Source organism: Prionailurus viverrinus, chromosome A1 (genome assembly GCF_022837055.1).
Source record: "Prionailurus viverrinus isolate Anna chromosome A1, UM_Priviv_1.0, whole genome shotgun sequence".
Classification (NCBI taxonomy): Eukaryota; Metazoa; Chordata; class Mammalia; order Carnivora; family Felidae; genus Prionailurus; species Prionailurus viverrinus.
In genome coordinates this window covers 109998665-110142843 of record NC_062561.1, presented here as the reverse complement: position 1 = coordinate 110142843, position 144179 = coordinate 109998665, and the positions used below count along the sequence as shown (strand labels likewise).

The 144179-nt window shown below is 40.8% G+C and overlaps 3 protein-coding genes across 8 annotated transcripts; all 3 read right to left on the bottom strand.

Annotated features, from left to right (window-relative positions):
- Positions 1-4263: 4263 nt before the first annotated feature.
- Positions 4264-12865, bottom strand: IL4 (interleukin 4). Its single transcript, XM_047868167.1, has 4 exons — positions 12703-12865; positions 12385-12432; positions 6679-6804; positions 4264-4451 (listed from the first exon to the last, which is right to left on the bottom strand). Exons 1-4 carry the CDS (start codon positions 12835-12837, stop codon positions 4359-4361), a joined length of 402 nt encoding a protein of 133 aa, XP_047724123.1. The 5' UTR covers positions 12838-12865; the 3' UTR covers positions 4264-4358.
- Positions 12866-25087: 12222 nt separating this feature from the next.
- IL13 (interleukin 13) lies at positions 25088-27913 on the bottom strand. Of its 3 annotated transcripts, none has more exons than XM_047868903.1 (4): positions 27360-27913; positions 26132-26185; positions 25784-25891; positions 25088-25429 (listed from the first exon to the last, which is right to left on the bottom strand). In XM_047868903.1, exons 1-4 carry the CDS (start codon positions 27642-27644, stop codon positions 25322-25324), a joined length of 555 nt encoding a protein of 184 aa, XP_047724859.1. In that variant the 5' UTR covers positions 27645-27913; the 3' UTR covers positions 25088-25321. The 3 variants fall into 3 exon arrangements, with proteins under 3 accessions (XP_047724859.1, XP_047724869.1, XP_047724865.1); XM_047868913.1 differs by having other exon boundaries at positions 25088-25426; XM_047868909.1 differs by having other exon boundaries at positions 25784-25888.
- Positions 27914-51849: 23936 nt separating this feature from the next.
- Positions 51850-138290, bottom strand: RAD50 (RAD50 double strand break repair protein). Of its 4 annotated transcripts, none has more exons than XM_047850149.1 (25): positions 137842-138288; positions 136135-136218; positions 125538-125689; positions 122407-122592; positions 121849-122053; positions 107931-108059; positions 107314-107479; positions 105010-105203; positions 103285-103491; positions 102195-102377; positions 100803-100960; positions 97520-97695; positions 96551-96788; positions 89476-89665; positions 88932-89058; positions 88354-88547; positions 86416-86526; positions 84909-85001; positions 84714-84827; positions 79265-79392; positions 77756-77980; positions 57094-57179; positions 56445-56587; positions 54067-54200; positions 51850-52758 (listed from the first exon to the last, which is right to left on the bottom strand). In XM_047850149.1, the coding sequence occupies exons 1-25, from the start codon at positions 137968-137970 to the stop codon at positions 52572-52574; spliced, it is 3939 nt and encodes a 1312-aa protein (XP_047706105.1). In that variant the 5' UTR covers positions 137971-138288; the 3' UTR covers positions 51850-52571. The 4 variants fall into 4 exon arrangements, 3 of the variants coding, with proteins under 3 accessions (XP_047706105.1, XP_047706124.1, XP_047706111.1); XM_047850168.1 differs by having other exon boundaries at positions 138249-138288; XR_007150379.1 differs by having other exon boundaries at positions 52620-52758; positions 56441-56587; positions 137842-138290.
- Positions 138291-144179: the final 5889 nt, after the last annotated feature.

Genomic DNA, 144179 nt, shown 5'->3' with positions numbered 1-144179 from the left:
GTGGAGAGCCTGAAGGTGCACCTAAGAGGAAGTTGACAGGAAGGATGGATCCCAAGAGCCGCACTGTGGAGAGCTGAGGAGAAGATGTCCAGGGGCTCAGGGCAAACCCAGTTCGGGAAACGCTGGGCCTGACAGCTAACTAGATTTTGGTTCTCGACTTGAGCTTATAAATTGAACCAAGAAATCAGCTCTGGGACCAGACAAAGTCCTTGCTCTCAGTGGAAGCTGGCGGGAATGGAGAGGCTAACGTTGCGTACTGATTGAGCCCTACCCCATGAGAAAGCCATGCAGCCCGCTGTGCGCTGAAGTTCCCTGTTCTCAGATGATTTGGGCACCCTGAGAGACCCCCGCCCCCAAGATGACCTGTGGAGGAGGGGGGGAGAAGGATAGGGCAGGCTCACTGGCATGGATAAGCCAGTAAGGAACAAGGAAGCCCCTGGTGCATTTCTAACCGTGGCTAGTCCAGGGATGTGTCAATAAAAGTCCTTCCACCATAGATTGGAGTGAAACATCTTTTCTTTCGTTCATTTATTCAATAGGTATTTCTTACCTACTAATGTCAGAGATATAATATATACGTAGGCAACAGGTGGAGGTGGTTGCTGGCAAGGAGAGGTTCAGACTTTGTCGTCAGTGTTGCACAGTCCATGCAGGCAGGCACATCCCCTCAAGCCTGGGCTGTGGCAAAGTTTCTAAATGAATGTGTTCAAATGACAGCCATCTCACCTTTCACTTCATCCTCATTTCTTCACTCCTTCTTCTTATGTGTGTCCTCCTCGGTTCATGTTCTCTTGCCCTCCTGGTAAATTCAAGGGGTGATTGTTGGGCGTTTCTGTCCAGAGCCCGGAACCACCCGTCTGGAAGCAAATAAAAATGTTAGTTGCCTCTTAACCATTGAAACTTGGCTTCTGACAGATGTGCCCGGAGTCTGCCTGTCCTTCCTATGGCCCCGTCTAAGTCTTTGTTCCCAACAACCTTTCCTTTTACCGTCCTGGCCTCATACACAAATACAACCCACAACTCATATCCTGTGGCAGACTACAGCTCACATTAACCATTGAATGCAAATGAGTCTCAATCAAAGAAGAAAGGAAACTAAAGTTTTCAGTGTGGCCTTAGAAGGCTCCATGACTCTCTTAGTTACTTGTTGCCCTTGACATGCTGGTATTTTATGTGGGCAGGGTGAAACTGGCTGTGGTCAGGGTGAGACTTCAAGCTTTTGATTTGTTCCCTTATTTTGAAAGGGTTAAAAAGATGTGACATGTTTGGGTATAATTTTAGTACTAGTATTAATTTTTGTCACATACGTGTAAGCGAGGATGAAACGAGAGTGCTCATTCACTGCTACTAGATGCAGTTTCTTGCATGTCTTCAAAAGGCAAGTTTCAACAACTTGCCACTGCTTTTGTTTGTCTTCCCTTTTAATTTTTTTTTTTTTAATTCTGGTGTTTATTTATCTATTTAGAGAGAGAAAGAGAGAGCCTGAGCACGGAGGGGGAGAGAAAATCCCAGGCAGGTTCTGCACTGTCAGCGCAGAGCCTGATGTAGGGCTTGAACTTGCAAACCGTGAGATCGTGACCTCAGACAAAATCGAGTCAGATGCTCAACTGACTGAGCCGCCCAAGCGCCCTTTCCCTTTTAACGTTTTAAAAAGTAACTGTTGTGTTAAGATGTATACTCATATGCTAGAAGTATACTCATATACTATAAAGTTCATCTTTTTAAAGTATACACTTCGGTGGTTTTTAGAATTTTAGTATTTAGTATTTTATTTTTTATTATTTAAAAAAAATTTTTTTTAACGTGTATTCATTTTTGAGACAGAGAGAGACAGGGCATGAATGGGGGAAGGTCAGAGAGAGAGAGGGAGACACAGAATCTGAAGCAGGCTCCAGGCTCTGAGCTGTCAGCACAGAGCCCGACGCAGGGCTCGAACTCACGGACCGCGAGATCATGACCTGAGCCGAAGTTGGACGCCCAACCGACTGAGTCACTCAGGCGCCCCAGTATTTAGTATTTTGGTATTCACAGTTATGCAACTGTCGTCATCACTGTCCGAGAACATTTTCATCTCTCCTAAGAGAAGCCTGTGTCCATTAGCACTCACTCCATCTTCTTCCATCCCCCTAGCCCCTGGAAATCAGTGTTCTGCTTTTTGCCTCTATGGATTTGCCTCTTACCCGACTAAGCTACCCAGGTACACCACTAGTGATTTGCCTCTTCTGGACGTTTTATATAAATGGAATCATAACCTATGTAGCCTTTTGTGTCTGGCTCCTTTGACTCAGCCTAGTGTTTGCAAGCTTTTTGCATATTGTAGCATGTATCGGTACCTCATTTCTTTGTAGTGCCAAGTAATATTTTGTTGCATAGGTATACCACACTTTATTCTCTCCTCGGGTGTTATTTGGGTTATTTCTGTTTTCTTGCTATTGTGAAGAATGTTGTTATGGACGTGGTTGTAGAGGTTTTTGTGTGGACATAAGCTTTCACTTCTCTCGGGTAGACAGATAGCTAGGATTAAAATTGCTGGGGCATATAGGAACTGTGTGTAACCTTTTGAGAAACTGTCACACTATTTTCCAAAGTGGCTGCACCTTGTTCCACTCACACTGGCAATATATGAGGGTTCTGACTCTTCTGCGTCTTCACCAGCATTTGTCTTTGTCATTTTTAGTTCTTTAATTTTCAAAAAACACTTATTGGGGTGTCTGGGTGGCTCAGTGGGTTAAGCATCCTACTTTGGCTCAGTTCCTGATATCATGGTTTGTGGGTTCAAGCCTCACAATGGGCGCCCTGCTGACTGTGCAGAGCCTGCTTGGGATTCTCTGCCTCTCCTCTGTCTCTGCCTCTTCAGTGTGCATGCTCTTGCTCTCTCTCTCTCTCTCTCAAAATAGGTAAGTTTGGGAAGATCAAAAAAATTAAAAAATAAAAAAAAACCATTTTATCATTTATGTAGGCACATGGCCACGGCCTTAACATGGAAAGCCAGCAGTCTTGTGTCTTGCTTTCCCTGATCCTTACTCCAAGTCCCATTGCCAGCAAACCACCTTCCTTTTTCAGTTTTTAGTTTTTATGGTGGCTACTAGCATAATTCCAAAGATTTCTCAGTTCACTCACTATGGGCTTTTGTCCACTTTTTATTACAAAAACTTACAAACATGCATGAGGGCAGAGTAGTACAGTTACCTCTCCTGTTCCCACCTCCAGCCACACCAGTCTTCAGCTTATGACCCCTCTTGCCAACTCTTTTTTAATTTTCCAACATTAGATATTGTGTGTTGATTTCCCTCTTGAAAAGTAAGGGTTTACCCCATTTATACTGCCCCTTCCAAATTTTTTATAAATTTTTTAAAATGTTTATTTTTTTGAGAGAGAGAGAGAGAGAGAGAGAGCGAGCGAGCAGGGGAGGGGCAGAGAGGGAGACACAGAATCCAAAGTAGGCTCCAGGCTCTGAGCTGTCAGCACAGAGCGCAAAGTGGGGCTCGAACCCACAAACTGTGAGATTATGACCTGAGCCAAAGCTGGACGCTTAACCGACTGAGCCACCCAGGTGCCCCCCCCCCCCCAATTTTTTATAGTAAATTATTTTTAGATCTTATGTTGTTACCTTTGCAATTTTGAATACTTAAATCTCTTGTTTTTGTTCCATCCTCCTCAGTGCTGTTCAACTGATCCCTTCCACCGGTAAGCTGGGGGAGCCTCACCTGTCTTTCCTTCTGCTTTTACCTCTCAACCATTTTCAGCTGTACCTCTTACATTGTCAGGTTGATAGCATTCACAGCCCGTTGTATAATTACAATTAAGTTGTCTGTGCTTTGTCTATTGGTTGGCCCTAAGATTTGAAAGTCTTACATCGTCAAGGGAATTGACATTATCAAGGCTTTAGATATCGTTCACTGCAGATCCACGTGTTGTGCTGGACTTCATCCCTGCCCCTGCCCATAGACTCAGGGCGACAGCCTTGTGCCACTGGGAGACGAACGTTCTAAGCGTCCAGTTAACACCTTTCAATTCACAATTAGTTGCTAGTTAGTAAGACTCAGGGACCCACACTCTACAAGCTCTCTTACTTCTCATTTACATCTTGTGTGGCCTTCTATTCTTTAGTCCTTTTGTGCATTGAGTCCCCATCTGGAGAGGAAAACAGTGTTTCCACTTTTACACCCACACCAATTTTAGACTCTTGGTAAATTACAATGGTTTCCCCAAAAGTTGTCAAGTAAATACAGCTGATGCCATTGAAGGGACACCGTACTGTCGGGTTCTACATATACTTTATTTTATAATGAATTATAAATATATAAATATTTTTAAAATAAAGTAATTAAAAAACTCATAAATTAAGATATTCAGCTTCAGTGCTTTGAGTATTTCTTTTGCATGATCGCTTTTAGCCTTTCCAAGAAGTCTTTCAGTGTACTCTTCTTGACTTCATTCACAGAACAGGTCTGCAAAAGAAACATTTCATTAGCTTGTAATTTCATTAGCTAAGTAATTGAGTCTGTCTTTCCTGCCTGTCTACTGAGTCAAGCCTGCTGTGGCCCTTACTACCCAAGCAATTATTTCTGACCAGGGCCTCCTCATTCCTCCAGTCTAGTTTCATTGGCAGTCCCTCTCTGCCACCAGGCCTCTTCTGTGCATGCTAATAAACTCCTAGAAATGGTTACCTTCACTGTCAGCCTCTGAGGGGTGCCACAGACCCTGCGGGAGGTGGGGGGAGAGTGTCACCACTCCATGCTGCTTTGGGGCTTAACGTGAGGTGGAGCCTCAGACCTGCCTGCAGCCATCCTGGGCCTTCCGCATGGCCAGCTGGTCTGCTGAGACAGAGAGTCGTTCCGTTCTCTCTCCTGCCCATGAACAGCACCCCTCCAGCTTGGCAGCACCGCGGGTGGAAAGGATCCCAGGCCACTGCTTCAGTTTGGGGCTCAGCTCTGCTCTGCCACTTCATTAATTAGGTTGCTTAGGACACACTACTTCATTTATAAAAGCGTCGGTGTTTTCCCTTATAAAAGGGGGACAAGTGTGCCTATTCCATGAGATACTTAAGAGGATTAAAAGAGGGAATGAGCGTAGTGGCAGCACCCGATTCCGTTACCTTACTTTACAAATGAGGGGGGCAGGCGCAGCAAGGGGGTGAATGTCCCCAATTCCTGCACTTGGCCCTAGATAACATCTACTCTTGGCTCTTCCTCTTTTGCACACCGTCGATTCTCCCCGCTCCCCTGGATCATGCCTTCTGGAGTGTTAACCTGCTGCATATATGCCCCACCTCAAAAGAATTTCCCTGAATCCACACCTGTCCTTCAGCTCTTGTTCAGCTGCTAGGCAGCCTAATAGAAAAACACCTCAGAGGAGTTTTCTGTCCTCACTTCCCCTTGCTTTCCACTCCTCCCCACCACCATTCTCTGCGGAACCCGCTCTAATCAAGCTTTCAGTGCTGAATCTCCATAGATATCGGCATCCCCCCGTCCTCTGTCAGGCCAGATCCACTGGCCGTTCTCCTCTTCATCTGACTTGACCTTCTGGTACATTTGACACATTTGATGCCTCCTTCCTTATTAAAAGAGTCTGTTCACTTGCTGTCTGGGACACCACACAATCTTTGATTTCACTCTTGCTTCGCTGGCCACTTCTCAGCTCTCCTGCTGACCTCTTCTTCCTGACCTCTGTATGTGAGAGTGCTTCTGGGCTCAGTCCGACAATCTCAACATCTCCACTTGGCTATCCAGGAGGCACCTCACACTTAGTACTTATAAATTGAACTCCCGATCCTGCACTCAGCCCCCATCCCTGCCGCACCCAGTCCTCAAAATCTGTAAACAACACCAACCATCTTCCAAAGGGCTCAGGCCAGGAACCAAGAGGCCACCTTCTACTCATTCCCTCACCCGTGATGATGGTTCTCCTGGCTCTGTTTTCAGCTATATTCCAAAGCTCACAGCCTGTATCGCTCTCACCTGCAAAACTGCTGTTCCCTCCAACCTGGATTAGTGGGATGGCCACCTGGTGGGCCAGCGTGCTTCTGTGCTTAGTCTCATTCAGTTTATTCACCACACAACAACCAGAGTGATCATTTTAAATCACATAAATTAGACTGGAGTCTCTGCTCAAAACCCTGTGGATATATCCTCCCATGCTTGGGGTAGAATGCAAAGACCATGTGTGATCTATTAAAATCCCCCTTGCTCAATCTGATCCAATCACACTGGCTTTCCTACTAATCTTCTAACATGTGAACCTCATTTCTACCTCAGGACCTGTGCACAAGAATTTCCTCTGCCTGGAATGTTCTTTCCCCAGTTAGTCATGTGGCCTGCTCCCTCACATAATTTAAATATTTGTTTAGATGATGTCATCAATTGTTAAATCAGCCCTCTTTCTCATGACCCTTCTATTCTTTATTCTTACAGGTTTTTTCATAGCACATATCACTACTGGACATAGTATTACATGTTAGTTTGCTTTCCTGACTCACTCACTAGAACATTCTGTGAGAGATGGCACTGTTTCCCCAGTGCCTAGAGCAGCCCCTTGCACTCACAGAGCCTCAACAAATACTTGCTGAATGAATGAATGGGTTGATTAAGCAAGGTTACTACAACTCTGAAGGAGGAACATTTAGACGTGAGGTTCCTGTCCATCAGGAGCCAAGCTGTTGGGCATCAAGCAGCTCACCCTGTTTGCCATGCTGCTGAGGTTCCTGTCGAGTCCTTTGAGGAATTTGGTGGAGCAGTTGTGATGTGTATAGATCTGCCGGAGCACGGTTGTGGCTCTGCAGAAGATTTCCTTGTCACTTGTGTTCTAGAAAGAAAAATGCCACAGTTAGCCATGCGCTAGCTCTGTTTTGACCATGGGGGAGAGAGTTTTCCTTGTGATTGCTTCTTTCCAGGAGGACAAGTGGAGAAAGTGAGTTTGCTCAACTATGGATCAGGTACTCAAGAATTCCTTCCATGTGACTGAAGGCTGCCGGTCACAGTAAACATCCTCTCCCACTTACCTGCAAGTGCAGCAACCTTCTCTTTTCCCTCAGATGGTGTTGCTGAAAAGGTACCTGAGTAAAGTCACTCAGCTAAGTAGGTGACAGAGCAGGGATTTGAATGTAGAGCCATCTGTCTATAGCCCACGTCTGTTTCTCTCCACCACACGTGCTGTTCTGTAGGTGTCTGCTTGAGCTTGTAGTCAGATTCTGCTCTGTCTCGTTGCTATAAGGTTTTAAAGTCCAGGTTTCCAAGAGATCCTACATGCTTGTTGAATAAATGAGTGCGCATCCTGTGGCCTGGTGCTTTGGGTAGCATTCTCCACTTGGCCCTCCCCACAGGAGATGGCAGTGTGTGCAAAGCTTGGGGTCCATGTGAGGAGATCAGACATTAGCCCATACAGCTAGAGGGATGTGCCAGGGTCGGGGCTAGGTGTGAGATCAGAGGAAACTTCTGGGAGAGGGTGCCCCTGAGCTGGGCTGTGGACACAGCTTCTGTAGAGGCCTTTGGTCTGGGATGTGCAGCATGAGAACCTTGGTGGGATGCAGTAGTCCTGATGTGTGTCTGATTATATGACTCTTCGTGGGGACATTCGGGCTTTAGAAGAGGGAGTGTCCAGTGGGGAAAACAGCTCTTTTGGGGAACCTGGGAGAGGGATTGTAACTCAGTCTGAATCAGGCCCAGTGTGTCCTCCCACTTTGCACTGAAGAACAAAAAGCACAGAGCGTGGAGAGTGGTCTTAGCTTGAACCTGATCCAGCTCAGATAAAGCTGTCTCTAGCCTCTTCGAGAACATGCTTTGTTGGTCCCTTGCCACGCAAAGTGTGGTCCATGAAATAGCAGCACGGGCATCGCCTGGGAGCTTGTTAGAAATGCAGAATCTCAAGCCCGCCCCCTAGACGCACTAGATCACAAGTTCCCTTGACAAAATCTCCAGGGGATTTATATGACAAGTACTGTCTGGGCAGTTTTTTTTTTTTTTTTAAGTTCCTGCATTTTTTTTTTTCTGATTATTAAGGTAATATATGTCTACTATAAAGGTGATATATATTCAGCAAAGATGAAATTCACTCATTACTCCACCAGCCAGAGAGAGGTAACTTTTGATGTTTTGATAAATACCTTACAGTTTAAAATTATTTTTTATTAAAAAAATTTTATTTTAATGTTTATTTTTGAGAGAGAGAGAGTGTGTGCACACATGCAAGCCAGCAGGGGTGGGGGGGCAGGGGGCGGTGGGGAGAGAGGGAGACAGAGGATCTGAAGTGGCCTCTGCGCTGACAGCAGAGAACCAGATGTGAGGCTTGAATTTGCAAACCATGAGATCATGACCTGAGCTGAAGTTGGACTCTTAACCAACTGAATCACCTAGGCGCCCCTAAATGTTTTTTGAAGTTTATTTATATATTTTGAAAGAGACAGGGAGAGAGGGAGAGAGAGTGTAAATGCAGAAGGGTCAGAGAAAGGGAGAGACAGAATGCCAAGCAGACTCCATGGCCAGTGCAAAGCCTGATGCAGGGCTCAAACCCACAAAGCATAAGATCATGACCCGAGCCTAAATCAAGAAATGGAGGCTTAACCAATTGAGCTACCCAGCCGCCCCTTTAAAAATACTTTTTTAAAAATGGAGATCAACTATTGATACTGTTTTGTAGCCTTTTCACACACTAGATAGTATAAACATTAAGTATTCACTAGTGTTTAAGACCATGGGGTTGAGAGCTGCATGGGAACCCGTGGCATCTTTGTACCATAATTGGTTCATACCCGATCGTTGCAGTTTTTTGCTTCCGTAAAATAAAGTGGCAGTGAGTCATCTGTGTAAATCTTTATGTTCATCTCGTATTTCTTTAGGCTAAATTCTAGAAGTATATTTCATAATTTAGGGTTTTTTCCGGGAAGACCCAGACCCGGACGGAGGCATTAGAATCCCAGACTACAGAAGCTTCCCCTTTGCCCTGTGGGCCTTCGTGGCCCATGGGCAAGGCCTTTGGGAGGACGTGGACTTAACGAACCAGACAGGAGCCCTCCTGGTCTCTGATTCTAGTTGGAAACTTGAAAGCAGTACCAGTATCTCTGGGCTCTGAGAGTCCAGAAACCTCCCGTAAATCTCCCTGTCTTTGGAGGCTTAGTGGGTGAGCCGAGGTGGTGAAGGCAAAGGGAAGGCAGACCCCAGCTGTGCTGCTGGGAGAACAATGAGGTTCAGGAAGACCAAGAAGACAAGAGCCTCTTTGCTTATTTTCTCTTCAAAACGGAATGAAAACTTTTCTAAAACTTTGGCTTAGAGCCTAGAAATTAAGCTCCCTTGGGGCCCCTGGGTGACTCAGTCAGTTAAACGTCCGACTTCGGCTCAGGTCATGATATCATGATCTGTGAGTTCAAGCCCCACATCAGGCTCTGTGCTGACAGCTCAGAGCCTGGAGCCTGCTTCAGATTCTGTGTCTCCCTCTCTCTCTCTGCCCCTCCCCGTTTGTGCTCTTTCTTCTCTTGCTCTCTCTAAAACATAAACATTAAAAAATTTAAAAATTAAAAAAAAAAACTTAAAAAAAAAGAAATTAAACCCTGTCAGTTTTGAGTATATGGCCTTATATATAATTGTCTCTGAACACATTCTTCAAAGGATGTTCTAAAGGTCACTAGGATAAAATAGGAATTGAAAAGAGTTTGAATCTCATGGAAAAACTTTAAAAGCACTAATTCTAAAGGAAGTTTTAGTTAAGACCTCAAAATTTCAGTTGCAATGGTATCGCAGCTACAGGATGCTGTTCCCTGCTTGTCCAGCTTTTGCTTCCCGAGCGTGTCCTGCCTAGTGCAAGGGGCACGCTCGGACAGCCTGGTGGGCCTTGTAGTTTAGGACTGCTCAAGGAAAGGAGCTTCAACAGGGGGGCCTAGGCCTTTGCTGGAAACAAGCCTGACCCTCATGGGAGTAGAAGCAAATGGGAGAATACCTTCCAGGCTTTCTCCTGTGGCAGAGACTGTTAGATTTCTAACGTGGTCCTTGACTAGCTTCGTTGAGGGCCGTAAAAATCTAGTCCCCTTTGTGTTGTACTCATTATCTCCACTTCTGCCCAAATACTACTTGTGAAAAGTCTTTCACTTTTACTTAAAAAAGGGGGGGGGGTGGTTGTCGAGGGCTGGCATAGAGTTCTCTGAGGAATCATGGACTTGAGCTTTCTTTGGAAAGCAGGAAATACCTCCAACTAATGGTCCACCTAAGAAATCCATCTTGGACCAGCCAGCTTGCTTGTTCTCCATTTTGATCTATCTCAGACCACCTTAATTTCATAGATACCTGGGTAGATCAGCACTTTCTTTCCAGCCACTGCCAATAGCAGGATCCCACCCAACTTGGAGATAATAGAATTCTTGATCCCCCAAAGAAAGGAAACTAATACATGGGATTTGGGAAAGATGTCCTTCTTTGGCAACACAAAGAAAATAGCAGCCTTTCCTTATTCTGTAATATCTTAATGGATAAGAAAGCAGTGCTGTGTTTTTGAGGAAAAGAAAAGGGAACAATGAAGATGGTTAATGCCAGAGGGGTAGAAGCAGTTTGAGGAAGGCAGGTAGGAGTGAAGCAGGACAACAGGGACTTTTTTAGCAGATGTCTACCCATGTGGTGAGGGGAGCATGTGGTAACTGGTGGAGAGGGAGGCCAAGAACGGCAGGACAGTGGCATGTCCTGGCCTGCGCCTCAGCAGGGGTGAGGGCAGGCCTGGCCTTCTAGAAATGGCCTGGAGTGGAGTTGCCCCTGGGCATGAAGTCACAGAAGGTTGGATCATTTCTATCCCCTGGCCCCTCCTTAGAATTACTGCTCCTTTATAACCAGTTTTTGCCTTTAACCAAGAGTTACATCATTTTACAATAACACGTTCCACTGACTCAAGAATTGGACATCAGCCAACTGTCAAAATCACTTTCATATCTTCCAGTGTGGAGACTGAGGCACAAAGAGATAGGGAGACTGGCCAAAGGCCACATAGCTAGTTAATGGCAAAACTGTGGCTAAAACGACAGGCTGTGTCACTTCCAGACCCTTAGCACTTTGGGACCCAGCCCTTGGCTTTGATGGAGCCCCTTCAGCAGTGCACTGCCATCTGAAGAACCCAGAGCACAGCCCAGTGGACTCTTGGCTATTTCTATATATATATAACATGTTAATAGATATTATATATGTATTATAGAATTCTACATATGTATAAAATCTTCAAGTTCTTCCAACCTCCTTCCTGATGGACAGAGTCTGAAATGGGATGAGATTCTAAAGGACAAAATTGCATAATGTATACATAATATATTATATATATATTATTCCATAATAATACATTATGCATCAATATTATATATATGATTATAGTATTATATATTATTGTGTATCAGACTCCGGGACTAATCTTTAATGAAATGAAATAGTCCAGACAAAGCCTGAAGAACAGTTTTCCTCACCCAGAAGGATGGGTCTGTCCTCTGGCCCAGGTGCTGGGGTGTGGCCATGCCCAGCCTGCATGGCTGCACTCCTGGCCAACTGATCCCCTCTGGTCCACGTGGAAAGCAAGTGGTTAGGAGACCACTGGTAAATTGAAGCTTTGGGTTTTTCATTCTCAGTCTTGTGTTTCCATGAAAACAGGAACTGATGTGCACAAAGCTATTGACATGGCTGTAGTCATATGTTTGTCAGAGAAAATGCACTATCAGCTGTCAAATCTGTCTCCTCCCACTAAAGATAGAGGGGCGGGGGTGAGACGGCACAGGAGGCGGAAAGGCGAGATGCCCGAGCAGCCAAAGCCAGGGATGTGTGGGTCCCCGTGCAGCTGGGCCGTTCTGGACCAGGCTGGAAGGGGCTTGGCAGGACAGAGCAGCTGAGGGTCTCTGGACAGCCGCCCCGGGAGCCGGTGGGCTGTTAGGTGACCAGGCTGCGGAAAAGGAGGGGCTCTGGCGATACCTCCTCTGTTGCCATAGGAAGTCTCTTAGACAAAATGAAAGCTCCTTCAACCTGTAATCTCCATATCTCTTTTTGTGAGGGTATTTGGTTTTTCAGAAATGTATGGGCCGGAAAAACTCTCCCCTTCAACAGGCCTTTACTGAGTGCCTCCTATATTCCAGGTACTAGGCTGCAGTGTAGGAGGAAAAGAAAGAACTTTTCCTTGACCAGGACCTGATTTAAGATGACAAAATCCAAGCTTCCTATTACCCATCTTGTAAATCAAGTGAAACCAGAAACACCAAAACATGTTTGAGAGTAAAGATCAGAATTCTCGTTCTTTAAAAACATCTAACAGCTTATAGTTAATTTGGGCCATTCACTTTCTGTGTAAAAGAAGTTTCTAAAAGTTCAAACAAGAAACACTTGGCCTTCCTTTCCCAAGTCACTAATCTACCAAAGCAGACCCTGGGATAGCTCTTACCTTTGGGGCTGCCAAGACGTCCATGACGGTCAGCTCCATGCAGGAGTCCTGGCCCCGACGGGAACGAGAGAGAGCAAGAGACAGAGTCACTTCCGACTGTATGGAGGGATCCTTGCTGGGCAGCTCTCCCTCCCTCCAACCAAGTAAATTTCCTACCATCCCTCAGGACCAAAAAGCTCCTGCAGAGAAATCTCTGCACAGCTCCCTGTCTGTCACCAACCATCAACTTCTTTGGAAGTCCTGATGTTCTCATAGTCTAAGAAATACCCACGGCATCACCAGAACATCTGGAGAGATGGTGCCAGATATCTTACTCACGTTTCTCGCTGTGAGGATGTTCAACGTTTTGATGATCTCTTTCAACGTATTATTGAAGTTCTGGCCGTGGACGAAGGTGCTGGTAAATGCTAGTAAGCAGACCAGAGCTGGAATCAGTTGGGAGGTGAGATCCATTAATAGAACTCTATTTGCAGTGACAATCTGAGACAAATCCGTTTACTAAAAGAGAGTAACAATGCAATTCTGACGAAGATATCTCTATATATAGATTTAAAATTGCTGAAACTGAGGGAAAATGAGGGAAATTGGAAATTTTCATTACACCAGGTTGTCATTCGTTTGGGGCCAATCAGCACCTCTCTTCCAGGAGAAAAAATACCTCACAGAAACAGGTAAAATGTTCCTGTGAAATCATACCAATAGGAAAATGAAACCTTTTTTTAAAATTAACTACAAAGTATCAGCATAGGAAATTACACCATAATTTGTTCTTTAGATTAATCTTATCAGCTTGGGGTTGCTGCTGGCTTTTTGTTTGCACAGAAGGAAGAGGCCACAGGTGTCCGAATTTGTTTTAGTGCAGTCCTCCTGGGGAAAGATAGAGTAATATCAAGAAAGTTTGACTTGAATAGTATTTCAGCCTGGCTTCTTCCAAGTACGGGTGGCATCTTGGAAACTCTGCTCTTGTGGAAAAGTTGATCTGGGGTTCTTTCTCTGGGTAGAAGGAACGTAATGGGCAAAGACTCTCTCCTGTCTTGGCACTCGGGCATGCCATTCCTTCAGGTTTAGGACTTTGGCAAAAGATGAGTGACATCAGGTGGGGGTCAGTCCAGATCACCTCCAGTCCATAGGCCTTTAGCGATAAGGAGCCCCTTCACAAAACATGTCTATCTCGGGTTTTCAGGAATGACCACTTTGTAAATGGAACTTAAATATGTCCTCAGCTTATTACGAAAAAGAGCCATAATCTTCCTGGTTTACAAATCGGTTGTCTGTCAACACCCCACAACCTGCCCTGCTGCCTGAGTCTAATCCCCGGGGCCCTGCTGAGGTCCAAGCACCCCCCACTGCTCACTCAGGGAACAGGACTCCTCGGCCCTGATGTACCACTGCTCTTTCCTCCCGAGGCTTTCCTTCTCTTTCCTGTCCACTGCCTTTCCCTGCTGTCTGACCTTCCTCTCCCTACTGATTTCCTCAGTTCACACAGAAAAGAATACCGCTAAGTTGTCCCCATGCTTTGGGGCTTATTACAGGGCCTGGCGCTTTGTGAAGGAGAGGATCCAGATAAGTGTATGAGGAAGGTCCTTTGGCCATATTTTGGATCCTTCCACTGGACTGCAGTGGGTTTGCCAAACTCCATGCAATGACTTCTGATACCAACTATGCGGAGTTGGGTTACGCTTCCCAGGTTAAGGGCATAGCCTCCACAAGGCTGCTCTCCCATCAGAGAGGGTCGCTAGTCCACCCTCACTTTTCGCTGTTTGGCCAAAAATTCGAAAGTTCCCACTACCTTCTCAGGCTCTGTAGTTTGCTAGAGTGACCCATAGAACTCAGGAAGGTACTATACAGAAGGCGATAGCTGTGTTACAGCAAAGGGATACCAGTAACACCCAGCCAAAAGAACAGACACAGAGGTTGAGTTCTAGGAAGGTCACAAACATGAAGCTTCTTCTGTTTCCTCCCCATTGGGTCCAAACATGCCACCTCCCCAGCACTTTAATCTATGACAGTGCACAGAGTACTGCCAACCAGGGCAGTTCACCTGAACTATGCTGTCCAGAATATAACTGGGGTGTTATTCTGTAAATGTGATTGATTGGATCATTGACCCCTTCAGTTGACCTCATCCTCCAGCCCCGCCCTGGAGGTTTGGCTGATACCACTATGGCCTCAAGGTGATGCTGGTCCCTACCCTGAGTGGCCTAATTAGCATAAACTCTTAAGGCCCTGACACTCTTATACCTTGGGAAGTCCCAAGGATTTAGGGGCTCCTTCCCAGGAACCGGTTACAAATTCTTTATTCCATGGGCTTAGAAGTTACCTCCCAAGAGCTGGGACAAAGGCCAGATCTCTCTGGGTAAGTTTTTTTGTTGCTGTCGTTTTAAAATTTTTGAATAGGTTTTCCCCCCAAGTTTTATTGCGATATAATTGACATATAGCACTGTGTAGGTCTAAGGTGTACAGCATAATGATTTAACTTATATATATTACGAAATGATTACCATAATAAGTCTGGTTAACACCCATCATCTCATTTATATAGAACAAAAAAAGAAAAAATGTTTTTTCCCTTGTGATGAGAACTCTTAGATTTACTCTCTTAACAATTTAACAAGATTCCATACAGCAGTGTTAATTAATTACAGTCATCATGTTGTACATTACATCCCCTGTACTTATTTATTTTATAACTGGAAGTTGGTTTTGACCACTGTCATTCTCTTCACCCTCCCTCCACCCCCTTTACCTATGGTGACTACAGATCAGATCTCTCTTACTATGAATTTGGGTGTTTGGGTTTGGTTTTGTTTTGTTTTTGTAAGATTACACATATAAGTGAGATCATACAGTATTGTGTTTCTCTAATATTTCACTTAGCGTAACACCTTCACAGTCTATTCATGTTGTCATAAGTGGTGGGGTTTCCTCTTTATGGCCAAGTAATATTCCATTGTGTGTGCGTGCGTGTGTGTGTGTGTGTGTGTGTGTGTATACAAATTCTCTATTCATCCATCAATGGATACTTAGGATGTTTCCATCTCGACATATTGTAAATAACGCTGCTGTGAACATAGGGGTTCATGTATCTCTTCAACATAGCGTTTTCATTTCCCTTGGATGTATTTCCAGAAGCAGAATTAGTGGGTCATATGGTATTTGTATCTTTAATGTTTTGAGGATTTTCCATACTGTTTTCCACAGCAGCTGTATCAGTTTGCATTCCCAGCAACAGTGCAAGAGGTTTCCTTCTGTCCGCATCCTCACCAACACTTGTGGTTTCTTGCCTTTTTGAAATAATTATCCTAACAGGTGTGAGGTGGCATCTCACTGTGGTTTTGATTTGAATTTCCCTGATGATGAGTGATGATGAGTATCTTTTCATGCATCTATTGGCCATTCATGTATCTTCTTTGGAAAAAATGTCCATTTAGGTCCTTTGCTCATTTTTTATTGGGTTATTTGGGTTTCTTGCTAGGGCAAGTTAGGTCTTCACTACAGAGTTGAGGAGAGTTACTAAGAAGGGTTGAGTTCCTTCCAGGACAGATGGAGACTTCACATCCAGATAAACTGTTGTTTGGAGTAAATGGTGCATACTCCTTTTTTGAGGAAAGGTCCAAGTTAAAACAGGAAGTTAAAACTTGAAAGTGCAGACATCCTGGAGGAGAGTTCATGGTGCAGAACACACGTGTCAAAACCTTGGGGCTGCGGGAGAGCTGGAGAGAAGGGGAGGTCAGCAGGATACAAAAGCTGTCCCTGTGTTCGGTGGTGGCTTTTTTGAGTACATGCCTTTCCTGGGGGTTACACCCCAGGTTTAAGGCTCTGGGGGCAAAGATGTAAACAGAAGAGATTTGTAATATGCGAACTAGTAGCTCAGAAGCAGAATAAAGCCTTTTTTTTTTTTTTTTTTTTTTTTTTTTGGTTTTGTTTTGTTTCAGTGGTTGGATAAATCCAGGGATAGGTGAACTTTGCAGAACATCACGGAGTGACCAGAAGGTCCCCTTGAAGGGTAGGAGAAAAGGAGCTGTTCTCTCTGCACTGTGGCCCAAGGCACTGTGCATGTAGCTGGCTGGACAGAGGCCTGGAAGATGGAGCCTGCCCATCAGGGACAAGGACAGCTACCACCTGCACAGGAGCCTCTCCCAGCCATCAGGAGTCACAGGCAGTGATGATACAAGGCAGACAGGCACCGGAGCTCAGAGAGAAGTTGAGGACTCTGCTAGGTTCTGGCTGTGTCAGGCATAGACCCCCTTCCCTTCACCCTGTGTGAGCGCTGAGAACCAGCCCTGGCTTCTGTGTGGCCTCAGAACTGTCCTTTCAGGCCCTAGAACGTGACAGTTTTGAACACTGGGTTTTGGAATCCATCAAACAAGCCACTTGTCAACTCTGTCGCCGTGGACAGATCACTAACTCTGTCTGGGTCTCAGTTTCCTCACCCGTGGAGTGGGAATGATGTGGCTCCTGCTCATAAGATCCCTGTGAGGTGTGAGAGAGATTCTATGCAAAGTTCTGGGCACGTATTACTCCATGAGGGGTGGCTGTTTCTGGAGGCCACCTCAGCACATGGGCAGCCAGGCCGCCTGTCAGGGCTGGCTGCTCTGCTTTCTCAACTTTCTCCGTAAAGTGGGAGCAATCGTGGTACCTCCTTCATGTGGCTCTTGTGAGGAATAAATAAGTTAATGTTTTTAAGTAGTCAGAATGGTGCCTGGTACCTAGTGTGTGCTCTGTGATAGTATTATTATTAATATTTTATTTTTATTTTTATTATTGTTATTAATCATATCTTTGATTGGTCCCATGACTGTGGTACTTCATCTACCTGGCAAACCTGCGTCTGACAGGGCCACTGGAAGTTTTGCTGCTGGATACTACCCCACCCACATCCCTCCTGCATGTGTCCCCCTTTTAGTCTTTGAGGCCTTATTCTTGTTTGGGGAGGGTGAGTGTTAGTTGACACCCTGCAGCCCTCATACTTAGGTCTCTGGAGTCCGCTCAGGAAGTAGGTACCACTGAGCACCTTACACAGAGAGCACTCAGTGCAGGGAAGTAGGTGTTGGTGAACATATTGGGAGCGTGGGGGAGCAGGCTCCTGGTTGGGGCCAGAATTCTAAAGAAATGACCCTCAGGAAGGAGTGCCAGCCCTGGGGCTGCCCCGCTGGTGTGGAGTTCAAGATTGCACTGCTGGAGCTCTATTCCGGGGACCCCAGGGCTGCTGCCTCTGCTATGTCCCAGCACCCCTAGCACTGCTCCTGCAGAAAACCTAACCTCCCGCTCCGGGCACAGGAAGGGGGCATCTACCACAGCTCCCTAGAGAACAGGGACAGGTGAGAGTACCCAGAGCAGCCCAGTTTCCAGGCCCTGGCTGAGGAGTCCTGCCACAGCAGCCATCCCCAGCGCCCTGTCCTACCCTGAACCCTGCATGCATCCTCTTCCGTCCTCTTGGGTCAGTTGTGTGACACAACACAGAGAGAAGAGCCCTTTCCAGGACCTTCTCACAGGCTTATTCATGATGAAAATAAGACTCCTCCAAAGGAGCTCTATCTAGCAGACGCTGGAATAAGTAGGCCTTAGAGGGGGTGTGGGGACAGTTCATGGCGGGCCAGTAGGCAGGCGCTCCCTGGGGCCCTGCAGGAACTGGGTGAGCCAGCAGCCTGGGAGGAGAACCTTCTGGAGGACTGCAGTCAGAGGTCACTGTGAGCTCAGAGCTGGTAGCTGGCGTGGATCATGAAGCATGGCTCACGGATCATGGATTGCGTGGGGCGGCAGCAGCCACGGGTCTGAGGGTGGCTCCCAGTAGTGTACTGTCACTGAAGGCCATGCATCCTGCAGTCAGCGGGGCCCGGTGCTTCGAGTCCCAGCTCTGCCCCTTGCTCTCAAGGTGACCTCGGGAAAGTTTCCCTGCCCACACTTCTCTGTAGAACTGAACTAATAAAGGACTGTGGGAAGATTATATGAGGTGATCAAAACAGTGTTCAGTGTGGTGCCCGGCCTGTAGGAAGTCTCCCAACTTTCGTTACCATCATTATCATCATCATAGCACTTGGAATGGGGTGAATATAGGGGTGAGGAAGAGTGAGAAGTCACACAGAACCCCAGGTTTCTGGCATGGGAGCTGCTGTTGGCAGAGATGACAGTTTCAGAGGGAAGAGGGGGGCCCTGAGCAGAGGAGAGTCTGGGCTGTCGACACAGACGGCGAGGAAGCCAAGGGGAAGAACGGTACTGCCCCCAGACTCAGGAAGAGATGGAACAAGAAATGACTGTGGAGTTTCTGGTGCTGCTGGAAGAAGGGAAGGAGGGAGAGGAGGCAGGCAGCTAGGGGGGCTGGGAGGGGATGCAGGCTTGAGAGAGTCTTGGAGAAGCATGTGGTCAGCGGCATCAGATGTTCTTCAGGGGCGGGCGAGATAAGGCCGAAGTGTTTCCACTGGATTTAGTGATAGGAGACAATCATTGACATCAGTGAGAGAGCTTCTGGAGTGCCATGGGGGCAGGTGCCCAATGGGGAGGAGGCCTCATGAAATGGAAACAGTGGTGTGGATGCATCTGAGAGGGCAGGCTTTGCTGGGGTGCTTGCTGCGAGGGGGTGGGGGATTCCATGTGTGGATAGTTATTATTATTATTTTTTTTTATTGAGAGAGAGAGAGGCAGGCAGAGAGGGGGTGGGGAGGGGCAGAGAGAGAGAATCCCAGGCATGCTCTGTGCTGTCAGCCCAGAGCCCAATCACCACTCGGGTTCCATCTCACAAACTGTGACATTATGACCTGAGCCTAAATCACGGGTCAGATGCTTAACTGACTGAACCCTCCAGTGCCCCATGTGATCAGTAGCTTTTAAACAGGGACACCCTTGGGGCACCTGGGTGGCTCAGTTGGTTAAGTGTCCAAATTCGGCTCAGGTCATGATCTCAAAGTTCATGGGTTCGAGCCCTGTGTCGGGCTCTGTGCTGACAGCTCAGAGCCTGGAGCCTTCTTCAGATTCTGTGTCTCCCTTTCTCTCTGCCCCTCCCCCACTCGTGGTCGGTCTCTCTCTCTCTCTCTCTCTCTCTCACTCTCTCAAAAATAAATAAACAAGTAAAAAAAATTTTTATATGGGGACACACTTGAGCACAGGCCTCGCCAGATCATTGCACGACGACTTGATCCTTCATGGTGCTCACACCATGGTACAAAAACCTTCTGTGCCCACATCTGATCCTGCAGCCTCTGGTTTGGAAACTTGGGTGGAGGTGGGAGGCGGGACTTGGGGACCAGGTGGGACAGAGACAAAACTAAATTGGCCATGAGTTGCTAATTGTTGGGCTGTCAGTAATGGGGAGTTACTTGTGTATGTGTTTGAAATTTCCCACAATAAAGGAATTTTAAGACTTATGGTTAAAAAATTATACAGTTACTATTTATATGTTACATAATATCCATATATTTATAACCTCAGATGTTAAAATGTTTGTGGAAGTGATGTATAAATGTATATCATGTAGATAACACACACATCTCCAGAACCTGACCATATCCAGTCCTCCACCATCATGTCCCACCTGGGTCTCCACAGGAGTGTCCTAACTGGCCCTCCTACTCCCGTCCTTGTCCCCACGTTGTGTCCTTCACACAGAGTGCTTCTGCTATGCGGGAGCCAGAGCAAAGCTATCTTGCCCTCAGAGCCCTGACTGCCTATTCCTCTTGCTCCCACCCTTGGCCTCTGCTCCCTACACCCTGATTCTGGGAGGAGCATTCTTGCTCCAGACGTCAGCACCTGCCCTCCCCTCTCCCTGGACGTTTTCCTTAGTTATGTGAATGGTTTTCTCCATCCCTCACTTCATCCAGATCTGCATCCTGACCTCCCCACACAGTTAGGCAGCACCTACCCCACCCTCACAGCAACCACCCCTCCCCCTACTTCACTGGCCACCAGTGCACTCACCACCACCTCTGCATCTGTGTTCTCTTGTTTGTGCACTCTGTCCCTCCGCTAGAAGTAACCTTATTTTGTTCATCATGGATCCCCAGCATCTAGAACACCTGGTAAAGGTCTCCGTAGATAATGAATGAATGCACGAATGAATGAATGAATGAACGAACGAACCTCCATTTCGCAGAAGCGAGAGCTGAGACTTGGCCTGAGTAACAGCAAGGGAAGTTAGAGGCATAGCTGGGACTTATTTGGACCCTGTAATGTCTGTCCCAGCTCCTGGTGAAGGCCAAGGAATGGGATTCTGAGCAAAGTTTCAAGGAGGACCCCTCATAAGGAGGGAAGTAGGGGGAGGAGGGTGCACTCTGGCTTCTCTAATGGAGGTGAAGTAGCTCCATCGGCTCCTGGCTTCTCTTTTCTTTGAGAAGCAGGTGGAAGGTTCTTCTCCTGAGAGAGGAAAGCTGTCTGAGGAGTCTGCAGAACCTCTCCATCTGTCCCCGGGGCATCGATGCCACTTCAGCCTCAGAGCTGGACTGGTGACCCACCTTTCCCATCTCATCCCCCACATATTCCCCTGCACCAGCCTGGCAGGCCAGGGCTGCGTGAAAACCCCCCAAGAATGGTGTGCCTTCTTCTCTCACTGGCAACACAGCATCTGATGGGCCCGTGGGAGGAATTGTGCGGGACCCCTGCAGGTGCCAGATCCGCTCCTGAGACAGCCAGCTCCCCCAGCGCACTTAGAATTGAACTCAGGTCCCCAACAGTCCAATCCTGGGGCCCTTCCCAGACTCTCATGGACCAGACACCATTCTCATGTTGTTTTGTTTTAGTTTTTTTTCTTAGTTAAATTTGTCCTTCGGTGGGAAATGAATAAATGCTGATTAAAGAAAAGGTGGGAAGACAGAGACGAGGACAAAAAAAGGAGATGCTAAATGAAAAATTGCTTTTCTAATGGGGTATCGCTGGGGCTTCTTGTGGCCTAGGGCCTTGCGCTCAGAAGGGGGCGCCGACCCTCTGGTCTGTGGGAGCCTCCACAGCAGACTGGCTTTCAGGAATGGCCCTCGCCACGTGCTTGCTTGCTTGCTTGCTTGTCCAAGTAATGCAGAGAGCGGAACTGACGAAGGTTGCTATATTTAATGTTGATGTTTGCGTCACCGGTGACCACACAGCAGCGTCCGCCTGGGTGGTGCACGGGCTGGGGGCGTTTCTGAAGGACGCTTTAAGAGCACCACTTTCCACAAGGCATTGTGCAGGGGAAGGGAGAGGGCGCAACAGAAAGTGAGGTCGTAGGTAGAAAATTGCTTCTGGGATTTCAAATGGCTTCGTCATGGGGCCCTCCCTTGCTGCTGAGAAATCAGTTGATCTGGGAAAGTTCGTTGCAAACCCTTTACTCTGTTGCTTTTGGGTGGAGCTGAGAAACGAATGAAGATAATGAGGCTTTATGACTTTTATTTTTCAGTGTAGGAGTGGGCAGCGTGTGTGTGGGAGGGGTGACCGTGGATACAGTCCCCAGTTCTGACACCGGTTTGGGCTTCCGGAAAAGTCAGAGGCCTGGCCAGTGAGTCCCAGGCCATCGGCCAGCCTGGAACATGGTCAGCTTGGACTCGGCTGGGCCAGCTTAGAAGGGAGTCAGCTCAGGGAGGAACGATTTTTGGTTTTGCTCCAACTGACCAGCTAAATTAAGATAATACGCAGAAGGCACTTTCCTGTTGATAATAATGAAAAAGCCACAGGCTGATGGATTTGATGATCCGCAGCCTTCAAGCTTCCGGGTCACAAGGAAACAAGACAAAAGCCCTTGTCCTCCTGAGTCCTGAGTAGTTCAGAGAGGGCCAGCCTCAGAGAAACCCCAGCAGTGACTCGAATGTTTTCTGACACCTCATCTGAGCAGCAAACAGAGGGTGTTGGAGCCAAGTTCACCGGAAACTCAAGTGTGTCTCACTTCTCACTTGAGCCCCAGCCCCTCTTCCAGTGAAACCTCCGGGGCCTGGGGTTCGTGGGGTGCAAAGGGGCTCCCCACCCTGGGCCCCATGACCAGCATCTCCCTCCCACTCAGCAAGCACTCTGTCTCTTCCCGACGCCCCTTCTCTCTGGGACCTGCTCAGGGTTTGCTTCTCACATGGAAGAAGTGAGACCATATGGTTAGAGAAACTCCCAGCAAATACCCCGGGCTTAGTCCCCAGGTAGTGGTGCTCCCAGCCACAATAGCTGACACATACGCTTTTTTCCTCTTTCATCTTTTTCTTTCTCTCTCATTCCTGGCTGGGCCCTCCTCCCTTTTGCCACCTGCACTGGCTTGGTTCTGTGGCTCTGGGAGGTCCGTCATTCCTGACAGGGCCCGAGCCCTCTCTGGCTGACTGCACACATCCGTGACCACAGGTTCCTTGTCTTGGGGACAGTCTCAGTGCTGCAGGCAGGGAGCTGTGGGTACCTGCAGATGTGGCGCACTGTGGACCCCTAGTGGTGGGGCCCCGGTGGCCTTGCTGGTGCTGTACACCCTCCTGACTACCACTTGGAGTAAATGCATCCTTAGGAAATCCTAAGGGACCCTGCCCCAGTCCAGCCTCACTTCCAGTCTTCTTGAAAGATTCACATGGAGTTTCACCTGAAGGCTTTCCATCTTCCTTCGGACCGACCGGCCAGTGCTCTGGTTGGGCAGAGGATGTGGGTCAGAGGTGATGCTGCCAGAGACTGGATTGCTAAAAAGTTTTGTATAAACACAAAATCCATCTTCCATAAATATCTTCTGGCTCAAAACTCTTGAACCTCTGGATGGAGAGGAATTGCAGAGCTCTTACCTCCTACCCCCACCCCCGAGTTGCCTGCTTTCCTGGTAGAGCTCTCCTCTCCAGACCCTCCATTGCTTACAGACTTCTTTCTGGGGCTAAACCTTGAGTGCATGTGCTGTCTTAGTCATTGCCAACCCAGAGGGCAGGAGGAGTGTAGGCCGCAGGCAGTCCTCAGCAAATATAGTGGGACTCAGCAGGTTCTGAGACCTTGTGGGACCACAGAGACGATCCAGCCCCTGCTCCGGACAGCCTGTGGGACGCTCAGCTCCTGTGCCCCCTCCACAGGTCCTCCCTCATTTCTACCTGGGTGCAAGGGGTCCGCTCTGTTTCAGTGGCTCCTGGAGCTGCCCCTGTGGTTGTGTGCCCCTGGTCAGGTCCTGCCACGGCTTCTGTTGCCTGAGTCGTGCACAGCATCACCTCTCACTGCTCCCAGGTGACTGCCCCCACTGGTTTCTGAACATTGCTGTGGATGTTCCCACAGGGCTTGGGGCTTCTCAGGGAGGGTACCTGCCCGCCACCCAGTGTTTGAGACTGGTTTGTGAAGACCCTACCACTCACTGCAAAAGCATCCCCTCCTTATGGGCACCTCTCAGATTCACAGTGTAAACCGCTCCTGAGAGACATGAGCATTAGCTGTGGTTTGCTGAGGCCTCTTCTTCTGGTGCTCCTAGTGCTGGCCTGGGCCAAGGGAGAGGCAGGAAGACCTGGTTGGGGCAGCAGTCTGACCAGGCCCCTGTGACCTGGGGTCTCTACTCATCACTCCATAGTTCAGGGGTCATAAATCAGTTGTTCAGAGAGGTGGTGAGTATGCACTAATGATGACACCTGTCCAAGGACTGCCTGTGCTCTCCCTAGAAAGTGAGCTTCCCATCGGGGGAGGTACCCGCATAGGTTGATGCCAGTATGATAAAGGCCATACATTTAGGTGAGATGACATTTGGACAGAGAAAGGCTGGGTAGTTTAGTGTATGGGCTTTGGAGTTGGAGTGAGTTCTGGCTTCTCATCCTGGCTTTGCTCCTCACCAGGTGTGTGACCTTGGGCATATAGCCTTTTCTCCCCTGAGCCTCAGAGAGGTTGTGGGGGAGACACCAGGGGTTGTGTGGGTGGTGCTACACATAGGCTGGCCACTCATCATAACCGTGATCATAAGATGACTTCTGAGGTCCCTAATTGCTCCTCCTCCTCCTCCTCCTCTCATGTCCTCCATGAACCCAGAAGTCAGGGCCCAGGCTTCCTCTGCCTCCCTGTGGGTGGCAGCCCACACCCCTGGGGGGTCGCTTACTTCCTTCCAGCCCAGGTCCTGTCCCTAACTCCCCCGCCACTCCCACTGCCCTGCCTCCAGAAGAACATAGGCCAGGATTCCCAAAGGCCACAGTAAAAGACAAACATCATCAGGTCTCTTGTCACTGTCACTGTCTTTATTTCTGGCTTCCTTTGACAAAGTCAGTGAAACAAGACATTCAATGACCCCTCCCCACAGTCCACACACACCAGATGCAGCATTCTAGGCTGCTCTTCTATATATTATTAACTCTTTGATAACATTTTATTTCTTAACTTTAAATACAGGGAAAAACAATAAATTACTTCTTGGCTGAGGGCCAACTGCTGGCTGGCAGACAAGAGCAGCTACTCCAGCCCTCTCTCCTGACCCCTGTGTCGGCCCCAGGACCCCAATGAGGTAGCAGAATTTTGCACACAGTGCTTATTCCCAGGGACTCCTAAAGCCCAAGTCACTGGGCCCCCAGCTCAAGGTTCTGGTGGTGACAGTCCCTCCCTGTCCCCAGCACAGACAAACAACATTTGTTTAAATAACACACAGTAATAAATAAGGCCAAGAAGAAGATATGCCTGAGCCGGTGTCTGCCTTAGCTGTCCCCGTATAGAGCAGGTCCGCCTCCCATACATGTCTGCCAAGGTGGCGTCCTTGGTGTAATGCTGCCGTTCCCTCTAAGGAGGGGGCAGTCGTGAGAGGCAGTGCTCCGCCCCCCCCCCCACCCCTGCCCCTGGTTGTTCACAGAACTCAGAGCCCAGATGGAGGAGGGCCCTGTGTACCAAGGCAAGGGCAGCTGGGGTCGGCTAGGCGAGGGCAGGCAGCACAGGCTGAGGTCTAAGCTAAGGAAATCGTGCCCCCCTCCCATCCCCCTGCCATCTCCCCAGGAAATTTGAAACTTCTGAAAGAAAAATGAATCTATAACTTAAACGGTCAGGTCTGCCTCTGCAAATAGCGATGCTAGGTTTTCATCCTTCATTTGAAATTTCCATGGCGAAAATTTCTCCTTAGATGGTTGAGCAGGTTTTTTACCAACTGGATCACTTCAATTTTGGTGTCTCGGCTGCGCTCACTGGAAATCTGCTGTGGGAAAAGAGGCCAGGGCATTAATGGGACTCCAGAGCCAAGATGCCCAGCCTCTGCCAGGGGCTTTCCAGGAACTGGCTTATTTAATCCTCACAAAAGCCCCATGGGGCGGGTACTGTTAGTGCCCACATTTCACCGATATGGAAACTGAAGCTCAGGTGGGAGTCGGAAGCTCTCAAGACCAGGTCTTGGAAATCCCGGAGGCCATGTTCCTGTTGCCACCGTGGACCCACCCCCCGGGTGGACGCTTGCCTCAGATGCTCAGCTAGGTTCCCCCAGGAGCTTCTAGGGTGAGCCCAGGGCTGGCAGGAGTGGGTGCAGGGTTGAGGGGTACAGGGCAGGGCGCCTTACCCCTGCTGAGGGTTTCTGAGTGCACAGGGCTTTCAGCATCCTCTGGGTCCTTTGGATGGCAGTGCAGTCAGAGACATTGATGAGAGATTCTAGGGCGGCACAGTACTGCTGGGAGAAGAACACGGGGGTGTCAGGCCCTGCTGGGAACCCCCAGCCGTATGGCTTAGGCAGCACCTTCAGTGACTTCACAGGAGGAGGGGGCTGAGAGTCTTGATGGAGGTAGCTTTGGGTGGTGGGGAAGGTCTAAACTGTGCTTGCGTGGAACCCCTAAGCCTTGCAAGTGAGGAAAGACACACATAAGACCTACAGCCTCAGCCACCTCCCTCCCAGCTTCCAAGGGGTCCTCACCATGCCGGTTGTCAGGTTGACGCTCCACACCATGCTGCCATTGCAGAGGGATACCTGAAGGAGCAAAAAGACAGCAAAATCGCAGGGTAGGTCTCCATAGCGATGAGGCCCCACAGGCAACCCATTGTAGCACAGAGGCAGGCCTGGGACCCCTCAGTGTTCCTGAACTTAATTTCCTGCTCTGCATACTGAGGGAGATCCATTTTACAGGGTTTGGGGGCTGAGAGAGAAAAATCTGAGTGACACAGCCTTGAGTGAAGCTTCCCATAGCCAGGGCAGCATTGGGTAAGAGAGGAGGGGAGGCCAGGTCAGTCAGATGGGAGGCGGTAGGCACTCGTGTATAAAACTCTATCTTCTGGAGGAGCCCCTGGGTGGCTCAGTCAATGAAATGTCTGACTTTGGCTCAGGTCATGATCTCGTGGTTTATGAGTTCAAGCCCTGTATCAGGCTCTGTGCTGACAGCTCAGAGCTGTGAGCCTTCTTTGGATTCTGTGTCTCCCTCTCTCTCTGCCCTCTCCCACTCTCGCCCTGTTTCTCTCTCTCTCTCTCAAAAATAAACATTAATAAAAAAAATTTTTTTAAACCCTGTCTTCCGAATCGGAGGACACTGCAGTTTGGAATATAGGCACCCGGTGTCACCCAGGCCTGGTTTAAATCTGGCTTTTGTCAACCTTAATGCAGCTTAGTAGAATAGGGTCATCGCACCTGTCTCTTGAAATGGTTGGCAGTGATGAAATGACATGAAAAGCACAGCACTAGCCTTGGCACACAAAAATTACTCAAAGTGTGAGCCATCACCACTGGGGACAGGAGCTGACTACTAGTGAATTTTTCCATAAGAATGGGCTTAACCAAACTACTGCGAATAATGGCCCCATTATTCTGTTCACATCCATTTGGCAAATTCTAAATCGCCCTGGGAGGGTGCTGGCCTCTCTCTGCTAACCTCTTTTCTTGAACAGCTGAGTAGGAGCTGGTCTTGGCAGGCAGGGCCAGGACAGGGGAACAGGTGGTCCTTGGGGGCTCAGCCAAATCTCTTTATGGGGCTGTCCGTTGTGCTATTCCCCCAACCGCTGGCCCAGCACCTCTCCCTCATGGCTGGGCCTGTCCTGGTCCATGGGGCTTCTTCAGGCCCCACAGGCCTCTTGGCACGGCCCAACCTTCGTGGCCTGAACAATGACCAATTACCCTGTCTGAGAGTTACCCACCCTAGCACCAGCGTACTCACCTGATTCTGGGTGATGTTGACCAGCTCTTCAATGAGCTCCTTGAGCTCCCTCCTTGAGTGAGGGCCCGGGGAGGCAAGGCCACCAAGGCAGGTGAGAGCAATGACCACGGTCAGCCAGAGCGCCATGGAGCCTAGAGCTAACACAGGAGGAGCGAGGAGCAGACACGTAGGCTGGCCTAAGCTGAGTGGCTTGTGGCCTTGGCCTCTTGCGGTAGCTTTTATAGGCCAAGTGTGACGCCTCCCACCCTGGTCTCCGCTTTGTCGGGTACTATCTAGAAACCACATCTTTACTCATCTTGATTTTACTTTGTGGAAAATCCAGTGTCACATAAAGGAAAGAATTTGATTTCTTGTGGACTTAGCAGCGAGGGGGTCTGGGGCAATTTTCAAGATATGGGTGGGCTTACTCCAGCATTAGGGAAGAGGGCAGCCTGGTGTCGGCCAAGCCAGCTGGAGCTCTAGCAGTTTTGCTTGGTGACGGCCCCGAGTGCCTGCCCAGCTCCTGTCCTGAGACCCTTTGGGTCACCAGAAGTGCTAGGCAGACAGTGCTATGACCACAGTCTACCAGATGTGGGAATTTAGGGGTTTTATTTTTTCAGTGAAGTGGTCTCTTGCATTACCAGAGTAATACTTGCTTTGGATACAAAATTCAAACGGGATAAAAAGAGAAGAGTGAAGTTCACTCCTTTTCATCTGCCTGATTCCCTGTTGGCCTCACTGGAAAGGATGATAAAAAGTTCAGATTCCCAGGTCTCCACTGAAAGATCCAGTCAGAATCAGAGATCCTCCCTGGGACCTTTTCTTTTTAAAGTTGCCTTGATTATAACTTTGAATATGGACAGCCTAAAAACGGGGTGCACAACTCAGGCCTTCAGCGTGGGCCCGTCCTGATGGGAAACGCTTGACATGCCAGACTGGCACAAGTCAGGACCCAGCCTTAGCCCAGGTTGGAAAGTGTGACTGCTCCCAGTGCCATTGAGACCTGGGGTGGCCACCTCTGCTCACCAGTTATCTGTGGGACAAAGCTCTCCCCACTGAGGGACCCAAGTTTCTACAGATTGAAGGCTGTGGAGGGCAGTTTCAGGGCCTGCCCCCACTCCAGGATTTCCCTGAACAGCCCTCTCCCTCAGGGACACTGGCCCATAACCTGCTTTTCACTCCTTTCTCTAGAAGTCCTCCAGAAACCCCTGCAACAGAAACTATGTTATTTGCCTGTTGATTACTGATGTCAGCCTGGCTCCTTCACCCACTTCCTCCCCTAAACCAGTGCTTTCCCCTCCAGGCCCCTCTCTGTCTGCTCAGGCTCCCTTTGTCCTACCCTCAGTGAGGCTCAACCTCCTCACAAGGGTCTCTGAAGGGATGAAGGGCCACTGCTGGGGCTCTTGTTCACAAGCCTCCCAGCCTTGCCCACTCTCTCCTCCCACCCTCTCTTCAGGCCAAACCAAACTTCGCAGCACAATTGTAGGTCCTGAGCCAGCCCCTGCCTCTTGTGCTCCCCGACCCCCCCGCTCCTCCCCCCCCCCCCCCCCCCCCCCCCCCCCAGTGCCTGGAGTGCTGCCACTAGGCTGTGTGACACCGCTGTGGGCCTTAGTTTCCTCATCTGTAGAATTGGGTCTCTGTGTTGAGGGAAGGAGCAGGGAACCGCTGTGCGATCCCGGAGCTCTGCGCCAAGAGGAGCCAAGGACCCTCAATCGCGGACCGTGTAAACTGAGGCGGGGAACTGTGGGCAGGTGCGCCCCCGCGCGTGGGAGAAGGCGCGCTGGCCTGACAGTCGCGGCGATGCCCCGCGGAGATAGAGGCCTTATGTAATGAGAGATGGGGCTGATAAACAGGTTCTGCGCGGCTCTGCCCTCCTCCGCTGCCTCGGGCGGTGGCCTTGCGGGAGGGACGGGTGGGAGAGGACTCCTCGAGGCTATGAGGCGTCCGCCCCCTCCTCGCGTGCACGCGGGTCGCAGGCCGGGCGCGGGAGCGTCCAAGGTGGGAGTGATGGGACCCAGCGCCAGGCGTGACGCGGGCCGCCTACACATGCCGGCACCCCGGTACCCCGAGCGCCTGTGCGCACCGGCGAGGGGGGCGCCCGGCCCGCCGAGTGGCCGGGCATCTGCTGATGCCGAGGACCCTGCCCGCCCCGACTCCTGCCTTGCCACCAAGGACATCGGGACCGCGCCTCCCGGCTGGGTTCAAGAAACCCGTCCTGGCCTTTGGCCCGCAGAGAGACCCCAGCTGGCTGGCTGCGTAACAAATGCTCTTGTTGGTATCTGATTTTCAGGGGGCTCCATTCACAGACTGGATAATTGCGGTCAACACGAACTACGAACGGGCTGCTCCCTGCACTCGACACAGGGCTTGCTACTGTCCTACAGCCTGAGGCGTGGGCGCCAGATCCTGGCCCCGCAGGTGCAGGACGCGCTCCCCGCCTGGGGGTGGCTGGAGGGGGGAGCCTGCTCCGGAGGCGCGGCGAAGACTAGGGAAGGGCGGGGTCGTGGCCTCTGCGCCTTGCTCTTTGTCCCTGGTCAGGTCGCTGGGGTTGAGATGGCCCAGCCTCGGGACCAGCTCTTTCTGTGCGAAGTTCCGCAAAACATCCTTTCCCAATTTTCTCTCGAGTTGTTTCTCCTATGGAAAGAAAAGATGCCCAGTCAGTGGGAATAAGGGTTAGGCGAATTGTTTTAATAATCTAAAATAACTGGGGCGCCTGGGTGGCGCAGTCGGTTAAGCGTCCGACTTCAACCAGGTCACGATCTCGCGGTCCGCGAGTTCGAGCCCCGAGTCAGGCTCAGGGCTGATGGCTCAGAGCCTGGAACCTGTTTCCGATTCTGTGTCTCCCTCTCTCTCTGCCCCTCCCCCGTTCATGCTCTGTCTCTCTCTGTCCCAAAAATAAATAAAACGTTGAAAAAAAAAAATTTAAAAAAAAAAAAAAAAAAATCTAAAATAACTAATTTAGTAGAATTTTTAAAATTAAAGTTATACATGCATGTAATTTGTAAAAAATCATTCAGGGAGGTTGGTTGTAAAAAATGTCAGTTTTGACTTTCAGTTCCCCGTGGGTCTGTTGGATTTCTGTATGACTGGTGAGCAAGGATCTAAGTGCCCTTCTTTGTTCCTTAGTGTCTTTTGAAAGATGTTTGTATGCCAATCAGTGTTGGACACAGCAGCACCTTCCTCACAAACCAAAGGCAGCAGACTTACTGTCCATGATCAGAACTTCAGTCTCCCTAAGCTCAGGCTTCTTCTCCTGTACTGCAACCCACAGTGTGCACAGGTGCTGGCTGGGATCCTGGGCACCACACTGTGAGAACTGCGGTGCAGAGGACAAAATAAAAAATAATGCTCTAATACTATTATCGTGCATAACAAGCTCCTCTTTGTCTCTGATCCAAGGGTCTCCCGTCACCTGCCAGCATCCATGAACTTGTTAGTTACCTTGTTAACTGGCAAGGGAGATAAAATGGCAGAGCCTTGAGTTGCCCAAGCAGCCCAGCCCCCTCCCCCCACCCCATTAGCCTCTTCTCTGAGGAGCCATGATTTTAACTGTTTCTTTTGGAATTTATGTCCTCTGTGTTTCTCAATTTTCTTGATTTTCGGGGGTAGGCATTTACTATGGTCTATGATGAATATTTAATTTTCTTTCCTCCTTGCCTTCCTTCTTGCGCTTGCATCCTTCCCTTTTTCTCATCCTCCTTATACAGTAGATCAGAGTTCCCGGTCAGTCAGACCCCTTTTTTTTTTTTTACAATTTGCATAATAATACCAATATATTCAAAGCTGGGACGTGTAGTTAACTACAATTAGATTACTTTTATTTCCCCTCAAAGCTTTTTCTTCTGGAGTGAATAGTTTTTTCCACTTGCTTCATTCTCTTTTCCTCTGTGATTTGACCCTACATTCTTGGCCGCTTATATAAATATCTTCTCATTAGACTTGGGCAAATGAGTTATTCGCACAATTTCATTTTCTCCAAAAAGTCTGCCCTGGAGCCCGCTGAGTTGCTCTGACTGACCTGGACAGCACCCTCTGACAACTTGCTTGGCTGGCTGTCATTCTGAGGTCTCCTGTCACCCCCCTCCTGAGACTTCCCTTTGCCTCTCTCCTGTGTGACCTTCCTGATCCTTGCATTTCAGGTCTTCTTCTTTGTTGGGGAAACACATCCTAACAACACAGAATTTCAGGCAGGAAATAATTTTCTTTTAGAATTTTTAATGCCTTTACCATGGTGTCCTATCTTCCAATATTGCTGTTCAGAAGTCCAAATGCATTTTGAATCCACATCTTTTCTAGCTGTCTCTTTAGAAATTTGTAGGAAATTTTCTGGGCTCCCATGCTCCAAATTTTACAGTTACCTTGGGGTAGTTTTGTTTTCCTCTACGGTGTCAGATGCACAGTGGGTCCTTTTAAACTGAAGACATGTCATTAAGTTTTGGGCACTTTTCTTTCTTGGAAAAAAAAACCAAAAACTTTAATTTATTTTATTTAAAAAGTCTTATGGGGGCGCCTGGGTGGCTCAGTTGGTTAAGTGATCGACTTTGGCTCAGGTCATAATCTCCCTGTTCACAAGTTTGAGCCCCGCATTGGGCTTTGTGATGACAGCTCAGAGCCTGGAGCCTGCTTCGGATTCTGTGTCTCCCTTTCTGTCTGCCCCTTCCCTGCTCTCTCTCTCTCTCTCTCTCTCTCTCTCTCTCTCTCTCTCTCTCTCCTGCTCTCGCTCTCTCTCTTGCTCTCAAAAAAATAATTTAAAAAATTAGATGTCAAGTTAGATTAAAAAATGTAGAGTCATTGCTTTTTAAAAAATAGATTTTTTTAGAGGAGTTAAAAAAATTTTTTATATGTTTATTTATTTTGGAGACAGAGAGAAACACACCATGAGTGGGGGAGGGGCAGAGATCGAGGAAGACACAGAATCTGAAGCTGGCTCCAGGCTCCGAGGTGTCAGTACAGATCCCGATGCAGGGCTTGAACCCACCAACCGTGACATCATGACCTGAGCCAAAGCCTGATGTTCAACCGATTGACCCACCCAGGCACCCGAGGAGTTTTAGATTCACAACGAAATTGAACAGAAAGTCCAGGGTTACCATATACTCCTGACCCTGCACATACATAGCCTTCCCAATTATCAATATTCCCTGCCAAAGTGGTACATTTGTTACAAGTGATAAGTCTACATTGATACATCATTATCACCCAGAATTCATAGTTTATTTCAGGGTTCACACTTGGTGGTGCATATTCTGTGAGTTCTAACAAATGTATGATGGCATGTAACCACTGTTGTAATATCACATGGAGTAGTTTCACTGCCCTAAAAATCCTCTGTAATCCACCTCTTTGTCCTTCCTTCCCTACTAACCCCTAGCAACCAATGATCTTTTTATTGTCTCCGTAGTCTTGCATTTTCCAAAATGTCATATAGTTGGAATCATACAATGTCTAGCCTTTTCAGATTGACTCCTTCCGTTTAGTACTATGTATTTAAATTCCTTCATGTCTTTTCATGACTTGGTGTCTCCTTTTTAGTGCTGAATGATATTCTATTATCTGGATGTACCAAGTTCATTGACCCATTCACCCACTGAAGGATATCTTGTTTGCTTCCAAGGTTTGGCAATTATAAATAAGGCTGCTATTAAACATCTGTATGCAGGTTTTTCTGTGGACATAAGTTTTCAATTCATTTGCATAAATACCAAGGAAAGTGATCACTGGATCATATGTTAAGAGCATGTTTCATTTTGTAATTGTTAAAGTGTCTTCCAAAATGGCCACACTATTTTGCATTGTCCCTTGGCAACAAATGAGAGAGTTCCTGTCCCTCCACATCCTCATGAAATTTTGGTGATGTCAGCGGTTTGGATTTTAACCCTCCTAATAGGTATGTAATGGTAGCTCACTGTGGTTTTAATTTAATTTCCTGATAATATATGATGTTTTCATGTACTCATTTACCACCTGTATAACTTCTTTGGTGAGGTGTCCATTAAGATGTTTGGCCCTTTTTAAAATTGGATTGTTTTCTAATTGTTGAATTTTTTGACATTACTTTATCTATATGTCTTTTGCAATATTTTCTCCCAGTTTGTGGCTTGTGCTCATTCTCTTAACAGTATATTTTGCAGGCTAGAAATTCTTACTTTTAATGAAGTCCATCTTGTCATTTCTTTCTTTCATAGATTGTGCCTCTGGTGTTGCACATAAAAAGTCATCACCAAACCCAAAGTCATAGACATTTTATCCTATATTATCTTATAGAAGTTTGATAGTTTGCATTTTATATTTAGGTCTGTGATCCATTTTGAGTTAATTTTTGTGAAACCTGTAATGTCTGTGTCTATTTTTGGGGGGTGGGATGTGAATGTCCAGTTCCATTGTCATTTATTGAAGATTATCTTTGCTCAAGTGAATTACCTCTGTTCCTTTGTCAAATAACAGTTGACTGTATTTATGGCGGTCTGTTTCTGGGCTCTTCATTCTGTTCCTTTGATCTACCTGTCTATATTTTTCCAGTATCACACAGTCCTGATTATTGTAGCTTTATAGCAAGTCTTGATACTGGGTGGTATCAGTTCTTCAACTTTTTCTTCTCCTTCACTATTGTGTTGTCTATTCTGAGTCTTTTCCCTTTCCATCTAAACTTCAGAATCACTTTCTTGATGTCTACAAAATAACTTGTTGGGATTTTGATTGGGATTGCATTGAATCTGTGGATTAATTTGGGGAGAACGACATCTTGACAATATTGAGTTTTCCTGTCCATGAATTTGGCCATCTCTCCATTTATTTAGTTCTTTGATTTCTTTAATCAAGATTTTCTAGTTTTTCTTATATAGATCTTATACATATTTGTTAGATTATGTATACATATACATATAGTATATATGTGTATTTAAAAATAATTTTTTTAATATTTATTTATTTTTGAGAGAGAGACAAAGCACAAACAGGGTAGGGGCAGAGAGAGAGGGAGACACAGAATCTGAAGCAGACTCCATGCTCTGAGCTGTCAGCACAGAGCCCCACGCAGGGCTTGAACCCATGAACCATGAGATCATGACCTGAGCTAAAGTCGGACGTTCAACCAACTGAGCCATCCAGGTGCCCCTGTATATGTTTATTTCATTTTGGGGTTGCTAATATTGTGTTTTTAATTTCAAATTCCACTTGTTTATTGCTGGTATATAGGAAAACGATCAGCTTTTGTGTGTTAACCTTGTATCCTGAAACACTGCTGTAATCGCTTTTTTGTTCCACTTTTTTTTTTGATTCACTCTTGGATTTTGTACTTTGATGTCATGTCATCTTCGAACAAAGACAGTTTTAGTTTTTCGTTCCTAACCTGTATACCTTTTATTTGCTTTTCTGGTTTTGTTTCATTAGCTAAGAATTCCTGCATGATGTTGAAAAGCAATAGTAAGAGGGGATATCCTTGCCTTCTTCTGGATTTTGTGGAAGAGCTTTGAGTTTCTCACCATGAAGTATGATGCTAGCTACAGGTTTTTGTATTTTTTTAAAAATCAAGTTGAGGAAGCTCCCCTCTATTCTTAGGTTAATGAGACTTTTTATCATAACTTGGTGATAGATTTTGCCACATGCTTTTTCTGTGTCTATTAATATTATCATGTGGTTTTTCTTCTTTAGACTGTTAATGTAATGGATTATATTAATTGATTTTTGAATATTTAACCAGCCTTGCCTATCAGAGATAAATACCAGTTGGTTATGGGGTATAATTCTTATTATACATTGTTAGATTCACTTTACTAATATTTTGTTGAAAATTTTTACAACTATCTTCATAAGAGATATTGGTGTGTAGTTTTCTTAATGTGTTTGTCCATTTTGGTATTAGGGTAATGCTGACCTCATAGAAAGAGGTTGTAGAGAATTGGTATAATTTCTTCCTTAAATGTTTGGAGAATTCACCAGTGAACCCATCTGGGTCTGGTGCTTTCTGTTTTAGAAGGTTATTAATTATTATTAAATTTCTTTAATAGATATAAGCCTAATCAGATTGCCTGTTTCCTGGTATGTGAGTTCTAGGTGATTGTATCTCTCAAGGAATTGATCCATTTCATCTATATTATTACGTTTGTGGGCATTGGGGCGCCTGGTTGGCTCAGTCTGTTGAGCGTTAGACTTTGGCTTGGGTCGTGATCTCATAGTTCGTAAGTTTGAGCCCTGCTTTGGGCTCATTATTGTTGGCACAGATCCTTGGTCCTCCTCTCTCTTGGCCCCTCCTCTGCTTTTACTCTCTCTCTCTCAAAAATAAGTAAACATTAAAAAAAAAATGTGGGCATAGAATTTTTTGTTGTATTGCTTTCTTATCCTTTTAATGTCTGTGGGGCCTGAAAAAAAAAGTCCATGGTGTCTGTAGTGATATCCCTCTTTTACTTATGTTATTAGTAATTAATGTCATCTATTTTTCTCTTGGTTAGCCTGGCTAGAGGATTATTGACTTTATTGATATTTAAGGAGAACCTGGTTTTGGTTTTATTGATTTTGTGTACTGATTTTCATCTTCAATTTCATTGATTTCTATTCTTATTCTCATTTCTTTTCTTCTGCTTTCTTTGGATTTAATTTGCTCTTCTTTTTCTAGTTTCCTAAGGCAGAAGATTAGATGTTTGATTTTTTATCTTTCTTATTTTCTAATGGATGTGCTTAATGTTGTAAATTTTCCTCTAAGCACTATTTTCACCGCATCCTACAAATTTTGGCAACTTGAGTTTTCACTTTCCTTTTAGTTCAAAATAGTATTTAATTTTCCTTGAGATTACTTCTTTCACCCATGTATTATTTAGAAATTTTTTGTTTAATCTCCACATATTTTGGAATTTTTCTACTCTCTTTCTTTTATTGATTTCTAATTTAATTCCATGAGAGTTAGGCATTGTATGATTTCTACAGATGGTGCCCAACTTACAGTGGTTTGACTTCTGATTTTTTTGACTTTATGGTGGTATGAAAATGATACACATTCAGTAGAAACCACACTTGACATTTTCAATTTTGACCTTTTCCCAGACTATCGTTTTGTGGTACTCTGCTGTCTTGTGATGCTGAGCAGGGGAGATGAGCTGTAGCTCCCAGTCAACCACACAGTCACAAGGGTAATCGAAGGATGCGCTTAAAACCATCTTGTACTCAAAGAGTCATTCTGTTTTTTGTATTTTCAGGATAGTGTGCAATAAATTATATGATACATTCAACAGTTTACTACAAAATAGGCTTTGTGTTAGATGATTTTGCCCACATGTGGGCTAATGTAAGTGTTCTGAGTGTATTTAAGGTAGACTAGCCTAACCTATCATGTTCAGTTAGTTAGGTATATTAAATGCATTTTGGACTTACTTTCAACTTACAATGAGTTTATCAGGCTGTAACTCCATCCAGAGTTGAGGAAGATCTTTTTTCTTATAAATTTGTTAAGGTATGTTTTGTGGCTCAAAATGGTGCTCTGTCTTGTGAACTTTTTGTGTGAGCTTGAAGAGAATGTGTATCCTGTTGCTGAATGAAATAGTCTTTGGGTGTCCATTAGGTCCAGTCGATTGATGGTGCTCTTGAATTTAACTCTGTCCTTACTCATCTTCTGCTTGCTGGACTTACCCATTTCTGATAGAGACGTGTTGAAGTCTTCAGCTATAATACTGGATTCATCCAATACCCTAGTTCTAACAGCTTTCTTTTTTTTTTTTTTTCTTTTTTAATTTTTTTTTTCAACGTTTATTTATTTTTGGGACAGAGAGAGGCAGAGCATGAACGGGGGAGGGGCAGAGAGAGAGGGAGACACAGAATCGGAAACTGGCTCCAGGCTCTGAGCCATCAGCCCAGAGCCTGACGTGGGGCCCGAACTCCCGGACCACGAGATCGTGACCTGGCTGAAGTCGGACGCTTAACCGACTGCGCCACCCAGGCGCCCCAGTTCTAACAGCTTTTGTCTCATGCATTTTGAAACTGTGTTGTTAGAAGCATGGTATTAAGGACTGTTATATCTTCTTGGAGAATTGACTCCTTTATAATTATGTAATGCCCTTTTTTATCCCTGATAACTTTCTTTGCTTTGAAGGCTGCTTTGTGTGAAATTATTATATTATTAGTATTAATATAGCTACTCTTGCTTTTTTTTAAAATCAGTGTTATCATGGTACATTTTCCTCTATCTACTAACATTTATCTAGATTTGTCTTTATATTTAAAATAGGTTTATAATTGGGTCTTGTTTCTTGACCTACTCTGACAATCTGTAAATAATTGGTACATTTAGGCCATTGGTGTTCAAAGTGATTATTGATGTAGTTTAATTAATATCCACCATAATTGTTACTGATTCTATTTGTTGTCCTTGTTCTTATTTTTGTCCACCACTCTTTTTCTGCCTTTTGTGGTTTTCTTAATGTTTATTTTTTATTTTTGAGAGAGTGCATGAGCGGGAGACATACAGCAGAGAGCCTGGTGTGGGGCTCGAACTCAAAAACTGTGAGGTCATGACCTGAGCCAACCAGATGTCCCTGCCTTTTGTGGTTTTAACTGAGCACTTTAGATTATTCATTTTTCTCTCCTTTATTAGTACATCAGTTATACTACTTTTTTAACTTTTTTTTAGTGATTGGTCTGTAGTTGGTAATATACATTTAGAATTAATCCAAGTCAATTTTTAAAATAACCGTATATTGCTCCATGGTTAGTGTGAGTAACTTATAATAATACTAAATCCCCCCTTCCATTCCTTCTCTCATTGTTGGCATTCATTTAACTTATATATAAGTATGTATGTGTATACATATATGTGTGTGTGTATACACTTACATAGTCTTACATATAAGTAAAAATAATCAAATATGTTGTTGCTTTTACTTCAAACAAATTATGTTAGATGAAGAATAACAACAATAAGTGGTTTTATTTTGCCTTCACTCTTCCTTCTCCAATGTTCTTCCTTTCTTTAGAGATCTGAATTTTGTCATTTTTCTTCTGTCTTAAGAATTTCTTTTTTTTTTTAATTAACACTTCATGCATGGCAGGTCTACTAGAAACAGATTGCCTCAAATATTTGTCTGTTTGCAGTTTTGAAGTATAATTTTACAGGGTGCAGAATTTTATATTCATGTGGTTTTTTCCTCTCAACATTTAAAATATTGCAGTTTGGTATCTTCTTGCTTTGCCTTTTAAAGAGACGTAGGTGTGGGGCACCTGGGTGGCTCCGTTGGTTGGGCGTCCGACTTGAGCTCAGGTCATGATCTCGCACTCCGTGAGTTCAAGCCCCGTGTCAGGCTCTGTGCTGACAGCTCAGAGCCTGGAGCCTGTTTCAGATTCTGTGTCTCCCTCTCTCTCTGACCCTCCCCCTGTTCATGCTCTGTCTCTCTCTGTCTCAAGAATAAATAAATGTTAAAAAATTAAAAAAAAAAAAAGAGAAGTAGGTGTAATTCTGATCTTTGCTCTTCTATAGGTGAAGTATTTTGTTTTTTCTCCTCTGACATCTGTTAGGATTTTTTCTTAATTTTTGGTTTTCTGAAGTTTGAAAATGCTATGTCTAGGTAAATTGGGATGGGGGCATTTTTTATGCTCGCTGTTCTTGGAGCTTCCTGGATCTGTGGTTTGCTGTCTGACATTAATTTGGGGAATTTTTAGTCATTATTTCCAGCATTTCTTCTGTTCCCTTCTCTCTTTCCTCTGCTCTTGGAATTCTGATCATGCTTTGGTTACACTTTTGGTAGCTGTCCCACAGTTCTTGGATATTTTGTTTTTGCTTTTTTCCCAGTCTTTTATTCTTTTTACTTTTCAGTATTGGTGGTTTCTGTTGAGAAATTGGCAAACTCAGAGATTCTTTCCTCAGCTGTGTGTAGTCGATCAATAAGCTCATCAAAGACATTTTTCATTTTTGTCAGTGTTTTTGAGCTCTAGCATTTCTTTTATTGTTTGTTCTTAGAATGTCTATTTCTCGGAGTGCCTGGGGTGGCTCAGTTAAGCGTCCAACTTTGACTCAGGTCATGATCTCACTGTTTTTGAGTTTGAGCACCATATAGGTTTCTGTGCTGACAGCTCAGAGCCTGGAGCCTGCTTCGGAATCTGTGTCTCCCTCTCTCTCTCTGCCCTTCACCTGCTCACGTTCTGTCTCTGTCTTTGGAAGATAAATAAACTTAAAAAGAAGAATGTCTGTCTGTGTTTATATTGCCTATCCATTATTGCATGCTGTCTACTTTGTCTATGAGGATGCTTAGCATCTTAAATCATACTTGTTTTAGACTTCTAGGCTGACCATCTCAATATCTCTGCCATATGTGAGTGTGGTTTAATGCTTGCTGTCTTTTCTAACTGTGTTTTGTGATGGGAGGAGAAGTATTCTTATTGGGCCCATGAGTAGCAGGATTTCCTCTTAGTTAGCCTGTACTTCTGTACTGTGAACTTCACACATGCTTCTCACTCCCCCTGGACCTTCCATGGGATGGGACTGCTGGAGTGGGCTGAAATCGGGTATCTCCCTTCCTCCACGTGGAAACCTAGAGCCTATTGGAGCTGGGTATTTCTCTCCCCCCCCCCCCCCCCCCCAGGCCAGTTAGGCTCTGATAAAACTCCAGCAGGTTTGTTGGGCTTTGATAAAATAGTTTCTCCTGAGAGCAGACATTATTAAGAAGAAACACAGTGCTCTGGCATGTTTCAAAATGTTTCATTTCCCTTCACTCTGCTGGAAGCACAGGGCATTGTTCTCTTATATTCACCAAGGAAATGGTGAATTACTAGAGGCACATCTCAGAAAAGTCTGGGGGTGGGGCCCTGATGACTGGGGCTCTCAGATTTTAATCTCCGACTTGTCTATGATGAGCCTCCAGCAACTCATCAGTTAGAATTTAAGTTTCTCTACCTCACCACTGGTTCCTGCAGAGTATTTTGATTTTTACTTCTAATTTTGCAGTTCTATTCACATGGCTCAAAAATCAAAACTGTATATATGAAAAAATTCAGTGGGATGCATCAACCCTACTCACAAATAATCACTCTTATTAGTTTTTTTGGTATATCCTTTCTGAGTTTATAAGAAGGTATGGAGATACAGTTTTTTTTTTTTCTCATTCCTGCATATGATGTAGCATCCTGTACACCTTTTGCAGCTTGCTTTTTCTCACATATCTTTATTTATTTGTTTATTTTAGAGATTGAGAGTGTGTGAGCAAAGGAGAGGGGCAGAGGGAAGGAGAGAGAGAGAATCCCAAGCAGGCCTCACGCTCAGTGCAGAGCTTGACAGGGCACTTGATCCCATGACCCTGAGATCATAACCTGAGCTGAAATCAAGAGTCAAAAGCTCAACCAACTGAGCCACCCGGGCACCTCTCTCACATATCTTTATAAGAAGATATTTCTATATTCACACTTAGAGATCTTGGAACATTTTTAAAAATTATTTTTATGATGTTTTTCTCTCCATTCTTTCTCTTCTCTCTTACTGGAACTACCATTTTCTTGTTATATACCTCCTGGAGTAGTGCTTTTATTTTATTTTTTCTGTTTTTTTCCTTCAAAAAATATTGTCTTCTCTGGGCTATTTCTCTAAGATTATATTCCATCCCAAGGGTATTGTATTCTTCTCTGGATATGAATGCGTGTCTAATGGCACCATGTTTTTGTTTCATTGATGGGATACCTTAGCAATCTGAGAACTTAAAAGTTTCCCTCTTCATGTGTAGTCTTTATTTCTTTCACATTTTTTCTTTTTAATTTAATTTGATCTTTTTCTTTCATGTTATGGGCTTTCCCTGGATGTCAGGTGATCCTGGATTCCCTGCTCATATTGAGGAGTGGGGGACTAATAGCAATTTGGAAACCTTGAGAGAGAGAGGACAGAGAGGGAGAGAGAGAAAGTGTGTGTGTGTGCGTGTGTGTTTGTGTGTGTGTAGGGGGGAGGTTCACTGCAGGGCCATTGGCTTGTGTTTCACAGTGTGGTGGAGGGGGGAACCTCCCATGCCAGCTTCTTTGGGTCATTTTTTGGCTGACGGGGCAGATTCCCCAGAAGAGAATCTCCCTATCTCCAGTGTGGCTAACAGCATTTTGGCCGCCAGGGGCAGGTAGAATGCGGGGCGAGGGGGATCTCAGCATCTATTAACTGTTTACTTAGTGCCCTGATTTCAGCACAACTAGGCCACAGTCAACTGTGCCCAGTGTTTCTTTCTCCAGATACCCTCTTCAGAGAAAAAATAGTTCTGTCTCTACTGGAGTGGAGTCCTTTAACTCTGAGTAATGGAAATACGGATCTTTTAAAAAAATTATTTATTGTGGGGAGAGTGCAGGCAGGGGAGGGGCAGAGAGAGGGGGACAGAGGACAGAGGGGAACCAGGCTTTGTGCTGACAGCAGTAAGCCAGTGTGGGGCTTGAACTCACCAACCACAAGACCATGACCTGAACTGAAGTCCAAGGCTCAAACGACTGAGCCCCCCAGGCACCCTCTAATTGCTTTAAAAAAATTTTTTTTAATGTTTATTTATTTTTGACAGAGAGAAACAGAGCATGAGTGGGGGAGGGGCAGAGAGAGAGGGAGACACAGAATCCAAAGCAGGCTCCAAGCTCCGAGCTATCAGCACAGAGCCCAATGCGGAGCTCGAGCTCACAGACCGCAAGATCATGACCTGAGCTGAAATCGGACGCTCAACCAACTGAGCCACCCAGGTGCCCCTCTAATTGCTTTTTAAACCAAGTGTCAACCTGTTTTCACCACTCGTCATCGAGAAGTACTTGGTCTTCTGCAAGTTCCTGAGCATTGTTAGGGAATCTCTACATCATTTTAGGTCCCAGCTTCTCTGTGGCTGGTTTGGGATTCACTGTTGTTGGGTTAGCCACCCAGTGTCCCTCCTGTCAGTCTGCTTTCCACCTTTCAAAAAGCTGTTGTTATTGTTTTTTTCTCCCATATTGGTGTGTTTACATCTTTTAAAAATTTGGCTCCTATCATTTTGCCAAATCATCAGGTGGGAGATAATGTATCCATTCCATTGAATTTACTTGGAATATATGTGTTCAACGTAGGGAATTTGTTGAAGGGACCAGTAATGAGAAGCAAGCATGAATCTTTGCACCTGTGGCACTGATAACACCTTAGTGACTACTTACAGTCCTTTTAAAAGCACATTTATATTTTACAGGATAATACATTTTATAACTTTTACCACCTTATTTCACTTAAAATGTATAAAGAGCATTTTCCTACATCAATATTCTGCACTTTAAAAAATTACACAAAAATGTTATTGTGTGAAGTGCAGATGTGCAAATAAAGAAAAATCCCCCACAACCCCAGCATCCAGAGGTAATAATCACTGTAACATCTTGGTGTCTGTCATTCTCACAGGTGGATCTGTATATGATAAGTACTTTATTCCTGAACTAAAAATGAAATCTTTGCTTTGTAAGTTTTCAACCTAGTATGAAGATGTATTTTATTTTTGTATTTTTATTTTATTTTGAGAGAGAGTGTGTGTGACCAGGGGAGAGGAGGAGGAGGAGGAGGAGGAGGAGAGAGGGGGAGAGAGAGAGAGAAAGAGAGAGAGAGAGAGAGAGAGAGAGAGAGAGAGAGAGAAAGGAAGGAAGGAAGGAAGGAAGAAAGCGAGCGGTCTCTATGCTCAGTGTGGAGCCCAACACAGAGGTTAGATCCCACAACCCTGGGATCATGACCTGAACCAAAATCAAGAGTCAGACACTCAACTGACTGAGCCACCCAGATGCCCCTTGAAGACATATTTTAAATAAATAAGTATGAATACTTCACACAACAACTATAAGTTCATTCATTCATTAAGTAAATGTTTATTGTGTGCTTACTGTGTGTCAGGCACTAAAACAAAACAACAGTCCTTACCTGAGAGATACATTCTAATAGGGGGAGACAGATGTGTATCTCCATATATCTCCATCTTCATTTATCTATATAGTTGTATTGGATATAGAATTCTTGGTTGCAATCTTTTTCATTCAGCACTTTTAGTTTGTTATCCCACTGGCTTCTGGCCTCCATTTTTTTCCTAAGGAGAAACCAGCTATTCATTTTATTGAGGCCATTTTGCTGCTTTCTCTTGACAGTTCCAGGATTCTTTTTTTTTTTTTTTTGACACTTTGTGATGCATCTAAATGTAAATATCATAGAGTTTTTTATTTTTTTAAATTTTTTTAAGCAGGGGCACATGTGAGAAAAGGGCAGAAAGAGAGAGAGAGAGCAAGAGAGAGAGAAGTGGGACTCACCTGAAGCGGGGCTCAAGCTCACCTTATGTGGGACTCGAACTCATGAACTGTGAGATCATAACCTGAGTTGAAGTCATGTGCTTAACAACTGAGCCACCCAGGCACCCCTGGGTTTTTTTTTTTTTTTCATTAAGTTTTTAAAAATTTATTTTGAGAGAGTTAGTGAGCATGTGTGAGGGGGAAGAGGCTGAGAGAGAAGAGAGAGAATCCCAAGTGGGCTCTACACTGTCAGCACGGAGCCTGATGTAGGGCTCACACCCATGAACCAGCAGATCATGACCTGAGTCCCAACCAAGAGGTACTCAACCAACTGAGCCACCCAGGCACCCCTCTTTTAGTTTATCAAAAATTGAGATATAATTGACATATTACATTTAGTTTCAGGTGTATGACCTAATGATTCAGTATTTGTTTATATTGCAAAATGATCACTACAATTAGTCTAGTTAACATCCGTCACCATACATAGTTACAAAATCGTTTTTCTTGTGATGAGAACTTCTAATATCTATTCTTTTAGCATCTTTCAGATATGCATGACTCTATGCTAACAATAGTTACCATACTGTACCTTACATCCCCATGACTTAATTAAAATTTTTTTAAAAAAAAAATTTTTTTTTTCAACGTTTATTTATTTTTGGGACAGAGAGAGACAGAGCATGAACGGGCGAGGGGCAGAGAGAGAGGGAGACACAGAATCGGAAACAGGCTCCAGGCTCTGAGCCATCAGCCCAGAGCCCGACGCGGGGCTCGAACTCACGGACCGCGAGATCATGACCTGGCTGAAGTCGGACGCTTAACTGACTGCGCCACCCAGGCGCCCCTAAAATTTTTTTTTAATGTTTGTTAATTTTTGAGAGAAAGAGAGATGGAGTGCAAGCAGGGCAGGGGCAAAGAGAAACAGAGACACCGAATCTGAAGCAGGCTCCAGGCTCTGAGCTGTCAGCACAGAGTCCTGTGCGGGGCTTGAACTCACGAGCCGTGTGATCATGACCTGAGCTGAATGAAGTCTGACGCTTAAGCAGCTGAGCCACCTGGGCTCCCCTTATTTATTTTATAATGAAGTTTCTACCTTTTGATCCCCTTCACCCGTTTGCCACTTTGTTTTTATTTTTAGATTCCACATATAAGTGAGATCATACAGTATTTGTCTTTCTCTGACTTATTTCACTTAGCATAATACTGTCAAGTTCTATTCATGTTGTTTTAAATGGCAAGATTTCCTGCTTATTTATGGCTGATATAGTATAATATAATATAATATAATATAATATAATATAATAGTAATATTCCAGTCTCTGTGTGTGTGTGTGTGTGATGTTTGTAAAATTCATGCATCTATAAGTGGATGTGTAGGTTGCTTTCATGTTTTGGCTATTGTAAATAATGCTGCGGTGAACATTGTGGTGCATATATCTTTTTGATATTTTGCTTGACTTTCTGTGTGTTTTTCTGTCAGGCAGGTGGAACAGCTACTTGTCCTATACTTGAAGGAACAGTCCTGTGTATGGTCATCCCCAGTGCCTGTCCTGGAGAGACAGGTGAGATTGGAGTAGGCATGGGCCGGGGTGGACCTGAGGCTCTCCACACAGAGGTACCCTGATAGGACAGCTGAAGCTGAGATGGGTTTAAGCTGGGGAGTTCCCAGGGCTCTCCATGCAGAGGGTGCCTTGGTAGGACAGCTGCAACTGATGTGGGTGCAAGCCAGGGTGCCCTGGGGTGCTCCAGGCAGGGGGCATCCCAGTGGAGTGGCTGGAGTCGAGGTGGTCCTGCACACAGCAGGTGCCAGAGCAACTCATCTGTAGCCAAACTAGTGTGGGCTTGGGTGTTCCTGGGAGCCCTGCAACTGTGTCACCTTGGCAAGATGGCTGCAACTGTAGTGAGTGCTGAGCAGAGGCGTCCTGGTGTGTGCCATGCTAGGGCCACCTTGGGGGATAGTTTGGGCTGGTGTGGGATAAAGGCTTGGGGCTCATTGAAGAAGCAGGCTGGGTAAGGTGCCCAGACCCTCCTCCCATCCACCTTATCAGGGTGGAGGGGCACATGAACATCGGTTTGACCCAGACCCTCTGAGCCAGAGAGAGTTCCAGCAGCTTCCCTGCCCTGTGGCGGAGTTCTGGGACTAGATTTTTTATATTCAGGTTGCTTAATTAATTAATGTTTGGTTGTTTGTTTGTTTGTTTGTTTTGAGAGAGGGAGAGAGAGAGAGAGCACAAGCAGGGGAGGGGCAGAGAGAGAGAGGGAGAGAGAATCCCAAGCAGGCTCTACACTCAGCGCGGAGCCTGATGCTGGGCTCTGTCTCAAAACTGTGAGATCTTGATCTGAGCTGAAATCAAGCATTGCATTGTTAACCGACTGAGCCACCCAGGTGCCCCATCTAATTGCTCTTTTAAATCAAGGGTTTTTTTCTGTATCGCAGAGCAGCTGAATCTGCTCCTGGTCTCTCAGTATTCTCCGTCACCGCTGAGCTTTGTAGGGTCAGGGGTAAGGTTTCACTTCTATTGTGCTGAAGCTGTTCATTCAGCCCTGGGTTCTTTTTTAAGAGGAATCTTTCTACAAATAGGTATGAATTTGGAGCATCCATGGAGGAGGGGAGTTGAAGGTCTTCCTACATTGACATCTTAGACCTGAAGCCTCCTTTCCTGGACTAACTTTGTAAAACTACATTCTCTGCTATGTGTGGTCACTGAATTCTCAGCTTGGTGCTAAGTAAATGATTGTACAGAGATTTCATTTAATGTCTTGAACTAAAAAGTTTCTAAGCCTTAGTTGAAAGGCTGTGCATGTGTCTGTGGGACCGGGAGATTTTGTTCTGTCGTGTCCTTGGTGCTCCAGCAGGCAGTTTGCAAGGCCTTAGCCTTCACAGGTTGTGTGAGTGGAGTTTCAAGGTCAGAGCTTAGGGTCTTCTCAGGGTCCTCCTGAGCATTCACGAAACTGTGACTCACACATGAACCTGTAGACTCCCAGGAATGTGTGGTGGCATGTCAAAGCTCCCACAGGCCTCTCCTTGTCTGATTTTCTTCTTTTAGGTGTTTGGTTACCCTGTTGCCGGCCCCACTTGGTCATGCTACCCCAGGCTGCTGCAGTGCTTGCCCGCTAAGAGGGATAGCCTACCGCAGTTAGGGCTGTTTGCAGGCGGAGCCAGAGTCCGTTCAAATAAAGATCAGCCCCGAGGATGGAGATTTTCAGTGAGCTGCCACGCCGCTCAGCAGTTCTCTGGGGCAAACGGTTTTGGAGACTTCCAGTCTATTCTGGCCCTTCCAGTCACTGCTGGTTTTCATAGGTACTGTAGTCATGGGGCTTCTAGTTTTCAAAGCTACCACAGAGACAGGGGGTGGGACAAAGCCACCGGCTTTTCTCGCTGAGATTGTTTTGCTTGAATACACACTTCTTGGCTTAATGCAGGCCATTAGTTAATTTCCAAAGTGCTGAAAAAGTGTAACAGCTTTGGTCATCATTCTCATGGCTCCTATGGAGGAGCAGATTTTTGGCAGTCCTTACTATTCTTATTCCCCCCCCACCCCCGCTCCTCCACCCGTTATTCCCTCCCTTTACTTTGCTAAACGAAGTAGAAATCCTTTATATACTAAAACTGTAAATATACAGATACTTTGGATTCAGCATGATACTTCAGGGTTGTTTTTAGTCTTCCCCCTTTTCTAATGATATACAAACATTTCTCTAACAGAAACTTGGCTTTTATCATCTACAATACGTGTGTATTTCTCTGATTTGTGTATATAAAGTGGCTTCAGAGTTGGTGAGCCACCCTCCTGTGAGAAACAGAGAATTGGTTTACTCTTTCAAAGATGACTGACCGGTGTGTTGAGAACACAGTGCCGGGGGCAGGACCGACCAGTGAAAGCATTTAGGTAGCTCCTCAGATGATTCACGTTAGAGATGATGGTGGCTGGGGTCAGGGCAGCAGTGGTTTAGAAGGTAAGCCGTGGTCGGATTCTGGCTACATTTTCAAAGTTGAGCCCATAGTTAAACCGGTGGGTTAGATGTGGGGTATGAGATAAAATATGAAGGATGATGCCAAGATTTTTGCCTGAGCAATGGAAAGAATGGAGTTGCCATTAACCGAAAGCCTATGGGAGGTAGAGGTTCTGGGGGAAAGACTGTCATTTTAAAGTTCAGATGTCGGTTAGATATTCAAGGGCAACTAGATGTCCAGTAGGCAGCTGACTCTGAGTCAGGAGTTTAGACAAGATCTAGACTGGACACACTTGAGAAGTCAGCACCTAGAGGGTTGTGGAGAGAGCTGTCAGTGCCTGCCTCTGTTGTAAGAACTTCGCATGTGCTCCAGCCTACTTCTGTCTGTGGCTGTTACCTGTATCTTGTCAAAAGGCTTTTCTTTCCTACTTTTTGTTTTTAAACCGTGAAAGGCAGCTCAGTGGAAGGTGCACATGGCAAGCCACTCACTAACCCGAGCTGGAACGGCTGGTGTGGGGGAGACAGAGAGGAGGGTTACTGTGTAGGACGAATTTCACTATCATTAATGGAATCACTGCTATCTATTGGCTCAATGGAATCTTTTTCTTTTTGTGCAACTTTAACAAGGAACCTATCCAATGACATTTGCTTTTGCCTCCTTTTGAGGATTTTGCGGAAATGTCACATTGCATTGTCGTGAAACAGATTCGTAGCTCGTACGCTTCATTGGGTGGTGCTTTTCTACAAAATGTTGCACTGCTTCCCACCTTTTACACATCTCACTAATCTCGTTCGAATTGAGGGATTCTTCTGTCTTTTACTCCTCCTCCTCTGCCGACCAGACACAGATGTAGGCTTTTTATAAAATCTTGTAATTTCGGCCACTCACATACCACATTTTTACTTCTTTAGGATACCCTTCTTTCACTGTAATCATCTCCTTACTGCCTTTCTTTTCACCCTTTTTCTGCATGGGGGCCATTGTATACACTCGCATGGATGTTGACTACAGTAGTGAATACAGTACAGTATTAATAAACTCTTGTCATGTACTGTACTTCATGTGACTGGCAATAAGGCAACAGAGGAAAGGGTCTATGTCTGCAGGCAGCCTGACCTAGAATGAAGCAAAGCATTCCTAAGCTTACTCTTGTATGGAAAAGCAAAGGACTGTCCAGAGATGCTTTGAAGTGACAAAAAATACACTCAGCTAGTTGTTGGCACCTTCCAACATACTGAAAAATCAACGATTTCTGCCAAACACCACGGCCTGAGACCAAGCATTTGAGGATGGGAGACGATCACCCACAGTCCCGCAGATAAGAGAGAACCATTGGCTCAGTTGTGACGTTTGGCATCGTGTACTACTCGTACTGTAAGACATCGCTCATGTATCAAGTTAGAATTTATTGGAAACGTTTGCTTCTCTTGTGGAACACTCGCAGAACAAGTTCGTTGCAATACAAGGTTTTACTGCACTTACTCTTGTGCCAGGCAATTCTAAGCAGTTCTAAGCAGTAAGCAGTTCTAGGCATTTAATTCTCTTAACTCCCCAATAGAGGTGGTGTCTTACCTACTTTAAAGATAAGGAATCAGAGCTAAAAGAGAATAAATAACTTGCCCAAGGTCCCAGAACCTAGTGATTGGTGGTGCTTGGGACACTGGCTCCTATTCTTAATCTCGACACTGGGATGTCTACTCATCCCATGTGTGGAGGAGGGGGGGGTGGGTGTTTAATGGATAATGATCGAGAAGCACCAGTGAGAAGTAGGTTACAAGGGGAATGTGAAAACGGCCACTGTCAGAAGGGCGGCTAGGGAAGCTCCACGGACCTCAGGGAGTAGGGAGCTGAGATGGGAAAACTCTAATTTGTAAATAACTTTGCTTCCTTGCCCGTATTTATCCTGTATGGCCTTGTCATTCCATGTTGTAGTGGCTAGTGCTTTCAGAAACCTTTTGATAGAAGATAATTTTTTATTTAATGAGAAATGCTTCATCTTTTGCTATTAAGATGACTTTAATTTTGACTTGGTGACACAAATACCATTAAGAAGATGGTAGTTTTAGGAGTTTGGCTAAAGCTAAGAGATGTTGAATTGTATATATAAAAAAAATGGTCCATGTTTGGTGTCTATCAGAATTTTTACCCTTTGGCTTTATTATGGTGATTTATGAACAGATTTATGACTTTTTGAAATAATCTTGCATTCTTGGGATAAAAAATCTTGGTTATTGTGTATGTTTAATATATGGCTAGAAATGAAGTGCTCGTATTAATTTACAAGTTCCTGGATCTTTGTTCTGAAACTGGTCAGTTTTTCCCCATGGTACCTTTGTGGAGCTCATGCTAGTGTGGTAAATAGGTAATTTTAGTTTTTCAAAGCCAATTAGGATGACTGAAACTTTTCAGTCAGTGGACAGGAAGCAGTTGGCTGGAGTGGTGGCTGTGTTCCTTGGCCCTTTGATCCAGGCAGTAGGAGAGTGTCTGGACCAGACTTTCTCAACCAGGGTTCTTCATGTAAATAACAGAACACAAAATGATTTGAGTAACACTTTTTTTCCGTTCTCCCAAAAGATGATCATATATAACTACAGTTGACCCTTGAAAAATGAACGCAGGAGTTAGGGGAGCCAACCCCTCAGCGCAAACACCTTTGTGTAACTTTTGACTACCCCAAAACTTAGCTACTGATACTATAATGCTGACTGGAAGTGTTACTGATGACGTAAACAGCTGATAAACACGTATTCTGTTTGTATATTATATACAGTATTCATAAAGCAAAGTAAGCTAGAGGAAAGAAAATACCAAGAAACTCGTAAGAAAAAGGGAATACATTTACGATACTGTACTGGTGGTGGCAAAAACCCCACATGTAAGTGGACCCACACAGTTCAAACCCATGTTGTTCAAGCGTCAACTGTAAGGTCACTTGAGGTGCACAGAAATGGATTACGATGGATACCGTAGGAGTTTCCTACTGTTGCTGTAGTAAATGAGCTCACACTAAGTAGCTTAAAACACCAAAAATCTATTCTCTTCTACAGTTCTGGAGGTCAAAAGCCCCAATCAGGGCTCATTAAATCAAGGTGTCAGCTGATTCCTTTTTGGAGGCTCTGAAGGGAGAGCATTCCTTTGCTTTTTTCGGCCATTCCTGGTAGCTTGAATTCCTTGGCTTACAGCCCTTCCTCTACCTTCACAGCACAGAACTTGTCTATGCATCCATCCACATGCTGCCTTTGCTGGTTGCATGATCTTGCTCTCTGCTTCCTTAGGACATTTGTAATTACATTTACGGCCCACCTGGATAATCTCCCCTTGTCAAGATCCTTATCTTTAATCACATCTGTCAAGTCCCTTAGCCAAATGAGGTAACATTCAGAGGTTCTAGGGATTAGGATTTGGTATCTTTGGAGGTCTTTATTCCGCCTATTGCAAATACCTTAGGTCCTTAGGGCTTAATTCCCCCTATACTATGGTTAAGAAGGGCTATCTATACCATATACTCATTAGATTTGCAGATGGTACAAAACTGATTGTGCCGCATGACTGACAAGACTCTCTGAAAAAGTCAACTCCAAAAAGTCTAACTCAAAAGTGCGTGGCTTGGTAGCATTCTGTGTGTAATGCTTGGGGAAAGCTTTCTGGTGTCAGCTGGCAATTCCAGGGAAAAGGTGTGATTGGACCTTTAATGGAAATAAGATCTGGAATGAGGATGAGGCCTGCTCTTCCAGGTCTGGTCAGAGCCCCCTGGGAGAAGGCTATGACTCCATGAGTGAGCCTTGCTTGCCTTCCACGCTGGAATGCACTTGGTGAACCATCAAGATTGATGGTGAGGCAGAGATGTACATAAGATATATGGAAAGCCCCAGACTTCTTCATGATGGCAGATCATGCCTCAAGCAAAGGGAATCCTGCTATTGATCAGAGCTTTCCAAAGGTGGATGTGCACAGTGGAGAACTTCCTCTGTCTAGAGAGAACCCCAAGTTTGGGTGACTACCTGGCAGGGGTATGGGGTGGGGGGAAGATGGTGAGTTTCAATTACATGATTACTTACGGTTCCTTTCAAACCCTGATGCCCCATAGGACTACTACTAATTTTACTTTGGGAAACTGAGTCCCAGTGAGGAAGGTTACTTCTGGTATTTATAAAATGGAGCAGAGCCAAATATTAAAACCTCATGATTTCCAGTCATCTTCAGATATTAGTGCTAATAACTCAGGTTTTAAAAATCATATCCAAAGAAATTCAGAGGTAACACTTTTTTTTTAAACGTTTATTTTTGAGAGAGAGTAGGGGAGGGGGAGGGAGAGAGGGGGATAGAGGATCTGAAGCAGGCTCTGCGCTGATAGCAGCGTGTCTGATGGGGGGTTCGAACTCACCAACCAAGAGATGATAACCTGAGCCGAAGTCGGACACTTAACCAACTAAGCCACCCAGGTGCCCCAACACTTTTTTTAAATGCCCAATCATTAATTATCAAGGCAGTGAAAACCTACTTCTTAACAGTGCTTTGAAGTGAAAGGTAACAGCTTCTGGTAGTACCAGGAATCATTCATTTGTGCTGGGAAGGGAAACAGAGTAGCTGAGTCCAACTGTGCTGCTACTGAACCCCCAGGCCTGACGGAGGCTGCCTGGAGGGGGATGAAGTTCAGGAAATCAGTCCAAATGTCATGAGAAACAATTTTAATGATGGTAGAACCTCTCAGACATTCAAAATCCTAGACACAAAGCTCCTCTGAAAGGACAGATTTTTGCACTGACTTAGTTGAAACCAGAAATAAACAGCTGCCCGAGGACTTGATTCTAAGGCAAAATCTTGACTATTTAAAAATTTTAATGTTTTTATTTTTGAGAGCGAGAGAGCGTGAGTGAGGATGAGTCGGGGAGGGGCAGAGAGACAGAGAGGGAGACACAGAATCAGAAGCAGGCTCCAGGCTCTGAGCTGTAGGCACAGAGCCTGACTTGTGGCTCGAACTCACGAACTGTTGAGATCATGACCTGAGCTGAAGTCGGACACTTAGCAGACTAAGCCACCCAGGCGCCCCAAAATCTTGACTATTTTTAATGCACATAAGAACCTAGAGAGCTAACACTACATGTCACAATCTCTGAGCACTGATCAATGTTCTTCTTAATCCTGTAGAATTTCTCCACATATTTAGAACGCCCTAAGAGCTCCACAAAATCCTCATCGTGAGTGATTACCAGAAGCTGGAAGTTACGCTGCTGCGAGCGACTCTTGATTATCCTGAAACAATATATTGAGAACCTTTTATTACTGAAGAGCATAAATAATCCTCTCCTTTATATGAAAAAGACACTGAGAACCTTGTCAGACACAGGACAACCCTGGAGGAAACTGGAGATGGGGAGCTGGACCCAGACCTTCAGCCCAGCCAGGTAGGAGTCCCATGTCCGATCCAGACAGTGAGGGTGATGGACTCTTCCTCTAGGTCTGACTCAGGGACTGATGAGAATACATGATCTAGTTTCTTCCAGAACACAAAGTTGTTCTTATTAAAACAGGCAGAAATGTTTTACTAAATTTTCCTTAATATCTGAGCTGCTCAACTTTAGGAGTCTTACTTATTCCTTTGTCTGGGGTTTTCCTGACCTGTTACTAATTATCTCTGGAAGAAAAAAAAAAAAAAAAAAACCAACTACAGGCAAGGGAAATTACATATGCAAGCCCAGCTGCCTTCTTAGGAGCTGGGTCTACTTAGAATTCTGCCACCACCAGTCACTAGATGCATCATTAGTATGACACACAAGAGGCCTGAGTGGGTGTACTGGGAACATTTTTGCTCATTATATGCTGAGGTAACTAGCTATGAGACTGAAATCAGACTTTTTAACTAACCATTTGTTTATCGGTTACCCGTGGCTGAATGCACTGAGCTTTGAAAAGTATTAGCCCTTATGTGCTGGTCATGCAGGATGACTGAGAGGTGGCTGAGAAAGGTGCCCCATTCCTGCTAGTGTCTCTGCCAGAAAGAATCTATCTTGAGCCAGAGTACCCAAAATAGCTTCTCTAGTTTGGGAAAAGTGGGTTTCCTCTGCCAGCACAGGAGAGGCTGCCCATTTCTGGGGTCTGCACCCACCACACATGAATGTGGCAAAAGCTGTGTGCAATTTTACTTTCTAGATTCTACATAACCACTATTATACTTTTTGAATAGGAGCTGTCATTCCTCATAAAACTGGGGAGATGGGCCAAAATCCACTATTAGCACCTAGAAATGTTTTAAGCAGGGCATGCTAACTCCTCTACATGACCTGTGGGCACCTGTGGTGGGTTTACAGAGAAGGCAAACCAAGCCAGGAAACCCTTCAGCACACCTAGGGAGATTGCAGGATGTGTCTGGGGCTGCTGTTCACCACCTAGTTCTTTTTAAGTATCTGAAGAATTACTATCAAAGGTAAAGCCTAACGTCTGACACCAACTAGCTTTCCCAAGGAAGACACATGCAGAGGTTTTCACCACAGAACTCTACGTTACTTTCTAAGTGTAATATATATTACTATCATAGCCTGCCCCCAAATTTGAGATACTTACTCAACGAGAGCATGTGCAAGAGATTCAATATTTTCTCTGTCAAGATTTGTTGTTGGCTCATCCAGGGCAAGGATGCCACAGTTCAAGCAGAATGTTTCAGCCAGGGCCAGACGAATGATGAGTGAGGCTAATACCTGGAAGAAAGCACCAGAGCTGAGCTGTACCACACAGACCTCTTTCTCATTCACGTTAGGAAAGCATGCACACCTGGCCTAATGTCTTTATAAGGGAAGGGAGCAATGTCATCGGGTCAGTGACTTTAGGTGAATTGTTGCTCTTTTATTTGGGAGAGCCTGGCCCTGTGACCAGACTCTTAAACCCTTCCAGAAAGTGAACCATCAGGTATGTTGTATCTCAGCCTGTCATCTGCATTACTGTTTATCTGTAACTAATCATTTTAGTTAACTGTGTAAGATTAACAACCTCTCACCCACTCTTCCCGAGTTACTTTTAAATCTGTATGTTCTGGGGTCCCAGAGGGGCACCAGGTATTGCATTCTAACCTACACTTAAATGTCTGTGTTTATAATTCTGAGGGAACCAAGACAGAAAGAATATTCCCAGGTCAGTGTATCAGGAGTACAGAAGTACGGTTTTATTTAAGCTAAACTATAGGACATCCAAGGAACTGAAACTCTGAACACTTTCCCAGTTAGTAGAAACCTAATACTAAAACCCTCAGCCCCAGCTGAAGCCATCTGAGGGCACAAAGGACACAGAATTAAAAATAACAGAGTATCCACTACTTTTGCATGAGCTGTCCATATCCCCTCCCCTTGAATCTATGAATAAAGGAGCATCAGTGAGTGAGTTGTGATTTCAGAGCAGTTTACAGCTTCTCTTTGATGTCCAGGGAAGGCTAGAAGACTGCAGAAGCCAGGATCATAGCTTGGCCCTTTGGGGAAGACACTTCCTTCCTGTATTTGAACGCTAATACAGCCCCCACCTGCAACCCTACATATTAAGAGTCTAAATGATGTTCCTGGCCAAGCTTTACCAAAGTTTTTGTCTTCTCCCCCAACCCAACACCAAGGAAGCAATTACTGCTAATTTTTATAATTTAGAGTATCTATAGGAAATCTACTTTGTTTAGAAAACAATTTTCAAAGCATTTTCAATACAAAGGGACATATTACAAACTCTGTATTTTCTTATTCATAATAACCACTGAAAACCACCAAAGCAAGTAGGAATACTGGTTATAGATCACAAAGTTGTCATTTTTGCAGACTATGACTAAGATAATAATCTGCATATGCCTTAAATTGGTATCAGCTGGGCTGACAAAAAATACATATACACAGGATTGTCTTCAAGCAAAAATAGAAAAACTGTTTATGAAAATACTTTATATAATGTGAGCACCCATTTCTAGAATTTTAAGATTTTTTAAAGAAAATCAGGGGTCTGGAATTTTTATCCCATATAATCTGCTTCTAATCTAAAAAGAGTAAGCTCACGCATCCATGACATCTTGGTTATAAACCTATGTGCAGTGAAAGGACCCAGCCTTGTTCCCCAAGGATGAAGGTCCAATTTTCCTGATCCCTTAAAGCTTTATTCCTCTGATTTGCTCTGTGCTCCCTATCCAACAACACAGGTTGTCCTCTCAGAGCCTCATCTAGAGCCAGATGGCCTGACCCAGCAGCTGAGTCTAGGCAGTGGGGGGAGAAGGGATGCAGGGGCAGCTATGGGTGTCAGGGCCTCTGGTCTAACAGATGCTTCTCTTAACATTTTTCTAAAGTAATCTCTACATCCAACATGGGGCTCAAACCACAAGATCAAAAGTCAGATGCTTTTCTGACTGAGCCAGCCAGGTGCTCCTGGCAAGAACCCTTCTTTTAGAGGGTCTGCAGGTCCAAAGGCTAGGTGGGGGCAGGGACGCAGTCCTGTGATGGGGCTGCTTTTCAATGAGACTTAGTTATTTTAATGCCTCATGTGGCTCAACCTGGGATGTGGTTTGGTGAACGCCCCTCCCCCACTTCTGACTGCTCTGAAATCAGGATGCATTCTTGCAGTTAAAACTGCATTCTTTCTTTCTTGGTGGCACATAAAACAGAGGTATGTCTTACAATTGATAACACAAGTAACTTTATTCTCATAAGGAGAGTTATGAAGCAATGAATGGTTCTCTGTTAGGCTAATCAGGTGAGGACTTCTCAGACCCTTCTCCTGAAAGATTATCTAATGTTGCAGGAAATGCTGGTTAAAACTGGAAGAGGGTAACGGGTAGCTGTGTCTGGCTAACTTTATGTGGCAACAAGGAGTGCTGTGAGGGTCTTCTCACCATATTCCCCAGCAGCTCTGGGTGCTTTCACTGCACAGACACTAGTTTCTGTCAGTTATCTGTGGGCTTCCTAGGGGCTTGAGATACCTGCCTTCTGTCCAGCACTGCATCGTCCTCGCATATCCAAGGCTGTGTCTCCCTTCAGCATCACCACTCGGTAGTTATAATTCCGCCTTTTATCAGAGGCTGATACATTTTCATCGGCGTCAGACCGAATTTCTATGTATTCAATATCTGACACAAAAAGAAGATTTCAGAGCAACCTATACTCTGTAGCCTTTTGTCATCTGCAAATATCAAGTAAGCCTAAGAAGCAACGTGACATTACCATTAAAAGTGGCTGAGAGGGTTCATGAGAAAGAAGCAACCCAGATGTCTCAACCCTCAGTCTCTGCTCTGCCTTGCTTAGTTCCCCTATTAAAAGAGTTTCCTCCTGCTGGCTTTCTTCTTATCACATTTCAGCTTATCCCTATCTACACTTCAACAGAATCTATTAGGTCATCAGTTAAATATAATATGTACCATAGCCAAATATGTAAGTCTCATCAGGGTTTGGAATAGAAAACTGCATTTTCTTTCCTTGTTACAAGATTATTGTCAAGATAAGAATTCTTAGAAAATCTCTTAAGAGATGTTCACAAAGGGGTCCAGGAGGTAATACTGGCATGATGAGAGATAATATGTGCAAAAAGCCAGGGACGGGGCCTTGGAAAAGATCCGTGATAAACCATGTAAATTACCTTGTCCACGATAGGTACTTCGCCAAAGGTCACGAATAATTTTGTTGATTTCTTCCATTTTCATACTGTGAAATTTCATGATTGCTCTAGAAAAAGAAGCCACTGATACTTAAAAGGAAAAATAGTATAATGATAACACTAATTACATGTAATAGTATATATTAAAAATATATGAAATACATAATGTATATACCATACGTATCATCATAATCTCCTGAAATGACGAATTACTTCCAATGATAAAAGGAGAATACTGTAAGAGCGAGAAAAAATAAACAGAACAAAAATACTGCTGCTTAGTTACAAATGAATACAGCCAGGGATGTGCCCAGTGCTCCGAGTCCTTACCTTTTTCCATTTTCACTCTCTCTGACAGGACAAATACTCTCAAACATTGACATTCTGTGAAAATTTCAGAAATTCTGGTAGACTTTTTCTTGGGCTTACTGGAAGGATTATAGCCACTGTAGCCTACCAGTTACAGGAAGACCTGCTGATTAAATGGATGGCAGGGAGTTAAAGACAGCAGGCAAGTTGTACAGGGGTCCCCTAGTCTTGGGGGACATATGCGCAAGTCTGGAACTGCTGCCTTTTTTCTCTTCTGTTACTCTTCAGGTTTTGCAGAAAGTGAGCCTCTTAAGGTGCTTTAATGCCTCAGATCTGTGAGAATTTTACCAACCAGAAAGTATGGTTCAGAGAGAGCGACTTAAGAGGCTTAAACTGAGGTGAACCTCAAAACTTTTATTTTCCCTTCCTAGTTGAGGATTAAGAAATTCTAACTCCAAATATGTGCATTCATTTCCATTTGGCCTGTCAGGCTCCCCACCCCCACCCCAAAACACTTAAAAAACTAGTACTTTCTAAATACTAAAAAGAGGCAAAGCAATGTTTGTAGAAAGAAAAGTAGACTGTTAATAACTAACTTTGTTCTTACTATGGTCACCTTTCACCAAAAAGCCCTCAGGTTCTTTGGAAAAGGTTTTATGAACTAATAAATGTTGCATCAGTGACAAAAAGGCAAACATCATGGCCATGACCATACAGAGGATGTGAGGCGGACTTACTTCCATTTGCAAGCCTCTTATCTGATATATACAAAAAAAGAAACTGAACGTAATGCTACTACCTCTGCAGAATCATTTCATGATCTTTGGTTCGCCAGCAAGAGAGAGAGAAATGACTCAACATAAATACATTTTAAATATCAGATGAAGGATTTTGAAGTAATAAAGACTGGAAAAAACCATATTGTGCTTGTTGATGAGAATGCAGCACGTCTCCATTTTCTACTTTATACATCTGTCTCGGCCTGACATTTTACACTCCTTTCAAAAGGACTGAGCAAAACCTAAGTATTTGTCAAACAAACAATAAAACCCCTCGAGAATGTTCTTGGAACCAATCATGTAATCCATAGCTCTTTACACATTACAATCCTGAGTTTTCATATAAATTTTTAAAAAGGTCATTTTTCCATTCAACCGAAAGATCTTTCATAACCTTAGTCAGCTTTCCCAAGGTGGACAGCCAGCTCCAGGTGGGGGCAGGGGTGTCCAAGGTGCACACAGCCTCCGCCATGGACTCCTTGTACGACAGAGGTGGTGCATCCTGGCCTGTGTAGGGTCTGCTGAGAATGAGCACTGCAAGCAGCTCAAGTCCTGAGGGAAATCTAGACTCACCAAGGGGTGCACACCAAGTTGATGCCTACTGCTGTTGACTAGGCCATCATTAGCTTAGCTTTGTATCATCTCTCTCCAGTATGGAGTTTATAGCCCCACTGTGCAATAGCAGGGGATGATTAAGGTAAACGACATTCAACCCACTTGAGGGGTAACAGTGATATTAGTGGTTACTACTAAAGAACATTTACCTTATGTGAAGCAAAATTATGGTAAACAGGAGCTCCCCGGGTGGCTCAGTTAAGGGTCCAACTTCAGCTCAGGTCATGCTCTCATGGCTCATGAGTTTGAGCCCCACGTTGGGCTCTGTGCTGACAACTCAGAGCCTGGAGCCTGGTTCAGATTCTGTGTCTCCCTCTCTCTCTGCCCTTCCCCCACCCCCTCAAAAATAAACATTAAAAAAGAAATTTAAAAAAATTATGATAAACAATCATAGGTCATTTAATCCTTACAAAAATACTGGGAGTTAGCTTTGGTTATCTCTGTTTTACCATTAAGAAAACTGATACTGTAATAATAAGTTTTCTGAAATAGAAATTGATCCCACTTACAACAGCATCAAAACCAATAAAGTCATTAGGAATAAATCTAACCAAGGAGATGAAAGATCTCTACTCTGAAAACTCTAAGACACTGATAAAAGAAATAGAAGAAGACACAAATAAATGGAAAAATATTCCATGTTCATTGATTGGAAGAATCAGTATTGTTAAAATATCAATACTACCAAAAGCCATCTATAAATTGAACATAATCCCTATCAAAATTTCAATGGCATATTTTACAAAAATAGAGAAAACACTCCTAAAATTTATATAGACCCACAGAAGACTCTTGAATAGCCAAAGAAATCCTGGAAAGATGAACAAAAAGTAAGAGGCATCACACTTTGATTTCAAGCTACAGTCTTCAAAATATTGGCATAAAAATAGACAAACAGATCAAAAGAACAGAATCCTGAGCCCAGAAACAAACCCAAGCATAAACACTCAACTAAAATTTGCCAAGGGAGCCAAGAATACTCAATGGAGAAGGCAAGTCTCTTCCAATAGTGCTGGGATCACTGGGTATTAACATGGAAAAGAATGAAACTGGACTCCTATGTTACACTACTCAAAAACTGATTCAAGGGGCGCCAGGGGACTCAGTTGGTTAAGCTTCCAACTTAGGCTCAGGTCATGATCTCATGGTTCCTGAGTTTGAGCCCCCTGTCAGACTCTGTGCTGACAGCTCAGAGCCTGGAGCCTGCTTCAAATCTTGTGTCTCCCTCTCTCTGCTCCTCCCCCAACTGCTCGCTCGCTCGCTCTCAAAAAAAAATTTAAAAATTAAAAAAAAATTAACTTTTCAAAATGGAGTAAAGATTTTCATTTAAGTATAAGACCTAACACAATGAAACTCCTAGAGGAAAACATAGGAAGTGAGTTCTCTGATGTGATGTTTTGGAAATTATAGAATGGCTAAAGAAATCATCAATAAAATGAAAAGACAACCTACAAAATGGGCAAAATACTGGCAAACCCTGTATCTGATAAGGGGTTAATATCCAAAATCCATACAGAACTCCTATAATTCAACAGCAAAAAAAGAAAAAAAGAAAAAAAAAAAAGGTGACCCTTGAACAACACAGAGGTTAGGGGTGCCAAACTGCCACACAAAATCCATGGATAACTTTTGACCCCCCTCCTCCCAAAACCCAACCACTAATAGCTTATTGTTGACCAGAAGAGGCCTTACCCATAACACAAACAGCCAATTAAATGCTAGCATGGATTTGGAGAAAAAGGAACCCTTGTCCATTGATGGTAGGACTATAAGCAGGTGCACCATTATGGTAAACATTATGAAGGTTCCTAAAAAAATTAAAAATAGAATTTCCATAGGATCTAGCAATTTCCACATCCACAGGAGATGAAAACACTATGTCAAACAGATTATCTGCATCCCCATGTTCAAAGCAACATTTTTTTATATGAAATTTATTGTCAAATTAGTTTCCATACAACACCCAGTGCTCATCCCAAAAGATGCCCTCTTCAATGCCCATCACCTAACCTCCCCTCCCTCCCACCCCCATCAACTCTCAGTTTGTTCTCAGTTTTTAAGAGTCTCTTATGCAAAGCAACATTTTTTAAAGAAATGTTTATTTTGAGATAGGGAGAAGGTGTGCAGGTGCTCACGAACAGGGGAGGAACAGAGAGAGAAGAGAGAGAGAATCCCAAACAGGCTCCACACTGCCAGCACAGAGCCTGATGCAGAGCTGGATCTCACATATATGAAATCATGACCTGAGCTGAAATCAAGCTGGATACTTAACCAAATGAGCCACCCAGGCACCCCCACAGCATTATTACAATAGCCATGACACAGAAACAACCTATGTGCCTGTGGATGGATGGATGGATGAAGATGTGTGGTGTATATTATATATATTCAATGGATTATTACTCAGCCATTAAAAAAATGAGGAAATCCTACCATATAGGACATATGGATGGTCCCTGCAGATATGCTAAATAAAATTAAGTCAGAGAAAGAGAACACTTTATGATCTCACTTATATGTGGGATCTACACAAAAACACCAAATTCACAGAAAAAGGGATCAGATTTGTGGTCACCAGATGTGAAAAGTGGGAGGAGGGAGAATTGGGAGGAAGATGGTCAAAAGATACAAATTTCCTTGGGGCGTCTGGGTGGCTCGGTTGGTTAAGCATCCAACTCTTGATTTTGGCTCAGATCATCATCTCACAGTTGTGAGATCAAGTCCCTTGTCAGGTCCTGCTGGGGGTGGAGCCCACTAGAGATTCTCTCTCTCCCTCTGCCCCTCCCCTGCTAGGCATGCTCTCTTAAAAAAAAAAAAAAAGTACAAATTTCCAGTTATAGGTAAGTACTAAGTATGAAAGGTACACCATGGTGACCACAACTAACACTACCATATGATACAGAAGACAGATGTTAAGGAAGGAGATCCTAACAGTTGTCATACAAGGAGAATTTTCTCCCCCTTTCTTTTTATTGTATCTGTATGAGACAATGGATGTTAGCTAAACCCACTGTGGTAAACATTTCACAGTATTATGTAAATCAAACCATCAGGGTGTACATCTTAAACTTACACAGTGATGTATGCCAATCATTTCTTGGTAACACTAAAAAAAACCCTGAGGTTTGATGAAATTAGTAACTTGGTCCCAATTAGAGAAAATTGGTTAGGATGTTAATAACCCTTGAATATCATAATTAAAATTAAAAAGGCAGTCAAAATGCCATCTTTAAAGCCACCAGGCTCAGATAGTTTTATGAGTAAATGTTAGCTCCCAAGTATATAAAGTATTACACACCAAGGAAAGATAGAAGAAAAAAAAAAGGAAAAAAAGCACAGGCCTATTTTGCTTATGAATACAGATATAAACATTCTACATAAAGTCAAATTTAGTAGTAAAGTATTAAAAAGACCAAGTAGTATCATGGTATCAGTGGTATCATGACCAAGTAGCATTTATCCCAAGTAAGACTTGTGCAACAGGAAAAATAATTTAAGATCAGTCATGGCAGGGCACGTGGGTGGCTCAGTCTGTTGAGCATCTGACTTCGGCTCAGGTCACGATCTCATGGCTCTTGAGTTCGAACCCTGCATCGGGCTCTCTGCTGTCAGCACAGAGACTGCTTCAGATTCTCTGTCCCCCTCTCTTTGCCCCTCCCCCGCTTGCTCTCTATCAAAAATAAACATTTAAAATATACATAAAGGAGTACTTCCAAAGAACAACAAAAAGATGCCTCTTATGGCTACTCTCCAATAATGTCCTAGAGATCCCTAGCAATTCAGTAAGACAATAAAAAATGCATAAATGAGGGGGGAAAACTTGTCATTGTTTCTGTGGGTGATACAACTGTGCACTTAGAAAATCTAAAAAATGAGGGGTGGCTGGGTGGCTCAGTTTGTTAAGTGTCTAACTCTTGATTTCAGCTCAGGTCATCCATGATCTCCTGGTTTGTGAATTTGAACCCAGAGTTGGGCTCTACACTGACAGTACTGAGCCTGCTTGGGATTTTCTTTTCCTTTCTCTCTGCCCCTCCTGTGCTTGCACCCTCTTTCTCTCAAAATAAATAAACTTAAAAAAAAAGGGAAAAACTAAAAAATCAACTGAAAAACTACTAAGACTAACAAGGTGGTCAGAAATAAACATAAAAAAATATTAGTATTATCATGCAGTAAGCAAAATCCAATAGGAAGCATAATAGAAAAGGAGATCCTATTCACAGTGGTAATAAAAACTATGAAATACCTACCAAGAAATCTAACAAAATGATACAGGATCTAGAGGGAAAAGCTATAAAACAGAACAAACCCTACAATAAAACAAGAACTGATTAAGTAGGAGAAACTTACTATGCAGTGCATAATAGATTTAATATTACAAACATGTCCATTCTCAAGTAATCCATTGAACCAAATACAATCCAAATAGAACTCCCAACATGATTAAAAAAAATGAAATATATAAAATGACTCTAAAGTTTGGATCTCAGACATAACGTAAAAGAATAAAATCAAAGTACTGGGACAGGAATCAAGATGAAACAAACCCAAATACATGGAGAACTTTAGTTTATAACTTATTTCAAGTCAGTGGGAAAAGTTTCAATAGTAGAGGAAGGAGGGAAAAATTATATCACTATCTTTATTAAACCTCAAAATCCAAATGAATTAAAGGATTAAAAGTTAAATAAAACTATCAGAAGAAAACAGTTTTATAATTCAGAACTGGAAAGTCTTTAAAAAATTGTTTTTAATGTTTATTTTGAGAGAGAGAGAGAGAGAGAGAGAGAGAGAGAGAGAGAGAGAGACACGCAGGGAGGGACAGAGAGAGAGAGAGAGAAAGAGAGAATCCAAGCAGGCTCCACACTGTCAGCACAGAGCCTGATGTGGGGCTCAAACTCACGAACCATGAGACCATGACCTGAGCTGAAATCAAGAGTCAGCTGCTCAACCAACTGAACCACGCCCGAGACTGGGAATTCTTTCCAAGGGAGAAGCTATAAATAAGAAGACTAAAGGTTTGCCTACCTAAAAATTAAATGTCACAAATAATACCATAAAGTTAACGGTAAAATGACAAACTGGGAGTAACTACTTGCAATGTACATGAAAAGGATTACCATCCAAAATCTATAAAAACGTGGTACAAATCACTATGAAAAACACAACCTAATAGTAATCTGGTAAAGAGATTTATGAACAGGAAATTCTAAGAAAAGAACTACAAATAGCCTACATATGAAATGACATTTAACCTCACAGGTAAATAAGGAAATGTAAACTCAAGTGAGAATGTTTTTGTACAGTGGATTGGCAAAAAGTAAAAAGGCTGATAATGTGAAATGCAGTCATGGAGAAATGGGCACTTTCACACATTACTAGTAGAAACATAAATTTTGTGTTTTTCAAAGGTGATTTGGCACTAACAAGTTAAAAATGCATATATACTCTATCCCATTAACTCTGTTTCTAAGAAGCTATCTTTCTGGTACATCTGCCCAAGTGTGCAAAGACATACACTATAGCATTATCTGTAGTATCAAACATTTAAAATCTTCCTTATATGTCCAGATCAAGTAGGTAACATCCATTTTATAGAGTATTATGCAGCCATTAAAAATAACAAGGTACTTATATATCTGAATATAAAAGATTTTCATCACGTTAAGTGACGTAAAAGAAAAATACCTACAGTGTGATCTATACACAGTAAAAGATCTATACACAGTACAGATCTATATACAGTAATAGATCTACACACAAAGATCTATTTCTGTGTATGTAACATGCAAAAAGCCCTGTGAGGGAAATGAAAATATGTCACCAGAGTAATAATACTTAAGTACTCAATAAATGTCAGTCACTGTCATGGAAATGTGACATGGAAATGTCAAGTCCAATGTGAAGCTTGTTCTGTGATTTACATAGTAATGGAGAACAGGAAAGCATAAATATCTATAATATAAGGCTAAATGGTACAAGCGATACAAATATGGAATATAAAGGAACAAAAAATTACACTGTTTGGGAAGCACTTCAACAAGGTAACATTCCTAGAGGAGAAGCAGCACAGGAAAATGTGAGATATCTTAAGGGAATAAACTCGTTCAGTTTGGTTAGAATATAGTGGGTAGTAAGACATGAAATGGGAAAGACCAGATGTGGAAAGTCTTTCCTAAAATTAGAAGCAAACAGGGACCACTACCTTTAGAAAAATAAACCTGGTAGAAGTACAACAGGAGTAGGAAGGAATAAAGAGGTGGAAGCTACCACAGTAATACAGGTAAGAGTGGGAGGGTCTGACTGAGTAGGTAGGCATGGACTGTGGAAGAAAAGCAGTTCTGAGACAGGGCAGGACCCTGTGGAAGATGACAGACACAAACCCAAAGATTAACCTCACATGCCGTGCAGCCCCTGGACTTTATAGATAATGAACATTTAAGAATGATCTTGAAAATCCATGACCTATAGGAAACTATTATTCTGCTTAGGCAAAGATATGTATTTCACGGGCCGGAAACTGTTGTAGGTAAATGGTCATCTGAGTAGTTACATCAGTCCCACCATGTGCCTGGAATGTGGACATCACTCAGTTACATTTATACTCACTCTTGTGAATTAGTATGTCTTGTGAAACATACTTTATTTTATTTATTTTATTTTTTTTTTATTTAAAAAAAATTTTTTTTTCAACGTTTATTTTTTTGGGACAGAGAGAGACAGAGCATGAGCGGGGGAGGGGCAGAGAGAGAGGGAGACACAGAATCGGAAACAGGCTCCAGGCTCTGAGCCATCAGCCCAGAGCCCGACGCGGGGCTCGAACTCACGGACCACGAGATCGTGACCTGGCTGAAGTCGGATGCTTAACCGACTGCGCCACCCAGGCGCCCCCATACTTTATTTTTTAAAAATGTATGAGAGCACATGCATGCAAATGGGAGAAGGGCAAAGAGAGAAAGAGAGAATCCCCAGCTGACTCCACATAAAAGCACAGAACTTGCGCCAGAGCTCGGATCTCACAAACTGTGAGATCTTGACCTGAGCCTAAAGAGATGCTTAAATAAGCCACCCAGACGCTCCAAGAAAGACTTGTTTATAAATTATTTAATCTTATATTTAAATGCTCCTAAACATGTAAGAGATTTCCTTTAAAATTTCAGTAATAATCAGTTGCATTTTATGAGGACAAATTATGGCTTTAGTGGTATTTATATTCTGATGATCTATAAAAGTGTTAAAATGTGATGCTCACAAATGACAAAGGTTTAACCTATTTCTATTTGAAAGGGGGCACTATGAGGCCAGGAAGACAAAAAGACATGTGTCAGTGAAACTACGCAGCATGATACTGTAGTGGCAGATCTATGTCCAAACTCATAGAATGTACAACACTAAGAACGAATCCTAATGTAAACTACACATTTTGACGGATTATGATGTGTCAGTGTAATACCACTCTGGTGAGGGATGGTGACAGTGGGGGAGGCTATAGTTGTGGTGTGAGAACGGCGGGAGAATGGTGGTTTGTATATGACAAATCTCAGTACTTTCTGCTCAGTTTTGCTGTGGACCTAAAACTGCTCTAAAATAGTCTATTTGAAAAGAGAGAGAGAGAGAGAGAGAGAGAGAGAGATCTGTGCCAACATAGCATGTGGGCTGTTTCCATCCATGTCCCTCTTCCTTCTTCACAGAGGCGCATCTTTTAAATGCCAGGCTGTCTATATGGTCCTCTGGCACCTTTTTGCACCATGGCTTCTGCCCCACTAATTAGGTAATCCTCCTTTCGGCTGTAAGTTGTTCAACTCTCCCACACTTGCCTCTTGCTCTTGGACCTTTAATAAAAAGCTTCTGTAAGCATCTGAGTAACTGTCCTCCTAAGTCTATGTGGGTTCCAGTTTGAAGTCACAAGTGAAGTTATTAGGCCTCCCCAGAACACTAAGGGAGTCCACTTACTGCTGCTCTGATGCCACTTTTTAAATCATTTCAGGAATCAGCTATTAGCAGAGAACACCTGAAAAGCACCTGAACCTGAATTAGCACTAGAACACCTGAAAAGCAGACATTTGAGAACAGGTATCTGAGGGGTTGGAAAAATATCACCAACAGACGAAAACTTCACCTGTCAGGAAAAGACCTTTCTAGTTCTTACTTCTTTCATTATTTAAACCATAACCAGAGTGAAAGATACCAAGAAAGAAAAACTACCATTCTGCAAAATGTGAAGTGATGCTCAAAACCTGAAGTGTGCATAAAATGGCAGAGGGAACTGGATTTCCCCCCCGGTCTCAGCTATTTCACTGAATAAAACATTAACTAAGAGGGCCAAATACATACATGCCTTACTAATAGAAAAAAATCAGTTCAGGAGTATGATAAAAACTACTAACTTCATGAAAATTAACCAACTTAGATTAGAAAAAAGCAGTAAAAAGATTATACCTTCAAAATCCATTTTCCAACATTATCCTCATCCTTGTATTTAAAATTGTACCAGATTTTGAGATATATAAATTGCTAAAATAACTGGCTAGGGCCACAGCTATTGATGGTTACACTGGATACTCTTCCCTACTGCCCTAGTACTTATCACTGTCAGAACTTCCTGTCTTCCTACATTTAGGTCAGCGGAAGTGCTCTTGTAGAAAGGAATGATATCATGAGTGTCACGTTCTACTGAGTATCATGTTCTGAACTAACAGTGATTTTCACTACTAAGCAAAACTCAAAATCTGTCATTTACCAAACTGAAGCTGTAAAGTTTAAAAGAAAAATGACTTCTTTTTTCTAAATGAAACCCTTAAAGACTATTAAATTAATATCCTAAAACACTTAAAACTACTGAACTAATTGCCTTTAGCCAGACTCCTAAATACCAGCTTTTAAAATTCAGGCAGTGGTTCAACCACATTGAAAGATAAACATTTAGTTAAAAAAAAAAAAAACTTCAGTGAGTGAGAAATACTACTAGCTATCTTCTGGTTTTGTAATCTACCTGCTTGATGCTAGAGAGGCTACTGGTGTGAAATTGCACTGTGCGCACAGTGAGGGTGAGAATGGTGGCCATGAGGCGAGCACTGGATCAAGCCCTCTTGTAAGCTCTCCTTGAGTACAGGGAGCCAGGCTCTAAACAGACTCACATAGTTGGCTGCCTTGGCTGCAAAACTATAAAAGCTACATGTTTTCATTGAGTTTTAGAAGAAGTGTGACTTAATATGCAACATTCTACATTTGGGGAAAAATGACAGTGGAAAGTTTGGGGCATAGGATAGATTACTGCACTTTTAAGTGATACATTCCAAAAATCATTTAATTTTAATTGATATCTTCTTTTAAAGGGGTAAGGGATAATATATTCTAAATGATGTAGTTTTCCCCCTTCTCATCTAGTAGAAGTGTCTCTGACCACTGACAATGCTTATAATCAGTGATGTTTTTAGATGATTACTAATAACAGATGGTAATCGGCTTTTCTTGAAAATGCACTGCTAATTTCCTGTGTTACCTTAAATAGACAGTCGAATGCAACAATACACGGATTGCATGCTTCATTCTAAGAGGTGAAACAATGAGGGAAATTTTGGACCTTTCTAGGTGAGAAGGCAAATTTAAGGCTCACAGTATAAACTTTAAGAAGGCCACTGTTTGCAAGCACAAGCCCACAGAGCCTCAATTTGGGGGAAATCTGTACCAGTTTTCTTCTCATTTAGAAGAATCCATCTGATTACCAGATAACAGAACTCAGTAAACAGCCTGGCTTTGTTCCTTAGGCAAGCCTAAATTGCTGGAAAGCACCTCTGCACCTCCCCGCCCCCACAAGCTCCTCCTGACTGGCCCCATCAAGCCCCCTCACACTGTTCTGTGTGATGGCTGTGGCACTGAGGCACTTTTCTCTACTAAAGTGCCCTTTGTTCATTATTCAAGGCCAAGGTCAAATACAGACTGTGGAGCACCTACCATGGTCTCCACTACTGGACCATTAGCAGTTTGCAGGAGGCATAGGGTATGTTATTCCCATCTTCCCCAGAGCTCGACAAGAAAATACTAACAGGGATTTTTGAATAAACATGTGCCTTAATTTAGGGAATTCCTCTTCTTCCTGCTGCCAATGCCTCTTAGGGTATGCAGGGATTGCTTGATGGGTCCTAGGTCTAGTTTTCTATTCAGTTAACATATATGAAACCCTAAGTCTGGAAGTCAGTGTAGTAAGACAGAGTTACCTTGCGGTAGAATACATGCAAGTAAAATTTAAAAGACCAGCCTACCTAATTTGGCCCCTCAGTCCCCTCTACCTATCACCCCACTTTCCGGCTCCCCTTCAAAGAACGTTTTGTAAGAATTATCTATACTCACTGTCTCTACTTCTTTTTTTTTTTTTTTTTTTTTTTTTTTTTTAAATTTTTTTTTTTTCAACGTTTATTTATTTTTGGGACAGAGAGAGACAGAGCATGAACGGGGGAGGGGCAGAGAGAGAGGGAGTCACAGAATCGGAAACAGGCTCCAGGCTCTGAGCCATCAACCCAGAGCCCGACTCGGGGCTCGAACTCACGGACCGCGAGATCGTGACCTGGCTGAAGTCGGACGCTTAACCGACTGCGCCACCCAGGCGCCCCTCACTGTCTCTACTTCTTAACCTCACTCTCTCTTCATCCAACTTCAAAGCTTCAGTTCAAACCATGCCACTAAGATTGCTCCTCAAAATCATTAACACCTCCATTTGTCAAAATGAGGGGTCACCTGTGAGTGCTCATCTCATCTGATCTCTCAATAACACTAGATTTTTGAAATACTTTCTTTACTTGGTTTTTAAGATACCATGCCTTTTATTTTTTATTTTATTTTAGAAAGAGCGAACACGAGTAGGGGAAAGGGGCAGAAAAAGAGGGAGAGAGAGAATTTTAAGCACGCTCCATGCCCAGCGCAGATCCTGAAGCAGGGCTCGATCTTAGGACCTTGGGATCATGACCTGAGCTGAAATCAAGAGTTGGATGCTCAACCGAGTCACCGAGGATACCGTATCTATAAAAATTTTTCTACTTCATGAGCTACTTCATTTGATTTGTAAACATTAAGAGTCATGGGACCCTTCCCTTCTCTATCTATAGTTCTCTCATGTAATCTGGGTGGCTTTAGATACTACATATACGCTGATGATTCCCAAATTTATACCTTACTCCTAAAGTCTAGACTCTATACATCCAACTCCTTGATGTGCCTATAGGAACCTCATTCTCAGTTAAGTATCTGACTCTTGATTTTGGCTCAGGTCATGATCTCATTTGTGGAATCAGGTCCCTCCGGCTCTAGGCTGACAGTGTGGAGCCTGCGTGGGATTCTCCCTTTCCTTTTTCTCTGCCCCTCCCCCGCCTGCTCTTTCTTTTAAAATAAATGAATAAACTTAAAAAAAAAAAGTGTCTAAAAAGCCTCTCGATTTTCCTTTCCAAATCCTGCCCATTTCAAGGAATCGCAGTTTATTCCACCTTTTGCTTAAGTAAAATTATGTAGGAGCAATCTCTGATTTTTTTCTTTCCTTTTCCTCCCTTGCATTCAATTCAGAAGCAAGGCAGTCAACTCCATTTCCAAAACAAATCTTGAGTCCATCTGCTTCTCTCCATTTTCACTCCTACCTCCCTAGTCTAGTCCACCACCATCTCTTGGATTAATAGAACAGTCTCCTCACTAGTCTCATTTCTATTCTTGTCCCCCTACAATACATTCTGCAAATAGCAGCCAGTACAATTTCTTCAAACTATGGATCAGATTATATTACTTCCCTACTTCAAACCCACCAGGGACTACCTATCATACAGAGAATAAATGCAAGGGCACCACACAGTCTGGGAACCATCTATCTCTGACCTCATTCCCCTGCTCACTATATTCTAGCTATGCTTGCCTTCTTCCTAGTCCTTGAACTCCTCCTGTTCAAACTAGTCTTGGGGTCTATACATCAGATATTCTCTCCACCTGGAAGGCTTGCATCTCAGCTTTTTGCCTATGTTGTTCCCTGTCATGAGTCAGGCCCCAGCTTAAATGCCACATTCTGTTGCCTTAGAAAGACCTCAAGTAGCCCCTGAATTACACCTATCACTGAAGTTAATTTTGGGTAATCTTGGACTCTCTTCTCAATCTTGATAAATACTTGATCTTTACAGGTAGATTAAGGCTAACAGTATTCAATTAACATTAAACGTCCCTTCTGTTTAGCTCCCACCCTTGAAAAATTTGGTCTCAAAGAATGTTTAAATAGGAAGAGAAACCTACATGTTCTTCAAGTTCTACAGTACTAGTAAAGAATAGACAGTATAAGAATTTATACAGGGGCATCTGGGTGGCTTAGCTGGGTGAGTGTCTGACTCTTGATTTTGGGTCAGTTCATGGTCTCACAGTTGTGGGACTAAACCCCGCATATGTTTGGGATTCTTTCTCTCCTCTCCACCCTTTCCCCCCTAGTGCATGTACTCGTGCTCGCTCTCTCTCTTCCCTCAAAATAAACTTTAATACCTTAAAATCATTAAAAAAAAAAATTTATATTAAAGAATGGAAGATGACAAAGAAAGCTGCCTTAAATGGCCTCTTAGTTTTCCTTATAACTCTGACTCTATACTATTATAACTGAGTTAAAAAAATTTTCCATTTTATAGATAAGAAAACTGAACCCCAGGACACTTAAATAATTTGCTAAATGTCAAGCATCAGAATATGAATTAAAGTAGTCTCCATAGAAAATACTTTTAACCATCTATTACAAATTTTTGATGCTTTAAAAAGGAAGAATTTGCCAACTTTTACAAAAACATTTTCCACTTTGTAAGATTTTTATTTTTTCAAGACAACCTATTTAAGTTACCCTACTCTATAAAAGACGTTTTTAATCATAAAAATCTCTTAGGATTCTTGTCTCTTGAAATAAACTTGCCTTACTAGGAGTAGGTCTCCTATTTCTTAGTGCTCAGAAAATGTTTGACAAGTTTACTGGGCATCTGCAGCATCTGTTGCTTAAGAACTAAAAAAGTAAAAAGCTTCCTAAAGGCATAAATATAGGAGGTAGCTGAAAAGACTAAAAAGAATCTGAAAGGCAAAAGGGGGAGGGGGGAGAAGACAATGTGTGTACATACAGTCTGCTGGGCAAGGATTTTTAATGTCTTGCTAGAGTTCTTGTTTCAAAACCTAGCATTTTGGAGTGCCAGGGTGGCTCAGTTAAGTGTTTGATTTTGGCTCAGGTCATGACCTCACAGTTTGGGAGTTTGAACCCCATATCAGGATCTCTGCTGTCAGCACAGAGTCTGCTTTGGATCCTATCTCTCACTCTCTCTGCCCCTCCTCCGCTGACACTCTCCCAAATAAAAAATAACCATTAAAAACAAAAACAAAAATGAATAAACTGGAAAAAAAAATCTTAAATTTCAACACTTTAAATTACTGGGTCTAAAAACTAGGGGAGTTTCTGGGGCACCTGGGTGGTTCAGTGGGTTAAGTGTCCAACTTTGGCTCAGGTCATGTGATGATCCCAAGGGTCTGTGAGTTTGAGCCCCATGTGGGGCTCTGTGCTGACAGCTCAGAGCCTGGAGCCTGCTTTGGATTCTGTGTCTCCCCTCTCTCTGCTCCTCCCCCACTTGTTCTCTCTCTCCCTCTCTCTCTCAAAAATAAATTTAAAAACTTAAAAAAATAATAAAATAAAACTAGGGGAGTTTTCAAGATTCACAAAGGTTAAAAAACAAAGAGTTCCCGCTTGGTGCATGCATACATTTCCATGAGCCTTTCTGGACCCAGGAAGCTGTGTAATGTTAACCTATCACTCACAATGAAAGAGAACAAAAGATGTATCCCTAGAATAACCAATAACCCCACTAAAAGTTTTTGGAACTCTAACTTCATTCAACAAAAGTCTTAGTAGTATTCATTTCTAAAAAATGAATTAAAAAAAATGACCAACAGAATTGGCTGATTCCCAGTTTTCACAGTAAAAGGATCTAACTTGTCTTAAAATATTATGAGCTTCCCCAAACTTGTATCATCCCAGGTTATGGCTAGGTGATTCTGGGGCCACCTTTATTTTCATCATTAACTAAAATATCCTCATACTAAAAGCAAGGTCCTCCTGCCTTCCTGAGTCCTGTGATCTGAATGTCACTGCTGAGGCCGGTCTGCTGACTATGTACTTTCTGACCAGAAGAAAACTTAGAAGAGATCCTTCTGTATAGTTCTCTTACCACTGAGGAAGATATTTTCCTTTTCAGAAAACAACAAAATCTGAGGTAACTGATACTTCTGCTACAAATGCCTAGAAACAAGATCAAATTTTTAACAATAAGTAGTTTATATTCATAGTTGAGTTCATAAGAAATAAAGGGAAATCCCTATGTGATGGAGACAAAGAAGAAAATGAAAACCAGAATAATCATCTGATACTGCAGCTAAACTTTATTATTATTTTCATAACCTTAGGATTGGGTACTATCAACCAGAAGATGAGACACGGGCCCAAGTGAGGCACAAAGTTAGAAGTGATTCCCAACTTAAAGGCTGAGACTCTCTTTTTCTTTTTGAGAGAGAGAGGCAGAGGAAAATGGAGAGAGAATCGCAAGCAGGCTCCACCCTCAGTGTGGAGCCCAATGCGGGGCTCGATCCCACTACCATGAGATCATGACCTGAGTCAAAATCAAGAGTCATAGCAGGATGGGTTTAAGGTTCAGTATTTTACTACCAGTGTAGTTCAATAACTCCCAAATTGAGAAATTAACATAAAAACTTGACCCAGGTTAGTGTTATCTCTGGAACTCCTAGCAGATCAAAACCAAAACTGACTCTATGTCTATGTTAATAGGGAGCACAAATAGCAGCTAAAGAATTTGTGACCTGGAAAATATTTATTAGGAAGCGGGCCAGTTTATTACCAGTATATATAAATCTCTGTAGGTAAGGATGAGAAAGTCTATTTCTGTCTAAAGGGGGGAATAGAGAGAAATGAAGAAAGGATAGTATTTGAGGAGATAATACATGAGAACTTTCCAAAAGTGATGAAAGCTATCAATCCTCAGATCTATACAGTACTTGAACAGATGAAAGAAAAATGCAGAATGATGGAGACAAATAAAAACCTTAAGAGAACAAAACTAGAGAACAAAGGCATATTACCTCCAAAGGAATAATTAGACTGATTTCTCAACAGCAACCATAGAGGCCAGGATAAAATGGAATATTTTCAAAGTGGCAGGAAAACAAAAAAACACACCTCTCAATCTAGAACTCTCTGCCCAGCTAATGTATCAGGATTGAGAGCAAAGACTTTTAGTGGCTGAAAGAGAATTCACTACCAACAATCCTACACTGAAAAAATCAGTAAGGGTGGTACTTCGGGGGGGGAAGGGAAATGGAACCTAAAAAAGCAGAGCAGAATTTTTTAAAAACTGGTAAACATGAGGGTTTATCCAAATAAGCACTGAGCGGGGCACCTGGGTGGCTCAGTCAGTTAAGTGTCTGACTTTGGCTCAGGTCATGATCTCACAGTTTGTGACTTCAAGCCCTGCAATGGGTTATGTGCTGACAGCTCAGACCCTGACCCTGCTTCGGATTCTGTGTCGCCTCTCTCTCAGCCTTTCCCGGCTCATGCTCTGTCTCTCAAAAATAAAACAAAAAAATTTCAAAGAAACACTAAGTATGAACCACCACCACAGCAGTAATTATCACTACTTTGAAAGGATAGAGAAACACTAAGAAAAGAAAATACAACAAAACACTGACAACAAAAACACTGCAGAGAAGATCATCCATATTCAGGAAGAAGATAAAGCAATTCACATTAAAGCCATGGTTTTTAAACTTTGATGTGCATAAGAACTACCTAGAAGTTTTGTTAAAATACCACCTGCTTGGGGTGCCTGGGTGGCTCAGTCGGTTGAGTGTCCGACTTCGGCTCAGGTCATGATCTCACACTCCGTGAGTTCAAGCCCTGTGTTGGCTCTGTGCTGACAGCTCAGAGCCTGGAGCCTACTTCAGATTCTGTGTCTCCCCCTCTCTCTGCCCCTCCCCTGCTCATGCTCTGTCTCTGTCTCAAAAGTAAAAATAAAAACATAGAAAAAAAAATTTTTTTTAAATACCACCTGCTTAGCCTTGTCCCCCCAACACATCCAATCCAACAGGTCTAGAGCTCTGGAGCTGGGGGATGAGAATTTGCACTTCTAAGGAGTTCCAAGGTGAGGCTGATAATGCTGCTTCAGGACCTCTTCGAAAATCAACAGCACTTAATTTTAAGTCAAATACACATATTAAAAATTTACAGGTAAATACCCAAATAAGTAAGGGAGACTGTATCATTTACAACCCAGAGAAGGGAAAAATGAATAAACAAAAATAAATCAATCCCACCAAAGGCAGGTAAGTTGGGGGGGGGGGGTGGAGAACTAAATACAACTCTGTAAGTTATCATCCAAAATGAATTAAAATGACAATGAAAAAAACCACAAAGATGGTCAGGCTGAATAAAAAACAAAATTCTGCTATTTGTTGAATAGTAGTAATTAAGTCGGTCTCAGTAATGGCAAAAAGACAAAGTAACCAGCGACACAGAACAGAAAACCCAGGACAGACTCACGCACGTAGGGAATTCTGATATATAACAGAGATGACACTTCAAATCATTGAGAAAAGGATTGACTATTGAATAAACAGAGCCAAAATGGCTGGTTATCAAGGGAAAAATGAAACTAGATTCCAACCTCTCACTTAGATAAAATTCAACTTAGAATTAAATACTTAAATGTAAATAGCAAAAACTAAAACTTTTAGAAGAAAATATAGTAGTAGGGTAGGATTTCTTAAGACACCAAAAGAACTAATTAGAAAAGATTTGTGGGGCACCTGGGTGCCTCAGTCGGTTAAGCATTCGACTTCAGCTCAGGTCATGATCTCACAGTTTGTGGGTTCGAGTCCTGCATCGGGCTCTGTGCTGACAGTTTGGAGCCTGGAGCCTGCTTCTAATTATGTGTCTCCCACTCTCTCTGCTCCTCCCTTGCTTGTGCTCTGTTTTCCTCTCTCTCTCTCTCTCTCTCAAAAATAAATAAACATTTTAAAAAATTAAAAAAAAAAAAAAGATTTGTGGGGTGGCTGGGTGGCTCAGTCTGTTGACCATCCAACTTTGGCTCAGGTCATGATCTCACAGTTTGTAAGTTCATGTCCCTTGGTGGGCTCTCCACTTTCATTAAACAGCCCACTTTGGGTCCTCTGTCTCCCTCTCTCTGCTCCTTCCCTGTTCGCGCTCTCACATGCTCTCTCCCAAAAATAAACATTAAAAATAAATAAATAAAATTTAAAAAAAGATTTGTGAATTCAACTAACTCAAAATCAAACCTGTTCATTAAAAGACACTGTAAGAAGGTGTAAAGATAAACATAAAAAGTTTGAGAAGATATTTATAATACATATAACTAAAAAAAATTGAAATGCAGAAGAGATAAAGAACATATGCAGATCACTACCACTCTCATTAAGACATTAAAAATAGGTGAAAGACACAAGCATTTCAAACAGGAAAAAAAAGATTAAACGTGGAAAGATGCTACAGAGAACAAACTGAGGGCTGGTGGAGGGGAGGTAGGTGGGTGGGGTTAAATGGATGATGGGCACAAAACTTTTTTGGATGAGCACTGGGTGTCATATATAAGAAATGAATCAATGGGTTCTACTCCTGAAGCCAAGATACACTGTATGTTGTTAACTAACTTGAATAGAAAGAAAGAAAGAAAGAAAGAGGGGCGCCTGGGTGGCTCAGTCGGTTGAGCGTCCGACTTCGGCTCAGGTCACGATCTCACGGTTCGTGAGTTCGAGCCCCGCGTCAGGCTCTGGGCTGATGGCTCAGAGCCTGGAGCCTGCTTCCGATTCTGTGTCTCCCTCTCTCTCTGCCCCTACCCCATTCATGCTCTATCTCTGTCTCAAAAATAAATAAACATTAAAAAAAATTAAAAAAAAAAAAAAAAGAAAGAAAGAAAGAGAAAAGGAAGAGAAGGAACAAAAGGAAGGAAGAGAAGGAAGAGAAGGAAGGAAGATATAGATCATCAGAAATCAGGGGACTGCATATGAAGACCAAAATGATTTACCATTGTAAACCCATCAGATTCACTAAAACTAATAAACTGACAAAATCAGTGTCAGACGATGCATCAGAGAAAACCTTTACATTTTGCTAGCAGTGCAGTTTAAAGTCCTTGGAAGACAAATTTAACATTATTTTGTAAAATTTAGTGCCAAAAATTTTACTCCTACGTATGCCCGAGACAACCTCATACTTTTGCTCTAGAAGACATCACAAGAATGTTCCTAGCAGCAAAGGTTCTATCAGTAAAGACCTAAAAATAGCACAATATGTCCATCTCTAGGAAAATGGATACAGCATGGTGTATTTCCATGACACAATTTTGTACATCAGTGAAAATGAATGAACTATAGCTATAAACAACCTGAGTATATAAAAACCAGATAAAAAAGGCAAATCCTTGAAGAGGACACAGAATATGGTATTTTTTTTAAAAGCTCAAAAAAAAAACACCCCAAAGTACATATGATAAAATTTATTATTATTATTATTATTATTATTATTATTATTATTATTATTTTGAAGCAGAGAAAGCAAAAATCTATGTCAGTGGTTCTGGGGAGCGAAGAGGACAGAAGGTTGAGATGAGGAGCTACTAAGTGGATCCCACCTAGTAGTAATGCAAGAGTTCTTGGAATGGGTGTGGAGGGTGGTATCAGGAGTAGTCTTTAAGATTTTAATGCTTTAAAACTTAACTTTGTAACTTAAGCATGCATGTGTATGCGTACACACACACACACACTTATTTCCATTCTTTGTTATGTATCAACTATATATAATAAGTAAAAAAAAGGGAAAATATGACTAAAACATGCTGATACTGCCGTGGAAACCAAATCCCCAGTCCAATACTTACTGGTCAAGGGTCTTATAATAAATGTCCAGATCCTTGTTCACAAGCTCTGTTGTTCTCATGACAATCATCATTTCCCTGTACTTTTCCTCCGCATCCCGAAATTGAGGTTCTCGAAGTTCTCTCTTAAAATGTATAATTTCTTCCTCATAACCTTTCTGTCGCCCTATTGCCAAACTGTGATTTCTTTTTATATTATCTATTTTTTCTTCCAATTTCTGATGTTCACTACAGAAGGTAAAAATGACAATTAAGGACAATTTTCAGCTTTTAGCAGCCTGAAATGGAAAAGCTGGATCTTTTTAGATATATAATAAGTCTCCTTAAGGCTTTAGTACTAAAGAAAATTTTCTTCCTTCCCAAATCTCTGAAGCATCCAGGTTTCTAAACAGCTGATTTCTGTGTGCCGAATAAGGAACCCTGAACACTGAACAAATTCCTTACTTTAAGCACTAACCTAAAAAAAAGTACTGTCAGTGATTAAATTACAAATTCACAAAATTCTGATTGTGAACCAAGAATGCACAATTATCAACACTGAGAAGTTACTAAGAAGGGTCATCATTTTGTTCACAGTACATCAGAGACAAAATACAATTTCATCTCAAACTATTAGTTTCTGTGGTATTAATAAAAGTTTGTAATCTACAAAATCTCACTTACCCAAATAGAAGCATAATTATAACCCCAAAAGGTAAAATACACAAACTTTTTTGATAAGTTGGGAGGTAATACAGATTTGAATATGTGTTTTAAAAACCTTACTCATTTAACAGTTATGTATTAAGCACCTCTTATTAAGCACTGTTCTCCAGTTTATGGACATTCTTACAGAACTGGCCTGATTATGTTTTGTTGATATTTCTGTTGCACGCTAGTTGAAGACAGATTGGAAAAAGATCAGACCTACTTAGTAGTCTGAATGAATATAGACATCACTGTTATGTACCAGGCACAGAAGAAATTATAAAAATACCTGGCTTTTCTTCAGTAGCAAAGAATAAATTGTTTCGATTTTAAGTATCTTCTAAAAGCTTCACTCTTTCAACTTCAACACTGGGAGTGCTAACAATGCAATGTTAAAGAGCTGAGGCTTGGGAGCTAGGATATCTGGGTCACATTCCAGCCCTTCATCATAATTTCCTGTCGATTTTTTTTTTCTGGGTCTCAATGTCCTAATGCTTTAAAAATGAGACTGAAGATGAAGAGCTCTTCCAGTTATAAAGTTTGACTTTTTCAATATATGAAAGAGATTTTTAAATAGCTAACTGGGGAGATCTGGGGACTTCGCATTTTTAATCCTGCCCATCACTCCAGTATGACTACAAATTCTTTATCACTTCTTTGGTAATTCAATTCGTAAAGCCCTGACATATAGTTGCATAAAAAAATCCATTCATCTCCCTGTAAGCCTCAAGGTACACTTATGCTAAAATTCTTTTGTAAAAAATATACTGAATATTGTTTACATTTCAATAAAAAGACCTTTAAAGGCTCCTTTTAAAAACATACTTTTTCATTTGTAAGACCTGCATTTGACCCATTTCCTTCAAATGCTGTTTTCTTTCTTCTTCAACTTCTTTTAGTTCCTCATTTCTTTTTCTTAAAGTAAGGTTATCTTGTAGCCATCTTTCTTGTATCTAAATAATATTAAATTGGTTAACAAAAACAATCAAGTTACCAACGTGAGACTCAATATACAGCTGTTGACAGGTGGTACTAATTCTGCCTTTACTTGGGATCATGTTAAACTCAACAGAGGGGGAATAAGCCAGTGCGAAGGGATCTTGAGGCCTGGAAAAATCTGTCTGGCTCATAAATACACAAAACAGATATTTAAAAGATGAAATAAAAGAATATAACTAGATGTTTTAGTATTTTATACTTAATGCCTCATTGGATCATCTTGCATGGGAACCCCACAAGAGAGACTACTGATGTAAAAGATCACAAGAGAGAAATATACTATCAGTCTCCCCCACTTTTTTTCCCCTATTTGTATCTGTCCCCTAACATGTGCCAAGGTTGTAAGAAGCGTTAGATATGTCAGATAGACCTTTACTTTCAAGCCGACAAATGACAGTCACAAGACAGTCAGAAATTTCACAAAAATAGTATATATCTACATAGTGATGACACTTTCCCTGGCCATTGAACTGAATTGAAAAATTTAAAAGTTGGCTGTTCTGAGTACTTCTGTCCTTAAAAAAGAAACCCAGTCACTTAGCAGCAGCAGCAACACCAACATAATTATTTCAGTAATTACCCTGGTGATTGTGGACTAGGCTGTCAAGAGCCAAAACAATAGCTTATAAGGTGACTCTTTGGAATGTAGACAAAAAAATCTTGCAGAAACAGGTTTGGCTCATAAAAGCCTGAATATAGGAAACGCATCCCAAGTTCACAGTCTGGACTTTTCAAAGAGGAAGCTAGGACCCTCTTGCAGTAATCCTTGCAAATGAAATAAACTCAGTGGTGTGGGAAGTGGGAGGGAGGGGCAGACTTGTGGCAGTTATCTTCTTGCCAACAGTAATGGCACAGGAATTACTAAGGAATAAGGATCTGGGAGGTGGGTAAGAAAAAGGGAAGCCCAGTACTTCTGTCACATGCTTAAGTCTCCCATCTATGATTCAGTAATTTGAGATAGGTATTTTCTTAAACTGTCATTAAGGCCACCTTCAGTTTTCCTGCAAACAGTAATACAAATATACATATAAATGATACAGTTGTAAATGTCCTTTTGTTGCCAAGGTAACCTAATGTACCACTGCAGCTGCTGTGACTTTCAAAAATTCTCCCATAGTAGACTATGCTTGGACTTTTTAATTATTAGTAACAGAAAGCTAAGCATTTCTTTCTTTCTTTTTTTTTTTTTAGGTCAGCTTCTAGTTGCCTTTAACTGTCATTCTGGAAGACAGTATACAGCACGGTAGTTAAGGAGCAAAAGTTTTGGACTCAGGTACACCTAGGCTCAAATCTCACCATTACAAAGCTTTCACATTTGATGACTTTGGGCAAATTAGTTTAAATTCTGAGCCTCAGTTTACTTATAAGACGGTGGTAATAATACCACCTGTCATACAGAGCTGATATGAAGATTAAATGAGTGAACATATGTAACCAGCACAGTGCCCGGCTCAGTAACTGATAGGGAAAAGCTTTTTGGGTTAAATGTGTCCTTAAGTTTTCCAATTATTGTTTACAAAACAAACTACTGGAGAAAGAGAAAAGAAAGCCAGATGCAGTTATAATACAACAGAACTGTTTTTCTGTTATAGGAGCAATTTCACAATGTACGGTCAAGTTCTCCTTCTATTGCTGCTTTTGTGACCTGGGGCAAGACAGGTCACCTCCAGTTCCTTTCATCTAAAAAAGGAGGGAGGCAGGTTATTAAACTACCAAATTTTTTATTCTGTGGACTAAATTTAGTAGAGCTTAATCATGAAATAATGTTAAGCTCAATTTTAAATATTAACTCCAGTCATCCAGCTCAGATGACAGTTAATGCATGCAGTGGGGTACCTAAAGCAAACCTAAAAATTAGCTGCCTTCTAGGCAACTGTGATAGAATAGCACACTGAATAGATGCAGTTCAATGTCCATCAAGTCTGGTTGGGAAAAAGACCATGTAATTCTAGAGGATAGCTTGGAAGCTCGCAATGCTCTAGCTCAGTGACTGATAGATCAGAACCCCTGGGGAACTTTAACAAAGCATACATGCCTCTGCTCATGCCCCAGAAATTCTGATTTATTGGCCTATAATGGAAACTCAGACATGTATATTTTTAATAACACAGGTGATTTTTTTTTTTTTTTTAGAAAACTGAGATGTAATTCATATACCATACAATTCACCATTTTAAAGTGTGTAACTCAGTGGTTTTAGTATATTCACAAGATTATGCCACAACTACTACTATCTTATTTCAGAACATTTACCACCCCCGAAGGAAATACACTAACACATTAGCAGTCACTTGATTCCCTTCTCTCTCCTTCCCCTAGCCCCTGGCAACCCTAATTTGCTTTCTGTCCCTATGGATATCTGCATTTCATATAGAAAGAATAATACAGTATGTGGTCTTTTGTGATTGGATTCTTTGATCACTTAGCATGTTGTTTTCAAGGTTTATCCATGTTGTAGCATATATCAATATTTTATTCCTTTTCGAGGCTGAATAATTTTCCATGAGTGAGGGTTAATGTTATGTGTCAACCTGACTGGGCCATGGGGTGCTTAGACATATGTTTGGAAATGTTGGTGGAACATTATTCTGAATATGTCTTGAAATTAACATTTGAATTGGGAGACTAAAACAGACTGTCCCCCCTGCCTGCAGCCCCCCCGCCCCCGCAATGTGGGTGAGCCTCATCACATTAACTGACAATGACCTGAAAAGAACAAAAACCTCCAAGTAAGAGGTAACTTCGCTGGCCTGAATGTATAAACTGGAACAGTGGTCTTTTCCCGCCTTTAGGCTTGAACTGAAACCTTGGCTCTCCTAGTTCTCAGGCCTTCAAACTCAGACTGGAACTATACCATTGGCTTCCCTTGGTCTCCATCTTGCCAACTACAGATCTTGGGAGTTCTCAGCCTCTACAATCACGTGAGCCAATTCCTTCTAATAAACTCCTTTATATAAATTTGTATATAGGTATATATCCTATTGGTTCTGTTGCTCTGGAGAACCCTAATACATATGGATATACCACATTTATCCGTTCATCAGTTGATGACCATTTGGGTTATTTCCATATTTTGACTACTGTGAATAACGCTGCTATGAATATTCTTATACAAGTTTTTATGTGAACATGTTTAAAATTTTCTTGGTTGTATCCTGGGAGTGGTAAACCCAAGTGATTCTAATGGGTGCCCCTAGTTCTCTAAACACTCCAACATTTATCTTAGGCTTTAATCACACCACCTTCCAAAGAACACCTCATCAAGGAAAGATAAAAAAAGATGCTGAAACACACTGTGTGGGGGAAAAAAAAAGCAGGGCACCTGAGTGGCTCAGTTGATTAAGCATCTGACTTTGGCTCAGGTCATGATCTCACAGTTCTGGGAGTTCCAGCCCAGCATCAGGCTCTATGCTGACAGCTCAGAGCCTGGAGCCTGCTTCGGATTCTGTGTCTCCCTCTCTCTCTCTGCCTCCTGCCCCCCCCCAAATAAATAAACATTAAAAAAATTTAAAAGCCCCAAGACATTTGCTAAAGACCTATTTTTATTAATCTACACAGTGTCCTCCTTGCCATAAATGCCTATGGGAGACATTTTTCTCTGGTTTGATTACAGGGAACTGGTTTCCTTTCAGCTCTGAGACAATGTAAATCTTAACTTTGTAACTTCCCATCTTCATGTGACTACTAAAATCTTTAACAAGCATATCACATTTCATGGGCTACATTTATATACTTACTACTCTCCTGGTTTTACCTTCTTGTCCATATTTCCATAGAGTCTCATTTTTCCACTAACTTAAAATGTTATTTGGCATTGCTCTATGTATATAACTTACTAAATAATTTCTGGAACAAGGAAGGTTACAAAAGTAAACTAATACAGTCAGATCTACTAAAGTTTAGACCATCAACTTAAGGGTCACAAATGGGTAAATCTTAATGACCTCTACATATATTTATATATGGAGGAACATTAACGATTTATAGACTGTGATTTTAAATAGACCATCCCTATGTAAACTAGTGATTAACTAAACGTTATTATACACACCATCATATATTTATAGTTATTCAGCATTTATTAGATGGCAAAGATTTACTTTTTTTAAAAGATTTTATTAAACAAAAAAAAACTTTATTATTTTTAAGGAATCTCTACAACTAACATGGGCCTTGAACTCACAACCCTGAGATCAAGAACTGCATACCCCACTGACTGAGCCAGTCAGGCACCCCTAGGTGGTAGAGATTTACTTTTCACTAATATTTATATATTTGAAATACCTGGCACTATGGCTAGAAGCCCTGCAGAAAGGTGATAGAGCTAATCTTCAAAAAGATTTTTAACCATCATTTATAACTAGGTGATTAAAGCACTCATATAGCAAATTTTGTTTAAAACAGCAGGAGGAAAGAAATGATAGAGCTTTTAAAGACATTAACTACAATGCTTACATAAGATAAGGAATTATCTTTAACAAGATAATTTCTCAATGTGATTTTAATTACAATGCAGAAATTAATTTCCTTAATAGGGAAAATGAAATAGGAATCAATTGAAAAATGACTTAATATATAGACATTTTGGTTGTAACTTTTAAGATTATTATACCTCCATCCTTGTTTTGTGTGACTTTATCTTGCATTAAGAAAAGAAATAAAAAATAAAGATATATGTAGGATATTCATTGCCACCACTTGCAATAAGAAAAAAGTAATCAATTTACGGTACACACACAAAATGGAGTATTTCATCATCATTACAAAGAATGTGGTGGGTGGATGAGATGACTTGGTATGTAAGACCAAATTGCGTTAAGTGAAAAAAGGTGTAGAATATCAATGGTATGATCCCATATGTAAAAAGTATATATATATATATATACACACACACACACACACGTACACACAGATATTGATCTACCCACCTGTTGATATGAATAAGCAACTTCTATAAGAACAAACAAAAAACTGTTACCAGTAATGACATCCAGGAGTGAGACCGGGAATTGGCAGAGGGGAGGGAGAATTTTAATTTATAAAATTAGTTTAATTTTATGTTTAAAATTTTATATTTAAAATCTTTTATGTTTACACTTTTACTAAATGTGTCTTTTATAAGAAATAAAATTGAAAGGAAGAAAAGACTATGTTCTTACAACTGCTTTTCTCTGTATGTATTTTTATCCAACGGATCTACTGAAAGTAAAAGTAAAAATGAAAACATAAAGACTGGTATAAGTGATATCATAAGCTACTAACAAAAAAGACCTACCTTCTGTGTATCAATATCTTGTCTCATGATTCCCATCTCTTTATTTATATTTTCTTTGTGTTTCTCACATTCACTTAGTTGAGCTATCACTTTATTAAGTTCATTTTCTTTTTGCTACAAAAAAGAAAATTCTTTGAAGAATTTTTACAAAAGAAAAAATTATAAGTAAATAAATAATTTTAAGTTTTAAATTACCTTCTTATAGTCATCTTTCCCATCTTGAATATAATTCTCAATGTCCTTCATATAACCATGAATATTTTTAACTTTCTCTTTGATATCATTCGTCTGTGAAAAAATATTTTAGTATTTATTTAATACTAATGTTTATTTATACCAGAGCATTTAAGAAGATTTATTTCCAAGGAAATAAGGTAACAAAAACTTCATAGATGAACACAGTGAAACACTGGCTTAGAAGCTGGAGCTTTGTGCTCCAGTTTCCATCAATTGCAAATGTTATAATCTGAGATAATTCCCCTGTCTATGGGATTGGATTAAAGAAATCTCTATTCTCAACTTCTATTTTAGATCAAGAAGCAAAATAATTTAATATTAATCCTTACTCTAACAAGAAGTTTTTAAAGTTTATTTATTTTGAAAGAGGGGGGAAGAGAGAGACAAAGAGGCAGAGGGACAGAGAGAATCCCAAGCAGGCTCTGCACTGTCAGCATAGAACCTGTGTGGGACTCAAACCCACGAACCATGATATCATGACATGAGCTGAAACCAAGAGTCAGACACTTAACCAAATGAGCCACCCAGGTGCACCCAGAATTTTTTTAATTTTTAAAAGTTTATTTATTTATTTTGAGAGAGAGAGAGAAAGCGGGCCAGGGGCAGAGAGAGAGGGAGAGGGAAGGAGAGGGAGAGAGGGGGAGAGGGGGAGAGGGGAAGAGGGGGAGAGGGAGAGAGAGAGAGAGAGAGAGAGAGAGACAGACAGACAGACAGACAGACTCCCAAGCAGGCTCTGTGCTGTCAGTGAAGAGCCTGACACAGGGCTTGAACCCACAAACCTCAAGACCATGACCTGAGCCAAAACTAAGAGATGGACGCTTAACTGACTGAGCCACCCAGGCAGCACCCCCCAAGAATTCTTTTTAATTTTTATTTATTTATTTAAAACGTTTTATTTATTTTTGAGACAGAGAGAGAGCATGAATGGGGGAGGGTCAAAGAGAGAGAGGGAGACACAGAATCGGAAACAGGCTCCAGGCTCTGAGCTGTCAGCACAGAGCCCAATGTGGGGCTCGAACTCATGAACCGCGAGATCATGACCTGAGCCAAAGTCGGACGCTTAACCGACTGAGCCACCCAGGCGCCCCTAATGTTTGTTTATTTTTGAGAGAGAGAGAGAGAGAGAGAGAGAGAGAGAGAGAGAGAGAGCACAAGCAGGGGAGGGGCAGAGAAAGAGGGAGATACAGAATCTGAAGTAGACTCCAGGCTCCAGCTGTCACTAAAGACCCTGATGTGGAGCCTAAACCCACAAAGTGCAAGATCATGACCTGACCTGACATCAGACGCTTAATCGAATGAGCCACCAGGCACCACTAATGAGAATTTTTAATGTCAGGATTATGTCACAAATCTCAAAATACTATTTATGTTTTTAATTTCATGTGAAATGCTAGTATCTAACATCATGCTCTGAACATAAGTTTAATATATATATATGATAACAAAAATATAAATGAAATCTTACTTTATCCTGTGCTATTTTGTTGCTTGCATTTTTTTTATTGATTAATTCTTCTTTTTCCTGCTGGAACTTCTCCAATGTTGTTTCTAAAGGGCTTAACTGCTCTTTAGCATCCTAAAAATACAAAATACAGAATTTTATATTATATTCCATTATCTTATTTCAAGTGTCAGACTTTATAGCCCTAATCAAAGTACTTTGTATGTACCAGGCTTTAAAAATTAACTCATTTGCTCCTTCCAAACACTCTATATTAACCCTACCATCCCATATTTCAGATCAGTAAACAGGCATACAAATGATTTGAGGTCACAACAGCCAGTAAATGAAGAATCCAGTATCCAAATTTCGTTTAGCTCCAGAGTCTTCTTAGCCCTTATGCTATATACTACTTCAGCCAATGACTTGATTCCTAATCCAGGCCATGTGCTCCCAGTTATATGGGCATGTGCCTTCAGGCATAAGTTTTTATGAGTTTGTAGGGGCACATGTCAACTCTAAGTGGCCAAAGAAGAGGAATGCTTTTCAGGTCAGGCCTCTCTTTTACAGATGGGAATATGATGATAAAAGATAGTTTTGTCCTTAAGCTTACTTTGCTAAGGCTAAATAGATATTTTATGGTAATAAAAACATACAGGTATAATGATGTTGGTGTGTCCACACCTATTTTGGAAGGAAAGTAACAAACTATTTTACTAATCAGGAGTCTACATTATTCAGCCTTGTAACACCTCTATAGCATAATTACATGATAATCAATGTTCAAAACATGAGCCTCAAGCACTTTAAGATAACTAATGAAATATCTAATGAACCCATAAAAGTAGAGACAATTCTTTAGTATTACTTGAGTGTTAGGTATATGTTTTCGTAACGAGAAGAGGTATGGTGTAGTGTGAAGTCCAATGTCTTAGACACTGAAAACCTATCTGAAAACCCTGCCTCCTACTAGCTGCATGAACTTGGCTAAGACATGGGACATCTTTAAGTCTCAATCTCTTTTGTATAAAAGAGATTATAGCCACATATCTCAAAAGGATTACTAAGACACTGAACTCTTTAATGTCAAAGGGCTTCATAAACAGAAAAAAAAATATACAAATGTAAGGTATTACTATTTAAAAATTTTTTTTTAATGTTTATTTATTTTTGAGAGACAGAGACAGAGTGTGAGCGGCGGAGGGGCAAAGAGAGAGAGAAAGACACAGAATCTGAAGAGGCTCCAGGCTCTGAGCTGTTAGCACAGAGCCCAACGTGGGGTTTGAACTCACAAGCCGTGAAATCACGACCTGAACCAAAGTCGGACGCTTAACTGACTGAGCCACCCAGGCGCCCCAAGGTATTACTATTTTATATCACACTCTAAGCCTCTGATAATTTATAGTAAAAAAATACTTAAGAAACATTTATAACATTTAATGACAGGTTCAGTAATTTATTTAGTGTCCAGTGAATGTTTATAATTATGAAAAAAACTAGGTAAGATTGTTATTTTGATTAATCTAGATAAGGAATGCCAAATGATTTCCATTCCATGTGCCTGCTCACTACACTGGGAAGGACTCTGAGACTACATCTCGAATCAAACAGAAAAAGTGTTATGAGTGGGAGGCAGTGTCTGCCATGGATAGAGTAATCTGCAGGTAAGACAAATGTCCCATACAATCACGTATGTAGTTAGCCAGCCACGCGCTGACCACCTCCAATGACAGGAAATTCACTAATTAACCAGGCAGCCAATTCTTGCTTATTATGGCCAAAATCCTCTCAGACATCTTTACCTATTAGTACAAGTTCCATCACCTAGGAGCCATGCAAAGAATTATACTATTTTCATTTGATCCTCACAATATCCATAGTTTTAGCCACTACAGCAATAAAGAGCACTTCATGTGTTTGAACTAAGGTAAAAAACATATATGTATGTATGAATATTTTTACCTTTATCTCTCTGAATAAGGACTGAACTTCAGTGGATAATTCCACAGTCTGCTCCTCCAGTTGCTGACGACGTTGTAAATTAGTGGATATCTGAAGTTTCTCTGACTTCAGTTCATTTGTTGTACTCTTTAAGTGTTGAATCTGTTCCTGCTGGTCCTGTATAAGCTTACGATTCAATTCAATCTTACTGGAAACTGCATCAAAATACATTCACACCGTGACTAATGTTAAGGATACAGAAAATACTACAAACAGCAACCTTCCTTATATGGATTCTATGGAATTCACACAGCCTGAGTTTCCATGGGTCCCACCCCCTGTAGTAAAAGTGCTACAAAACCCCTCTTTACCAGCCATGGGTAAGGATCACAGGGCAGAAACAGTAGAGCTCCTCTGACACTTATCATTCAAAATCTCCCATCATTTAAAATCTGTTGTGCAAAGCAAGGAAACTTTTCTCTTTTGAGAAAAGAGTGGATATACTGTGGACTGGAAGAACATAACAGATACAAAATTTATGATAAAAAGCATAAGCTGATATCAAGTCTCTATGCGTACATGAAGACAGACTCTATTACCTGTATCTAACTTGTGTTGTTTTTCTTGTTTCTCCTGGTTTACTTGCTGGACAGTTCTACCCAAGTCTAGTCCTTGCAGCTTAGCTGCTTGCTGTGCAATTTTTCTTTCAACATCTTTAAGTTCCATCTTAAGAATAAAACAGTTATTTCCTTTAACAAACTTGCTACGTTATAATTATTCAAAATCTTAAAAAATTAATTGCTATTTTAAAATCTAAATCTGCAACTGATTTCAGATATAATTTTAACAAAGTTTAATAGGATGAAATGAATTTTAATAACTTAAATGACAAAAGCAAACTGACTAAAATGAAAATAAACAGGACTACTTCTTAACTCTCATATTTATGAATAAAACAAAACATCGAAACCCAGGAATGTAAAGTTTAAGCAGTACTCACTCAGACTATCTGCAGTTCAGGACAGGGAACTCTAAATGCAAACTATACGTGAACACGATGTACTGTTTTTTACCACTCTAACATTTCACATTTAAAACACCAGGAAACAAGTTTTATTCTGCCTTAAATTATAATAAACTTACCTGGAATCTTTCCATAATTGTAACATCTGTCAGGCATACTTTAGCACTTTCTTCTTCAGGCATTATTGTGCCCAAGAGTGTTTCCTGTTCTTCTATGTCATTCTTTAAGCGCTGTATGTCTCTGTTGACATTTTGCAGTTTGTTTCTTAATTCTGGTATTTCCTTCTCCTTCAAATCAATTATGCTTTGCCTTAACAGAGAACACACTATTAAAAATAAGCTATCTAATGTTTTTTTAATCATGAAACGGAAGTCCTAAATTTTTGGCAAGAATATCATAGAAGTGACTGTACCTTCTCAGGGCATCTCATCAGTGAGGACATGATATCATTACATCTTATTACTAGAGATGTTAATCTTGTTCACTTAGGTAACATGGTATCAGCCAGATTTATCTGCTATAATGTTACTATTTTTCTCTTTGTAATTAATAACTTATATTAGGAGAAGTATGTTGGGACTATGTCATTATCTCATTTCTTCTCAAACTTAAGAAAAGTTTTTTTTTAAATGCTTGTTTATCTTTGAGAGAGAGATTGTGAGCAGGGAAGGGGCAGAGAGAGAGAGGGGACAGAGGATCCAAAGCAGGCTCTGCCCTGACAGTAGAGAGCCTGATGCAGGGCTTGCATGAACTCATGAACCATGAGATCATGACCTGAGCTGAAGTTGGATGCTCAACTGACTGAGCCACCCAGGTGCCCCTCAAATTTCTGCCCACTCATTTTAGTATCCGATGGCAGATCTTACTCACAAAATTTACAATATTCCCCCCTACTTCTCCACAGGAGATATATTCCAAGATCCCTAGTGGATGCCTCAAACCCACTTATATACAAACTGAACCTTATATATACTGTTTTTTCCTATATAGACAAGTCTATGATAGAGTTTATAAATTAGGCACAGTCAGGGGTGCCTGGGTGGCTCAGTTGGTTAAGTGTCCAACCACCTTAACCTTAGTCAGTTTGGCTCAGGTGATGATCTCACAGTTTGGGAGTTTGGAGCCCCGTGTCAGGCTCTGTGCTGACAGCTCAGAGCCTGGCACCTGCCTCAGATTCTGTGTCTCTCTCAAAGATAAATAAACACTATAAAAAACCCCTTTTTTAAAAAAATAAATTAGGCACAGAGATTAACACTATTAATAAAACAATTATAACAATATACTATGATAAAAGTTATATGAATGTAGTCTCTCTCAACATCTTTTTTTTTTTAATTTTTTTTTCAACGTTTATTTATTTTTGGGACAGAGAGAGACAGAGTATGAACGGGGGAGGGGCAGAGAGACAGGGAGACACAGAATCGGAAACAGGCTCCAGGCTCTGAGCCATCAGCCCAGAGCCTGACGTGGGGCTCGAACTCACGGACCGCGAGATCGTGACCTGGCTGAAGTCGGACGCTTAACCGACTGCGCCACCCAGGCGCCCCTCAACATATCTTATTGTACTGTACCCTTCCTCCTCTTGTGGTGATGTTAGATGATGAAGTGCCTACATGATGAGATGAAGTGAGGAGAATGATGTAGGCCTTGTGACTTCAAGTGAGGCTACTGTTAATATATGTCAGGAGGATCATCTGCTTCTGGACCATAGTTGAGCTCAGGTAATGGAAACAGCAGAGTGAAACTGCACATAAGGGTGACTACTGTATTACTGTGACTTTGCCAAACAGAGATTTTCTATAAATTAACTGACCATACTGATCAAAAGTATCAAGATGGTGAAAAACAAAGAATGAAGAGATGCTGAAGACTGCAGGAGCCTAAGGAGAAATAAAAACAATGCAACGTCGGATCCTGGGTTGGATCCTGAAACAAAAACAACATTAATGGAAAGTGCTGAAATTCGAACATGGTTTGTAGTTAACAGCATCACACAAATGTTAATTTCTTGGTTTTGATAAGTAGTTTATGGTTACATAAATTGTGAACATGAGGAAAAGCTGGGTGAAGGGTAGAGGTGAATTTTCTGTACTATTTTTTGTAATTTTTCTTTAAGTCTACAATTATTTCAAAATAAAACGTTTAAAAAAAAAAGAGGGAAAAAAGGAAGGAGACCACTCAGCCAAATGCCACATGGGATTATGGTACAAAAGCTGTTAGCCAGTTCATCGCACCTGCTGTAGCTAATGGACTACCACTCTGGTGGCAGGAAGGCTGGCTCCACATCTAACTTTGTTGAACCTCTGAAACAAAATTTGTATTTAACCCTAAAAAAAAAAAAAAAAATCAATTTTATTTCTGAAAAATTCCAAATTCTTAATTAAAAGTGAGTACAATAAATTAAATTGATTTCTAGTGGAGTCTTACAGTAAACTAAAGGAAAAACCCGAAACTCAAGAGTTAGCTCTGGCACACTGCTATGAGTTAACAATTTTTAAAAGTTTACACTACGACCAAGAAATGCCAACCTGAACTGATCTGTGGCAACAGAAGACCTATAGTTTGTTATGCCACTGAGATGAAAAAATTTCCTGAGTAATTATGAAGGTATGCAGATTCAGAGTAATTCCATGTTCACATTACTTCCTGAATCTTGTGGTCATAGACCAGGAGTTGGTCTTAAAGTATGTTCCTAGTACCTAGACAGTGACATGGCTACGATACCCCAAAGACAGTCAAGCATTCATTTGACTGGGGACATCTTTGTGGAAAACTACAGGTATCCATTCAATTGTAACCCTATTTTTACATTTTCACATGCACACAAAAAACCTCTAATCGATGTGGTCCAGATTTTGATGCCTTCTTTTCTGATGATTACCTAAGATGCTAAAATAAGTATCATAAGAATAAAGACGTTTCCCAAAAGAATGGGGTATTGAGATTAGGACTGTGTTCTTTTGTGTAAAATTTTCAGAAACTCAGTTCTATTTTTGTGACAGCATTCCTTTTCCAAGGGGCTTTTAAGTAAAAGAAACCAATACAGATATGGTTGGGTGAAAACATCTTTCAAAGCAATGGGGAAAAATAATGAGTTTTTACTGAGCTGTCATAATAAATAAACCTGACTCAGTACTAAGCAAAATGATAAACACGTACATATTCATCTGAGATTTCATTCACGATGATGGTCTTAATATATTAAGTATTGATGAGTTTTGGCCTTTAAATAAAAATATTTCCCTTGGGGCACCTGGGTGGCTCAGTTGGTTAAGCATCCAACTTCAGCTCAGGTCATGATCTCATGGTTCGTGAGTTTGAGTCCTGCGTCAGGCTCTCTGCTGACAGCTCAGAGCCTGGAGCCTGCTTTGGAACCGTGTCTCCCTCTCTCTCTCTTAAAAATAAATAAATATAGGGGCGCCTGGGTGGCTCAGTCGGTTAAGCGGCCGGCTTCGGCTCAGGTCATGATCTCGCGGTCCGTGAGTTCTAGCCCCGCGTCGGGCTCTGTGCTGACAGCTCAGAGCCTGGAGCCTGTTTCAGATTCTGTGTCTCCCTCTCTCTGACCCTCCCCAGTTCATGCTCTGTCTCTCCCTGTCTCAAAAATAAATAAACGTTAAAAAAATTTAAAAATAAATAAATAAATAAATAAATAAATAAATATTAACAAGAACAAAAAAAATTTCCCTCAAAGAGGATAAGCAAAATCTGGTTCCTCACTACCTCTCTGAGCTCATCGTCAATCATTTTCCCTTTGGCCTCAGGGATTTTGGACTGCCTGGAATGCTCTTCTGCTGGACAAATATTGTCCCTTATTTCTCTAGCTAGCTCCCTTATTTCTCTCATGTCTACACTCAGTTGTCACCTTCAACAGCAATTCCCCTCTCACCACCACTCAGGTCTGTACTTCCTTACTCTGCTATATATTTTTCTCCAAGGCACTGATTTACCTCTCAGACTACATATTTATTTTTCTAGCTTCAGGATATCTTACTTTGTGTGTAGTGACCAGAGTGACATATAGTGGCCCCTCCAGATACTAGGGTACTATATGGATTAGTCAGCCACGAGTACTTTGACATTCCTCCTAATGAGAGGTGGAGTCTGTGTCCTCTCATTGAATCTTGGCAGGCTCTGTGACTACTGTTGACCAAATAGTCAACAGCGGAAGTAACACTGTGCCAGGTTTTGGGCCCAGGCCTTCAGATACTAGCAGTTTCTATTGCCTGTATCTTGTACTACTCGCTCTTAGGATCCTTCATTTGGTAATCCAACCACTCTGCTGCCAAAAGCCCAAAACACATGTGTGGGCCATGCAAGGGCATTGTGTTTGACAGCCCCAGCTGAGCTCCCAGCTAATAGTCAGTGTCACTGAAAGTCATCTGAGTGAGCCATCTTGAACACTGAGCCCAGTAGAGACTTGAGATGACTACAGCCAACATCTGACTGCAACTGCATGAAAAACCCTAAGTGAGGAACTACCCACCTAAGCCCAGTCATGCCACAGAAAATCCTAATAAATGGTTGTTGTGAGGCACTAAGTTTTGAGGAGGTTGTCACGAACAGTAAATAACTGAACAGATACTACAGCTCTCATTCATTAGGCAAATAGTTACTAGTATTACAACACAGAAGGAATTAAGGAAGTAAAGCAATGAATAAAGTATGTACCCTACTCTGAGAAGGGGAGTTCTGATGGCAAGGGTCCTAAAATATAATACAATGTTGATTTCTGCTACTTATATCAATATGACACAGAACTAAGCTCACATTTCCTCTAAGTGCACTTTCTACCAACTTGACATTTTACCTTTTACTTAATCTTTTTCCTTTCAAGATACTGCCTTATTCCTTTCCCTCCTTTTCATTCTCAAACTACTGCTTTTGTCTCCTTATCACATTCTCTCTATAGCCTCCAATAATCTAGTTTTCACCCTGAAGACTATATTAGTTATCTATTGTTACATAACAAAACATTCCAAAACTCAGCAGCCCAAAACAACAGCACTTATTTTAAGATCAGAAACAGCCATCCGGGTACTTTTGGCTCAGGATGTCTCACTGAAATGGCAGTCAAGCTGCTGGCCAGGGCTATAGTCATCTCAAAGCTTGACTGCTGGAGAATCAATTTCCAAGTGGTACTCACTCGTGTGGTTGTTTGAAGGCCTCAGGTCCTTGTCAAGTGGGGCCCTCCACAGGGCTGCTCATATGGCAGGTGGCTTCACCCATTTCCAAAAGAAAAGGCGAGCAGGCAGCTAGTAGTGTCTTATATAACTGAATCCTGGAAGGGACACACTACCACTTCTGTCATATTTTATTGGTTACACAGACCAGTCCTAGAACGTGGGAGAAGACTATACGAGAGCATGAATACCAGCAGGTAGGGATCACTGGGGATCATCTTGGAGGCTGGCTACCACAAAGCCTATCTGCTTAGACTTTTCTGACTTTTTCTCCTGAAATTTCTCTTTGGTTTTCCAGGACAACATACCCTCCTGGCTTTTCTGCTTCAAGAGTAGTTCTCACTCTTTTTTTTTTTTTTTTTTTTTTTAATGATTTTAAGTTTATTTATTTTGAGAGAGAGAGTGTGCAAGTGGGGAAGAATCAGAGAGAGGGAGAGAGAGAGAATCCCAAGCAGGATCCGCACCACCAGCACAGAGCCCGATGCAGGGCTTGAACTCACTAACTGTGAGATCATGACCTGAGCCGAAGTTGGATACTTAACCAAGCCATCCAGGTACCCCACATTTTTTTTTTTTTAGTATGTATTTATTTATTTTGAGAGAAAGAGAGAAAGCATGTGAGTTAGTGGGGGAGAGAGGCAGAGAGAAGGAGAGAGAGAGAATCCCAAGCAGGCTCCAGGATGTCAGCACAGACCCTGACACAGGGCTCAATTCCATGAAATGCGAAACCACGACCTGAGCGAAAACTAAGAGTCAGATACTTAACTGAGTTGTTCTCACTCTTATCCATTCAATATATTAACATGAGATTAATTTCTTAAAACACATTTTTCATAAATCCCTAAAGATGACTCCCTATGACCTATCAGAGGGAGTTGTAACTAGGTCTGAACATAATGTAGCCCTATCTTCCTAACTTTTGGAAATCTATCTCCCCACATGATTCTTCCAACTCTAGATCACCTTTCTATTGCAGCACAGGTATGCTCCTCTCCCCTTCACACACTGTCCTCATTTCTCTTTCCACTTTTCTTCTGTTAATAGAGTTGAACCAACTTCCCTATGCTTTATATTCCCCTCCCATCTCGTTCTCAAAATCTTATTCTCATTCTATAGTCCACTGGCTTCTCTCTTAACTAATGTATTTGTCTGAACCAATTAAGTACTTTATTAAGCCCTGCTTTCTAAATATTCAATTCTGAGAGCTTATCTACTTAGAGCATCAGCTCCTTAGAGACTATGTCATATTGGTCTCTGTGACCAGCTGCATGCTTTATATTGTGGGAGACAACAAGATATCATCACAGACTTTCTGACTTGATCTGATTTATAAAGAGACCATCATTTGAATTTCTTGAGTGAGGGAAAATAAACAATACAAATCACTATGATTCATTCTTTTTGAAAGTGGGAAAGACATAAAAATATAGTTTAAAATTTCTTTTGGGGGAGTTTTCTAAGACTTTAATTCTTTTGCTAGGTTTAGAAAGTACCATACTAGCAAACAATTCAAAATCTGTCAAAATTTCTGTTCCTAAGCCAAGTCTCAGGAATTAAATAAACATACACACAAAACAAAAAAAAGTTAAGATTATATCTACCCTGTGAGTAGTTTAAGAAGTTTGCTCACCTTTAAACAAAACAGTTATTTTTTCTTATCACATAAATAACATGAAAGGGGACATACTGGCTGAGAATCCTGACTTGAATTTTTACTCATTCAACACATTACTCAACACCTAAAATATGGCCAGGGACTGGATGGGTACCTTTTTTTTTTTTTAATGTTTGTTTATTTTTGAGACAGAGAGAGAGAGACAGAGAGAATCCCAAGCAGGCTCTGCACTGTCAACATACAGCCCGATGCAAGGCTCAAACTCGTGAAATGTGAAATCATGACCTGAGCTGAAATCAACAGTCAAGTGCTTAACTGACTAAGCCAACCAGACACCCCTGGATGAGTAACTTTTACGGTGCTGTTACATGTACAGTAATGGTAAACCCATATTCTCACCTCATGGGGACAAGTCCCAGCATTTCATCACGCCGTTTTTCTTTTTTCTTTAGTTCCAATTCTGTTGACTTGAGTTTATCTGGAGCAAGCCGCAGCTTAGACTGTAAATCACTGATGACTTCCTGTAATTCAGCTTCTGTCTGAAAAACCCTCTGACAGACAGGGCAACATGACTGGTTTTCATCCGTTAGCTGAGTAATGAACTGGGAGTAAACTGCCGTGGCTCCAGCCAGCATGGCTATTTTAAGAAAATAAATATTATTACCAGTGAGAGGAATATAAAATATAGTTTTGTCATGATGGTTATAATCCTATGATTATTCTTCCTTTATAAACATATTATAGAAATAAAAATTCTCTGATATTTACATAATCTTTGAAAGGACACAATACATTCAGATTTGTATTAATTACTTTCTGGTAACACACAAAAACTGTAACAAAATTTTAGAGCATATTATGTGCCAGAAACTGTTCTAAGAGCTTTATACTAATAATCTCATTTACTCTTCCCTCAAGCCCTAAATGGTAGGTAATTATGTCCTCAGATGATAAGTCTGAAGTAAAAGAAAGATTTGATAATTTGCCCAAAGTCACACAGCCATCAAGTTGTAGAATCAGGACTAAAGCCATTTGGCTCCAGAACCAAGTTTTTAAATCTCTCATCCTTAACAGTTACCTGTGAGTGAAAATTCAAAAGTGTCAAAGTACCTCAATATTATAAAGAAGGTAACTTAGGGCACCTGGGTGGTTCAATCGGTTGAGTGTCCGACTTCAGCTCGAGTCATGATCTCATGGTTCCTAAGTTTGAGCTTCGCAACAGGTTCTTTGTGGTCAGTGCAGAGCCTGCTTTGGATCCTCTGTCGTTCCCTCTCCCTGTCTCTCCCAATAATATTTTTTTCTCTCCGAATATTTTTTCTCTCAAAAATAAACATACATATAAAAAAGTAAAAAAAGAAGGTAACTTACCTCGTTGTTTTGAGGATTTTTCAATTTCTTCCTTAAGTCTGTCTAAATCACTTTCAAAATCCTGGCTACCACAAACATCAAACAGCTTGTCTTCATAACTGGACAACTGCTCTTCTTTCCTTTTTAGTTCATTATTTAAATGATTTTTATTTTGCTCAGCTGAAGCTAGTTCTTTGCTAAAAATAAGAACAAATATAGATTACAATTTTAAAACATGAGAAATCAGTTTGAAAAGTTTGAGTAGGTAGGTAGGACCCTTTCACAATAGCACTTCCCTTCTCTCCTATAAGAACTTCTCCTTCATCCCTTCGTGTTGCTGTCATCTACTTAGGTCTCATCATCCATTCTCTCTCATTCATGGAAGATTTCGCTCACTAGTACAATTTATCTCCATTCCTCCTTTTTTTTTAATGTTTATTTTTGAGAGAGAAAGAGAGACAGAGTGTGAGCGGGGGAAGGGCAGAGAAATAGGGAGACACAGAATCCAAAGTAGGCTCCAGGCCCCAAGCTGTCAGCACAGAGCCCAACACGGGCTATGAGATCATGACCTAGGCCTAAGTTGGATGCTTAACCAACTGAGCCACCCAGGCACCCCTCCATTCCAACTCTTAAATATCATCCTAGCCAACCTCCATACTGACAAAGATCAGGGTTTTTCACTTTGCAGGTTATGATGCACTAGGCAAGGCATGTAATCAATATAATGCATTATATTCAGCCTATCTTAAAAAATGAAACAATAAAATATATTGGAGCAGAATGAACATAGTTAGGACATGTACTATTTTGAGAAATTTGTTTCAGATGAGTGTGTATGAATGCATGTATGCTGTATCTTGATACTTCCCATTTTGAGACACAGTAAAAATCTGGAAAAATAAAAGTAACTAATACAGATGATGCTTTGATCATCCTAGTCACTGAGCAATGCTCATCAACACCACTATCTTAGCACCAAACACCGTTGGCCACTTCCTTGAAAGTCTATTTTCTCAAGGCATCAAGAACAAGAACCACTCCTGTTTGGCTTTCACCCCAGCTCTCCTAATTCTAGTTTCCTTTACTTGCTCTTCTTCATTGCTTACCAACAGTAAATGCTGCTGTTTCTGAGGCATCAGACCATAACCTTTTCTCTTCTCTTTGCATAAACCCCTTTAAAGTGATATTGCCTATACTAATGACTTCAATTATTCCTTACAAAGCAACAATTTCCAATCTCTTGAACTTCAAACTCCAGTATCTCCCTAAGAGATATTTCCACAACAAGCACAAATTAAACATGGTCAAAGCCAAATCCACTATCTTCCTCAAAAATCTGTAAGGAATTTTTGACTCTTATCCAACCACCACTCAAAGTGACATTAGAAAAAAGTGATCACTTTTTCTTTATTGTAGTAAAAAGCACACATAAAAACTACCATCTTAACCTTTTAAGTGCACAATACAGTGTTAACTATACACACATTATTGTGCAACCTATCTCTAAAACTTTTACATCTTGTAAAACTGAAACTGTGTAACCACTGAACAACAATTCCTCTTTCCCTCTTCCCCCATTTCCTGGCAACACCATTATACTTTCTGTTTTTAAGAGTTTGACTATTTGGGTAGGTCTTTTAAGTGGAATCATACAGTATTCGTTCTTTTGAAACTAAATTATTTCACTAAACATAATACCCTTCAAGGTTCATCCAAGTTGATGGATAAACTTTTTTTTTTTTTTTTTAAGTAAGTTTTGCACTCAACATGGGGCTTGAATTCACAACTTAGAGATCAAGAGTCACTCGCCTGACCAAATGAGTCAGCCAGGAGCCCAGGATTTCCTTCTTTTTCAAAGCTGAGTTAATATTGTTATACACAAACATATACCGAGTCTTTATCCATTCATCTGGCTACTGAGAATAATTCTATAATAAACGTGGATTTGCAAAAATCTCTTCAAGATATTTTCAATTCTTTTGAATATATACTCAGAAGTGGAACTGCTGGATCTGGTAATTCTGTTTTGAAGGACACCCATTTTCTATATCACCTGTATCATTTCACATTCTCACTAACAATGCACAAAGGTTCCAATTTCTCAGCATCCTCACCAACACGTGTTATTTTCTGTTTTTTGTTTTTTTTTTTTTTGGTAGTGGCCATCCTAACTGGTATGATGTGATATCTCACTGTGGCCTTGAGCTGCATTTCCCTGATGATTAGTGATACTGAACATTTTTTCATATGCTCACTGGCCATTTGAATATTGCCTCTGGAGAAATGTCTATTCAAGTCCTTTGCCCATTTAAAAAAAAATTTTTTTAAATGCTTATTTGTTTTTTGAGAGAGAGTGAAAATGAGAGCAGGGGAGGTGCAGAGAGAGAGGGAGGCATAGAATCTGAAGCAGGCTCCAGCTCTGAGCCGTCAGCATGGAGCTCAATGTGGAGCTTGAACTCACGAACTGCAATATCATCACTTGAGCTGAAGTCGGACACTTAACCAACTAAGCCACCCAGGTGCCCATGCTCATTTTTAAATCCAATTATCTGTTTTTGTGTTGTTAAATTATAGGAGTTCTTTACATATTCTAGATGATAAACCTTTACTAGATATATATATGGTTTGTAAATATTTTCTCCCATTCGGTCGGTTGACTTTTCCCACTATTGATTCCTTTGTGGTGTAGAAGTTTTTAACTTTGATGTAGTCCCATTTGTCTACTTTAAAAAAAAAAAAAAAGCACTTTGTTTATTGATTTTGACAGAGAGAGAGAAAGGGCGGGCATGAGCTCCGGAGGGGCAGAGAGAGGGAGAGAGAGAATCCCAAGCAGGCTCTACACTGTTAGCAGGGACCTGATGTGAGGCTCGATCTCATGAATCGGGAGATCAAGACCTGAGCTGAGATCAAGAATAGGACGCTTAACTGACTGAGCCACACAGGCCCCCATTTGTCTATTTTTGGTTTGTTTCCCTGTGCTTTTGGTATCAGGTCCAAGAAAATATTTGTCAATTTCAATATAATGAAGCTTTCCCCTATATTTTCTTCTAGAGGTTTTATAGTTTCAGGTGTCATTTTTAAAAAGGAGAATTTTAATCCTCTAAGTTCTGCAAACTTTCAAGGAACAAAAGGCCCAAATCAATGTCACCATTTTACTTGATTCATAAAATACAGTAGAACCAAAGTCAATTAACCCAAGACATACCATTTTATGACAATAAATGACAAGACATTAAAACAATAAAAAAATAAAAGCATGAAATAAGAGATCTGTATTACATTTCTACAAGTTGCAAATACTTACTTCAATTTGGCAAGTCTGTCCCTGGTCTGATTAATTTCTTTTGATTTACTATGAAGCCAGTCTTCAAGCTGCTTTTTGTTGGGAAAATACCCTAACAATGAAGTTAATTCATCACTGTGTCGAGATTTTATTTTTCTGATTTGTTCATCTTTGTCAGACTATAGAAAAACAAATTTTTTTTTAATGAAATCCAAGATCTCCACATTACATGAAGAACACAAATTTTAACTTAAAACTCCAAGCTCAAGAGTCACATGCTCTACCAACTGAGCCAGCTAGGTGCCCCTAAGAAAACAAATAAATTCTAGACTGATTAAAGTTCTAGGCTTAAAAAATAAAATGCTAAAAATGAAAGAATACAAAATTTTTAATTTTTTTTTAATGTTTTATTTACTTTTGAGAGAGAGAGAGAGAAAGAGAGAGGGAGAGAGAGAGAGAGAGAGAGAGAGCAAGCAGGGTAGGGATAGAGAAAGAGGGAGACAGAGACTCCAAACACAGGCTTCAGGCTCTGAGGTGTCAGCACAGAGCCTGAGGGGGGCTCGAACCCACCAACCGTGAGATCATGACCTGAGCCAAAGTCAGACGCTTAACCAACTGAGATACCCAGGCGCCCCTAGAATACAAAATTTCTTAAAGTCTTACAGTGGGGATTGCCTTCTGTGCATAAGAGAAAAAAGTAACAAGTCTGAAAACATGAAAATTAAACTTGTGTATGAGGGGCACCTGGGTGGCTTAGTCGGTTAAGTGTCTGACTTCGGATCAGGTCATGATATCACCGTTCAGAGTTCAAGCCCCATATCGGGCTCTGTGCTGACAGCTCAGAGCCTAGAGGCCTGTTTCGGATTCTGTATCTCTCCCTCTCTCTGCCCCTCCCCTGGTCATGGTGTCTCTCTCTCTCTCTCTCTCAAAAATAAATAAGCGTTAAAAAAAAAAAGAAAACTTCTGTATGAGATATGATAAAAATTAATAGCAATGTGGATGTGTATATATTCTTCTACATTAATTTTTATAATTACAAAAAAGTTTTTAAACTCCAAAGTGTATTGTATACAGTTTTGTTTTTTTTTTTAAATGCTTATTTATTTTTGAGACAATGCAAGAAACAGAGTGCAAGCAGTGGAGGGACAGGAAGAGGGAGACACAGAATCTGAAGCGGGCTCCAGGCTATGAGCTGTCAGCCCAGAGCCCGACACAGGGTTCGAACTCAAGAACCATGAGATCATGACCTGAGCCGAAGTCAGATGCTTAACCGACTTGAGCCACTCAGGTGCCCTGATTTTACAGAGTATTAAGCTCACTTAACTCCTAAAATATAATGCCAGTATGAACTAAATATTCCACAGTTATTTCAAATACCAGAAAGTATAATCAGAACAAAAAGCAAGGTCATACTTTGTCTTTGGTCAGCATCTCCATCTGGGTACGTGTTGTCGTATGATGGTTTATCTGTTCCATCTCTTGGTCCAATTTACGCAGGGTCCGGTCTAGGTCTGCTTTCTCACTTTGAAGGCTTATTACTTCTGTTTTTAGAGCTTCTACATTGCTGTTTTTCTCAGCCTTGCTTAGCTCACGTTCCTTATCAAAAATTCAAACACACAAATTTATATATTCATGTTAAAACAATGACAAAATGATTGTTTGCTTTTATCCAACAAGAGAAAAAGCTTAAGAAATAAGATTTTTAAGGAAAATCTTATAAAGCTGCCTTACTATAATGGTAGAGAATTAGTAAATAAACCTGGAAGGTCAAAGAGGAAAAAAACTGAGAATTTACTGTAAAACTGAGAAAAATACATCTAAGTATATAGTTTAGTGATTCTTCTGACGGGTGATTCCCCATCACATGGCAATATTGTGACAAACTGCTAAATTGACAGAAATGTATGCAAATAGCAATGTTTACTTAAATTATCAAGATGGAATCTGAGAGGGAGAATTGCCAAACTTTACAATGCCTACTTTGGTGGCAGAGACGTGAAGCAAGGGGACAGATTACAAATGAAGAAGAAAATTTGGAAATTCATAAAAAAGAAGAGATGAGCTAAGAAAATTTTTACCATATAAAAAGTGATAACATGGCAAAAATCATAGAAAATCTACAGTGTGTGGAACCTAGAGGGAAAATACTTTTAACTTAGGTAAGTGGTTCTTAACCAAAGTACTCTTAAGAATCACCTGGCTTTGAGTGGACCTTCCATTCTCCACCCTAAAGATTTTGATTAGGAATGTCTAAGCATAAGTGTTTTTAAAAAGATTCCTAGGTGATTCTAATTTTCAATCCACCCAGTGCCAGAATCAAAGAGTTGGTGTAATTATAATACTCATATTTTTAAATTTTATATGAGATTCCTAAACAAGGTGGACATTTTTATTGAAATGCCAGTATCTTAGGATTAGCAGTAGATAAAATACTTCAGAATGCAAGATTCTAAATGTCCTATCTACACCTTAAAATTATTAGATTACTCAAATAATGTCTTACAGCTTTTGAGAGCTCCTGGTCCAGTTCAAGAATCCTGTCCGAAGATCCTTCCAACTGCTGTAATTCATACTTCACATTTCTCAGCTCATTCTGCTTCTTACTTAGGATTTCTGATTTTAGCTCAATTATTCTTCCCAGTCCAGTTTTCTTATCCCTTATCTCATCTATCTGTTTTTGTTTCAGAGTCTCTTTTTCTGCAAAGTCATTCTAAATACACATGAGGAAAACGAGCATTAATAATTTTTTCACTGAACTTATTAAGTTTCTTGAACGCAAAATTAATAGATGCACACTAAAGAAAATTTAAAAAGTACAAAAAAAATGTAATGACCATCATTTTGAGATAATCATTATTAGTTATGAGCAAACTTTTTTTATGATTACCTTTGAAAAGAACTTTTGGAAGATACTGTATGACCTCACTTATGTTATTGTCTAAAAACAAACTCAACAAACAAAAACCAAACTCAAAAAAAGAGATCAGATTTGGGGCCACTAGAGGTAGAGGGTGGGAAGAGGGAGAATTAGAGCAAGGTGGTCAAAAGGTACAGATTTCCAGTTATACGTAAATACTAGGGATGTAAGGTACACCATGATGACCACAGCTAACACTGCCATATGGTATAAAGGAAAGTTGTTAAGGGAGGAGATCCTAGAAGTTCTCATCACAAAGAAAATTTTTTTTCCCTTTCTTTTCTTTTACCTATATAATGAAATGGTTATTAGCTGAGCCTACTGTGGTAACCATTTCACAATATATGTAAATCCGGCCATATGCCTTAAACTTCTACAATGATATGTGTTCATTATTTCTCAAAATAATGAGGGGAAAAAAAGAAAAAAAATTTACTTAAAATCAAAATAGGGGCATCTGGGTGGCTCAGTTGGTTAAGCATCCAACTTCGGTGCAGGTCATAATCTCATGGTTCCTGAGCTCAAACCCCACACTGGGCTCTGTGCTGGCATAGGGTCTGCTTAGGATTCTGTCTTCCTGTCTCTCTGCTCCTCCCCTGCTCATAGTCACTCACAAAAGAAACTTTAAAAAATAAATAAAACTTAAAATATAAGTCTGTATCTTCTTCATATTTTTATCCTTATGAACTTCAGAAAAGTTGCTTCCATAAAGGTGTTTTCTATCTCCTACAGATTTTATTCTAACACTAATTAAAATATAAGACAAAACGGGGGCACTTGGGTGGCTCAGTTGGTTAAGTGTCCAACTTTGGCTCAGGTCATGATCTTGCGGTTCATGAGTTAGAGCTCCACATCAGGCTCTGTACTGACAGCTGGAAGCCTGGAGCCAGCTTCCGAGTCTGTGTCTTCTTTCCTCTCTGCCCCTCCCCTGCTCACACTCTGTCTCTCTGTCTCTCTCTCTCTCAAAAATAAACAAACATTAAAAAAAAAAAAAAAAAGACAAAATGAGGTCCATCCAAAAATTAACACAATTTTTAAAAGCTATTTCTTTCTTTTCTTTTAAGTTTATTTATTTATTTTGAGAGAGAGAAAGTACACAGGCAAGGTAGGGGCAGAAAGAGGGAGAATCCCAAGCAGTCTCTGGTGACAGCATGGAGCAGGACAGAAATGGGGCTCAATCACACAAATTGTGAGATTACGAACTGAGCCGAAACCAAAGGTCAGACACTCAATGGGGTGAGCTACTTAGGTGCCCCTAAAACATTTTAATTAGAGAATCTCATACAAACAAAAGAATATAACAATATTTACCATCATTTGGTTGGCAATTTCTGTTTCCTTCTCTTGTCTCTCTCTCACAAGTTTGTGAAAATTTTTAATATGTCTTTCACTGAATGGTCCACGCTCAAAGCCATCCAATTCTAGCTGTGTTGCTAAAGACTGAATTAATGAATCTCTAGCTCGGATGTGTTCTTGATGGCGATCTGCTTGTAGCTGTAGACGACCTTTAAAAAACACAACCATAATAATTCTTTCATCAACTGATTTTTAAAAAATTAAAATAAGTGTATATTCATATTGCAGTTATAAAAAAAAAACAGCAGAATGTCTTATATCCTTTGCTCAGTTCCCTCCATTAGTAACCATGGTAATGTGACGTAATAAAAGAAACACATATTTAGGGGCACCTAGGAGGTTCAGTTGGTTAAGTCTCTGATTTCGGCTCAAGTCATGATCTCACAGTTTGTGGGTTCAAGCCCTATACTGGGCACTACGCTGACAGCTCAGAGCCTGGAGCCTGCTTCAGATTGTGTGTTTCCCTTTCTTTCCCTCTGTACTTTCCCTGCTTGTGCTCTCTCTCTCTCTCTCTCAAAAGTAAATAAACATTTAAAAAAAAATATATATATATATAAAGAAATACATATTTGGTCTTTGTCCCTGGTTCCTGGCACAAAGCACGCAAAATTTTTAGAATTTCTAGTGATACAGGTGAAAGAAGCATCTTTTGTTATTCATTTCAAATCCTATTCAGCCGTATCTCAGTTTATTCTAATAAAGTGACTTTTAGAGGAGCTGGTTGTCAAAGGAACCTACTATGTAATTAGAGAGTAGGAACTTTCAGTACCCCCATCCCCAACTCTGGAGAGCAGCTTAAGATGGAGTTGAATCACCAATGACTAAAATGATTTATTCAACCATGTCTACGTAATGGAATTTCCATTAAAACCCTCAACGACAGCATGCAGAGAGCTTTCAGGTTGGCGAACACATCAAGGTGCCTGTTCATGTGTGAGTGCTGCACACAGAGAGGGCATGTAAGCTGAAGGCCCCTTCCCCAGACCCTGCCCTATGCACCTCTTCCATTTGATTGTTCCTGAGTGGTATCCTTTAGAATGAACTGGTAATACTGTTTCCCTAAGTTCTATGAATCATTATAGCAAATTATTAGACCTCAGAAAGGGGTTGTGGGGACCCCTAATTTATAGTCAACTGATCAGAATTATATGTGACAGGCAACTTGGGACTTGCAACTGGAATCTGAGTTAGGGAGGCAGTCTTTTGGGACTTCTTGGGGAATGCCCTAACTCTAATTAGTGTGAGAATGTAATCTTATCCACTGAGAAGCGGGAGAATTGCTTGATGTGGAAAAACCCATACAACTGGTGTCAGAACTGTTGTGAGTAGAAAAACAATGTTTTCTTTAGTAATATTTTGCAATACTACAGTACAATTTCACAGTCAGGATAATGACACTGATACAATCCGTCAGATTTATTCAGATTTCCCCAGTGTTACTTTTGTCTGTTTGTGTGTATTAAGTTCTATATAATTAACTGCATAAGTTCACACATCCACCAAGACAGTGAACATAATGAACAGCTCCAATACCACAATAGTACCTCTTGTGCTTTTATAACCATAACCATACTAACCTTTCTCCTGTCCCTTCTCCTACTCAGTAACCCTGGCAACCACTAATCTGTCCTCTACTTGTAAAATGTTGACATTTTGGGGCACCTGGGTGGCTCAGTAGGTTACATGACTGACTCCTAATTTCAGCTCAGGTCATGATCTCCCAGTCATGGGATCAAGTCCTGCACTGGGCTCCACACTGAGGGTACAGCCTGTTTGGGATTCTCTCTCCCTCTCTCTCTCTGCCCCTACCCTGCTCACACGTTCTCTCTCTCTCCCTCAAAATAAATAAACTTAAAAAAAATAATAATAGGAGTGCTTAGGTGGCTCAGCCAGTTAAGTGTCCAGCTCTTGATCTCAGCTCAGGTCATGATCTCATGGTTCGTGGGATCAAGCTCCATGTTGGGCTCTGTGCTGACAGTGTGGAGCCTGCTTGAGATTCTCCCTTCTCCCTCTCTCTGCCCCTCCCCTACTTGCTCTGTCTCTCAAAATAAATAAAAAAAATTAAAAAAATAAAAATAAAAATAAAAATAAAAAATTGACATTTCAAAAATTATATAAATGTTATATAGTAACATACTGTATATAATCTTTTGAGATTGGCTTTTTTCACTTAGCATAATTTCCTGGAGATTCATTATTCATACAGAAAGTGTTTAATATTATAACAGGAAAAGAGACCAGGTTAACATTTTGTCCTACCCTGTTCAATAAGCAGTTCTGATTTTTCCTGATTGAGAAGTCTTGATTCTTTATTTAACTTTTCCAGGTCACGCTGACAGTCTATCAGTCTCCTTTCTTTCTCCCTCACTGTTCTCTGGTGATTGTGATATAAATCATTTAGTTGCTCATCAGTCCCTTGAAAAACCTGTATAGAATAAAAATAAAGAGCTTTAATGAGTAAATATATGAAGTTATCATTCTGAGGTACAAAATATGAACTAAACTTCAATACCCTTTAAAAAAATTTCTTTTAATTTTGGGGGAGGGGAGAGAGTACGCACAAGCTGGGGAGCAGCAGAGAGAGAGAGGGAGACACAGAAACAGAAGCAAGCTCCAGGCTTTGAGGTGTCAGCACAGTGCCCGATGTGGGGCTAGAACTCATGAACCGCAAGATTATGACCTGAGCCAAAGTTGGATGCTTAACAGACTGAGCCACCCAGGCACCTGCTCAATGTCCTTCTTTTTAACATATACATGGAAATAACACAAACAACAAGATTTGTGTTTTTTCTGAGATATGACTGAAACAATGGATTCAAATGAGGTTCATTAAATAATCTCAAAATTTTGGAGAACAAAATTCTACCACCACAAACCTTTTCCATTTTCTGTTCCAGTTCACTATTATCTTTTTCCATCTGCTTCTTTCGGCTATCCAAGGCTTTAATTTCATTGTCAAGTCTCATTATTTTAGAAAGATTTTGTTCAATTTCTTTTAGACGATTCTGAAAATAAATACATAAATTTCACTAGTTTATAATGCAAATGAATGAAAAGAAGTTAAGATGTCCTGGGCTAGATACTTAGTAAAAGTGATCTATCTCATTTAATGCTAGCAAGGCTATAAATTATAGGAGGCACAGAGAAACTGAGAAGCAGAGACATTAAGTAACTTGTCCAACTCCTCACAGCTAGGAAAAAACAAAACAAAACAAAACAAAACTAATAAACTGCTTTGCCCTCAACATGTCCCAGAGAAGTCACTGGGTAGAGTCACATTATGTAAAGTACATTATAAAAACTTAATCTTTAAAAGGCTAACGATTTAATTTATTTAAAAAATAAACAGAATTAGTGAGTGGACTAGAAACTCACAGTGAGTTACCAGTGCATTGTGAATCTGAAGGCCAAACTTACATGGAAAACTATGCTTTGATTTAAAGTCTATTCAAGCACAGAAAAAATGTGAACAAGTTAAGTGTGATAAATGATCTCCTTGGCCTGCTTCCAAGGACAGCTGGTTGCCTAATCTCCTAGAAATAGGTGAAACCAGGCTCTGCTGGGGATATTCTTCTAATGTTTGTCTCTACAAATCCAAGGATGACCTATTCCTCTTCTAAGATATTCTTAAAACCTAATTTATTAAACTAACGTTAACATTAGAGTGCTGAGATATCAACTTGAAGCTTTCACTGTTGCACCTAAATGCACCCTCAACTTTAATATTAGTCATTTAATAAAATTACAGTAGTATCTTATCTTGTGATTTGTAGATTAATGAGTAGCATGTAACCACCATAAAAAACAGGAACTTTGTTCACTAATGTATCCCCCCACAAGAAATTGATGTTCTCTATGTTAGCTAAATGGAAGAATGAGTAATTTTACCAATAATTCATAGCTATCACTGAATGAATGACTACTATATTGAAGACATTGTACAAGATGCTGCTATCCATTCACTCTAACTCTTGTGAGAGTACTTGCTAAGTAGGAGACTTGAAGGACTCCATGTGCACGAAGGCACATACTTAATGATGGGAGGTTAAGACTGGAGGCAGGGTGGGATAATAGTTAACACTGTAGGCTCTGGGTGCTGGAAGAAGGAAAAACTCAACCTTACCTTGTACTACATTCAAAAATTAACCTGAAATGGAACATAAATGTAAGAACTCAAACTACAAAACTTCAAGAAGAAAACACTGTAGAAAATCTGTGCAATTTGGGGTCAAAGATTTCCTAAACAGGAAACAAAAACAAACTGTAAGAAAAAATTTGATAAACTGAACTTCATCAAAATCAAAAACTGCTGTCCTTGGAAAAGCAGTTAATAAAATATTTGCAAAACACATGTATGATAAGGGCTTGCATCCAGAATAAAAAGAACTCTCACAGCCAAGTAAGACAAAAATCCCATTCAAAATAGGCAAAATATCGAATAGACACTTGTCCAAAGATGCTCAGATGGCAAATCAACACTTAAAAGGACACTTAACATCCATAAACATGAGAAAAGTGCAAAATAAAACCATAATGAAAAAAAAAAAACCACTCAAGATACTAGCATTCATCTACTATAAAGGCTAAAATAAAAAAGACTGACCTATCTAAATTACACTTCAATAAATTCAACTTAAAACAAAAAGTATGGGCTTAGGATTCAGAGAGGTTTGGACTCTAACCCTGGTTCCACACCATGGTTGCAATGTGAACACCTGTGCCACAGTTTTCTTGCCTATAAAACCTCACAGGATTACTATGGAGTTCACATAATGCATTTTAAAACACCCTGTTCAGTGACTGGACCATTCATTATCACTTATGAAAAAAATTTTGTGTTCAGAAAATATCTTTTGAGCAGCAACAAAAAGAACAGGATTGATTCTTAAAAGCAATGGATATTAACATCTCAGCTATGGTACTCCACTCAGAAACTTCTCAGCTTCTATTATGGCCTCTTGGTGGCATTATCTGGGTTTGGACCTATTGTGACAACTCTAGGTAGCTTCATTCCTTAAATCCAGCCAGTCCACCAGATCCTGGCGAGGCTCAAACTCACATACTGTAAGATCATGACCTGAGCCAAGATCAAGAGTTGGATGCTTAACTAACTGCACCACCCAGGCACCCCAAGGAAGTCCAATTTATCTATTTTTTCTTTCCTCACTGTGCTACAGCCACCACCTTTTAGCTCCTAAAGAACCTATGTTTTCAAATGTACCATTTACATAACTCTTCAAATTACTCATTTGAGATCCTCCCTATCTTCTAAAATAGTTTCCTTGTTTTTCTAAGTAGATTTTAAGTTCTTTAAAAGCAAAGTCCAAGTTTTTGGCTTCATTATCCCCCAAAATACCTGGCACAGTGCTACACACAAAACAATATTCACTAAATAATGCATTAATATTAGTGGGCACCAGGACAGAACAAAACCAAAGTTTTTCTAATTTATAATTCAAAGATCTATACCAGGAGTTTGGAAGATGGTGATGGAGTACAAAGTACAGAGACACAGTTTGGGAGAGTGACAGACTGTGACCCCCAGGGTGGGGAGGGAGCTGCAACTGCAGAGAAGGGGGATAGAGAGACTAACACACAGGTAAGCACAAGCAGAAAATAAATCCCCATAGCAATAGGCTTGAAAAGCTAGAGGGCTTGAATTTCCTGAGTTCTTACAACCAGCAGGGCTTAAAGCCTGGAGTTTTTTTTGTTTGTTTTTTTTAATTTTTATTTATTTTTTTAAATTACATCCAAGTTAGTTAGCATATAGTACAAAAATGTTTCAGGAATAGATTCCTTAATGCCCCTTACTCTTTAGCCCATCCCCTTCCATAACCCCTCCAGTAACCTTCTGTTTATTCTCCATATTTAAAAGTCTCTTATGTTTTTGTCCCCCCTCCCTGTTTTTTATTATTTTTGCCTTCCTTCCCTTACGTTCATCTATTTTCTTTCTTAAGGTCCCCGTATGAGTGAAGTCAAATGATATTTGTCTTGTTCTGACTGACTAGTTTCGCTTAGCGTAATACCCTCTAGTTCCATCCATGTAGTTGCAAATGACAAGATTTCATTCTTTTTGATTGCTGAGTAATGCTCCATTGTATGTGTGTATATATACACACACACACACACACATCTTCTTTATCCATTCATCTGCTGATGGACATTTGGGCTCTTTCCATACTTTGGCTCTTGTTGATAAAGCCTGGAGTTTTAAAAGTCAGAGTGTTTGGCTCCGATAGAGCTCAGAGGGTACTGGGGCTGCTTGGGAGAAAATGCAGGGCAAACAGCCCGCTGAAATACAGTATGGAAACAGCGATCTGAGGAGCACCTGGGGCAAAGAGTGGGGTTAGTTGCTCATCTTGGAGCATGTCTTAGAGAGGCAATGTTCGTGCAGAGACCCCTCCGGGAACCAGCCCAGCCGTGACACTGCTACCTAACTTGCTTACACCAAGCCCCAACCCTCCACACCCCAGTGAAACTGCCGCTCCCAGTCACGCTTGCCTCAGTCCTAGTGCAATGGGCCCCCTCCCCAAGAAGACTGGCCCAAACCCCCGCTAACAGCAGATCTCCGGACCTGGAAGTTTTTCAGAGCCTCAGTCCCAACAGTGGTGGGGACAGGTCTCATTTCACAAGGATAACAGAGTACACCTAATTAAAACACATCACATTCAGGCCAGGGACCGAACACTGCCCACATACAGGCAAAGAGACTGGCCCAAAGGATAAAGCAGCCAGGACACAACAGCAAAGCACATGAAGTACACACTAGAGACACTCCTAGAAGCACCAGGCCCTGGGGAACAGATGAAACTAAACTGCAGGGCACTAAAGGACCTCTTCTTCATAGAGCCATTACCCCAATAACAAAAAATATAGGTGACTTTCCTAACACACAGAAACAGGCACAGAGACTTACACAAAATGAGAAGACAGATGAATTTGTCCCAAATGTAAGAACAGAACAAGGCCATGATTAGAGATCTAAGTGAAACAGATATAAGTAACGTGCCTCTTGGAGAATTTAAAGCAATGATCATAAAGACATTCACTGGACGTGAGAAACGAGTGGAGGACATCAGTGAGACCATTAACACAGAGATAATGAGTAAAATAAGAGAGAGAAAGGGCTCAATAAACAAAATGAGAAACATCTGATGTAATGAACAGCAGGCTGGAAGAAGCAAAGACATAGTGACCTAGAAGACAGATTAATGGAAAGTTACCAAGCTGAACAAAACAGTGAAAAAAGAATTATGCAAAATGGGAAGACTTAGGGAACTCAATGACTCCATCAAACATACTAATGTTCGTATTATAGGAGTCCTAGAAGGAGAAAAGAGAGAAAACGGGGCAGAGAATTTATTTGAAAAAATAACAGCTCGAAACTTCCCAAATCTGGAAAAGGAAACAGATATCAAGATCCAGGAGGTGCTGAGAACCCCCAACAAAATAAAAAATAGCAGATTCATACCATGATACATTATAACTAAAAAGGCAAAAAATTTCTTAAAAAGTAAGTAAAAAGGCAAAATATACTGATAAATAAAAAAAATATTAAAAGCAGCAAGATGAGGGATGCCTGGGTGGCTCAGTCGGTTAAGTGTCCGACTTCAGCTCAGGACATGATCTTGCAGTCTATGGGTTTGAGCCCTGTGTCAGACTCTGTGCTGACAGCTCAGAGCCTGGAACCTACTTCAGATTCTGTGTCTACCTCTCTCGGTCCCTCCCACACTCACACCTCTGTCTCTCTCTCTTTCTCTCAAAAGTAAATACACATAAAAAAAAAAAAAGCAGCAAGATGAGGGGCGACTGCATGGCTCAGTCGGTTAAGCATCCAACTCTTGCTTTCAGCTCAGGTAATGAACTCTAGGGTTTGAGCTCTGCTTTGGGCTCTGTGCTGATGGCCCGGAGCTTGCTTGTGATTCTTTCTCTCCCTCTCTCTCTGCCCCTTCCCTGCTCATGCTGTCTCTCTCTCAAAATAAATAAACTTAAAAAAAAAAAAAGGAGCAAGGCAAAAGACAACACTTACATACAAAGAAAACTTCATAAGGATACCACCTGATTTTTTTTTTTTCAACGTTTATTTATTTTTGGGACAGAGAGAGACAGAGCATGAACGGGGGAGGGGCAGAGAGAGGGAGACACAGAATCGGAAACAGGCTCCAGGCTCTGAGCCATCAGCCCAGAGCCTGACGCGAGGCTTGAGCTCACGGACCGCGAGATCGTGACCTGGCTGAAGTCAGACGCTTAACCGACTGCGCCACCCAGGCGCCCCAGGATACCACCTGATTTTTGAGAAGAAACATTCCAAACCAGAAGGGTAGCATGATATATTCAAAGTGCTGAATGGGAAAAATCTGCAGACAAGAATACTATATCCAGCAAGGCTGTCATTCAGAATAGAAGGCGAGATAAACAGCTTCCCAGACAAGCAAAAACTAAAGTTCATGACCACTAACTCATCCTTGTAAGAAATATTAAAGGGGACTCTCTGAGTGGAAAGACCAAAAAGGATAATATGAAAGTAGGAAACACAAAAGCAGTAAAAATAAATATTCCTATAAAAAAAAATCAGTCAAGAAATTCACAAAATAAAAGAATGTATAATATTATGACAACACATATCGAAAAAGTAGGGAGGGGAGGGGCGCCTAGGTGGTTCAGTCAGTTAAGTGTCTGACTTCGGCTCAGGTCATGATCTCACAGTTTGTGAGTTCAATCCCCATGTCAGGCTCTGTGCTGACAAGCTTGGAGACTGGAGCCTGCTTCAGATTCTGGGTCTCCCTCTCTCTCTCTGCCCCTCCCCCACTCACACTCTGTCTCTGTCTCTCTTAAAAATAAATAAACATTAAAAAAAAATTTTAAAAATAGGGGCACCTGGGTGGCTCAGTTGGTTAAGCGTCCGACTTTGGCTTAGGTCATGATCTCACAGTCTGTGAGTTTGAGCCCCACATCAGGCTCTGTGCTGACAGCTCAGAGCCTGGAGCCTGCTTCAGATTCTGTGTCTCCCTCTCTCTCTGCCCCTCCCCTGCTCATGCTCTGTCTCTGTGTCTCAAAAAATAATTAAAAAAAGAAATTTTTAAAAAAATTTTAAAAAATCAAATAAAACAAAAAGTAGGAAGGGGAAGAGTAAAGAATAGGTTCAAATTTAAACCACTACCAACTTCATATAGACTGCTATATGCAAAAGAGGTTATATACAAACCTAATGGTTACCACAAATCAAAACCACTAATAAATATGCAAAGGATAAAAGAAATCCAAATATATCACTAAAGAAACCCAGTAAACCATGAAAGAGAGAAAGGTAAGAAAGGATCAGAGAAAATCTTCAGAAATAACCACAAAACAAGTAATAAAATGGCAATAAATACATATCTATCAATAATTACCCTAGATGAAAATGGACTAAATGATCTAATCAAAAGATGCAGGGTTGTAGAAGGAATTAAAAAAAAAAAAAAGGGGGCGCCTGAGTGGCTTAGTTGGTTAAGTGTCAGACTTCGGCTTGGGTCATGCTCTCACAGTTCATGAGTTTGAGCCCCACAATGAGCTCTGTGCTGACAGCTTGGAGCCTGGAACCTGCTTCAGATTCTGTGTCTCTCTCTCTCTCTCTGCCCCTCCCCTCCTCACAAGTCTCTCTCTCTCTCTCTCAAAAATAAACAAACATTAAAAACAAACAAACAAACAAGACCCATCTGTTTACTGCCTACCAGAGACTCATTTTAGACCTAAGGACACCTGCAGATTGAAAGTGAGGGTATGGAGGGGTTCCTGGGTGGCTCAGTTGGTTAAGTGTCCAACTTCAGCTCAGGTCATGATCTTGCAGTTCAGGAGTTCAAGCCTCGTGTCAGGATCTGTGCTGAGAGCTCAGAGCCTGGAGCCTGCTTCAGATTCTGTGTCTCCCTCTGTCTCTGCCCCTCCCCAGCTCACAATTTGTCTCTCTCAAAAATAAACAAATATTTTTTTTTTTAATTTTTTTTTCAACGTTTTTTATTTATTTTTGGGACAGAGAGAGACAGAGCATGAACGGGGGAGGGACAGAGAGAGGGAGACACAGAATCGGAAACAGGCTCCAGGCTCCGAGCCATCAGCCCAGAGCCTGATGCGGGGTTCGAACTCACGGACCGCGAGATCATGACCTGGCTGAAGTCGGACGCTTAACCGACTGCGCCACCCAGGCGCCCCAAAAATAAACAAATATTAAAAAAAAAAAAAAAAAAAGGAAGGGTTTGCAGAAACATTCATCATGCAAGTGAATGGCAAAAGAAAGCCACAGTAGCAACAGTTATACTGGACAAAATAGACTTTACATCAAAGACTGTAACAAGAGACCAAGAGGCTACCCAGTAATCAAGGGTATAATGCAACAAGGAGATATAAAAATTGTAAAAATTTATGTGCCCAACATGAAAGCACTTAAATACATAAACTAGTTAATTACATAAAGGAACTGACTGATAATAATACAATAATAGTAGGGGACTTTAACACCCCACTTACATCAATAAACAGATCATCTAAACAGAAAAACAAGGAAACAATGGCCTTAAATGACACACTGAAAGAGGTAGATTTAACAGATACACAGTAAAACCTTAGATTGTGAGCATAATTCGTTCTGGAAACATACTTGTAATCCAAAGCACTTGTATATCAAAGCGGATTTCCCCATAAGAAATAATGGAAACTCAGGATTCATTCCACAACCCAAAAACATTCATATAAAAATGATTAAAATACTGTAATATTGTAATACTGTAATAAAATAATAAATAAAATACAAAATACAAATAAAAATAAATAAATTAACCTGCACTTAACCTTTGAAAACCTTCGTGGCTGGTGTGAGGAAGACAAGAGAGAGAAGGGTTGTGTAGGACGACTTTCACTTTCAGATGTTGACTACAGTATTAATAAACTCTTTCTTACACTGTATTTCATGTAACTGGTGATAAGGCAGCAGAGGAAAGGGTCTATATCTGCAGGCAGCCTGACCTAGAATGAAGCAAAGCATTCCTAAGCTTACTCTTTTATGGAAAAGCAAAGGACTGTCCATAGGTGTTTTGAAGTGACAAAAACTACACTAGTGCCAGTTGGGAGAACCTTCCAACATGCTGAAAAATCACTGATTTCTGCCAAACATCACAGCCTGAGACTGAGCATCCGAACATGGGAGACAATCACCCATAATCTCACAGCAAGGGAGAGAGAGAAAGAGAGAAGAACCATTGGCTCAGTTGTGATCATGTGACATTTGGTGTCACGTACTACTCATATTGCAAGACATCACTTGTTTAGCAAGATAAAATTTATTACAAATGTTTGCTTGTCTTGTGGAACACTTGCAGAACAAGTTGCTGGCAATCCAAGATTTTATTCTGTTCAGAACATTTCATTCTAAAACACCAGAATACACATTCTTTTCAAGTGCACATGGAACATTCTCCAGAACAGATCATGTATTAGGCCACAAAACAAGTCTCAACAAATTCAAAAAGATCAAAGTCATACCATGCATCTTTTCTGACCACAATGCTATAGAACTAAACATCAACCACAATAAAAAATCTAGAAAGAGGACAAATACATGGAGATTAAATAATACGCCACTAAACAATAAATAGGTCAATCAGGAAATAAAAGAAGAAATAAAAAGTACATGGAAGGGCACCAGCTGGCTCAGCTGAAGGCGCATGCACTCTTGATCTCAGGGTTGTGAGTTCAAACCCCACGTTGGGTGTAGAGATTATTGCAAAACTTAAAAAAAAGAAACTACATGGAAACAAATGAAAATGAAAACACAAAAGTTCAAAACCTTTGGGATGCAGCAAAAGTGATTCTAAGAGGGAAGTTTACAGCAATACAGGCCTACCTCAAGAAGTAAGAAAAATCTCAAATAGACAACCTTACTTTACACCTAAAGGAACTAAAAAAGAAAGAGCAAATAAATCCCAAAACCCGCAAAAGGAAGGAAATAATAAAGATTAGAGCAGAAATAAATGACACAAACTAAAAAAAAAAAAAAAAAAAAAAAAAAAAATATCAATAAAACCAGGAGCTGGTTCTTTGAAAATTTCAGCAAAATTGGTAAGGTCCTAGGCCAGCCTCATCAAAAAGAGAGAGAGAGAGAGAGAGAGAGAGAGAAAGAGAGAGGACTGAAATAAACAAAATCATTAGTAAAGGAGGAAACATAACAACCAACACCACAGAAATACAAACAATTGTAAGAGAGTATTATGAAAATTTATTTGCCAACAAATTGGAAAACCTACAAGAAATGAATAAACTACTAGAAACATATAACCTACTAAAGCAGAAACAGAAAGAAACATAAAATTTTAACAGATCAATTACCAGCAGATAAATCAGTAATCAAAAAACTCCCAACCAACAGGGGTGCCTGGGTGGCTCAATTTGGTTGAATGTCTAACTCTTTATTTTGGCTCAGGTCACAATCCCAAGGTCATGAGATTAAGTCCTGAGTTGGGCTCTGTACTGAGTGTGAAGCTGCTTAACATTCTCTCTCCCCCTCTACCCCCTTCCCCACTCATACTCTCTCTAAAAATAAAAAACAGACAAAAAAAAAAAAAAACCCTCCCAACAAACAGAAGTCCAGAACCAATGGCTTCACAGGTGAATTCTACCAAACATTTAAAGACAAGTTAGTACCTATTCTTCTCAAAGTATCCCAAAAAATAGAAAAGGAAGGAAAACTTCCAAATTCATTCTATGAAGCCAGCATTACCAATACCAAAACCAGATAAAGACACCATAAAAAAAGAGATTTACAGGCTATTTTCTCTGAGGAACGCAAATGCAAAAATCCTCTACAAAATACTGATTTCAACAAACATTAAAAAATCATTCACCACAATCAAATGGGATTTATTCCTAAATTGCAAGAGTGATTCAATATCGGCATATCAATCAACATGACGTATCACATCAATAAAAGAAGGATAAGAACCATAGGAGCATTTCAACAGATGAGAAAAAGCATTTGACAAAGTACAGCATCCATTCATGATAAAACCCCTCAACAAAGTAGGTTTAGAGGCAACAAACCTCAACATAATAAAGGCCACAGATTTTCAACACATAGCTAACATCATCTTCAATGGGGAAAAAGTGAGAGCCTTTCTCCAAAGTCAGGAACAATGCAGGATGTCCACTCTCACTGTTTTTATTCAACATAGTACTGAAGTCCTAGCCACAGCAATCAGACAACAAAAAGAAATAGGAAGCATCCAAATCAGTAAGGAAGAAGTAAAACTTTCACTATTTGCAGATGACATATTATACATACAGAGAAAACCCAAAAGACCACCTAAAAGCTCCTAGACCTGATAAACAAATTCAGTAAAGCTGAAGGATACAAAATCGACTGGTTTTTGGTTTTTGTTTTTTTTTTTTTTGAGAGTTAGAGAGCAAGCAGGGGGAAGGACTGACAGAGAGGGAGACAGGATCCCAAACAGGCTTCATGCTGTCAACACAGAGTCCGACGTGGGGCTCAAACCCATGAACCATGAGATCATGAACTGAGCTGAAATCAAGAGTCGGATGCTTGACCAACTGAGCCACCCATGTGCCCAAAATCAATTGTATTTCTATACACCAATAATGTAACAGCAGAAAGAGAAAATAAGAACACAGTCCCATTGACAACTGCACCAAAAATAATAAGACACCTAGGAATAAACCTAACCAAAAACCTGTATTCTGAAAACTGCAAAGCACTGATGAAAAACACTGAAGATGACACAAAGTGGAAAGAATTCCATGCTCATGGACTGGAAGAGCAAATATTGTTGAAATGTCCATACTACCCAAAGCAATCTACAGATTTAATGCAATCCCTATCAAAATACCAACAGCATTTTTCATAAAACCGGAATAAACAATCCTAAAATATATATGGAACCACAAAAAATTCCAAACAGCCACAGCAATCTTGAAAAAGAAAAGCAAAGCTGGAGGCATCACAGTTCCAGATCTCAAGTTATATTACAAAGCTACAATGATCAAAACAGTACAGTACTGGCACAAAAGTAGACACATAGATTGATAAAACAGAATAGAAAATCCAGAAATAAACCCACCACTATATGGTCAATTAATCTTTGACAAAGCAGGAAAGAATATCCAGTGGGAAAAAGACCATCTCTTCAACAAATGGGTACTGGGAAAACTGGTCAGCAACATGCAGAAGAATGAAACGGGACCACTTTCTTACACCATACACAAAAATAAACTCAAAATGGGTTGAAGATCTAAATTTGAGACCTGAAACCATAAAAATCCTAGAAGAGAAGCACAGACAGTAATTACTCAGACATCAATGATAGCAACTTTTCTCCAGACAGGTTCTCTGAGGCAAGGGAAACAAAAGCAAAAATAAACTATGGGGACTACATCAAAATAAAAAGCTTCAAGCAATCAAAACTAAAAGGCAGGGGCGCCTGGGTGGCGCAGTCGGTTAAGCGTCCGACTTCAGCCAGGTCACGATCTCGCCGTCCGTGAGTTTGAGCCCCGCATCAGGCTCTGGGCTGATGGCTCAGAGCCTGGAGCCTGTTTCCGATTCTGTGTCTCCCTCTCTCTCTGCCCCTCCCCCATTCACGCTCGGTCTCTCTCTGTCCCAAAAATAAATAAAAACGTTGAAAAAAAAATTAAAAACAAAAAAAACAAAAAACTAAAAGGCAATCTATGGAATGGGAGAAATTATCTGCCCATGACATATCCGATAAAGGGTTAATATCCAAAACATATAATGAACTGATACAACTCACACCCAAAAAAACAAATATCCAAGTATCTTTTTTTTTTTTTTTAATTTTTTTTTTTCAACGTTTATTTATTTTGGGGACAGAGAGAGACAGAGCATGAACGGGGGAGGAGCAGAGAGAGAGGGAGACACAGAATCGGAAACAGGCTCCAGGCTCTGAGCCCTCAGCCCAGAGCCCGACGCGGGGCTCGAACTCACCGACCGCAAGATCGTGACCTGGCTGAAGTCGGATGCGTAACCGACTGCGCCACCCAGGCGCCCCCCAAGTATCTTTTTCCAAGGCAGACATCCAGATGGCTAACAGACCCATGAAAAGATGCTCAACATCACTCATCATCAGGGAAATGCAAATCAAAACTACAATGAGATATCACCTCTTACCTGTCAGAATGGCTAAAATCACAAGGTGCTGGTGAGGATGTGTAGTAAAAGGAACCCCTGTGTATTGCTGGTGGGAATACAAACTGGTGCAGCCAATATGGGAAACAGTATGGAGGTTCCTCAAAAAGTTAAAAATAAAAAAAATAACAAAAAAAATTAAAAAAAAAAAAAAAAGGTAAAAATAGAACTACTTTATGATCCAGCAATTGCACTACTGGGCATTTACCCAAAGAATTCAAGAGCACTAATTCGAGGGGGACACATGTACCCCTATGTTTATAGCAGCATTATTTATAATCCCCAAGATATGGAAGCATCCCAAGTGACCATCAACTGATGAATGGATAAATATGTAGTATATATACACAGTGGAATATTATTCAGCCATAAAAAATAATGAAACCTTGCCACTTGCAACAACATGGATGGAGCTAGAAAGTATAATGCTAAGTGGAATAAGTCAGAGAAAGACAAATCCCATATGAATTCGCTTATAGTGAAATTTAAGAAACAAAACAAACAAGTAAAGGGAAAAACAGAGACAAACAGACTTTTAACTATAGAGAACAAACTGATAGGTACCGGAGGGAGGTGGGTTGGAGGATGGGTGAAAGAGATGATGGGGAGGAAGGAGTATACCTGTCATGACGAGCACCAGAGGAAAAATTTTAAAAATTTAAATAAATAAACTATACCAGTATTTACAGATAAATTTAAAAGTCCAAATCAGTAACTTTTAAATGGGTAAAAAGAATTCTTCTACTATGTGAAATCTAGAAAATAGCCACTTTCAAGAATGCTCTTACTTAGAATAGAAACACTTTAAGGGCAAGGACACCATTGTGGTTCTCCTACTACCTGCAGCCCTAAGCACAGTATACACTGTATGCCCTCACACACAGGAAACACTCAATAAATGTTTAGGAAATAAATGAAATTCTTTCTTACAGACCACAGGAGTTTAGAAAGCTGTACTTATTTGCAAATATATGTATCAATTCCAAATTTTGTACAAAGCCAAATAACATCTTGCAAGTTATAAAAGTTCCCTGGAAAGATATGTCAATTAAAAAAAAATCTTAAGAATACAGAAATGTAAGGTTGGGTCATTACAGTGATATTTAAGATCTATACGAGTAGCTTACTAAGATGGTACAAATTTGTTTACTCTCAAATCCAAGTTCTTTGGGCAACTTTAAGATTAACCATCCTTTAGGGGTGCCTGGGTGGCTCAGTCAGTTAAGCATTCGACTTCAGCTTAGGTCATGATCTCACAGTCCGTGAGTTCGAGCCCTGCGTCGGGCTCTGTGCTGACAGCTCAAGAGCCTGGGGCCTGCTTCAGATTCTGTGTCTCCCTCTCTCTCTGCCCCTCCCCTGCTCATGCTCTGTCTCCCTCTGTCTCAAAAATAAATTAAAAAAAAAAAAACATTAAAAAAGATTAAAAAAAATAGTAAAAAAAGATAAACCATCTAATAAAGACCTAAAATATAAACCATGACATTACATAATGTTTGATAATTTTTTCAAGAAATATACAAACCATTCAAATTTATATAAAAATAAAGTGTTTTAGGAGTGAATGCTACCATCATAAAAAGTGAGTCTTCTTATTCAAGAAATCAAATTACCTTCAATGGATCAAGTTCGTTCTCATAGGATCTGACAATTTCCTTTGATGATATTAACTGAGCTTCCTTACTAGTAATCTGGTCACGTATCTCACAAGCTTTTTCCTTGTTTTGCTTCAAATATTTTAGTTCTGTTTGACATTCTTTTACCTTCTGACCTTGTGTCTGACGTACCTGCCGCAGCGTTTCCAAGGCTTTAATGTACCTTTGAAGATATTAAATAAAAATCAAACTTCTTTCCAAGTAAATTACATAGGTTCCAACAATGGAATATTATATAGTTGCTAAGATGGCATTTACAAAGAGCTTTTAATACCTTAGAAAATGCTTATGATATAATGGTAAATGAAAACATTACATATAAACTGTCAAGCAGGTAAATAAAAATGCACAGAAAGAAAACAGAAAGAAAATATGCCCACTGGTTGCCAAAGGATGAAAGGTAATAACTGATGACTTTACTTTTAAGACTTTGTCTCTTCTAAAAAAGAAATATCCAAATTGCAACCATGGCTCAATAACTTGACAGGTTATAAAGTCTCATTAAAGGCTACAAACCTTGTTGCTGAAAAAATCTCATCAAATTTTTGCTTCAGAGCCTTTCCTTCACTTAAAGGCCAATTAGAGTCTTCTTGGTGACAAAAAATGACATTATTTAGTACAGACTTGGAAACCCCAAGAGAACTTATCATCTCTCGGTCAATTTCTGCACACTTAGAGCTGAGACTGACCTTCTCACCATGCCTACAGAAAATGAAAATCAAGAATTTATGTAAAAAAAACCTCCTGTTGTACCTATTCTAATTGCTTAATCAATCCTTTATGCTGTACTTGTTAAAAAAAAAAAAAAAGTTCCCTCATGCATCCCCAGTTACAATAGCTTTCTTATGGTAAAAAGTTTAACTCTTAAGGATTCAGGAGTTCAATGATGAAAAAGTATGTAAAACAGGGAGGGACAGGAAAAGATGCCAGAACTAATTTTTTTTACGTTTGGATTTTTAAATATAGTAATATAAAATATTTACAGACAATAAGTAGAGAAAAATAAACTATCTTCCAATCCCAGGACTTAAAAATAAGAAAACAGACTTTAACAAAAGTAAAATAAAACATGATGATTCACAGAAGACAGGCAATTGTGCCTTAAACAAAAACATCTAAAGACTATAGTGTTTAGATACGGATTGTTCAGTAACACAATGTAAAAGGATAATAAAGGCAAACTTTAGTGATACCCATTTAAGCAAATTCAAATCAGTAGACCTCAACTTCTAAGGTCACAGTGACAAAGCAATCCACTACAGAGAAGTATCTTAGGGTCTTTTAAAGAGTCCCCTACATCATTATACCTAGGGCCAGGAGCATCTCTGCCCTTGGATTTCAAGAGATCTTTCAGTATCTTTCATCAGGAGGACAAATTCAACATTTTCTTTATATTTTCTGTGCACTATCTGTTAATAGCTAGATTAGTAAAGTATCTGTATTTACTGTCATTTATATATTCCAATACATATTTTGAAAATATTACACTGAATACACCGAGAATGTTTTGTAGGGGGAGAGAATGGACACAGATAGACCAGGAGGTGATCACATTAGACAGGGGAAAAATTATGGTAGCCTGAACTAGAAAGGTCACTGTACAGAAGGAAAAGAAATGGACTCAACAGACATTTAAATCCTAGGTTAAAGCCAGAGGACCTGGTAATGAACTACATATAGAGAGCAAGGAGGTGTCAAGATATAGAGAGTGTATTCGTTTGTGTCACTGGATGGATGGGGTACCCCATTTGCTACAATGAGGAGCACTGCAAGAGGATCACATTGTGGGAGATTTTTTAAGAGGAGTCAAGGGGACTCATGAGCTTGGTTTTGGACATGTTCAATCTGAGGTGTCTTTGAAAGGGCTGGTAGAAAATGAGAGAGACAGGTGGATATATGGGTCTGAAAACAGAGGTCTGGAGACCCAAATCTGTCAGTCATCTATGAATAGAGAGTAATTTGAGTAATGGGTATGAATGAGATTATCTAGGAAGAGAATACAGAGCAAAAATAGGACAGGATTTAGGGCTGAGCCCGTGGAACCAGCTACCTTTATTAGCTGGCTGGATGTAGCTGTGAGGGAGAGACAGAACAGTGTCATGTCATGCAAGTCCAGAAAAAGATCTTCAAGAAGTTATTGATAGCTACCATTTACTGAGTTACAGTATACAGAACAATGGCCCTTCAAAGATATTTATATTCTAATCCCTGTGAATGCATCAGGTTACATGGCAAAAGGGAATGAAGATTACAGATGAAGTTAAGGTTGCTTTATCATCTGGACCCTAAGTAAAAGGATTACCCTGGATTGTCTGGGTGGGGCCGACGCAATCACAAGTGTCTTTAAGTGGGAGAGGGAGCCAGAAGAGGATGTCAGAGTGATGTACTATGAGAACTCAGCCCACTATTGCTGACTTTAAAGATGGAGGGCCATGAGCCAAGTTTTGTGGGTGGATTGCAAAAGACCCAGAAAGGATGTAGAAACAGATTTTCCCTAGAGCCTCCAGAAAGGATTATAGCTTGGCCACCACCTTGATTTTAACCCAGTGAGACCCAATTTGGATTCCTAAATTACAGAACTATAAGATAATAAATGTCTGTTGTTTTAAACCACTGAGTTTGTGGTTTGTTATGCAAAGAAAACTAATACATGAGCTCTCATTTTACATGCATTAGCTCAATCCTTCTAAGATATATATAATAAAAATGAATCCCTATTTTACAAGTGAAAAAAAAAAACCACAGGATTGCAAAGAGATCTATTTAGTAAAGCAATAGCATTATCCTAATTAACACAGAGGGTATTTCTGACCTCAGTTGGAGCTGTTTCAGTAAAGGAATGGGGCTAGAGGAGGATGGAGGAAAAACAGAAATAGAGACAGTGATTATCAACAACTCTTATGAGAAGCCTGACTGTGAAGGGGAAAATAGAGACAAACAGTAACTGGTGTGGAATGAAATCCACCTGAGTGTATTTAAATGCCAAGGAAACCAACCTGCTTGAGAAGCCAATAGCTAATATACTGCCTCTAGCACATAATAGGTGACAAATGTTATTAATTAAGAGAATTATTTAATTAGTTGACAAATAAACAAGTGAAAGGCGTAAGGTGATAGTTAAGTAATTTGTACAACAGGGATAAAGCCTTGAATCCAGGGTAGGCTAATTCCAAAATCCAAACCCATTAAAGGTGATAATGTGACTCTAATAAAGGTGACAGTTCAAAGGGTTACACTTTGTATGCTTCTCATTTCACACATTCCTACACACAATACTAGCATTTTCCATTCATTCAATCTATATTTGAGTGATTGTGTACCTTCAGTTGAACAAGTGTTCATAAATTACTCAAAGGAATGCAGCATTATCACAAAATCTTTGATGGGATCATTCTGTTTAACTGATAAAAGATCCAACAGTAACTGTTCATAGTGGATGAAGCTATGCATGCATAGGGTCAGGGAGTATTACAGGAACTCTATTTTCTGCTTAGTTTTGCGGAGAACCTGAAACTGCTCCAAAAAAATAAAGTCTTTAAAAAATTATTATGCTGCTCTAAAATAAAGTAATGGGAAAAAAACCCACAGTCTTATAAACCTAAATAACAGAAAATTAATAGATATTCAAATATAAGGTAAACACCTACTTTGTTCTAGTAATGACTCCTTCCAGGGTTTTAAATTCTGTCTTTTTGCTTTTCTGAGTACACACCATAGATCTCTGCACAGCTATAAGTTCTCCATTGACATCACGAAACTGCAGACGAATCTGGGCTCTAACATCTGTTTCTTGAGCAACCTTTAAAGGTACACAGGGAAAGATTATGCTACCTTAATAAGCATCAGAATGTTAGTTCCAAAAGAAAAGACATGAGCAATCTTATCAAAAATGACAAAAACTTAAACATCAAAATGAGTGTCATTTTTACATGCTATTCAAATATACAAGAGAAAAAATACTTTTTTTAAAAAAATTTTTTGAGGGGGGGCAGTTCGAGTGTATGTGTGTAAGCAGGGGAGGGGCGAGAGAGAGAGACAGAGAGAGAGAGAGAGACAGAGAGAGACAGAGAGAGAAGGGAGAGCGAGAGCGAGAGAATCCCAAGTAGGCTCCATGCCCAGTAGAGAGCTGATGCAGGGCTTGATCCCATGACCATTAGATCATGACCTGAGCTGAAATCAAGAGTTGGACGCTCAACCAAGTAAGCCACCCAGGCACCCCAAGAACACTCTTTAACTGATTTACTAAAACTGAGTATTTTCTACTTCTGTTATTCAGCATTAGGAGACCAGGTGTGTGAGTTTTTCAAATAAACTTTAGCTTCTTAAGTATCGCAAGTGTTTTCCAAAATAATTTTCAAAACATATACAAGCTTACAGAAAAGCAGAAATGAAGTGTACAGAACTTTTCTCCCCTGAACCACTTAAGACTAAGTTGTTGATTTGATGTCCCATCAGTATTTCCTACAAAACAGGGAGACACTGATGGCCCTTCTGAGGTCTCAAAAGAATGTTATCAAAAGGGAGAACTCAAAAGAGAGTTCCATAAGGCCTCCTTACTCTGGCATATCACAATTCAAATGTCACCCAGCAGTGTGTAACCTCTAGAATATCCATTCAGCTCACAGTCCCACTCTTCTACCCCCATAGTTTATTCTCTGCTAGCCCTCAATAATTCCTGTCCTGGACATGTGTAGCTTAGTATCTGGCCAAAGATTTGATAGTCCCTTACACAAATTTCTGGTGCCCATCTCTGCACAGCAACCCCTCTCCTGTATCTTATTCCATAATTTATAGTCACATCAGCAAACCCACACTTTTACGTTTGTTTCATCTAGCTGGTAATACTATTATTCTCTGCTGGGGTTTTAATTCTATATGCCAAAGTGTACAAAATTTCCCTAGGGAGAAAGCTAAAATGAATGTGTAGTCCCTCATACATTTCTCTTTTCTCAAAGATCACAGCCCTGTGCTATCTGTTGTCCAATGCCTGAAAATAGTTGCTTCAATTTTTTTGTTCCGGTTTTATAGGTGTTTCTACTGGGAGCACAAATATGATACTCCTCGACTGTAACCAAAACCACAAGTCATGAATCCTGCTTTTTTTTTTTAAATCATAGACTACCTTTTACTGGTCTTTTAATAACTTTTTGGCATAAACATAACTATGATATTGACTGGTCAAATCATTCAAAAAATTAAGCACCAACTTATTACGCACTTGTAGCTTACATGCATTGTTTTGATTCAAAAAGAAAGACACTTTCTCCTTTGAAGTATGGAAGACAGGTTAAACAGAAAAGTAAAAAAGTGGTGTTAAACATCGTCTCAAGAGAAGTACATGATACTTTGAAAGCACAAAGTAAGCATCTAATCTACCTAGGGTAGAATTCTGGGAAGGGCTTCTAAAGGAAGTGAATGTTTAAACTGAGAACTGACAGATGGGCCGGAGTTAGCCAGATGAAAAGATCTGAGTCACTGAATAGCTAAAGTAATTTCAGAAAGTATGGTGCAGAACAAAGGGGAAAGGGAGTGAAGACAGAAAGTGGTTCCAGTAATTAAGAGCCTTCTGAAACATGTTAAGGGCTTTGAACTTAAAGCAATGGAAAACCACTTCAGGGGTTTAATCCAGAGGAAAGGCATGCAGTAGATGTGCATTTTAAATGAATCACTTTGCCTTTAAGGTAAACACACTGAACTAACAGAGGCAAGACAGGAGGCAGAGAGTATTCCAGGAGAAACAGGAAGACAGCCTACACAAGAGCTTCAGCATTGGAGGTAGAGGTAAGGAGTGAGAAGTTGTTGGACTGGCTGCTCAGAAGTTGCATGATTCAAACTTAACATACAGAAATCCACTGCAAACTATACATTAATAACAATATAGCAGAAAGGAAAATTAAGAAAACAATTCTGTTTACAACTGCACCAAAAAGAGTAAAATACCAAGGAATAAATTTAACCAAGGAAATGAAAGACCTATAATCTAAAAACTGTAAGACAATGATGAAAGAAATTCAAAATGACAAAATGGAAAGATATGCTATGCTCATGGATTGAAATGTTAAATGTTAAGATGTTCATACTATCCAAAGCAACCTTAAGATTCAATGCAATCCGTATCAAAATACCAATAGCATTTTTCAAAAAACTACAACAAATAATCCTAAAATGTGTATAGAACCACACAAAGAAGACCCTGAATAGCCAAAACAATCTTGGAAAGAATAACAAAGATGGAGGTATCATAACCCCAAATTTCAAGAAATACTGCAAAGCTATAACAATCAGACACACAGATCAACAGAATAGGGAGCCCAGAAATAAACCCACACTTACATGGTCAATTATTCTATAGCAAAGGAGGCAAGAATACACAATGGGGGAAAAGACAGTCTCATCGATAAACAGTATTAGGAAAACTGCACAGCTACTTGCAAAAGAATGAAACCAGGCCACTTTCTTTTACCATACACAAAAATAAATTCAAAATGGATTAAAGACCTAAATGTGAGACCTAAAAGCATGAAATTCCTAAAAGAAAACAGTAATCTTGTGGATATCAGCTCTACCAACATATTTATGAATATGTCTCCTCAGGCAAGGGGGAAAAAAGCAAAGATAAACTAATGGTATTACCCCAAAATAAAAAGCTTTTGCACAGCCAAGTAAACCACCAAAAAAACCCAAAAAGGCAACCTACTGAACGGGAGTGATACTTCTAAATGATATATCTGATAAGAGGTTAGTATCCAAAATATATAAAGAACTCATACGTCTCAACACCAAACCCCTCCCCCCAAATAATCAGATTAAAAATAGGCAGAGGACCTGAATAGACTGATATTTGCCCGAAAACATACAGATGGCCAAAAGACACATGAAAAAAATGCTCTGTATCACCAATCATCAGGGAAACACAAATCAAAACCACCATGAGGTAGCACTTTACTCCAGTCTGAATAGCCAGTATCAAAAAGGTAAGAACGAGTAAGTACTGGTGAGGATGAGAAAAGGAAAACCCCATGCACTGTTGGGAGAAATGTAAACTGGTGCAACTATTGTGGAAAACAGTATGGAAGCTCCTAAAATATTAAAAATAGAAGGACTCTATGATCCAGTAATTCCACTATTGGGTATTTACCCTCCAAAAATGAAAACATAATATGAGAAGATAAAATGCACAGCTATGTTTATTGCAGCATTATTTAGAGTAGCCAAGATACGAAAGCAACCAAAGTGCCCATCTAGACAAGAATGGATAAAGAAGTGGTATATACATACAATGGAGTATTACTCAGCCATAAAAAAAAAATGAAATCTTTTCATTTGAAACATGGATGGACCTAGAAGGTATTATGCTACATGAAGTAAGTCAGACACAAAAAGACAAACACCATATGATTTCACTTACATGTGGAATCTAAAAAAAAAAACCCAAAAAACAGAATCAAACTCATAAATACAGAGAACTGGTGGTTGCCAGAGGAGGGGTAGGTAAGAGAATGGGTAAAATCGATGAAGGGCATTAACAGGTACTAACTTCCAGTTATAAATAAATCACAGAGATGAGAAGTACAGCATAGAGAATGAGGTCAATTATATTGTAGTAACATTTTAGTGTGGTGACAGCTGTTAACTGCAATTATAGTGGAGACCACCGTGTAACATACAGAACTGCTGAATCACTAGGTGCATATAACACTGCTGAATATAACACTGTCAACTATATTTAAACAGAAAAACTTAATAAAAGAAGAAAAAACTAGTAGCCTCTTAGGATTTGAACATCTCAGTGAAGAAAATGGCCAATGATATTTAGCTGTGAAAGCCCAGGGACTTGATGCTATCATTTCAGCCCAAGGCAAACAGTTGCTGAGGTCTTAATTCACTGCAAAGTAATTATGCATCTATGTACTACAAAACGAGTTAATTTGTTTAGAACATGTCCTACCAGTAGGTCAAATACACATATACATTTTCCATGGCATCTACCCTTTTATGACTTAGCTACGAGAAAAGTATCAAATTAAGAAGAATTTAAGCAACAGGTATCTTGCAGCATTTCAATCACAATATTGTTGGTGAGCTTACTGAGAAGAGGTTCTTCAAAAAGAGTAATCTAGATTTAAGGCAGAAAAATACATACTAACTTTAGAACAATTTCTATCTAAAAGAATAAAACAAAAAATAATATAAGCCCTTCCCTTTCCAAACAATCTAGTCAGAAAACCATTTTTCCAACAATGGGGCAGAAGAATGTATGTATTCATGCTGGCTGAAGTTGAGGGACATAGAAACTCAGCCTAAAACAGTACAACTGCTTAGGCTGAGAAGGGTGTCCACACGGGCACCTTGCCACAAGGTTTCAAGAGTCCAAGGGTGTCAGAGTTCAAACAGGATGCAAAGGACATCCATGAGTAGGGATGAGCCAGCTTAGGGGAAAGAGGGTATCCAAAATGGGGGAAGGCATAAGGTGGGATTTCAGAGCCTGACAACTTTGAGGGAATTCAAAGAAGGAAAAAGTGTGCTGGGTAATTCAGATCGTAGATTACTGACTGCATACCTACAAGAGGCCAGCTGGTAAAGATTATCAGAGACTGAGAAGGCTGAGTAAGATGTCCATAGGTGGGGAATGGGGAAGTTGCCTCTTAAACTCTTCCTTCTATTTACCAAGCAATGGATTAATTCCTACTTTCCAACTTTACCCAATGCTTGATTAAATCCAACTTTCCAACTTGCTCTGTGCTTACCAATGAGCTGCTGAACTAGACAGAAGAAACACAACTGGTCTCCTTACAAACTTTCACCCACAAACCTCAGGTGACCCAATGACACTGTCATGTAACCCTGTAACACTTCCCTAATCAACTTACCCTCTGAGCTCTTACACTTTTTCTAGCCTCAATCAACCCCTTCTCCCACCTTCAGCTAACAATTTCACTTGTTTTCCACTGAGAACATAGAAACAGTCAAAAGACCATTTATTTATTCTCTCACCACTAAACTGAAAAATTACATACTCTGTCTGTCATCCTTTTACCCTGGATGAACAGTGCATACACCTATTAACTCTGTCAGTGGGGCAATGGATCCTATCTCTACTTGCCTACTCAAGGATTTAACTCTGGAATTATCCCCTCTCTTGCATTAATATTTTTCCTCTAACAGGGTCATTCTATCCATCTACAAATGCTCTATCCCATATATATGCTTTATTCCATATTTATCCCACATGGTTTAAATCCTATAGTGTTTGTGGGGTGCCTTGTGGCTTAGTTGGTTAAGCAACCGACTTTGGCTCAGGATATGATGTCCAGTTTGTGCTGACAGCTCAGAGCCTAGAGCTTGCTTTGGATTGTGTTTGTGTGTGTGTGTGTGTGTGTGTGTGTGTGTGCGCGCGCCCCTCCCCCACTTGCACTGTCTGTCTGTCTGTCTCTCTCTCTCTCTCTATGAAATACACAAACATCAAAAAAAAATTAAAAAACTACAGTGTTTAAAATCACAAATATGGGCAGGCACCTGGGTGGCTCAGTTGGTTAAGCATCTTGACTTGATTTTGGCTCAGGTCAATAACTCATGGTTCCTGAGGTGGAGCTCATAGAGCAGAGCCTGCTTGGGATTCTCTCTCTCCTCTGCCTCTCCTCCGTTCATGTGCACCTTCGTGTGCACACATACTCTCTTTCTCTCTCAAATAAATAAATAAACTTAAAACACACACACACACACACACACACACACACACACACAAATATGGAAGCAATATGTGATGAAGAAACTGCTGTGGAAATAAGCATCTGGTTAGTTTACAAAATCAGCCAGAAGCAAAACAAAAGTGATGAGATGCAGAAAACAGAGAATTGAGGTTCTTAGGGTTCAAGTCAACTGAGGAGAAGCAAATGAGGTCAAAGAAAGAATGGGAAAGACTGAGGTAGCCAAAAATTTGAAAGAAGTAGAGGAGAAAGGGGGCAGGTACACAAATGGAGCAACATGGAAATCAAATTTCTAAGGAGAGAGTAACAATGGAAAACAGGTAAGAAAAAAAAAAAAAGACAGGAAGGAGCAACAGAAAAATTCAGGCATTTAAAATAAACAGTATTGGGTGCAGGGACAAATTAAAGCAAGGAAAAGAAAAAACCAAGAGAAGTTGAATATATAAGAGGAACCGAAAGCTGAATATATAAGAGGATAGGAAAACGGGGGATGTGGGCAATCCAGGTGAGAGGAATAGTTCCAACCATAAGAGCAGGTGTGACCGACTCAAAAAAAAGAGCTGAATAAAACAGTGTGGGTGGGGGCTCAGAACTGGGAAATTAGAGATGAAAAGTGGGTATTAAGTGAGGAAAGATGAACCATCAAGGCCAGAAGAACCAGAGGAAGGACACGAGTAGACAGCTGAGAAAAACAGCTCTTTCCACTTGGAAAAAGGAATGGATGATAGACTGAAATTGTCAGAGATGCTAGAGCATCAATCAACATGGAAACATCCAGAAGAACAACAAAAATAACAAAGCAAGAACAATAGCCATAAAACGCTCCTTGATCCTACAAACCTTTTCAGCTACTTCCTTCTTTCCACTCATAGCAAACTCACAGAACAATTCTGTTTCACTTTCTTGTTTTCTCACATCACTGAAACTGGTTTTGTCAAGATGACCAATGGCCTCCACATAGCTCAACCTTCTTACTTGAGCTATCAACATATTTGACACCGTTTGACATCTTCTTTCTTGTTCACCCTTCATTCTCTTGTCTTCCAAGACCCCACTCTCCCAGTTTTCCCTCCTTTACCACTTGTTCTTTTAGTATCTTTTGGTGCCTCCTCTTCATCCCTATTTCTAAATGCCAGTGTGCTCTAGGTTAAGATCTTCCACCTCTTCTCAACATTTACTCCCTATGTGATCGCATCAGGCTTTAAAACTAACTATAGATAACTAACTGTATACATCAATGATTCTTAATTAGTCTTTCTCTAGCTCAAACCTCTCCCCTGGACATACTTCCATTTACCTACTGGACATTCTGGATATCTAAAAGACATTCCAAATCTACACGTTTAAACCAAAGCCCCCCAAATTTCCTTTCCCAGAGTTTCCTCGTTACAATAAACAGTGACACTATTTTATCTACTTTTTCAAGTCAAAAAACTTGGGAGTTATGTTTGCTGCTTCTACTTCTCTCATACACCATTATCCAGATTCATTAACTCATCTGTTGATACTACCTTTAAAATGCATCCCAAATCCAGGCATTCTCAGCATGTCTACCATTAACACCTTAATCAAACCACCAACATACCTCACCTGAATTACGACAAAAATCTCCTTTATTAGTCTCCACCCTTCTACCCTTACCACCTACTAGGTCTTCTCTCACTGCCAGACTGATTGCTTTAAAACACACACCATGCCCTTTTCATGCTTAATATTTTCCAGTAGATTCGTATTTAAACGAGAACAGAAATCAAGGACCTGCAGAACCTAGGCCTTTCTATCTCTGTGACTTTTCTACCAGGCCTCTTGCCATTTTACTCCTCCTTGTGATTCCCTGAACACATCAAACATGCTCCTACTCCAGGAACTTTGCACTTAGTATTAACACTGACTGGAATGGTATTCTCTCAGACTGTGAATGACTCATTCCCTCCAGAATGAATATTTAAAAGGTAACTGGTTGCTGTGTGGAAAAGAGAGAACTTCAAGAATGAAGGCAGGAAAACAAGTTTGGAGACTACTAAAATAGTTCAAAGGAAAGAGGAAGGTGGCCTGTACCAGGGAAGGAAGAGTGAAGATGGAATAAAGGGACAAATGCTGGACATATTTTTAGTGCAATGAATGAGCCTGGGACAACCACTCTCATGATCATGGCATGTCCCCTGCCAGGTAAGTATCTGTGGACATATTTGAGAAGATTAAGAACTGTTTATGAACTGGCAACAGGGGAAGATGAAGGAATCAATCAAAGGAGGACAACAGGTTTTGGCATGAGCAAATGTACAGATGATGATATGATTTATGAAACTGAGAGTATGGAGATACCACCAGGCTTGAGAATGTGAAAGAACAGAACAGGGAACCATGAGTTCTGTTTTGAACATATTCATGAGATGACCATTAAATATCCAAACAATGTATCTGTATCTATCTATCTATCTATCTATCTATCTATCTATCTAATCTATTCATCTACCTATCTATCTCTGGAGTACAGGAAAGAAGTTTGGGTTAGATATCTAAGTTAGAAATCACCCGCATATAACAAATAATTAAAGCCATGAGAATGAATGAGATCACCCAAGAAGAGTTAGGCAAAAAGAGACTCAGCAAAGGAAACTAAGATATGGCCAGTGAAAAAGGAGGTATGATATTAGGGTGCCATAGAAGCCAAGAGAGCAATGTTTTTTAAAAAGGGAATTAAGAAGCTATATTAAATCTTCTGATAAGTGGCTTAGAAAATGACCACTTTATCTGGCAACATGAAGACTACTGGCAGCTTAGAGTAAGTCGTAATTTTAGTAAGGGAGAAAAAAGAAAATCTGAACAGAACAGGCTGAGGAGAAAATGGGAAACAATGAACCGAAAACAATGAGTACATATACCTCTTCTAAATTTAACTATAAATGTAGAGGTAGTAGCCAGAAGGTGATCTGGAATAAAGGGAGAGGTTTTATTTGTTTGTAGACTGGAGCTACCAGAGTGTGCTGATATGACTGATTCTATAAAGGACAAACTGCTAATGCAGAAGATGAGTAACTGAAAAGCAAAATGTTTGCGTTGACAAAAGGGATTGACTGGATCCAGAAGCCAAAGAGTTGGTTGACCTTAAGATAAAACAGTAAACAATTTACCCTTAATACCAAAAAAAAAATAGTACGAATACAAATGAAGAGTAGTTTGAAAGATTTTAAGATTGGAAAATGAGGTACTTTCTATCTGATCCCTTTTTTCAATAAATTACATTTTTTCAACAAATTACAGGCCAAGATCATCAAGTAAGGAGAGTATACTGCAAGTTTATGAAATAGTCATTGCATAGAGGGCTCAATGTACTGATTTTACTATCTCTAAGAGAAAAGTTTATAAATACTTTCATAATTAGTTACCTTTAGTCATACAGAAGTGGAAACAATTTAAATAACCATCAATAACCAAGTGAATACACTATAGAATATAAACTCAGTGGATTAGTAATTAGTTCTAGTAATTAAAACTAATGAAAAAAAAGTGTGTATATATACGAACATATCTGCAGTGTGTCACTAAATATTTGATTTGTACGACAGCAAAATAAAATGCTACTGGTGTACTGAAATATTTATGTTTGAGTGTATTTATATATATACACAAAGATACATTTGTATAAAGAAAAAAACCTGGGAGAAATATACAAGGAACTGTTAAGGGAGGAGCTGGCAGATAACTGAGAGAGGCACATGAAACCACTACATACATAAAACAAGAAAAACCTATAGGCCAAAATACGTAGTATAGAAATTTCTATGTCCTTTACACACAGTAATGGTATAAACACTGTAATTCAAACAAAGATTCACACACAAAGATTTAAATTATGGCACATTTTAATGAAAAACTAACAGCAATCTAAATGTAGGAAAATTATGCAACTATTAAAAATGTTCATAATAGGAGACATGTTTTAAGTAGGAAATATTTCATACATATAAAAAATGTAAAGATTAAAAGAAGCACCCAAATGCCAAACACCTAGATTGTGAATTTAATGTTTTTAATGACATGGAACCTTAAGATACTAAGTGAGGAAAAAACATCAGAATACAAAATTAGAGTATGACTTCACTTAAGTCTGTACTTAAAGGAGAAGAAAATACATGAAAATGTCACTAGTGGTGTCACTGGATGCTTAGACTGTGTATAGACTTTTCTAACTCTTTATAGTTTTCCACTGCCAGGTTTTCTACAATAAAACTTATTGCTTTTATAATTATAAAAATTTATTTTAATTTTTTTTTAAAATTTTTTTTAAATGTTTATTTATTTTTGAGACAGAGAGAGACAGAACATGAATGGGGGAGGGTCAGAGAGAGAGGGAGACACAGAATCTGAAACAGGCTCCAGGCTCTGAGCTGTCAGCACAGAGCCCGATGCGGGGCTCGAACTCACGGACTGCGAGATTGTGACCTGAGCCGAAGTCGGACGTTTAACCGACTGAGCCACCCAGGCACCCCTAAAAATTTATTTTAAAGATATGTAAGTTTATTAGCATCATTACCTTGGGATCATGAACAAATGTATTTCCTTTGGTTCCAGGAGGAAAATCTCCAGTACAAATATATTTTAGACATTCAATGATGGTCTAAAGAAATAGAAAATTATATTATTTAGTTACAAGAGAGCCAGAGAAGTTTATCATAAAATGTTAAATTATAAAAATACTATTTACCAGAGAACCAAAAAAGATATGCAGATAAAATTTGACATTATAATATCTATACAATACAGATACGATTCTGTGTTAAAAAGTAAATAACTGCTTTAAGTTCATGGGAAAGCTACTAATTAAGAAGGGATACGAAAATAAAATAAAATAATTATTTTTAAAAAGTCCTCAATTTCCAATTAAAACCCTTTAATTTAATAACAACAGCTAATGTAAAAGATGGTTACCATAGTTGATAATTTGCCAATATGCTGACGGTAGAAGTTAAATGTTCTTACAAAAAAAAAAATGAGGTGACAGACTTGTTAATTAACTAGATAGCAGTGATCCTTTCACAATGTACAGTATATTAAGTCACCCTGACATACCCTTCAAATATCTTACGATTTCAGGGATCAATTACACCTCAATAAAATCAAAACAACTTTTTTAAGTTCAATTTTTTAAAAACAGCTAATAGTTACACAGGCCTTACTATGTGCCAGGTATTGTACTAACCACCTTTACATACATTAGTAATTTTCACATTAATCCTAGACTGTAGAAAACTCTTTTTATCTCCATTTTATAAATGAGAAAACTAAAGCACAAACCATTTGGGCCACCCTGGCCCAGTCACAGAGCTAGTAAATGGTGAAGCAAAATATCTGTATTCAGACAGCTTGTGCTCATAAACCTTAGGCTCCCTCACAAAAGTAGAGCCACAACAGGCATTCTATAAATAGTAACATTTTCACATAAACAAAAGTAGACAAGAGTATGGCATTCAATGTTCAACTCTAAACCTGACCTCTTTCTGTATGCTTTTTAGTCTTCTCTGTTAGAATGCCCTGCTTTTTCTCAAGCCACCCTTACAGGCTGTACTTTTCCTCCATAATTGCATGTCACTCCAGGGTCCATCTCAAATTTCTAAATACTCTTTGGGCCTTAAAAAGTCAAAGTACATGCTCCAATTTTTTATTTTGACTAGGTAAGGGCATCCTAACAACATAGTTTTTCAACTAAACTAGGCCTCATGGTATTGGTTTCATTTTATCATTTCCCATTTATTATGCTTAGACTTCAGTCTATACTTAGAAACTCTTCTCAGAAAGCCCTATGTTTATCATATTTTATAACTTGTGTAGGAAATTCTATAATGGATCAACTGTCAGGAAGTGAATGGTGTGTTTGGGGAGCAAGGGGAGTGTTAAAAAAAAAAAAATCAACGCAGACAAAAAGGCTTCATGTAAGAAAGGTCGCTGAGCGCTCCCGGTCTTCTGGGACTCTCAAATAAACCTTGTCCACCCGAGCCTGGATACCCTTACGAGACTGAGTCAGGTCCCCTCCTAAGGTCGCTGGGGCCAGAAGGCCACACCAGGCCACGCCCAGCGGCAGGAGCTCCACCCAGAGGCCCAAGCCTTTCCTCGGGCACCAAGAGCGGAGCCCCAGGGACGCCTGGCCTCTGGTCCTTATTGTTCTGAGCTCTCCAAACACCTTATCCTCCAGATTCTCAAGAAGTAGCATCCCGTAAACTGAAGGCTGCTACTGAGAACTTACCGTCTTCCCCGCCCCATTGGGTCCAACCAAAATTGTGAGGGGGCTGAAAAAAGTGATAATTTGCTTATCTTTGTCCTCTATTCCAAAACTCCGCACACCCAGAATGCTCATCTTTTCAATCCGGGACATGTCTGCAAATGTTTCTTTTCTCAACACCAATCGCCTAGAGCCCCGGCGCACCAGGATTTAGCGGTGCCGCGGCAGCAGAGCGAGCGATGGGCCCTGAGGACTCGAGAGTCTCCCGGCCGAGAGGCTCCACGTAGGAGCGAAGGCTCCGGCTGAACTCCTCCTCCCACACCGGCTTCCTTCCCGCCTGACAAGCGAGAGCGGAGGTGGGGGCCGGGCCGGGGCTAGGCGCGGCAGACACACACCACAGACCCAGGGACCCCCTACTACCGCGCACTCACAGGTTCCCGCCGCGGCCGCCCCGCGGATCACGTGGGCCGCCACGACCAGCGTGCATTTACGCCGCAGGCCAGGGGCATGCCGGGAAGTCGGAGCCTCGCGGTGCGTGCGCAGCTCTGGTTTCCGGAAGTAGTTCCGGTCGAGTGGTTTGCGTACCCGGGTTTCTGTCCCGTGGGTGCGTAATGCCGAATTTTGATGGGTGCCGGGTACCCTTGAGAAGCTGTAACCCTGAGGACGACGAACACTTGTGATAAACGGTGGTTATCAGAATGTGATCGCGGGACGCCTGGAATGGAAAGGAGTGCGGTGTCCTCTAATGTCGAAACCATTTTCCAATAATATTAACACGGTATTTGCCTTTTTCATGATCTTTCGCGCCTTAATATACGTGACGTGTGGTGACGCCATCGCAGTGATGGGTGATAGAATGTGTGATTGTATAGTATTAGGTTTAAAAAAAAACCCTCAATTTTAATTTCCAATTAGGTATTGATAGTTCTCACATGTAAAACCTCTTTGGGGTCCTCAGTAATTTTTAAGAGTGTAGAGAGGTGTTAAAGACCAAAAGTTTGAGAACTATTGTAGACCAAAAGCCGAATGATGTTACAAAACTACAAAACGGTATGCAAGTATGATGTGAAAGAAATCCACTCCTGTAAGTACGGACAGAAAAATAGACACCTTTGTAAGAGATTGAGTTATGCAAGATGCTGTACCATAGTGCCATTAGTTAACAATACTATATTGTATAACAACACTATAAAATTTGCTGAGAGGGTAGATCTTGTGATAAGTGTTCTTATCACACAAAAGTTAACAATAAGGAGGGTGGGAGGAAACTTTTGGAGGTAATGGATATACCATTAGCATTGGTTATGGTGATGGTTTCACTGGTGTATACTTATCTCCAAAGTCATCAAGTTGTATGAAGTATGTACATCTTATTGTATGTTAAATTTTAATTTTTGTATGATAAAAAAAAGTTCAAAATAAGGGAAAGAAATTACTCAAAAATGAACGTTGCTTTTTGGAACCCAAGTTAATGGAGGGATATCCTATGCAAGGGCCTATAGGAAAAATTACAGAAATTGCAAAACAATAATGGAAGGCATTAACAGAACAAAAACTTTGGATTATTGAACTAGAAAAATGTAGGAAATGCCCTCCAATCACACAATCCCAAGACAATCATTACAGAACTTAATACATAAACTAAAAAATTCACATGAAAGGATGCAAGTGAGGAAATCCAGTAAGAAGTCTCTTGCTGTACTAAGAAACATGAAAGCCTTAGTTATCATAATACATATTTTAAGTTACTAATGGAACACAACAGATTGAAATTATACAGTAATGCTTTATGTAACTAAATGTAATTTTAAAGATGAATAAAGATTAGAGCCTATTTTTACAGTCAGTTTATTTAAGCAAAATTTACATACACTAAAATTCTTCCTTTTCCAGAGTACAGTTCTATGACTTTTGAAAAAAGTAAATAGTTGTGTAACCACCAAGACCATTTTTTTCCCCACTACCACCATTTGTATTGCTTGGATATTTGAATATCAGTAGGAAGAAAAAAGCAAACCTCTATCTTATTTTACTTATCACTCTGTAAGTTTCAGGTGATGAAGATCTTTTTTTTCAGGCAGCAATAAAAGTAAAGCCCCAACATGTAATTACCCCACTTTTATTTATTTTTTATTTTTTAAAAATATTTTTTATTTTTAAGCAATCTCTACACTACACATGGGGTTCAAATTCACAATTCAGTGAGATAAAGGGTCACATGCTCTACTGACTGAGTCAGCCAGGTGCCCCACCGCCACTTTTAAAGGAAAATTTTATGACTCAAAGTAACATAGGAAATTAGCAATGATTGGCAATGAAATTACCAGGAATTAACAGCAATAAAATTACCAGACTTTATATGTCTCCTGCTGTGATCTTTTTTTTTTTTTTTGAAGTATTGCTAATACACTGTTACATTAGTTCAGGTGTACAACATAGTGATTCAACAAATTTATACTATATGCTATGCTCACGACAAGTGCAGCTACCATCTGTTGCCATACAACCCTAATACATTATTGACTATATTTCACTTTGATCTTAGCACAAAGTACCCAACATGATCTCATATGCAGTTTGGTTTAAAAAAATTAACTTGAGGGACGTCTGGATAGCTCATTCTGTTGAGCATCTGACTGTTGATCTCAGCTCAGGGCTTGATCTCAGGGCTTGATCTCAGGGCAGGTCTTGATCTCAGGGTCTTGAGTTCAAGCCCCGTGTTGGTCTCTGTGCTGGGCATGAAGCCTACTTGAAAAAAATAATAATAATAATTTTAATCTAATCACATCTTTAGATTTAACTTCCAATTCACAGGAATTAAGGATTAAGCTAGTAATACCACAAGGATGGAAAAGGGAAATATGGAAGATGCAGTGTGTTAAAAGACACTGGCCCAGGAACTCAGATCAATGTCATTAAAACAAGGACTGCTGGGGCTCCTGGGTGGCTCAGTTGGTTAAGCGTCCGACTTTGGCTCAGGTCATGATCTCATGGTTCGGGGGTTCAAGCCCCACAGCAGGCTTGGTGCTGATAGCTGGGGGTCTTGAGCCTGCTTCAGACCTTCTCTCTCTCTCTCTCTCTCTCTCTCTCTCTCTCTCTCTCTCTCTGCCCCTCCCCCACTCATGTTCTGTCTCACTCTCTCTAAAATAAATAAACATTAAAGAAATTAGAAAAAAAAAAAAAAAGGACTGCTATAGATTGTAAAAGACTTAAAAAAAAAAAAAAAAAAAAAGCAACACATGGTCCTGGGTTGGATTATGGTTAGCACACAGACATGTGAAAAGAATTTGGGGAATACATAGGGAAATTTGAATGTAGTCTGGAAATTAAATACCAAGTTTTTATTATTGTTCATTTCATTATATTAAATGTGAAAGTATCTTGCTATGTAAGAAAATGATTCTTTTTTGAGGTGCATATGGGAGTTAATGATGGAGTGTGTTGCTTCCTGTAGTTTACTTAAAAATACTTCAGGAAAAAATAGCAAGCTGAAGAAATTGATAGGACAAAGTAGCCAGATTCCATTACAAAAAAATTCAACTTTGTAACAGTAGGAAACTATAAAACTAAGAAAACAATCCTAGGAAAGGGGTGGAAACGGTTTGCAATAAAAAAGATTAATCTCTAAAATGAAAAGAACTGAAAAGACAAAACAGTCAAGTTCTTATTTCTCAGTAAATTATTACTGGAGAATGTTTTATTTTGCTTGTATCATAATTGATGAGATGAAAAATAAAATGATTATGAGATACTATTTTATACTTATTAGTGAATCTCTTTCCTTATAGTACTTTCTGACATAAATTTTTTCTGCTATTGATATTTTGATACATTAGCTTTCTTTTGATTAGTGTTTCCCCAAGTATATCTCTCTATCCCTCAATTTTCAACCTTTAATGTCATTTTGCATGAAGTATGTCTCCTGAAAATAGCTGATAGATGATTTTTAGTATAATTTTATACTATCTGCCTTTTAATAGATGAGTTTAATCTATTTTCAGTTACTGTGATTACTGAAAAATTTGGATATATTTCTCGTACCTCTTTCTGTGCTTTTTCTTTGCTTCTTTTTCTCCTTTCCTGGTTTCTGGATTGATTGAGCTTTTTTTATGCTCTTGTTCTTATTCTACTGGCTTGGAAGCTGTACATTCTATTCCTGTTCTTTAAGTGGTTACTCTTAAATTTTTCACATACCTATTTTGAAATCTAAAGTTAATATCTCTAGGGGGCGCCTGGGTGGTGCAGTCTGTTAAGTGTCTGACTCTTGATTTCAGCTCAGGTCATGATCTCACGGTTTGTGAGTTCAAGTCCCACACCGACAGTGCTGACCCTGCTTGGTATTCTCTCTCTCACTTCCCCTCCCTCGCTTCCTCCTTCTTTCTCACTCTCTTTCTCTCTCTTTCTAAATAAATAAATAAATAAATAAATAAATAAATAAATAAACTGTAACGTTAAGATCTTTAGAAAACTTCTAAACAGTATAAGAACAGTGAAATGCACCAACTGATCACTCCATCTCCCACATTATCATTGTTTAGTATTTTTATTCCTCATTGTCTTGAAATCCCATAAATAAGTTATTTTTAACAAGCATTATTTATTTAGGTTTACCAACATATTTATCAATCTGTTTGATTACCCCCTCTTCTTGCATCACACCTTTCATGGAGGTTCATTTTGCTCATTACATCAACAAAACTATTAAACTCTATCAAGGAAAGAAATCTATCCCACAGTGCTGATATCAGGATTAAACAATGTTATTTTTGTGAAAGTGCTTTGTCAGTTATAAAACACTAAAAATACAAGGGATTTATTTTTGTGCATTGACTATTTTCACAGGAGTGATCTCATGAAATGTAACATGAGCTATAAAAATGGTCACACAAGTTTCTTATGACAAGGAAATATTTTTTTAAATTATACACAGAGCTTTCTAGTAGCATTGTTTTTAGTCATGGAAGACTAGAAACGATCCAATGGGGAAGTAAACTGTAGATATCAATTTCATCTATTAGCAGGTAACCTTGAAGATAATAAGTAGATACATGAAAGGGAGGTATCAATAAGCAAAAAAGATAAACACAAGTGGCACATATTCATTGATTACAACTTTGTAAAGCTATCTATGTATCAGTAAAGATTGGAAGAGGCCATCAAAATACTGAGAATTGCTATATTGATGAAGTTCTGTGTTTCTCTTCCTATAATGTTATTTATTCAATAAAAGAATTATTTTAAAGATATGCTTCAGGATTGAAAGCATGGAGGTTAGAATATGGTCAAAAAAAAAAAAAAAGAGATGCTATCATTTCACATTTAGTCACCACAAAAAATGTGTGGCATCATGCCCAGTTGATTGATTAGAATCAGTTCATAGAAAAATCATTTGACCTTAAATGACTACATAGTTAGTAAAAACCACAATTACCAGGTTTTTTAAAAAAAAGCAGGTTGCCAATTTGGAAACCACTAATAGAGATAAAGATTTTACGGCAAAAATTTGGATGTTACCCATGAATACAACTTTTCAACACTATTCAAAGTCCTTTTACATAATTACTGATAATTCTTAAAAATTCCAAGCACTGGTTGCTTATTTTCTATTCTTCTAAAATAATGTGGGTTTTTTTTAAAATGCCATAGTCATTCACATTGACGTGATGTCTATAGCAGAGCCTTAAAGTTTTGCTTTTTTTTCCCTAGGAGTCTGCCCATTTTGTCAGAGCCCATTATGTCAGAGTCCCAGCCTCAGAGAATGGACTCCTTGAATTTCCATAATATTCCTGTTAATTTGTTCAACTAACACCACCACGTGCCTGCTTCTTCATTCAGTTTTTTTTTTTTGAGTGTCTACAATAATAGGCTAATCCTTGAGGGCATAGAGATCAATTAAATAAAATCTTTATCCTCAAGGAGCTCACAGTCCAGTAAAAAGGTCCCAAGTGCACATTTATAGGATGCAAAGTATTTTTAATAATAATAGAAAAAATCATTAACTTTTTTCAACTTGCAATGTTATTTTTTTAAATGTTTATTTTTGAGAGAGAGAAAGGGAGAGAGAGAGAGGGAGAGAGTAAGCAGGGGAGGGACAGCAAGAGAGGGAGACACAGAATCCAAAGCAGGCTCCAGGCTCTGAGCTGTCAGCACAGAGCCTGAAGAGGGGCTCCAACTCATGAACCTTAAGATCATGACCTGACCCAAAGTCGGACGCTGAACTGAGCCACCCAAGCACCCATGCAATGTTATTTTTAATAAACTTTTTATTTTAAATAGTTTTGGACTTGCAGAAAAGTTGCAGCAATGTTATGTAGAGTTCCTGTGCACCCTGCACCCAGTTTTCTCTATTGTGCACATTACTA

Bases quoted from the DNA above. Each gene is read 5' to 3' on its own strand.
- IL4 (XM_047868167.1), bottom strand. From the start codon at position 12,837: ATGGATCTCACCTCCCAACTGATTCCAGCTCTGGTCTGCTTACTAGCA. The intron at 12,433-12,702 runs GTGAGTAAGATA...CGTCGGGGCCAG, and splicing joins ACATCCTCACAGCGAGAAAC to GACTCCTGCATGGAGCTGAC. The intron at 4,452-6,678 runs GTGAGCTGCTTG...TTTCTTTTGCAG, and splicing joins TCAGCAGCATGGCAAACAGG to ACCTGTTCTGTGAATGAAGT.
- IL13 (XM_047868903.1), bottom strand. From the start codon at position 27,644: ATGTGGTTTCTAGATAGTACCCGACAAAGCGGAGACCAGGGTGGGAGG. The intron at 26,186-27,359 runs GTGAGTACGCTG...TTGCTCCTTCAG, and splicing joins TCAACATCACCCAGAATCAG to GTATCCCTCTGCAATGGCAG. The intron at 25,892-26,131 runs GTGAGGACCCCT...TTCTTCTCCCAG, and splicing joins TCAACCTGACAACCGGCATG to CAGTACTGTGCCGCCCTAGA.
- RAD50 (XM_047850149.1), bottom strand. From the start codon at position 137,970: ATGTCCCGGATTGAAAAGATGAGCATTCTGGGTGTGCGGAGTTTTGGA. The intron at 102,378-103,284 runs GTAAGACATTAT...ATTTTTGATAAG, and splicing joins ACCAGGAGCTCTCAAAAGCT to GAACGTGAGCTAAGCAAGGC. The intron at 88,548-88,931 runs GTAATAGAGTCT...ATTTTGATGCAG, and splicing joins ACAACACAAGTTAGATACAG to TTTCCAGTAAGATTGAATTG.